The sequence below is a fragment of the Cherax quadricarinatus genome, chromosome 48 (genome assembly GCF_038502225.1).
Source record: "Cherax quadricarinatus isolate ZL_2023a chromosome 48, ASM3850222v1, whole genome shotgun sequence".
Classification (NCBI taxonomy): Eukaryota; Metazoa; Arthropoda; class Malacostraca; order Decapoda; family Parastacidae; genus Cherax; species Cherax quadricarinatus.
Genome location: NC_091339.1, coordinates 26,669,990 through 26,814,168, shown reverse-complemented (window position 1 = coordinate 26,814,168; position 144,179 = coordinate 26,669,990). Strand labels below are relative to the sequence as shown.

Sequence of the window (144,179 nt, the reverse complement as noted above, 5' to 3'; positions counted from 1 at the left end):
TTAACTTACAAGGACTCCAGATTTTTGAGTTCTCTTAACTTACAAGGACTCCAGATTTTTGAGTTCTCATAACTTACGAGGACTTCAGATTTTTGAGTTCTCTTAACTTACAAGGACTTCAGATTGTTGAGTTCTCTTAACTTACAATGACTCCAGATTTTTGAGTTCTCATAACTTACAAGGACTCCAGATTTTTGAGTTCTCATAACTTACAAGGACTTCAGATTTTTTAGTTCTCATAACTTACAAGGACTCCAGATTTTTGAGTTCTCATAACTTACAAGAACTCCAGATTTTTGAGTTCTCATAACTTATGAGGACTCCAGATTTTTGAGTTCTCATAACTTACGAGGACTCCAGATTTTTGAGTTCTCATAACTTACAAAAACTCACAATTTAGAGTTCCCATTACCCACAAAAACTCATAATTCCGAGTCCTCAGGACCTGCAAGAACTCAAAATTCTAAGTTCTAAGAACTTGGAAAAAGATGAAAGGGGGGGAGGGGTGAGAGAAGAAAAAAAACAGAATCGTGAAAAAAAAAATGTCTGGAGAGGCTTTGCCCGAGGAAGGAAGGCGAGAGTAAATAATTCCCTTCATTAATATCAAATTCGAGAAGGACCGTATGTTGACCTAACACTGATGCTCGTCACATCAACACAACGCTCGAATATTTCCAAAGAATCTCAAAGAATAGAATGGCTTATTAGGCCTTTTTTTTTCTTTCAGATTTTTTTTTTTTTTTTTGCCCGGTGGAGCTGGTAGATTATTGTGTCGCCCCTATATCCATCCTGTGGACGGCAGCACAAGGGTCTATGGATAAGCAAAAGGCCTAGGAATTAGCCCCCTAACCTCAAAATAAGGGGGTTGACAGAAATACATGTGGATTTATATCTATAATTTCTTATGATTTGCAAGCAAAGATAGGATAGTTGCTTGATATGTCTGGTATCTTAATATGTCTGGTATCTTAATATGTCTGGTATCTTAACATGTCTGGTATCTTAATATGTCTGGTATCTTAATATGTCTGGTATCTTAATATGTCTAGTATCTTAATATGTCTGGTATCTTAATATGTCTGGTATCTTAATGTCTGGTATCTTAATATGTCTGGTATCTTAATATGTCTGGTATCTTAATATGTCTGGTATCTTAATATGTCTGGTATCTTAACATGTCTGGTATCTTAACATGTCTGGTATCTTAATATGTCTGGTATCTTAATATGTCTGGTATCTTAACATGTCTGGTATCTTAATATGTCTGGTATCTTAATATGTCTGGTATCTTAACATGTCTGGTATCTTAACATGTCTGGTATCTTAACATGTCTGGTATCTTAATATGTCTGGTATCTTAATATGTCTGGTATCTTAATGTCTGGTATCTTAATATGTCTGGTATCTTAATATGTCTGGTATCTTAATATGTCTGGTATCTTAATATGTCTGGTATCTTAACATGTCTGGTATCTTAACATGTCTGGTATCTTAATATGTCTGGTATCTTAACATGTCTGGTATCTTAACATGTCTGGTATCTTAATATGTCTGATATCTTAATATGTCTGGTATCTTAATATGTCTGGTATCTTAATATGTCTGGTATCTTAACATGTCTGGTATCTTAATATGTCTGGTATCTTAATATGTCTGGTATCTTAATATGTCTGGTATCTTAATATGTCTGATATCTTAATATGTCTGGTATCTTAATATGTCTGGTATCTTAATATGTCTGGTATCTTAATATGTCTAGTATCTTAATATGTCTGGTATCTTAATATGTCTGGTATCTTAACATGTCTGGTATCTTAATATGTCTGATATCTTAATATGTCTGGTATCTTAATATGTCTGGTATCTTAATATGTCTGGTATCTTAATATGTCTGGTATCTTAATATGTCTGGTATCTTAATATGTCTGGTATCTTAATATGTCTGATATCTTAATATGTCTGGTATCTTAATATGTCTGGTATCTTAATATGTCTGATATCTTAATATGTCTGGTATCTTAACATGTCTGGTATCTTAATATGTCTGGTATCTTAATATGTCTGATATCTTAATATGTCTGGTATCTTAATATGTCTGGTATCTTAATATGTCTGGTATCTTAATATGTCTGGTATCTTAATATGTCTGGTATCTTAATATGTCTGATATCTTAATATGTCTGGTATCTTAATATGTCTGATATCTTAATATGTCTGGTATCTTAATATGTCTGGTATCTTAATATGTCTGGTATCTTAACATGTCTGGTATCTTAATATGTCTGGTATCTTAATATGTCTGATATCTTAATATGTCTGGTATCTTAATATGTCTGGTATCTTAATATGTCTGGTATCTTAATATGTCTGGTATCTTAATATGTCTGGTATCTTAATATGTCTGGTATCTTAATATGTCTGGTATCTTAATATGTCTGGTATCTTAATATGTCTGATATCTTAATATATCTGGTATCTTAACATGTCTGGTATCTTAATATGTCTGGTATCTTAATATGTCTGGTATCTTAATATGTCTGGTATCTTAACATGTCTGGTATCTTAATATGTCTGATATCTTAATATGTCTGATATCTTAATATGTCTGGTATCTTAATATGTCTGATATCTTAATATGTCTGATGTCTTAATATGTCTGGTATCTTAATATGTCTGGTATCTTAATATGTCTGGTATCTTAATATGTCTGGTATCTTAATATGTCTGGTATCTTAATATGTCTGATATCTTAATATGTCTGGTATCTTAACATGTCTGGTATCTTAATATGTCTGGTATCTTAATATGTCTGGTATCTTAATATGTCTGGTATCTTATTTTCGTTAACAGGATACCATGACATATCACATGTTAATATAATATATATCTCTATATTCCTCAAAAAGTTCTTCCAGTTGAAGAACAAAGTGAACAAATACACGAATGGTGAACCTAAGATGAGCTGATAAAGAACAGTGACTCAGGGACTCTCAGGGACTCTCAGGGACTCTTAGGGACTCTCAGGGACTCTCAGGGACTCTTAGGGACTCTCAGGGACTCTCAGGGACTCTCAGGGACTCTCAGGGACTCTCAGGGACTCTCAGGGACTCTTAGGGACTCTCAGGGACTCTCAGGGACTCTCAGGGACTCTCAGGGACTCTCAGGGACTCTCAGGGACTCACACGGCTGAGCACCGTGATGGAGACTGTGAAGGAGGAGAGCTCTGAGAAATTAATACACTCACACAGACCCCCACAAGAGCATACTTATATATATTTACACATACATGCAAGTGTAAAAAATACAATACGTGATGTATTTAAATATGCAGGTGGAGGCAGCAGACACATGCAGGCACACTTATCATAGGAGATACCTGATGTTTTCTTTTGTGAACCTCCACAACACTGTGGCTTTTGTTAGTTTTAATCTCTCTCTCTCTCTCTCTCTCTCTCTCTCTCTCTCTCTCTCTCTCTCTCTCTCTCTCTCTCTCTCTCTCTCTCTCTCTCTCTCTCTCTCTCTCTCTCTCTCTCTCTCTCTCTCTCTCTTGAACCAGCCCTCCCACTATCCATCCCTCCTTCAGTCTATCTCTCCACTATCTTTCACTTCCTCACTTTATTCCTCCCACCATCCCTCCCATTTAATCTACCCCTTCCTCCCTCTTTCATTCTATCCCTCTCGCCCTCCCTCCTTCCCTCTCAACCTCTCCCTCTCCACCCCTCCTAACCGTAAACCAGCAAGAAACCAATATTGCAAGAGTGGAATGAATATCATATGTACTCCCTTGATCTCCAAATGACAACCTGACACAGCAAACTCAATTATGAATGGAAAAAATCCGATTTGAAAGAATATCTTTCCAGTAAATTGCAGTCCAGATATTAAATGTGTTTCATCATTGACGTCTAAGCTGGAACCCGTGCAAAGCTTCATGCATAGGAGAACACCACTGGCTAGGAATATTGTTTTAGTTTTCTGGTTGGAGATGGATGGAGGTGGATATATACCGGCGTCCGCCTTGGAAGATGGAACTATGGCGAGTGTTGACGACTTCGTGGTGGGAAGAAGCAGTGATTCACCCCGTACTTAGGTAAACTGCGCACTGCCCGGAGAGGCAGATCAGAGGATTGGTGTGTGAGGGGACTGGACGCCGCCGGTTAAGTATCAGCAGGCAGCTGAGTGCCAAAGTAGCTCCGTCGGTAATCTCTTAAAACATCACTTGAAACAAGTGGCCCTCAACACGCTCTAACAAGTGGCACTCAACGCTCTAACAAGCTTCACCACCAAAATATAGAGATATACTGCTGGCTGCTCGCCACATGGAAATGTTTAATCTCAACTCAAAGTTATTCTGCCATTTCGACGTGATGTTTTGACAGGAAAAAAACACTATATTGCCATTTAAGCTTAAAAAATTGCAAATGACGTCTGGTTTATAGGAGCATTAAAACAATGACCCATAAAAAAGAGATATTAAAACAAATTAATAGTGATAATTGATGGTGGTTATGTAGTCAGATGGTAACCATTGTATTATATTATTGTTCCCCCTTAATACTTCGTTATAATGAACTCTGCTCGCATAATTTGCATTCATCTCTGATATATATGTATCTGCCGGTCATATCTGAGTGTCTGGCATCTGATTTCTCGTGTCTTGATTACTTTTTTGTTCTCTTTCTTCTTAGTTATCATGGTCTATACTTCTCTCTCTCTCTCTCTCTCTCTCTCTCTCTCTCTCTCTCTCTCTCTCTCTCTCTCTCTCTCTCTCTCTCTCTCTCTCTCTCTCTCTCTCTCTCTCTCTCTCTCTCTGTCTCTCTCTCTCTCTCTCTCTCTCTCTCTCTCTCTCTCTCTCTCTCTCTCTCTCTCTCTCTCTCTTCACTCTTTCTTCACTGCACCTGGAAGACTGGCACTTAATTAAGTTCATTTAGACACAGGTACACATACTTATAATTATCATACATAGTAACATATGTGTAAATTACCCAGGATAACCAGAAAAAAGTCAGACATAGTGACTTATTTCCGCTGGCATCCTACACACAGCAAACCCAGTTCGAACCTTCCACTAAGATACACCTCCTTTGCAAGTTTCAAACCGATCACAAGAGGTGTTCTCTGGTTATCACAGAAACCAATGTCTCAAAATACACCTGAATTTTAAGTTTGAAGCCGACCACAAGACGCATTCTCAAGTTATTCAGTTTGAAGGCGACCGGAATAGACGTTCACAAATCATTGTATGTAAACAGTATTCCATTTTTTCTCTGATTTCTTTTATGAAATTGGCAAATTGACCCCATCCAAACTTTTACCTAGGTAAGATATACATGTACCGACTTTTAAAGTTTCAAGCCTATAAGAAGAGGCATTATCCAGTTACTGCACGAAAATTAATCTGTTTACCATTGCGAATTAAAATTGAAACAACCCCAAAATCAAACACAAATTTAATATGAAAAACAAAATAAACGAACACCAAAAGTTTGAAGCCAACCCCAAGACACATTCTTCAGTTATCACCTGGAAAACAAGAACGGATCTTATAAAACTAAGGACACTGTTTATAAATCACCATCGTTCAAGGTTTGAAATCGATCGGATGAGCCGTTCTAGAGGTATTCCTCTGGGGATACCGAAATATAAGTGGCGACCCCTGTAACCATCGGTGTCCGGGGAGCGCTGCCCCCTTACAACCACTGCAATGAGTTCCAAACATACAATTCTGTTTGAATTTCCTCGTTTAAAAATGCAGAGAAAATTAGGTGTGTGTGAACTATGTTATTTGCCAATATTTCAGCGCTGTAGCGATGCTGTGTGTGTGTGTGTGTGTGTGTGTGTGTGTGTGTGTGTGTGTTGTGTGTGTTGTGTGTGTGTGTGTGTGTGTGAACACACACACACACACACACACACACACACACACACACACACACACACACACACACACACACACACACACACACACACACACAGGCTAAGGAAGGAAGGAGGAGAGACAACAGGAAATGACCGGGAAGTATGTGAAGAACTCAACAAGAGATTCAAAGAAGTGTTCACAGAGGAGACAGAAGGGACTCCAGAAAGACGGAGAGGTGGGGCACACCACCAAGTGCTGGACACAGTGCACACAACCGAGGAAGAAGTGAAGAGGCTTCTGAGTGAGCTAGATACCTCAAAGGCAATGGGGCCAGATAACATCTCCCCATGGGTATTGAGAGAGGGAGCAGAGGCGCTATGTGTACCCCTAACAACAATATTCAATACATCTATCGAAACAGGGAGATTGCCTGAGGCATGGAAGACAGCAAATGTAGTCCCAATCTTTAAAAAAGGAGACAGACATGAAGCATTAAACTACAGACCAGTGTCACTGACATGTATAGTATGCAAAATCATGGAGAAGATTATCAGGAGAAGAGTGGTGGAACACCTAGAAAGGAATGATCTCATCAACAGCAGCCAGCATGGTTTCAGGGACGGGAAATCCTGTGTCACAAACCTACTGGAGTTCTATGACATGGTGACAGCAGTAAGACAAGAGAGAGAGGGGTGGGTGGATTGCATTTTCTTGGACTGCAAGAAGGCGTTTGACACAGTTCCACACAAGAGATTGTTGCAAAAACTGGAGGACCAAGCAGGGATAACAGGGAAGGCACTACAATGGATCAGGAATACTTGTCAGGAAGACAGCAGCGAGTCATGGTACGTGGCGAGGTGTCAGAGTGGGCACCTGTGACCAGCGGGGTCCCGCAGGGGTCAGTCCTAGGACCAGTGCTGTTTCTGGTATTTGTGAACGGCATGACGGAAGGAATAGACTCTGAGGTGTCCCTGTTTGCAGATGACGTGAAGTTGATGAGAAGAATACACTCGATCGAAGACCAGGCAGAACTACAAAGGGATCTGGACAGGCTGCAGAACTGGTCCAGCAATTGGCTCCTGGAGTTCAATCCCACCAAGTGCAAAGTCATGAAGATTGGGGAAGGGCAAAGAAGGCCGCAGACGGAGTACAGTCTAGGGGGTCAGAGACTACAAACCTCACTCAAGGAAAAAGATCTTGGGGTGAGTATAACACCAGGCACATCTCCTGAAGCGCACATCAACCAAATAACTGCTGCAGCATATGGGCGCCTAGCAAACCTCAGAACAGCATTCCGACATCTTAATAAGGAATCGTTCAGGACCCTGTACACCGTATACGTTAGGCCCATATTGGAGTATGCGGCACCAGTTTGGAACCCACACCTAGCCAAGCACGTAAAGAAACTAGAGAAAGTGCAAAGGTTTGCAACAAGACTAGTCCCAGAGCTAAGAGGTATGTCCTACGAGGAGAGGTTAAGGGAAATCAACCTGACGACACTGGAGGACAGGAGAGATAGGGGGGACATGATAACGACATACAAAATACTGAGAGGAATTGACAAGGTGGACAAAACAGGATGTTCCAGAGATTGGACCCAGTAACAAGGGGACACAGTTGAAGCTAAAGACACAGATGAATCACAGGGATGTTAGGAAGTATTTCTTCCAGCCACACACACACACACACATACACACACACATACACACACACACACACACACACACACACACACACACACACACACACACACACACACACACACACACACACACACACACACACACATACACACACACACACACACACACACACATACACACACACACACACACACACACACACATACACACACACACACACACACACACACACACACACACACACACACACACACACACACACACACACACACACACACACACACACACACACACACACACACACACACACACACACACACACACACACACACACACACACACACACACACACACATACACACACACACACACACATACACACACACACACACACACACACACACACACACACACACACACACACACACACACACACACACACACACACACACACACACACACACACACACACACACCACACACGCACACACATACACACACACACACACACACACACACATACACACACACACACACACACACACACACACACACACACACACACACACACACACACACACACACACACACACACACACACACACACACACACACACACACACACACACACACACACACACATACACACACACACACACACACACACACATACACACACACACACACACACACACACATACACACACACACACACACACACACACATACACACACACACACACACACACACACATACACACACACACACACACACACACACACACACACACACACACACACACACACACACATACACACACACACACACACACACACACATACACACACACACACACACACACACACATACACACACACACACACACATACACACACACACACACACACACACACATACACACACACACACACACACACACACACATACACACACACACACACACACACACACATACACACACACACACACACACACACACACACACACACACACACACACACACACACACATACACACACACACACACACACACACACATACACACACACACACACACACACACACATACACACACACACACACACACACACACATACACACACACACACACACACATACACACACACCAGGAATATACATATACATCAGAAACGAATAGTTAAACACGAGAGAGATCCGAGATATACAACGGCAGAGAGAGTGTTAAGTGTGTGTTTAGGGAAGTACTCTGGTGCTTGTAGTAACAATGTTTGGTCACCTGTAACAATGTTTGGTAACCTGTAACAATGTTTGGTAACCTGTAACAATGTTTGGTCACCTGTAGCAATGTTTGGTAACCTGTAACAATATTTGGTCACCGGTAACAATGTTTGGTAACCTGTAACAATGTTTGGTCACCTGTAACAATGTTTGGTAACCTGTAACAATGTTTGGTCACCTGTAACAATGTTTGGTAACCTGTAACAATGTTTGATTACCTGTAACAATGTTTGGTAACCTGTAACAATGTTTGGTAACCTGTAACAATGTTTGGTAACCTGTAACAATGTTTGATTACCTGTAACAATGTTTGGTAACCTGTAACAATGTTTGGTAACCTGTAACAATGTTTGATTACCTGTAACAATGTTTGGTAACCTGTAACAATGTTTGGTCACCTGTAACAATGTTTTGTAACCTGTAACAATGTTTGGTCACCTGTAACAATGTGTGGTAACCTGTAACAATGTTTGGTTACCTGTAACAATGTTTGATTACCTGTAACAATGTTTGATTACCTGTAACAATGTTTGGTTACCTGTAACAATGTTTGGTCACCTGTAACAATGTTTGGTCACCTGTAACAATGTTTGATTACCTGTAACAATGTTTGGTAACCTGTAACAATGTTTGGTCACCTGTAACAATGTTTGGTCACCTGTAACAATGTTTGGTCACCTGTAACAATGTTTGGTCACCTGTAACAATGTTTGGTCACCTGTAACAATGTTTGGTCACCTGTAACAATGTTTGGTCACCTGTAACAATGTTTGGTTACCTGTAACAATGTTTGGTAACCTGTAACAATGTTTGGTCACCTGTAACAATGTTTGGTCACCTGTAACAATGTTTGGTTACCTGTAACAATGTTTGGTAACCTGTAACAATGTTTGGTCACCTGTAACAATGTTTGATTACCTGTAACAATGTTTGATTACCTGTAACAATGTTTGATTACCTGTAACAATGGTTGATTACCTGTAACAATGTTTGGTCACCTGTAACAATGTTTGGTTACCTGTAACAATGTTTGGTAACCTGTAACAATGTTTGGTCACCTGTAATAATGTTTGGTCACCTGTAACAATGTTTGGTTACCTGTAACAAAGTTTGGTAACCTGTAACAATGTTTGGTCACCTGTAACAATGTTTGATTACCTGTAACAATGTTTGATTACCTGTAACAATGTTTGATTACCTGTAACAATGTTTGATTACCTGTAACAATGTTTGGTAACCTGTAACAATGTTTGGTAACCTGTAACAATGTTTGGTCACCTGTAACAATGTTTGATTACCTGTAACAATGTTTGGTCACCTGTAACAATGTTTGGTAACCTGTAACAATGTTTGGTAACCTGTAACAATGTTTGGTCACCTGTAACAATGTTTGGTCACCTGTAACAATGTTTGGTAACCTGTAACAATGTTTGGTCACCTGTAACAATGTTTGATTACCTGTAACAATGTTTGGTAACCTGTAACAATGTTTGATTACCTGTAACAATGTTTGATTACCTGTAACAATGTTTGGTAACCTGTAACAATGTTTGATTACCTGTAACAATGTTTGATTACCTGTAACAATGTTTGGTAACCTGTAACAATGTTTGATTACCTGTAACAATGTTTGATTACCTTTAACAATGTTTGATTACCTGTAACAATGTTTGATTACCTGTAACAATGTTTGGTAACCTGTAACAATGTTTGATTACCTGTAACAATGTTTGATTACCTGTAACAATGTTTGGTAACCTGTAACAATGTTTGATTACCTGTAACAATGTTTGATTACCTGTAACAATGTTTGATTACCTGTAACAATGTTTGATTACATGTAACAATGTTTGATTACCTGTAACAATGTTTGGTAACCTGTAACAATGTTTGGTCACCTGTAACAATGTTTTATTACCTGTAACAATGTTTGATTACCTGTAACAATGTTTGGTAACCTGTAACAATGTTTGGTAACCTGTAACAATGTTTGATTACCTGTAACAATGTTTGATTACCTGTAACAATGTTTGATTACCTGTAACAATGTTTGATTACCTGTAACAATGTTTGATTACCTGTAATGTTTGGTAACCTGTAACAATGTTTGGTAACCTGTAACAATGTTTGATTACCTGTAACAATGTTTGATTACCTGTAACAATGTTTGATTACCTGTAACAATGTTTGATTACCTGTAACAATGTTTGATTACCTGTAACAATGTTTGATTACCTGTAACAATGTTTGGTTACCTGTAACAATGTTTGGTAACCTGTAACAATGTTTGATTACCTGTAACAATGTTTGATTACCTGTAACAATGTTTGATTACCTGTAACAATGTTTGGTCACCTGTAACAATGTTTGATTACCTGTAACAATGTTTGATTACCTGTAACAATGTTTGGTTACCTGTAACAATGTTTGGTAACCTGTAACAATGTTTGATTACCTGTAACAATGTTTGATTACCTGTAACAATGTTTGATTACCTGTAACAATGTTTGGTAATCTGTAACAATGTTTGATTACCTGTAACAATGTTTGATTACCTGTAACAATGTTTGATTACCTGTAACAATGTTTGATTACCTGTAACAATGTTTGATTACCTGTAACAATGTTTGATTACCTGTAACAATGTTTGATTACCTGTAATAATGTTTGATTACCTGTAACAATGTTTGATTACCTGTAAGAATGTTTGATCGCCTGTAAGAATGTTTGATCGCCTGTAAGAATGTTTGATCGCCTGTAAGAATGTTTGATCGCCTGTAAGAATGTTTGATCGCCTGTAAGAATGTTTGATCGCCTGTAAGAATGATCGCCTGTAAGAATGAGCGCCTGTAAGAATGATCGCCTGTAAGAATGATTGCCTGTAAGAATGATCGCCTGTAAGAATGATCGCCTGTAAGAATGATCGCCTGTAAGAATGTTTGATCGTCTGAAAGAATGTTTGATCGCCTGTAAGAATGATCGCCTGTAAGAATGATCGCCTGTAAGAATGATCGCCTGTAAGAATGATCGCCTGTAAGAATGATCGCCTGTAAGAATGATCGCCTGTAAGAATGATCGCCTGTAAGAATGATCGCCTGTAAGAATGATCGCCTGTAAAAATGATCGCCTGTAAGAATGATCGCCTGTAAGAATGATCGCCTGTAAGAATGATCGCCTGTAAGAATGATCGCCTGTAAGAATGATCGCCTGTAAGAATGATCGCCTGTAAAAATGATCGCCTGTAAGAATGATCGCCTGTAAGAATTATCGCCTGTAAGAATGATCGCCTGTAAGAATGATCGCCTGTAAGAATGATCGCCTGTAAGAATGATCGCCTGTAAGAATGATCGCCTGAGAATGTTTAACAACCAGTAAGAATGATCTGAACAAACAACGTGGTTGCAACAAGAGTGATGTGCGTGCAAAACTGAACGTTTTGCAGACGTTGTTCAGTCACATCAGTGTGTGTCAGTCACTTCAGTGTGTGTGTCAGTCACTTCAGTGTGTGTGTCAGTCACTTGACTGAGTCAGTCACTTCACTGAGTCAGTCACTTCACTGAGTCACTTCAGTGTGTGTGTCAGTCACTTCACTGAGTTAGCTACTTCAATATGATTCAGTCACTTAATGTGAGTCAGTCACTTCAGTGTGTGTGTGAGTCAGTCACCTCACTGAGTCAGTCACTTCAGTGTGTTAGTCAGTCACCTCAGTAGTCAATATATGGAGTGTACTAACTCAACCTCAGGACCAACATTCACACTACCTGCAACTCTCTCTACCCTTGTACCACCACTCATACACCAGTAACTACCTTGTACCACCACTCATACTCCAGTAACTACCTTGTACCACCACTCATACACCAGTAACTACCTTGTACCACCACTCATACACCAGTAACTACCTTGTACCACCACTCATACACCAGTAACTACCTTGTACCACCGCTCATACACCAGTAACTACCTTGTACCACCGCTCATACACCAGTAACTACCTTGTACCACCACTCATACTCCAGTAACTACCTTGTACCACCACTCATACACCAGTAACTACCTTGTACCACCACTCATACTCCAGTAACTACCTTGTACCACCACTCATACTCCAGTAACTACCTTGTACCACCACTCATACTCCAGTAACTACCTTGTACCAGCACTCATACACCAGTAACTACCTTGTACCACCACTCATACACCAGTAACTACTTTGTACCACCACTCATATACCAGTACTAGTAACTACCTTGTACCACCACTCATACTCCAGTAACTACCTTGTACCACCACTCATACTCCAGTAACTACCTTGTACCACCACTCATACACCAGTAACTACCTTGTACCACCACTCATACTCCAGTAACTACCTTGTACCACCACTCATACACCAGTAACTACCTTGTACCACCACTCATACACCAGTAACTACCTTGTACCACCACTCATACACCAGTAACTACCTTGTACCACCGCTCATACACCAGTAACTACCTTGTACCACCGCTCATACACCAGTAACTACCTTGTACCACCACTCATACTCCAGTAACTACCTTGTACCACCACTCATACACCAGTAACTACCTTGTACCACCACTCATACTCCAGTAACTACCTTGTACCACCACTCATACTCCAGTAACTACCTTGTACCACCACTCATACTCCAGTAACTACCTTGTACCAGCACTCATACACCAGTAACTACCTTGTACCACCACTCATACACCAGTAACTACTTTGTACCACCACTCATATACCAGTACTAGTAACTACCTTGTACCACCACTCATACTCCAGTAACTACCTTGTACCACCACACATACTCCAGTAACTACCTTGTACCACCACTCATACTCCAGTAACTACCTTGTACCACCACTCATACTCCAGTAACTACCTTGTACCAGCACTCATACACCAGTAACTACCTTGTACCACCACTCATACACCAGTAACTACCTTGTACCACCACTCATACTCCAGTAACTACCTTGTACCACTACTCATACTCCAGTAACTACCTTGTACCAGCACTCATACACCAGTAACTACCTTGTACCACCACTCATACACCAGTAACTACTTTGTACCACCACTCATATACCAGTACTAGTAACTACCTTGTACCACCACTCATACTCCAGTAACTACCTTGTACCACCACTCATACTCCAGTAACTACCTTGTACCACCACTCATACTCCAGTAACTACCTTGTACCACCACTCATACACCAGTAACTACTTTGTACCAGCACTCATACACCAGTAACTACTTTGTACCACCACTCATATACCAGTACTAGTAACTACCTTGTACCACCACTCATACTCCAGTAACTACCTTGTACCACCACTCATACACCAGTAACTACCTTGTACCACCACTCATACTCCAGTAACTACCTTGTACCACCACTCATACACCAGTAACTACATTGTGCCACCACTCATACACCAGTAACTACCTTGTACCACCACTCATACACCAGTAACTACCTTGCACCATCACTCATACACCAGTAACTACCTTGTACCACCACTCATACACCAGTAACTACCTTGTACCACCACTCATACACCAGTAACTACCTTGTACCACCACTCATACTCCAGTAACTACCTTGTACCACCACTCATACTCCAGTAACTACCTTGTACCACCACACATACTCCAGTAACTACCTTGTACCACCACTCATACTCCAGTAACTACCTTGTACCACCACTCATACTCCAGTAACTACCTTGTACCACCACTCATACTCCAGTAACTACCTTGTACCACCACTCATACTCCAGTAACTACCTTGTACCACCACTCATACTCCAGTAACTACCTTGTACCACCACTCATACTCCAGTAACTACCTTGTACCACCACTCATACTCCAGTAACTACCTTGTACCACCACTCATACTCCAGTAACTACCTTGTACCACCACTCATACTCCAGTAACTACCTTGTACCACCACACATACTCCAGTAACTACCTTGTACCATCACTCATACTCCAGTAACTACCTTGTACCACCACTCATACTCCAGTAACTACCTTGTACCACCACTCATACTCCAGTAACTACCTTGTACCACCACTCATACTCCAGTAACTACCTTGTACCACCACTCATACTCCAGTAACTACCTTGTACCACCACTCATACACCAGTAACTACTTTGTACCACCACTCATATACCAGTACTAGTAACTACCTTGTACCACCACTCATACACCAGTAACTACATTGTGCCACCACTCATACACCAGTAACTACCTTGTACCACCACTCATACACCAGTAACTACCTTGTACCACCACTCATACACCAGTAACTACCTTGTACCACCACTCATACACCAGTAACTACCTTGTACCACCACTCATACACCAGTAACTACCTTGTACCACCACTCATACTCCAGTAACTACCTTGTACCACCACTCATACACCAGTAACTACTTTGTACCACCACTCATACACCAGTAACTACATTGTGCCACCACTCATACACCAGTAACTACCTTGTACCACCACTCATACACCAGTAACTATCTTGTACCACCGCTCATACACCAGTAACTACCTTGTACCACCACTCATACACCAGTAACTACCTTGTACCACCACTCATACACCAGTAACTACCTTGTACCACCGCTCATACACCAGTAACTACCTTGTACCACCGCTCATACACCAGTAACTACCTTGTACCACCACTCATACACCAGTAACTACCTTGTACCACCACTCATACACCAGTAACTACCTTGTACCACCACTCATACTCCAGTAACTACCTTGTACCACCGGTCATACACCAGTAACTACCTTGTACCACCGCTCATACACCAGTAACTACCTTGTACCACCGCTCATACACCAGTAACTACCTTGTACCACCACTCATACTCCAGTAACTACCTTGTACCACCGCTCATACACCAGTAACTACCTTGTACCACCGCTCATACACCAGTAACTACCTTGTACCACCGGTCATACACCAGTAACTACCTTGTACCACCGCTCATACACCAGTTACTACCTTGTACCACCACTCATACTCCAGTAACTACCTTGTACCACCGGTCATACACCAGTAACTACCTTGTACCACCGCTCATACACCAGTTACTACCTTGTACCACCACTCATACTCCAGTAACTACCTTGTACCACCGCTCATACACCAGTAACTACCTTGTACCACCGCTCATACACCAGTTACTACCTTGTGCCACCACTCATACTCCAGTAACTACCTTGTACCACCGCTCATACACCAGTAACTACCTTGTACCACCGCTCATACACCAGTTACTACCTTGTACCACCACTCATACTCCAGTAACTACCTTGTACCACCGCTCATACACCAGTTACTACCTTGTACCACCACTCATACTCCAGTAACTACCTTGTACCACCGCTCATACACCAGTAACTACCTTGTACCACCGCTCATACACCAGTTACTACCTTGTACCACCACTCATACTCCAGTAACTACCTTGTACCACCGGTCATACACCAGTAACTACCTTGTACCACCGCTCATACACCAGTTACTACCTTGTACCACCACTCATACTCCAGTAACTACCTTGTACCACCGCTCATACACCAGTAACTACCTTGTACCACCACTCATACACCAGTAACTACCTTGTACCACCACTCATACACCAGTTACTACCTTGTACCACCGCTCATACACCAGTTACTACCTTGTACCACCACTCATACACCAGTTACTACCTTGTACCACCGCTCATACACCAGTTACTACCTTGTACCACTCCAAGCTAATTACTCCTTCAAGAGGGACTCACTTAAAACTATACATTAACTCACTTTCATGAATATGCGATCTCCAGGGATAATATTGGGCAGGGAAGGAAAAAAGTGGAGGTTAATACTGGCTTGCCTCACCCACGTCGATGACCGTGTTGACCCACGGATAATAATTCTCAACAGGGTCCCCATTACACCCGATGATCTTTTTTTTGGCTACCTGTTACGTTACTGTTGTTCCTGTTTGCCCTTGGTGATTTACCGGCTGTTATTACCTTGCTAGTGTCCGCATGCAGGCAATTTGCATATTTGGCGAATTTCATCGTTTTTTGTGTATGTACTCACCTATATGTGGTTGCAGGGGTCGATTCATAGCTCCTGGCGCCGCCTCTTCAATGGCCGCTACTTGGTCTCCTCTCTCCCTGCTCCAAGAGCTTGATCATACCTCTTTATCCGTGCTCTGAACGTTCTTCATCCGTTCCCTGAGCGTTCTTTATCCCTATCTTGAACGTTCTTTTTTCCTGTTCTGAACGTTCTTCATCCCTGTTCTAAACGTTCTTCTTCCCAGCCCTGAACATTCTTCTTCCCTGTTCTAAACGTTCTTCTTCCCTGCCCTGAACATTCTTCTTCCCTGTTCTAAACGTTCTTCTTCCCTGTTCTAAACGTTCTTCTTCCCTGTTCTAAACGTTCTTCTTCCCTGTTCTAAACTTTCTTCTTCCCTGTCCTGAACGTTCTTCTTCCGTGCCTTGAACGTAACAAGGCAGAACGCACATTACATGAATATTCAACTATTCATCCAAGGTTACAAAGTCACAGTACTCACACCCACACGCACCTCTCCATGACTAACACCTGGCCAACACCTAACCAACGCCTGACCAACATCTGTGTTGAGGGAGACAAAGCTCTCCATTCTCGTCACTATGTACAGAAGTTTAATCTCGGAAGGAATGAGGCTGGTAGGTATAACTTTCTATTATAATGACCCACAGACGGGTTTAGAACCTCAGACAATACAAAATAAGAGAGGGTCGGAGAGAGAACATTTACCTTAGTCTTGTGATGCAGGTGTCGAGTCACAGCACCCTCGGGGCGACTTCTGTTGGTCTTGTCATCTTCCTGTGATGATCTGGGGACTGTCTGCCGTGATGGTTGTGTGTGTGTGTGTGTGTGGTATATACCTTGGTAATAGATACAGGAAAGTTGGTTTAAAAAGACATGTAAACTCACGCGTCTTTTTAAATGAATGTATGTGCTCGTGTCTTGTTAGGCAGGTTCTGTTGATTCAAGCAGGTCCTGCTGACTTAAGCAGGTCCTGCTGACTCAACCAGGTCCTGCTGACTCAACCAGGTCCTGCTGACTCAACCAGGTCCTGCTGACTCAACCAGGTCCTGCTGACTCAACCAGGTCCTGCTGACTCAACCAGGTCCTGCTGGCTCAAGCAGGTCCTGCTGACTCAAACAGGTCCTGCTGACTTAAGCAGGTCCTGCTGACTCAACCAGGTCCTGCTGACTCAACCAGGTTCTGCTGACTCAACCAGGTCCTGCTGACTCAACCAGGTCCTGCTGACTCAACCAGGTCCTGCTGACTCAACCAGGTCCTGCTGACTCAACCAGGTGCTGCTGACTCAAACAGGTCCTGCTGACTCAAGCAGATCCTGCTGACTCAAGCAGGTCCTGCTGACTCGTGCTCTAGGCAGGTTCCTGCTGGCGTATACTTGACAGGTTCTCCTGGGTTTCTCAACTGTGTCATATACATCCTCTGTATTTCTAACACAGTCTAGTCACTTCAGTCTGTACTCTAACACACAACACCTTCACCACTTTCCTCTATTGATGCATAACAGAGTACGTACACGGTGTTACGTACACATGTGTGCACTGCTGTCTTGTGTACCAGTCTCATAAACACAGAACTGAACTGTATACTTTTAAAATATTGATCTCCCTCATGCGCTAAATTAGACTTGAATGAGTATTATTATACACATGTGTATATTGTCTAGTATAAATGCGGCTATCCTTAGGAAATTAAAATTGCCTGATGACTAAAAAATGTCATATAACCAAAGTAGTCATAAAGTAAGATTAATTTGACTGATATAAATAATAACATGACCAGACATCGTGACTGCAGTTGTGTACACAGGTGTCTGAAATATAAATGTACACCTTAAAATTTTTAACACTACCTCCTGTAAATGATAATTGCTTCTATGTACTCGAGCAGATTGTGTAATAAACGTACTATTGTATAAAATTTATATTAAGTAAAGTTATTTGTAATTTAATAAAGGTGAACTACCTTCTCCTCCTCCTTGATGAGTCCGGAAGTTGGTGGTGTGATTTTGTCTGCCAGGAGAAATTGTAACATTTTCTCCTGACGTGCGTGTTAGTATGTAGCATTACTCAGCTACCTTCCTCACCTCTGCACACTGACACCTCCTCTACTGCCTTCCTTAACTTGGAAGTTGTAGTTGATACAGCAAACTCTGCTGGAATGGATGTAGACGGATGGTTACACCTCTGCATCAAGGTCTCCCTGTACAACAGTCTTGTGTTATTTCAGGAGTATAGAAGTGTATACTTGGAGTATATACCTGGAGTGTATACCTGGAGTGTATGCCTGGAGTGTATGCCTGGAGTGTATACCTGGAGTGTATACCTGGAGTGTATGCCTGGAGTGTATGCCTGGAGTGTATACCTGGAGTGTATGCCTGGAGTGTATACCTGGAGTGTATACCTGGAGTGTATACCTTGAGTGTATGCCTGGAGTGTATACCTGGAGAGGATTTCGGGGGTCCACACCCCCGCAGCCCGGTCTGCGACCAGGCTTTGAATCAGACTTTGACCAGACTTTGAATCAGAAACTCCACAGAAAGGTGCCCTCACTCCAGTTCTTGTCAATATACTAATTAATGCTTTCCTAAATGATATACTGAGGCAGCCCGGTCATTATCTTATTACCTCTGCTGATGATAGATTCACACCACCGGATCCTCCAGTACCCAAGACAAGTTTGACAGTGTTACTGATCTAGATTTCGACCTGTGACTGATCATTTCTTGTAGTCGATAGGCTTTAACCCCCTAAAACCAACCAATATTGTTAAGTAATCACGTTTTGATCAGAGGAATGTGAGGATAGCTCAGATACCTCGAGTCAAGAGCCCTAAGTAATCACGTTTTGATCAGAGGAATGTAAGGATAGCTCAGATACCTCGAGTCAAGAGCCCTTATTCAACTTCAAGCCGTCCTACCCTTGATGGGATAATATTGTACGATATAATAAATAATATTAGAACTATAAACAATTTTAAACTAATTATAATTCTTAGAGATATAATAGTTACTCATAAAAATATGATTTTCTGAAATCGTAGAAAATAAAAATCAAATGGTCAACCTCTATAAACTCTCAAGTGTAGTTTTTTTCCTTTCAGTATACTGAGATGGTCTAGTGGTGTTGTGACCACAGGTCAGGTCAGGTCTGTGTCACATTTCCGTGATGTAGGACAGCAGACAGAGTTTATCCTTTAATAAAGTGGGATATCTGGGGTGATCAGTCCCAGTTTGTCTAGACACACACAGTAAGTACGTATATTTAGGCACAGGTACACAAAAGTACAACTGTCATACATAGTGTGTATTATAATTTACACTTTGTAGTATAACCAAAAAAGTCAAAGTGACTTATTTACATTGAGTGTCCATGTAATTATTATTTAGGCCTTGAAAGTGAAAACAGGTAAGTAGGATTCCCAGGTGGATGAAGGTAGAGTGGAAGGTGAGTAGAAGGATTTCCCAAGGTATTTCCTGGATGTGAAAGAGCACTGTGACTGTGACGTGTCCAGGAACCTTCACCCAGGAGACAAAGGTTGTACCTTGTTGTGTCACGTCTCCAGCTGTCTCACCAAGACAAGACTGACAGTTGAAGACGTGAGTGATGGGTCACCCGGACCAAGATCACTGATTAGTTGCCATGATGGAGATCTCGAAGCCTGGTGACAAAAGCTTTTGCTTCAAACGCTGAGGGTCCGGATTCGATTCCCGGCAAGGGTGCAAGCATTAGACATGTTTCCTGACACCGGTTGTTCATGTTCACTCATCAATAAAAACGGGTACCTGGGTGTTAGTCGACTGGTATGGGTCGTATCCTGGGACAAAATTGACCTGATTTGCCCGAAATACTCTGAATAACAAGCGGCTTTTTATATAGATGTCACTGATGTCAGGTAGCCTGTATACCTTGTACATATACTTGTAGAAATAAAAGTTTATTATTATTATTATTATTATTATTATTATTATTATCATCATCATCATTATTACCTCCCTGTCTAGAGGGTTGCTAGTAGATAAAAGTCTACGGCCATAGCCAACCTAGTTTAGTTTGACTGGCCTCTATTTTTTTCGGGCAGCCTTAAAACTAAGAATTCCTAGACTATAAGACATAGTATATGAGAATAAATTAATATTTTGTTAATAGTATATTAAAAGTATTGAGTATTTCCATATATAAAATTCTAATTAATGATACATTAAGGATAAAGCAAGGTACCTGAGTTGATACAAAAAATGCCTTTTTAATTGTAAACGAAAACTGAAGGAAGAATGAAACAAGACCAGGAATAATAATGGATGAGTGACAGGGTTGCTAGGACGACAGTCAGGTGATGGAGGTGTTTTGATACATGGACACTCTGGGATCATCAGACAGAGTTCCAGATTTTAGGTTCTTCAGGGCCTGGTCACAGACAGGGCCGCTGGGGCGTTGACCCCTGAAACCTTCTCCAGGTAGGCCCGGTGGCCTGGTGGCTGAAACTCTCGCTTCATACACGGAGGGTCCGGGTTCGATTCCCGGCAGGTGGAAACATTTCGACGTGTTTCCATACACCTGCTGTCCTGTTCACCTAGCAGCAAATAGGCATACCTGGGTGTTAGTCGACTGGTGTGGGTCGCATCCTGGGGGACAAGATTGAGGACCCCAGTGGGTTATCCTGGGTGACTAACCCTCCAGGGTTAAAAATCCGAAGAAAATCTTATCTTATCTCCAGGAATACAGTTTTTACACAGGTTGAATCGGGGAATATCATAAAAGATTTTTGTGTCTAGTATTATGCCAATGAGTTCTGTCGTAGATATCAAGAAAAAGTCACAGAGCAGAACGGATGTTAGAATTGATCGTCTTGTATTTGTAGTTTGCACAGTAATATGAGTGAATTTTATGTATTTTAAGTAAGTTTAGATTTATGAAGAACAGGGGAGTGTGTTGTCAGATAAAATAATATTATGGGTATACTCTACAGTAAGATCCTGGTTATACAGAGCACTTCGTGCAAACTATGTTGAGGTTGAGTTCCAGCTTCTGGCCCTCTTGAGGACCAGGGACTTTCGAAAGTTTTAAGCTACCATTTCTAGGCTTCTTGAGTATGTTGAGCTCAGGCTCCTGGGCATTTCGAAGGTGTTGATATCCAGCCTCTGGACCTGTTTGGATATTGAATTAATTAAGTTTATTGTAGCCCCTAGGTATGTTGAGAGGTTGAGCTGTAGCTCCTGTGCCTCTTAAGTATGTTGAGATACAGCTACTAGACCTTTTGCATGCGTTGCCGTACAGTTATTTTTTTCGCTTGAAAAAGGTATAGGATGCCCAAAATTTTGGCCAGAGAAGAAAAGTAGAGTATACCTGGAGAGAGTTCCAGGGGTCGACGCCCCCGCGGCCCGGTCTGTGACCAGTCCTCATAGTTTCTTAGTCATAAATGTATTTTCCCTGGTTCTCTCTCGTAGTGTTGTAAGGTTAAGTTCATTTTAATACTGATTTATAGATCATAATTCTTAGCTGTGTGACTAGTTTAGTTGGGAACATTAACACTTTCTCCAGTACCTTCTCTTGTGTTCTCAGGTGAGTGTTCCATATTTAAACACAGTTCCTGTTATAACCTTGTGAAGTGTAATATGTATCGGGAGAGAAGAAATATGCAGCGCTAAATCTTGAAAATCAGATGTACTGAGGTAAGATGAATTAAAACAAATTGAACATTGGACTAAGCATGTCATCCTGATTTGATTATTCTAATCAGTAGACACTCGTGAAGATTTTAATCTAATCACAGGACATAAAAAGCGACTATGTAGTAATCAATTAGACTTTCTCATATACTATAAAAATTTTGGTGTAGAGTATATATACATGTGCATCCGAGTTTCCATTACGTATTCGTTGGGGTAAAAGTATGAGGAAATGTTGAAGCCAGAGTCATGGCGAGGGTCGGGACGAGGCGGCCAGCAGCTGATATATGTCAACATTGCTGCTCCTCCTCAGAGACTTCTAGAACATCTTTCATCACTAACTCCTTCTCTTCCACCTAGTTTTCTAGTACTAGTACGCACAGTGGAGTCTCTCCCAGAGTGGTAAACCCCATAAAGTGGAAACTGGAGTAAGAGGAGTGTAATTTTGTGCGTGTGTACGTGTGCTTGACCATCATGACTTGAGCGGAGGAAAAAATTATGGGGGTTATTATTTACGAGGGAGCACTAAACCCGTGGGGTTCGTACAACTGAGGTGGGGAGGGGGTAATGAGAGACATTTAGGTTCGATCTAAGAAGGGAAGCACAGTTCCGGTTCCTTAGATCAAGAGCCCTCAAAGAAGGTTCCTTTGCGTTGGCAAGGGGCTCTTGATCTAGGGAATTGGATCTGTGTTCCAGTTGCCTGACTACCTTCCACATTCACCCCCCACAGGCGCTGTATAATCCTACGGTTTTAGCGCTCCCCCTTGATTATAAAAATAGAGCCCTTCACCAGCGTCATCCCGGAGTCAAAGTATTTTCAAAGATTACTATGGAAATAAATCACTTTGGCCTTTTTGGGGGGGTTATCCTGGGTAATTTACACTATGTATGATAATTGTACTTGTGTGTACTTGTGCCTAAATAAACTAATTGAAAAAAGGACAGGTCTGGCATGAATCAGTGGACCCACTGCAGTGCAAATTCTTTATAATTTGCACTGTTCTATATTACCCACACTCATTATAACCTTACAATAGTAATGATAATTTTATCCACAGATAACCCAATAGTTATTTCTATAAGATTAGTGGAGCAAAGCAGTGTGTCCACTGACCCATGCCTGACCTGTACTTTTTTCAGTAAGTTATTTAGGTATAGGTATACATAAGTATAATTATTATACATAGTGTATATTACTTGGGATAACCCCAAAAAAAGTCAGGCTTATTTCCATTGGGGTCTTTCCAAACATTTGTAGCCATGATTTGCAATTTAATCCATTCAAGGATAGGGAGCTGCCATGGTTCTCCTGAAGAGATCTTGATCCAGGGAATTGGCACTATCCTCCCCTTCCTTGGATCTGTCCCTGAGCAACCAGTGATAGCTCCCCAGCATGAGTGAAATGTTAGGCATGTTTGCTAACAATTGCTGCCCCTATTCACCTAGCAGTTAGTAGGTACATTGTGGGTCACATCCTGGGGGAGAAGGTTAAAGGACCTCAGTGGAAATTAAGCCAACATTCCCCAATGATGCATGGATTTTATTGGGTTATCCTGGGTGGCTAACCCTCTTTGAGTTAAAAATTAGAATAAAATCTTATCTTCCCCATGAATAATCTGTACAATCTGCTGGAAGTGTATGTGAATGTATTCTCTTAGCACACCTTTGTCATATATGTTTTGGTCCTTGGACCCTGATCACTTCAAATATACGTATTTGAAGTAATCAAGGTCTAAGAACTGAAACGTCTTCAGTAAAAGTATCCTAAATAATTACCTATTTATAATTACTGATTTATAACTACAGGAATAGACCTATACTCTTGGTGTCCCATCTTTAATAATTTCATATAATTTTTTAAACTTTTCAATGATTGTAGTACTTGCTACATCCTCTTGCAATTCATTCCATTGAATGCATTCATATCCATTTCTCCTCAAGTTGTCACCTGTCATTTGTCATCTTGCTACAGTATCTGTACAATAATTTTTGTAAGAAAATATTGCATTTTTTTATCAGGCACACAATTCTTCAGAAATATTGGTCATACAGGTCAGCCATCACTAATCCGGCATCATTGGGACCTGTAGTGTGCCAGATTAGTGAGTTTGCCGAATAACAGAGTGGTTAGGTTAGAATACACTTAACCTATCAGTAGAAACTCTTTCTGCTACAACTTCCTCATTTTCATCATTGTTTGCTCCTCCACTGGCTTGCTGCTGTGGATTTACAACCATCTGCACAATATCCGAGTCAGTATAATGATGAAATTTGAGTCAGTATAATGATGAAAATTGAGTCAGTATAATGATCTGAGTGAGTATAACGATGAAATTTGAAATTATGCTAGCCGAAATTAGTGCCGGATTACTGATGGAACCGGATAACTGATTGCCAGATTAGTGATGGCCGACCTGTACCTGGTGTACTAGATGCACTGTTTATGTAGAATATTTGTACTTGTGTGAAATTGAATTAATTTTAAAGGTATCTCGATCTGTCTTGACAATCTTTTTTTATACCTAAAATCATTGAATTTTAATTTTGTGAAAATAAAACAAAATTAGAAAATTGCATCAATTATATTGTTAACCTTTACTTAGTTAATCATGAACATTCATCATCGAAATAATAGAGGAACTTAGTTGTGCTTCTGCCATACCTTTCATAGTTTTTTATGAATTAAACCTACATATGAGCCATTAGAGATCACCCTCTCCAATGTCTAGACCTATACTACTTCACATCTCAACTCCTCACTTCCCTTGGGAAGTATTAGGGCTTTTTGATTAGTTACTTGAAGATGACGATGAGTTTACCTATGGGTTAAAGGCAGTGTCAACAATTTTGTGTGTCCCGATTGGTCTTTGGAACCTTCCAGATGTGGGACCTTAAATGGAGCCTTGGAACATTAAACCCATTCTTTAGATACAGCACAGTATAGTATTACCACCTTGTAAATTGAAAACTTGTATATTTATCCTGAGCAGCCACAAAGAAGATGCCTGAACTAGATCAGTCTAAAGAGGTGAAGGTTGAGAAGGTGGAAGAAGTGAATGTAAATATAGAAGACAAAACAGATGTACCAGACGATGAATGGCTAGATGTAATTGGTAGTGGAGACCTCAAGAAAAAGGTATGTAAAAAAGTTGACATGAGCATTACAGTAGTAAATGCATCATTTCCTCTCCTTAAGTTTATTATACTACAGTATATCATTTTTGAAGGATATATTGTAAGGTATGTCTGTGCTTTCAGTGTAGGAAATGGCCCAAGCAACCTTGTTTATGCATAAGTTTTTGTATCTCATACCACCAGCCTACACACAACATCCTCCATCCAGCAATGTATATAACATCCTCCATCCAGCAATGTATATAACATCCTACCCATCTCTCCATTTCACACACCTCATACTGTTACTCTAATTTAACTTCAGGATGCCCTTTCAGAAAGAATAAAAAGTCATAATATCATGGCTAAAACAATACACAAATCCACAATTTGTGTATGGCCTTTCAGATACAGCATCTTCATAGTCATTCTCTTTACTTACATTGCTTTTGTATGTCTTTAACCCTTTGAGGGTTTCGAACGTACTAGTACGTCTTATGACCCAGGGTTTTTGACGTACTAGTACGCCTAAATTCTAGCACCCTCAAATCTAGTGAGAGAAAGCTGGTAGGCCTACATATGTAAGAATGGGTCTATGTGGTCAGTGTGCGCAGTATAAAAAAAATCCTTCAGCACACAGTGCGTAATGAGAAAAAAAAAGCTTTGACTGTGTTTTTTGGATTAAAACAGTCACTTTGCACTGTATTTTCATATGGTATTTATTGATGTATTCTAGTTTTCTTGGTCTCATTTTATAGAATGGAAGGCATATTACAGAAATTGAGATGATTTTCACTGGTTTTACAATGAAAAGTACCTTGAAATTGAGCTCAAAGTAGCAGAAATGTTCGATTTTTACCAAAGTTCAAAAGTAAACAAATCATGCCAAGCGTCCAATACACATCAACTGGTGAGTCTAATATTCTTTCACAAGTGCGCTGATATTATTTATACCATTTCTACACTAATGCAGTAGTCTGCATAACAGTAAATCTTATTTTGTTTTTTTTTTTAAGAATAAAAATTCAAAGTGGAAAGCCAAAGAAATATAAGAGGGACCTGGGGATGTGACTAACGAACAGAGAACTTGTTATTTTAGTGCCAGTAATGTCTTTCTTGTTTATTCTCGACCCTGTTCGGAAATTGGCATCTTTTGAAATTTGTGTGAAATTGGCAAAATTGTTAAATTCTGACCACTTTATTGGATAGTTGAAATCGGTAAATGGGTGGTTTCTTGTACTCATTCGATAGAAAAAATGGAGTTTTAGTGAAATATTTATGATTTTTGTCGACTAGTACACTGGAATTGGCTGAAAATAGAGCTCAAATTGGGCAAAATCGCCAATGCGTAAACATCGTCGAGACCGCTAACTTCGCGAGAGCATAATTCCATAAGTTTTCCATCAAATTTTATACTTTTGGTGTCATTATGATCAGGAAAAGATTTTCTATCTTTTCATAAAAAATAATTTTTTTTTTTTTTTTAAATTTGGCCGACCCTGAGAACAAGTCTCTGAGAGGACCTGTCGACCCCAAAGGGTTAACATCTTTTGTCAGTGAATAATTTTTCTTTAATAACCTCATTGACACTATACTGTACCTCACTCTCAATGAGTTATATGTCAATTTAAAATAAAATTCACTTCTGTTGATTGTTGACTGAGACACATGCTGCAACTATTCCTGGTTTCTTCTAACATTTATTTTTTTCAGTTGACTTCATTCAAGATTGTATATAGTGCATTTTTTTAATATTTGATACTGAATATAGTATATACAGTACATGTATATAACCCCTTTCAATAAAAATAAGGTAATGTAAACTTGTAATCATTTAAAATTTAATGTACGATATATATTTTCTACATATTATAAGTAAAATTCCAAGAGGTTTCTTTATGTATACTGTTTCCTAATCTCTGAATGGTAACTAATAATAACCTGCTTGATCATAATTTATAATGTATACACAGTAAATTTTCGATGTGAGGGACCTCTATATTGTGGACTTTGGAAATATGGAACAGATTCCACTGGATGACTTGATTTAGAAATTATGGATAAAGCCTGTTGGTTGCAGAATTTTCCTGTTGCTATCATGGTAAAGCAATCTCTTCTCTATCCTCCACAGTTGTCTTTACTAGCCACCTGCTTTTCCCTCTTAGTCCTTTATATCAAGGGTTTTTGTTATGCTGCTAGGCAAGTGCTGGGGCCTGTGTGGTTTTGTTGGTGACAGGTGTTAACAAAGTTTTCATGATATTTGGGGAAGGCAAGCAGAACAAATAAGGCATAACTCCGGTGTGCTTAGTAACTGGAGGATATGACAGAGACGTAGAAGGGTTGAGGTAACATAAAGACCCTTAGAGAAAGAGTTTACTGTGCATATAAAGCTTAGGATATAAACTATGAAAAACTTTTCATTCACATGTCACATTTTTAAGTACAGTATTTGCTTCATGTTCATAAAATTCTTTAATGATCATGTTTTCTGAATATTTGATCATAAATATTTAATGATGCATAAAGCAATGTGTTGGTATTTGCAGGTGATCAGTGCTGGAATTGTAGACTCAAGACCATTCAAGGGAAGTACTGTCATAATGAATGTGTTTGGGAGACTAGAGAATGGCAAAGAGGTGGCTATACATAAGCAGCTGACATTTACAGTCGGAGATAGCGAGGTTAGTCAAAATATTATTATTATTACAATCAAAACTTAAGTGCTAAATCCACAAGGGTCATAAAGCAACTGTATTTTCTTAATGATTCATTCATTGAGATTAAACTTAAGATGCATTGGGTAGCATTGTGCTTTTAAAATTAATTTATGCTATTAGTATGTTTATTAATTTTTTCTTCAAATTATTAATTGACTTGACATTTTAATTTTATTATACCAGTATTTACTTTGTAGGTGATTATGGGTTTGGATATGATTGCACCACTGATGGATAAAGAAGAAATTGCTGAAGTATTTGTTGCATCCAGGTACAGTAATGTGAAATTGTCTGTTAATAACATAACATTATAGCAAAGATTGTGCCTCATATTACTTTCAGTATTCAGATGACAGGACGCCACTATTATCAATGGTGTGCTTCTTAACCCTTAAACTGTGACTTGTGGAGAACCTTGTCTCCTATCTGTGGACATGTGTAACCTCTGTGATAGTAAATATAAAGTACGTATAATATAGTCCTTTTTTAACAAATTATTAGTACAGTACAGCCTCTCCTCACTTAGGGATGTATTTGTTTACCAATGACTCAGACTTACAACGGACCCTGACCAGTATGCATACCTAAATAATGTATATTAGAGCTGATTTCCTCTATTCTGTTTATTACAATATACAGTACACTGCTGTATAAACATTTAAAACTATACCAGAAATGTTATAAATGGTACAAAGGTGACATTAAAACAGTATCAGAGATGGTTGACACAAACCCACTACCACTATAGTATGCTTCTCACTTAGCAACAAATTCATTTACCGATGTAGTCTTTAGAATGGAACTCCATCTTTAAGTGAGGAGAGGCTGTACTGTACTGTACTGTACATTGTCATTTATTGAGGCAAAGATTTTATTATCTTTAAGCCTATTTGCACTATACACATAAGTTGATAATCATTTTACATGTGTTTTATCATGTATTCTACCTATTGAAGTATTGCATACATCATCCCTCTATAGCATACATGGCCATTCATGTTACAGAGGGTGACTAAATGCCTAGTTTCACAATGTACAGTGGAACCTCCACCCACGAGTTTAATCCGCTCCGTGACCTCGCTCACATCTGGATTTGCTCATTTTCAGAGTCAATTTTCCTCATTTAAATTAATTAAATTAAATGCAATTAATCCATTCCCGGCTCTCAGGAGGCACAAGATACAGTGGACCCCCGCTTAACGATCACCTCCAAATGCGACCAATTATGTAAGTGTATTTATGTAAGTGCGTTTGTACGTGTATGTTTGGGGGTCTGAAATGGACTAATCTACTTCACAATATTCCTTATGGGAAAAAATTCGGTCAGTACTGGCACCTGAACATACTACTGGAATGAAAAAAGTTCGTTAACCAGGGGTCCACTGTACTTCAATATTTCACTAATATCATCTGTCACAATTCATCTATCATGACTTTTTTTTTTTTTTTTTCAACAAACTGGCCGTATCCCACCGAGGCAGGGTGGCCCAAAAAGAAAAACAAAAGTTTCTCTTTTCAAATTTAGTAATAATATGACATAATAAACAATATAAATAACATAGAAACCTGATATATACTCTAGAATAAATAATATACAGTGGACCCCCCGCATAACAATCAGCTCCCAACTCAACCAGTTATGTAAGTGTATTTTTGTAAGTGCTTTTGTAGGTGTATTTTTGGGGGTCTGAAACGGACTAATCTAATTCACAATATCTCTTTTGGGAACAAATTTGGTCTATAACGGCACCCAAACAGACTTCTGGATTGAAATAATATCGTTATGCGGGGGTCCACTGTAATCATTCATGTAATAGTATGGGCAGCATTGGCGGTTAACAAGTTTGTCTGGAAACAGGACACAATACTCCTTGAATAATTTCAAAACTTTATTATCAATTTTTTTACTGAAATAATTTGAAAGCAACTTGTTCATAAAAATATTCCAGAGCTTGAGGGAAGTGAGAATGGTTATCATTGTAAGACCATAAAGTACTAACCTAGAATTCAGAGGGAAATCTTTAGATATGCTTAATTTCATAGTGTACCTTTGTTATTTCACAAGGGAGAGAATGATTGAAGACCAGTAGATGGATCAAGTGAAAGGGTAGGAGAAAACCAAGATGAGGAAAAAGCTAAAGTCAGGTCAGGTTGTGTGTGTTTTAAATACAGCATTTGACATAAACAAAGAGAAAACAAAGGTTCTCGGTAGGAATGTTATGTATGAGGTCCGTTTTGACAAATACTAACCCATTCTCATGTATATTTCCATTTTAAGCTTGGCTCTAAAGTGTGGTTTACATTTTAATTTACAATATATATATGTATATACTCAAATTTTTTTTTAAACTTTCCATGTACAAAAAACCTCTAGGTTTGCATATGGAAGTAAGGGTCTTCCTCCAGATGTCCCACCAGACAGTAATATAACCTACAGGGTGGAACTCTTGGACTTTGCACCAGAAAAGGAACCTGGTTCATTACCCATCTCTGAACGCATGGTCATTGGGTAAGCTATACATAAATGATTAAAGTTTATGGAGCTCAGTGGTAAAGTATTCTCTTTAGCTTGTACATTATGAAAAGTTCCTGAGAAAGTAGCATATAAACTTGGAATCCTGGATGTATGAATGAAGGTTTATAGTGAATTTACAATAGGTTCCCAGTTATTCACTTGAATCCCGTAATTTGCAGGGTTAGGCTTCTGGAGGTAATGTGAATCAATAGCTGTTATTAATAGAAAATTTTGTATGTCTGAGTCATTTAAATGCTTTTGGCCATGTGTATTTAAATATTGCTGTAATTTGTTTTATACTGTCACAGAAATTAATATTGCTTTGTGTCCACTTTCTTTTTTTTATTATTATTATTTTTCTTCTGAAAGAGTAGACACATTAAATGGTAAAGACATTAAAGTACTGAAGTTGATGGAAAACTTACAGAATTACCCAGGCACAAATTTAGCAGTCTGAGTGCAATCTACACATTACAATTTCACCTACTTTGAGCCCTATTTTAAGCCAATTCCATTAACCCTTTGACTGTTTTCGACGTATAAATACGTCTTACGAGCCAATGTTTCTGACGTATATATACTCAATAATTCTAGCGGCTTCAAATCAAGTGGGAGAAAGCTGGTAGGCCCACATGTGAGAGAATGGGTCTGTGTGGTCAGTGTGCACCACATAAAAAAAATCCTGCAGCACACATTGCGTAATGAGAAAAAAAAAACTCGGATCGTTTTTTTGGAATAAAACGCCGACTTTGAGGTGTATTTTCGTATAGTATTTATCGTTGTATTCGCGTTTTCATGGTCTTAGGTGATAAAATGGAAAACATATTACAGAAATAGAGATGATTTTCATTACTTTTACGATGAAAACGACCTTGAAACTGAGCTCAAAGTAGCGGAAATGTTCGATTTTTACCAATGTTCAAGAGTAAATAAATCACACCACACGTCCAATACACGTCAACTGGGGAGTCTAATATTCTTTCACTAGTGCACTGATATTATTTATACCATTTTTACAATAATGCAGTCGTCTGCATAACAGTAAATTTTGTATTTTTTTGTATGAATAAAAAATCAAAATATAAAGCAATAATAATATAAGAGGGGCCTAGAGATGTGACTAATGAACAGAGCATATGTTATTTTAGTGCCACGAATGTCTACCTTGTTTATTCTGGACCCTATTTTGAAATTGGCATATTTTTTATTTTGTGTGAAATTGGCCAAATTGCCAATTTCTGACCACCATATTGGGTAGTCCAAATTAGTAAATGGGAGGTTTCTTGTACTCAGCTGATAGATAAAATGGAGTTCTAAAGAAATAGCTATGAGTTTGGTCAACTGGAACAAGGGAATTGGCTGAAAATAGGGCTCAAAGTCGGCGAAATCGCCGATACGCATATGTCGCCGAGACCGCTAACTTCGCGGGAGCATAATTCCACGAGTTTTCGACCAAATTTCGAACTTTTGGTGTCATTACCATCGGGAAAAGATTCTCTATCATTTCATAAGAAAAAATAATTTTTTTTTTTTTCAAAAATTGAGCGACATAGAATGACAGTTTCAGAGAGGGGCCTGAAACAGTCAAAGGGTTAATCCATTCAATCAGATTCTTAGCTATTTTGCTTTTATGCATTCTGTTCTATCGATTGAGCACAAGAAACTGCCCATTCAGCTACTACAACTACCCAGTAAGGTGCACATAAGTCAGTATTTTGGCCAATTTTACATAAAATTAAAAAAATCCAATTTGAACATAGTACAAAATATACCATGTAGACATTCCAGGAACTACAACAATATTTCCTCTGTTCATTAATCACATCCCCAGGCTTCTCCTATATTGCACTTGCGTTCCATTTTGAATTCATAATTGTACAAAAAATCAAAGCTTTATCCTATATCTTGGATACTAAAATATAACCAGGAATGATTGGTCATGGTTTACATCATCCCAGTAATTGAATTCGACATATTAAAAATCCATAGAACAGACCAGGGGGGTGTAGAGGGGGGCCTTACCTGTTCTAAGGAAAATCAGCAAAAAATAAAATATTTTCACTACTTTCAACCCAATTTCAAACTACTGCCAGTCCTGAAAGCAACCAAAATCATCTCTATTGCATTAGTATGTTTTCCATTACATCAGATGATAAGAAACACCAATAAAACCATAAAAGCCATCCAAGAAAATGCTTCAAATTTGCTATTTGCTTTTCCCATCATGCACCGCATGGGGCAGGATATTTTATGTACCATGCACACTCGCCACACAAACCCATTCTCCCGTATCTAGGCCAAAATTTACCACTCACAGCTTACTTGAGGGAGCTGAGCTTGTTATGGTTAAAGTAGGCTAGTTCTTTTTTTTTTTTTTTTTTTTTTTTTTTTTTTCAACAAGTCGGCCGTCTCCCACCGAGGCAGGGTGACCCAAAAAAGAAATAAAATCCCCAAAAAGAAAATACTTTCATCATCATTCAACACTTTCACCACACTCGCACATTATCACTGTTTTTGCAGAGGTGCTCAGAATACAACAGTTTAGAAGCATACACATATAAAGATACACAACATGGTAGTAGGTTGGTAGACAGCAACCACCCAGGGAGGTACTACCGTCCTGCCAAGTGAGTGTAAAACGAAAGCCTGTGATTGTTTTACATGATGGTAGGATTGCTGATGTCTTTTGTCTGTCTCATAAATATGCAAGATTACAGGTATGTCTTGCTACTTCTACTTACACTTAGGTCACACTACACATACATGTACACATTTATTTATACACACTCATCTGAGTTTTCTTTGATTTTATCTTAATAGTTCTTGGTCTTATTACTTTTCCTTTTATACCCATGGGGAAGTGGAATAAGAATCTTTCCTCCGTAAGCCATGTGTGTTGTAAAAGTCAACTAAAATGCCGGGAACAATGGGCTAGTAACCCCTTTTCCTGTAAAGATTACTAAAAAGAATAAGAAGTTCTTTTTATTTTACGTTATTTATTTCAGGAATCGTAAACGTGAACGAGGAAATTGGTGGTTCAACAGAGATGAGTATTCCATGGCTATCCAGTGTTACAGTGCAGCAGTAGACTTCCTTGATGATGCAGAAGAGGAATATGGGGTGAGAATATCATCTTTACTCAATTTATAGACTACAAAAGAAAAAATATTTCCTCTTTTATACATTTAAGCTTGACATTTGAATGACTCATGTTTCCCAAACTGAATGGTCATCTGGATGAAATTCATACAGTGAATAATAATGAGCTACAGCAGTGTTGAGAGTTATATGAGTAGACTGGAAAAAATTATTCCTGAGAGGAATCCAGTAGGCCCAGGAGAAATACACCAAACCTGTATTGTATGACTTAATACAAGTTTGGTGTTCTTTTGTGAATTATTATTTTTTTATTATCACACTGGCCGATTCCCACCAAGGCAGGGTGGCCCGAAAAAGAAAAACTTTCACCATCATTCACTCCATCACTGTCTTGCCAGAAGGGTGCTTTACACTACAGTTTTTAAACTGCAACATTAACACCCCTCCTTCAGAGTGCAGGCACTGTACTTCCCATCTCCAGGACTCAATTCCGGCCTGCCGGTTTCCCTGAATCCCTTCATAAATGTTACTTTGCTCACACTCCAACAGCACGTCAAGTATTAAAAACCATTTGTCTCCATTCACTCCTATCAAACACGCTCATGCATGCCTGCTGGAAGTCCAAGCCCCTCGCACACAAAACCTCCTTTACCCCCTCCCTCCAACCTTTTGTGAATATAATAATAATTTGTTAGATAATGGGCATTCAAAATTGTGATTACAGGAATCAGACTGTTGTTTAAAAATTCTTTAAAAAAAAAAAAAAGACTTTAACCCACCCTCTATATCTATACCTAAAGTCAAAAGTAGATCAGTAATACAAGATAGTAGACAACATAAAATAGATAGCATGTTATATTATTTTGATCAGAATTGGCTTAATCTCAGAGACAAAGTACAGTACTTCACAATTTAGCACCCCATCAAAAGAACTTCCTTGATGTTGGTGAAGGGCTTTTGACTCAAGGAATTGAACCTGACCTTCCCTTCCTTAAATCAAACCTCATTGCCTTCCATTTCTCAGACAGTGTATGACCCCAAGCTTTCTGTGTGAATGTAATACACTACTATCAGCTTAGTATCACCAGGCCATATTCCATAACACTAGCGCATTAAATTGCAGCCACTTCTTTTCCCTTGGACTCTCATCTTGCTCAGATTTTTTCAGTGCTGGTTTCCATCTCAACAGATGTTGCAAGAAAAATGGGAAAGATTTTTCAGTTTGTGATGCAGATACCCATTCATGATAAAGTTGAAGGGCACATTATGTTGCTATCACTGTCCACTGTAGTTGGTATTGAATTAATATTTTCATTTTTTTTTTTTCAGAGTTAGCCGTCTCCCACCGAGGCAGGGTGACCCAAAAAGAAAATACTTTCATCATCATTCACCTCACTCACACATAATCACTGTTTTTGCAGAGGTGCCCAGAATACAACAGTTTAGAAGCAGTATATATGTACATGTACATATAAAAATACACAATATATCCCTCCAAACTGCCAGTATCTCAAACCCCTCCTTTAGAGTGCTTTAGAGTGTACTTCCCATTTCCAGGACTCAAGTCCGGTTATATAAAATAACCATTTTTCCTGAACCCCTTCACTAAATATTACCCTGTCACTTCCCATTTTGTATTTAATTCCCCATAATTTAATCCCACCCCTCTCCCAAACACCCTAGCATTTACTTCTTTTACAACCCCATCTATAAATATATTAAACAACCATGGTGACATTACACATCCCTGTCTAAGACCTACTTTTACCGGGAAGTAGTCTCCCTCTCTTCTACACACCCTAACCTGAGCCTCACTATCCTCATAAAAACTCTTTACAGCATTTAGTAACTTACCACCTATTCCATATACTTGCAACATCTGCCACATTGCTTCCCTGTCCACTCTATCATATGCCTTTTCTAAATCCATAAATACAATAAAAACTTCCCTACCTTTATCTAAATACTGCTCACATATATGCTTCAACGTAAACACTTGATCTACACATCCCCTACCCACTCTAAAACCTCCTTGCTCATCCGCAATTCTACATTCTGTCTTACCTGTAATTCTTTCAATAATAACCCTACTGTACACTTTTCCTGGTATACTTGGTAAACTTTTTTTTTTTTTTTTAACAAGTCGGCCGTCTCCCACTGAGGCAGGGTGACCCAAAAAAAGAAAGAAAATCCCCAAAAAGAAAATACTTTCATCATTCAACTCTTTCACCTCACTCACACATAATCACTGTTTTTACAGAGGTGCTCAGAACACAACAGTTTAGAAGCATATACCTATAAAGATACACAACATATCCCTCCAAACTGCTAATATCTCGAACCCCTCCTTTAGAGTGCAGGCATTGTACTTCCCATTTCCAGGACTCAAGTCCGGCTATATAAAAATAACCAGTTTCCCTGAATCCCTTCACTGAATATTACCCTGCTCACACTCCAAACAGATCGTCAGGTCCCAAATACCATTTGTCTCCATCCACTTCTATCTAACATGCTCACACAGGCTTGCCGGAAGTCCAAGCCCCTCGCCCACAAAACCTCCTTTACCCCCTCCCTCCAACCTTTTCTAGGACGACCCCTACCCCGCCTTCCTTCCCCTACAGATTTATGCGCTCTCCATGTCATTCTACTTTGATCCCTTCTCTCTAAATGACCAAACCACCTCAACAACCCCCTCTTCAGCCCTCTGACTAATACTTTTATTAACTCCACACCTTCTCCTAATTTCCACACTCCAAATTTTCTGCATAATATTTACACCACACATTGCCTTAGACAGGACATCTCCACTGCCTCCAACCGTCTCCTCGCTGCTGCATTTACCACCCAAGCTTCACACCCATATAAGAGTGTTGGTACTACTATACTTTCATACATTCCCTTCTTTGCCTGCATAGATAACATTTTTTGTCTCCACATATACCTCAACGCACCACTCACCTTTTTTCCCTCATCAGTTCTATGATTAACCTCATCCTTCATAAATCCATCTGCCGACACATCAACTCCCAAGTATCTGAAAACATTCACTTCTTCCCTACTACTCCTCCCCAATTTGATATCCAATTTTTCTTTATCTAAATCATTTGATACCCTCATCCCCTTACTCTTTTCTATGTTCACTTTCAACTTTCTACCTTTACACACGCTCCCAAACTCATCCACTAACACGTCGTCGTAAGCTTCTCTCTTTTATGTGCGGGTTATTTGTGTATCGTTCCAGTCACGGTATTGTGCCTTTTTGTTATTTATTCATCCACTAACCTTTGCAATTTTTCTTTAGAATCTCCCATGAGCTCAGTATCATCAGCAAAAAGCAACTGTGTCAATTCCCATTTTGTATTTGATTCCCCATAATTTAATCCCACCCCTCTCTCGAACACCCTAGCATTTACTTCTTTTACAACCCCATCTATAAATATATTAAACAACCATGGTGACATTACACATCCCTGTCTAAGACCTACTTTTACTGGGAAGTAATCTCCCTCTCTTCTACACACCCTAACCTGAGCCTCACTATCCTCATAAAAACTCTTTACATCATTTAGTAACTTACCACCTATTCCATATACTTGCAACATCTGCCACATTGCTCCCCTATCCACTCTATCATATGCCTTTTCTAAATCCATAAATGCAATAAAAACTTCCCTACCTTTATCTAAATACTGTTCACACATATGCCTCAATGTAAACACTTGATCTACACATCCCCTACCCACCCTGAAACCTCCTTGCTCATCCGCAATCCTACATTCTGTCTTGCCTCTAATTCTTTCAGTTATAACCCTACCGTACACTTTTCCTGGTATACTCAGTAAACTTATTCCTCTATAATTTTTATAATCTCTTTTGTCCCCCTTCCCTTTATATAAAGGGACCATACACGCTCTCCGCCAATCCCTAGGTACCTTCCCCTCTTTCACACATTTATTAAACAAAAATACCAACCATTCCAACACTATGTCCCCCCCTGCTTTTAACATTTCTGTCATGATCCCGTCAGTTCCAGCTGCTTTACCCCCTTTCATTCTACGTAATGCCTCATGCACCTCCCCCACACTCATATCCTGCTCTTCTTCACTCCTAAAAGATGGTATACCTCCCTGGCCAGTGCATGAAATTACCACCTCCCTTTCTTTGTCAACATTTAAAAGTTCCTCAAAATATTCTCACCATCTACCCAAAACCTCCATCTCCCCATCTACTAACTCCTCTACTCTGTTTTTAACTGACAAATCCATACTTTCCCTAGGCTTTCTTAACTTGCTTAACTCACTCCAAATTTTTTTCTTATTTTCATTAAAATTTCTTGACAGTGCCTCTCCCACTCTATCATCCGCTCTCCTTTTGCACTCTGTCACCACTCTCTTCACCTTTCTTTTACTCTTCATATACTCTGCTCTTCTTATAACACTTCTGCTTTGTAAATACCTCTCGTAAGCTACCTTTTTCTCTTTTTTCACACCCTTTACTTCATCATTCCACCAGTCACACCTCTTTCCTCCTGCCCCCACCCTCCTATAACCACAAACTTCTGCCCCACATTCTAATGCAGTGGACCCTCGACCAGCGATATTAATCCGTTCCTGAGAGCTCATCGTTAGTCAGAATTATCGTTAGTCAAGTTAATTTTCCCCATAAGAAATAATGGAAATCAAATTAATCCGTGCAAGACACCCAAAAGTATAAAAAAAAAAAAATTTTTACCACATGAAATATTGATTTTAATACACACAAACTGAAGATTACATGCACAGTTACATGACACTTACCTTTATTGAAGATCTGGTGATGATTGATGGGATGGGAGGAGGGGAGAGGTGTTAGTGTTTAGAAGGGGAAGATGATCTAGCAGCTCATCAGTGGTTAGTTCTTCACTGTCCTCCACCACCAACTCTTCCACATCCTCCCCACTAACCTCCAACCCCAAGGACTTCCCCAATGCCACAGTGGATTCCTCAACTGGCATAGGATTCTCAGGGTTAGCCTCAAACCCTTCAAAATCCCTTTTGTCTACACATTCTGGCCACAATTTTTTCCAAGCAGAGTTCAATGTCCTCTTAGTCACTTCCTCCCAAGCCTTACCTATAATGTTTACACAATTGAGGATGGTAAAATGATCTTTCCAAAACCCTCTTAGAGTCAGTTGAGTTTCTGAGGTCACTACAAAGCACCTTTCAAACATAGCTTTTGTGTACAGTTTCTTGAAGTTGGAAATAACATGCTAGTCCATGGGCTGCAGGAGAGGAGTGGTATTAGGAGGCAAAAACTTCACCTTAATGAAGCTCATGTCCCTAGAAAGTCGCTCTGCCAAGTCTGAAGGATGACCAGGAGCATTGTCTAATACCAGGAGGCACTTAAGGTCTAATTTCTTTTCAATTAGGTAATTTTTCACATTGGGGGCAAATGCATGATGTAACCAGTCATAGAAAAAGTCCCTAGTGACCCATGCCTTACTGTTTGCCCTCCACAGCACATACAAATTATCCTTGAGGACATTGTTTTTCCTGAACACTCTGGGAGTTTCAGAGTGATACACCAATAAAGGCTTCACTTTGCAATCACCACTAGCATTGGCACACATCAACAGAGTAAGCCTGTCTTTCATAGGCTTATGTCCTGGGAGTGCCTTTTCCTCCTGAGTAATGTACGTCCTGCTTGGCATTTTCTTCCAAAACAGGCCTGTTTCGTCACAATTAAACACTTGTTCAGGTTTCAGTCCTTCACTGTCTATGTACTCCTTGAAGTCCTGCACATATTTTTCAGCCGATTTGTGGTCCGAACTGGCAGCCTCACCATGCCTTATCACACTATGAATGCCACTACGCTTCTTAAATCTCTCAAACCAACCTTTGCTGGCCTTAAATTCACTCACATCACTAGTTGCTGGCATTTTTCTAATTAAATCGTCATGCAACTTCCTAGCCTTTTCACATATGATCGCTTGAGAGATGCTGTCTCCTGCTATCTGTTTCTCGTTTATCCACACCAATAAAAGTCTCTCAACATCTTCTATCACTTGCGATCTCAGTTTCGAAAACATAGTTGCACCTTTGGCAAGAACAGCTTCCTTGATTGCCGTTTTCTTGCCCACAATAGTAGCGATGGTTGATTGGGGTTTATTATACAACCTGACCAGCTCAGAGATACGCACTCCACTTTCATATTTATCAATGATATCTTTCTTCATCTCCATAGTAATTCTCACCCTTTTTGCTGTAGGGTTGGCACTAGAAGCTTTTTTGGGGCCCATGGTGACTTATTTGCAGGTGCAATCACTAAAAAGGCTGTGATAATATGAAATGTTCCAGTTGTATGTTTGGAAGCAACCGCGGTGGCTGGCTGGCTTGTAAACGCTGGCACCAAAGGGACAAGTGAGGCGCGCTCAGGCCAAAGTGGACGCGTATGGTATGGAACGAATAGCGCTGGTCGGGTTTTTAAGCGCTAGTCGAGGCAAAATTTTTGCATTAAAATGTATCGCTAGTCAGATTTATCGTTAATCGATGCCATCGTTGGTTGAGGGTCCACTGTACTGCATTTTTAAAACTATTCCAACCCTCTTCAACCCCCCCCCCACTACTCATACCTGCACCAGCCCACCTTTCTGCCAATAGTTGCTTATAATTCACCCAAACTTCCTCCTCCCTTAGTTTATACACTTTCACCTCCCTCTTACTTGTTGTTGCCATTTTCCTCTTACCCCATCTACCTCTTACTGTAACTGTAGCTGCAACTAGATAATGATCCGATATATCAGTTGCCCCTCTATAAACGTGTACATCCTGGAGCCTACCCATCAACCTCTTATCCACCAATACATAATCTAACAAACTACTTTCATTACGTGCTACATCATACCTTGTATATTTATTTATCCTCTTTTTCATAAAATATATATTTTCAAATATAACTTTTAATTACTCACACAGGAGAATGTGAGACCCGAGGTGCAAGAAATATTGACCGAACGTTTGAAGGCTTTAAATAATATGGGAGCAGCACAAATAAAAGTTGAAGCATATGATATGGCTGTGAAATCTTTGGATACAGTGTTAAAGTGCCAACCTAATAATGTAAAGGCACTCTTCAGGAAAGGCAAGGTGAGCTTGAGTTATGTCAGGTTAAGTGTAACTATTTACTGATAATGAGTGTTATTGTTGCTGGGAGCAGAACTATTTCTTTAATACTTAGAGATATTCAATATTCTTGTTACAGGTATGTAAAGTAAAAGGACACAAGTGCAACTAATGTGACATTTTATTGTGGCAACGTTTCGCTCTCCAGGAGCTTTGTCAAGCCGATACAAACAGTATATGGACACAGACCGTATATAAAGGCTCAGAGTGAGGTGCAATACTAGTGAGGTACCATTTCGATGTTCACTAGTGGTAGTAGTAGTAGTAGTGACAATATGGTAGAGCAATTAATTCGTACATGAGGGAGAGAGTATGGAGGAGGTGAACGTATTCAGATATTTGGGAGTGGACGTGTCAGCGGATGGGTCTATGAAAGATGAGGTGAGTCATAGAATTGATGAGGGAAAAAGAGTGAGTGGTGCACTTAGGAGTCTGTGGAGACAAAGAACTTTGTCCTTGGAGGCAAAGAGGGGAATGTATGAGAGTATAGTTTTACCAACGCTCTTATATGGGTGTGAAGCGTGGGTGATGAATGTTGCAGCGAGGAGAAGGCTGGAGGCAGTGGAGATGTCATGTCTGAGGGCAATGTGTGGTGTGAATATAATGCAGAGAATTCGTAGTTTGGAAGTTAGGAGGAGGTGCGGGATTACCAAAACTGTTGTCCAGAGGGCTGAGGAAGGGTTGTTGAGGTGGTTCGGACATGTAGAGAGAATGGAGCGAAACAGAATGACTTCAAGAGTGTATCAGTCTGTAGTGGAAGGAAGGCGGGGTAGGGGTCGGCCTAGGAAGGGTTGGAGGGAGGAGGTAAAGGAGGTTTTGTGTGCGAGGGGCTTGGACTTCCAGCAGGCATGCGTGAGCGTGTTTGATAGGAGTGAATGGAGACAAATGGTTTTTAATACTTGACGTGCTGTTGGAGTGTGAGCAAAGTAACATTTATGAAGGGATTCAGGGAAACCGGCAGGCCGGACTTGAGTCCTGGAGATGGGAAGTACAGTGCCTGCACTCTGAAGGAGGGGTGTTAATGTTGCAGTTTAAAAACTGTAGTGTAAAGCACCCTTCTGGCAAGACAGTGATGGAGTGAATGATGGTGAAAGTTTTTCTTTTTCGGGCTACCCTACCTTGGTGGGAATCGGCCAGTGTGATAATAATAAAAAAATAATGAGTAAAAGGATATAAAAGCTATAGGTTGGACAAATATAGACTGGATAGAGAAGGCCTTTTCCAGTGTTCACTCTCTGTAATGTGCTTTGTGTAGTATAACAGGAGAGACTATATGATGGCAGGGTTTACTGAAACAGCAAGAAACCTCGACACCCGCCTCACTGAACACATTTACACATGTAGGAACAATAACTTGAACAAAGCCTGTGTACAACACCGAAATTCCACCAGTCATCTCATGAAATTCAGGGACGCCCAATTCGTGATCAAAGAAACTAATTTTCGCAGACGCAAGTGCCTCGAATCAGCACTGATCGCTGTTTCGAATACAATTAAACAAAACAACGGCAGCTTCACCATCTCTGAAGTCTTAGCGAGAATCCTCCTGAAAACAGTAAACCCTGCCATCACATAGTCTCTCCTGTTATACTACACAAAGCACATCACAGAGAGTGAACACTGGAAAAGGCTGCCTCTATCCAGTCTATATTTGTCCAACCTATTTTTATGTTACCCAAGTAATAGCTTTTATATCCTTTTACTCATGTACGAATTAATTGCTCTACCATATTGTCAGTACTACTACTACTACCACTATTGAACATCGAAATGGTACCTCACTAGTATTGCACCTCACTCTGAGTCTTTATATACCCTCTGTGTCCATATACTGTTTGTATCGGCTTGACAAAGCTCCTGGAGAGCAAAACGTTGCCACAATAAAATGTCACATTAGTTGCACTTGTGTCCTTTTACTTTACATATTGTCGGTAATTCTACCAACATTATTACAATTGTTACAGGTACTTGGGATACAGGGAAAAATGAAAGAATCTGTTGCCTTACTAAAGCTGGCACTTGAGCTTGAACCTGAATCACGCCTCATTCACCAAGAATTGGCAAAGATGCGAGAGAAGGCACGAATTGAGGCTGAATCTGAGAAATCTCTCTACAGACGTATGTTAGGCTTGAAGAAGAACACGACTCAGTCTGATACGCGATATCCAGTTATCAAAAGTGTAAGTATAATATTACTGTATGCAATAGATATCCAGTATTATACTGATATTTTGTAGAAACTTTATTCCAATTTCATTAGTCACAAAAATATACTTTATCTGTATAATTATAATTGGTTCACCATTATTATATTTTTTCCAGTTTCCCTGGAAAACCTGGATGGTAACCTTTGTGACGGTGCTGATAGCCTTGGTAGTGTACCAGAATCGAACACTTCTATATGAACTCTTCCAGTAATGTGACATAGAAGTATAAATCATTAATTTCTCTCTATTTATACTTTAAGGTATTAATTTCATCATTTTCAAAGTTCATAAAGAAATACTACACTAACAAATAATAAATATGTATTATTTTATCTAAAAATAATTTTTTCCTTAGTCTTGCATAACAATTTATTGAAGTGATTTGGTGTTTATAACTTTGAAAATGTTGACCACCGAAGTTATGGTATGAACTTTTGAAATGATGGATATTATAACTTCAGCAGCTGTAAATCATAAATAATTCATAAGTCTTGCTGATTATTGTATTTTCTCTCTTTTTTTGCATAAAATTATTTCCTAACTTATCAATTTTTGGAATCGTAGCACGACATGTTTATTGCAAGAGATGTGTGATTAAATTCACTTCAAGAAACCATCTTTTATCAGCTGTATTTTGTAAGTAGATACCGCAGTTTTGATATCTCTTAGGAATTTCTTCCTCTCAAGAAAGGTGCCTTGATGCTGGTGAGGGGCTCTTAATCCAAGGAGCTGACCTTACCCTTTCCTTCCTTGGATCAAACCTGATGGCCTCCCATTCCCCAATTATTGTATAACTCCTAAGGGTTGAGTGCTTTAGTGATTATAGTAATAAATTAAGATTTTTTTTAAAGTTGTGTTTTTGCAAACACCATAAAAGTAAGAAAAATATTATACAAGATTCTGTTTCTTTGAAAATCATTTAGGTTTAGCAAAGGTTTTATCCATACTTAAAATTTTACCCATTTTCTGATACGATGAGCATAAGTAAATTGTTGGTTTTGTCACTCCAAAATTATTTTTGACAAATATCTAATGCACATTCCATTTGTATATATTATTTTTAATTATGATGGATTTCACATGACATATTTAAGCACAAAATATGCACCTGTATAGCAGTGTCCCTTTCAAGTTAAGAACAAGCAGTGTTAGCATTCTGCATATAAGTTTGGTATTATGTAAGTTTCATTGTAGGAGACAGAAAATCATTCAACATGAGCCAGTACATTCACAAGTCAAAATTTTGTGGCACCAGTAGCCTTGATGTACAACATTGCTACTGTTCCATATTGAAGCCATTAGTTAACATTGCCAAGTGAGAACTGACACACAGTGTAATAAATTGGCTTAGTATTAGGAGAGATCATTGCTAAGACATCTGCTGCTAAATGAAAAATTATCATTATTTAGACAGCCATGTTGTTATCACAATATATGTATCCTACAAAGTTCCATAAATACTCATTTAGGTGCAATTCATACTTTGCAATAGTTACATTCCTTGCATAAAGTAAATTCACATAAGCAAACCCAGTATAAACGTGTAAGAGATTCGTTCAGACTACAAATTTCACATTCCTTGACAATTTTTTTACCAAAATATGAGCTTGCCACACATGCACAAAATGATCCTCTACCAAAATAAATTTATAATAAAATCTTTAAACTCAAAGCTAATCTCCATTCAGTATAAAATTGGGAAAAAAATCTGTATTCCTCTACTTTTACCAAAAAAACTGGAGCATACCAGATTGGCTCCAAATGCAGCCACATACTGGACCCCCCCCCCCCCTCAAAAAAAAAAAAATTGTTAAAAAATAAATGAGAAAAAATTATCATCCTACAATTTACACTCCCTCCACCAACCTGTCTTTGTCTGGATTCAAGTACACACATTATGAACTTGTGGCTATGTATCTCCCTACTACTATTTCCTCCCTCCACCTAAACTTCATGTCAGAGTAACCAACTTCATTTGGCTTAGTGTCCATCTTTTGACTTGGTGCAAGACATAGAGTTTTGTTTGTAACTCTCTCTTTGGATTTCCCAAGCCCAAATTTGTTTTCTGTCTACTCAGTCTTTCTTCTGAATGTCATGATAAACCAGTTCAATAATATTTATAGAGATATTGTTTAAAAAAATTGTTGATAGAAATATGGTGGCCGCATGAATTCGTACAAAGCGAATTACAGAAAATGAAAGTAAGCTGTATTATATAGGATTCATAAGCACAAGTGTATTTTCCACTTCCTGTTTAAGCAGTGATACCTATTTTATATTTTATTTTGACAACCCATTTTATCAAAGTTATTAATTTTTCATCATTTAATTTGTAACAGAGTTTTGCACATATAAAATGTTAACTCTTAAATTGGGTGTTACCAATGTATAGTATATGTATCATCCATGTATAACCATATGGGCCACTGGGCATGATTTACTGTATATACAGTACTGTATGAGCATAAACCATAGGAAGCTCAGATTAAGTGCCATATAATGCAATTTGTAGACAAGATTTTTTTTATGCAAAAAAAATCTTGTCTGTCAAAAAATAATCTTAGTGTGACTGTAAATGGTCAGTCAGACCAAAACGTTGTAAGCTCCTCTCTCCTATGTGAGGGTTATTTGTGTGGTGTGTGTTTAATATTCTGGCAGTCACAAGGTCAGAACACATTTAAAGAAGGAACAAAAGATTGATGGTATTTTATAATAGTAATCCAGATCGCAGTGACATAAGTGCTGCAATATGGATGCAGTATATATGCAATATATACATGCAATATAATGTTCTTGTTTTTTTTTTTTTTTTTTTTTTCAACAAGTCGGCCGTCTCCCACCGAGGCAGGGTGACCCAAAAAAGAAAGAAAATCCCCAAAAAGAAAATACTTTCATCATCATTCAACACTTTCACCACACTCGCACATTATCACTGTTTTTGCAGAGGTGCTCAGAATACAACAGTCTAGAAGCATAAACATATAAAGATACACAACATATCCCTCCAAACTGCCAATATCCCAAACCCCTCCTTTAAAGTGCAGGCATTGTACTTCCCATTTCCAGGACTCAAGTCCGACTATATGAAAATAATGTTCTTGTAAGGGTAGTAAATAAAACAAATGAAATGTGTAAACCTATCTTCATGTTAGTGAACTGTCACTGGCTAGTCTTTATTATTTTTTTCAAGTTGCCCATTTACTGTGCACTTTAGGAGCCATGATGAATCAGTAACAAAAGATGGCATAATTATATAACAAATGCATATCATGTCTCAATTTTTTATCGCAACTTGAAACTAAATTTTTTTACGAGAGCAAGTCATAACTCAAAATTAGCATTAACTCCATTGTAACTCAAGGGACCACTGTCCCTATAAAAAAAATATTAACAGATATTATGATTTCCATATTACAATATTGTACTGTTTGGTGTACTGCATATTTGATTGCTATATTGGATTGTATAACACTGCATAACTAGGCATAAAACATACCACATGTAATATAATTACTTCTAATATAATGGTAATGTGTCAGTTCTTACACTTTTTCTGTAATTATACAGTATTTAATTTCACAAAAGCTATATTATCAAAAGCGCTAAACCTAAAATGGTCATACAGCGCAGAACAAAAGCTATAATACTAGGGAAATTTTATTAACCAAACCATTACCTCAGCAGGAATGTCTTCGCCACCTTTATGCCCAGTTTAAGAGTTAATGTGTAAGAGGGAAATATACAGTTACTGTACTGTACTTAAAATTTTAGTTCAAGGCTTGAAGCTTATGTATACACCATCTGTTGCTGAAAATTATTCCTATCAGAGTAAATGTTTTTTTTATAATTATGTATTTTATTTATATTATGATGATGCTGTACACAGCAGATGTTGGTACAATAATTTAAGTGTTCTGTTTGACAGTTTGTAACAAAGCATGATGTAATATGATAACTGAGCAGCAATAAGAGCATTAACTCCAGCAGGAGTACTTGTAAACTATTTTCAAATCCTTTGGTATAGTATTTATACATTCCTAAGAAAAATAGCATTCATCCGTTTTTTTGTTTTCTTAACCATTTCCCCACTTCAGGTACAACTGTCAAAACAATGTAATTAATGTCTTCAAATAATGATCACACTATTGAAAAATAATGTGATCATTATTAATATATTTTCATTTGCAGAATAAACTTTTAGGTCTGATTACCCAAACTTTGGTGCATCTATGAGTAACTTTAAAATTCTAATTTTATTCTAATTTTATTTCTAAAACTGAGATTATTCTAGGAATACTAAAAACCTCTTTTTTTTTTTCTTATGCAATGTAATTATTGGTATTTCCAGGTTTAGTGCTTAGTCTGATTATATTATTATTATTGGTATTTAAACCCATTAATGATACAGTACCTTCATTCACAGAATTTTACCTATCCTCCTCTTCCCCAGGCATTGTGACCCATATAGGTCTAGCACCTTTTAATATAATCAAACTAAGCACTAAACCCGAGCTGCTGTTTAAAAATGAGAAATTGGAACCATTCTTGTTTCCCTGGCACTACATGACCCCTACAGATTTTGTGCTTCCTCATTAATAAATAAAAATAAAGATGTTTAGCATTTTCACATATGCATAAAGATTCTCAAATGAAAAAAGTATTAAAAGGAAAAAAAGATATTTTAAAATTAATTACAATTTATTGAATGAAATAACAATATTATTATTATAATCAAAAAGAAGCGCTAAGCCACAAGGGCTATACAGCGGTGAAATAACAATAGATTATGTGTATCTACTACATTTTAAATAACTGTAAATTATTTATTTTTGCACCTTTAATTAACTCATCCACATAAAACCTTAATTTGTAATTGGATAACAACTAATGGAGAAGTATCAAAGAGTTTTAAGATGATGATGATGAACCAAACCAAGAGGAACTCATAGCAGAGAAGAGTGAGGCAGCACTGCGGGACGCTGACAAGGTTGCTGATGACCTCTCTCTGTGGGCTGTTGATGGACTACTCTCAGCCTGAGTGGTTAAACAAAACACAAGAATACAGTATAACAAGTCATACAGAACATAACATCACTTCTTTGACTTCTCATAGAACTCAAATAACTATAGACCAGTTTTCAATAAATTTGTAGTTCCAGAAATCTAACATTACTTCAAACTGCTGATAAATAAATGTTCGGTTACCATAAATAAAAACTAATTATCAACATACCATCATCACATGCTGATAAGCTTTAAAATTATGACAGACCATAAAACATGTAGATACACACAGGTCATCACCATGCTAATTTGTTAATTAAAAATGTAAAAAACAGAGAAAAAATAACCATTTTTTTAAATATCCCAGTAATAATTACTCTTTTCACCCCAATAACAAATATAGGGTGTTTAAAAACGTGTACACAATACAGAAACATATACGTACAATTACAAATGAAAATACATAGTAATTTTGTAAAACAAGTGTCATACAATTCACTATTACAATGTTTGATATATTCTACATTAGCATCTAGGAACTGTTAACAGTAGCAATCGTACTCTTACAAAGGTTTCTGCTAAGATAGCTGCACATTTGCGCAAGAAAATGAGCAAGACTACTTAATTTTATACATAAATTCTTACCATGTAGGTTCACTATTATTTCAGGGTTAAATGTGCGTCACAATAATTTGTATAATGTCTTTTTCGGAGTATACATATCTTTAAGTGCAACGTACAGTACTTTAAAATGTAAAAATACACCAAATAAATAAAACTTCTAAATGTGTTAATAAAAACAATAAATATACACTACAGTATACCAGTTTTGGGTTCTCAAGTCCCTTGTACTAGTGCTGGGTTATAACATACATTAACCAAAAAGGTTATTCTCTTTCCACAAACTTCACAGGCAAAATATCCACACTGCATACATTCTAAATTTATAATCCTCTCAGAGAAGGTTCCTTGACACTGGTAAGGTGCTCTTGATCTGGGGAATTGGGTTTGTGCTCCAGTTCCCTGAATTAAGCCTGAATACCTTCTACATTCCCCCCCACAGGCGCTGTATAATCCTACGGGTTTAGCGCTTCCCCCTTGATTGTAATAATAAAAATAAATTTATATTAAGTAGTTGACAACAAATCCTAAACCATTATTGTTATCACAACTCCACTTCTCCTCCATACTACATAAATTTGTTTGTTTTCTCCCAAGACTGTTAACCCTTTCACTGTCAAGACCTCTTATCCTAAACTCATTCTGTGTCGAAAACTTTTTGAAAAAAAAAAAATTTTTCTTACCAAAATCTTAAGAATATTTTTCTGAGCATTTAAAAAAAAAAAAATTGTGATCAGTACTTACGGAGATATAGAAGCGTGAAGTTCACAGAAAGTGAACCGTTTACGGCAACATCAGCGACTGCCGCTCACTCAGTAATATTATTTTTACTTTTATTCTATTTTATTCTTTTATTTTTTAATATTTTGTAATTTTTGTGGCCTGTGAGACCAATATAATGTGTAATGTATATATATCCATTCGTATGCAACACAACCGCACATATATCATTACATTGTTTACAAAAACCTGTTTGCACAAACCAACAATAAAAAAAAAAGTTGTTTATTAATATTGTTCTATATATATACATCTTTCTTCTTCTTTCAACACACCGGCCGTATCCCACCGAGGCGGGGTGGCCCAAAAGGAAAAACGAAAGTTTCTCCTTTTACATTTAGTAATATATACAGGAGAAGAGGTTACTAGCCCCTTGCTCCCGGCATTTTAGTTGCCTCTTACAACACGCATGGCTTACGGAGGAAGAACTCTGTTCCACTTCCCCATGGAGATCTTGTACATGTATGTGTAGTGTGACCTAAGTGTAAGTAGAAGTAGCAAGACGTACCTGAAATCTTGCATGTTCATGAGACAGAAAAAAGGACACCAGTCACAATGACGCATTACAACCACCACCACCTATTACCCACACCATCTTCCCCAATAAGTATGCTGTCTTCCCCAATAAGTATGCTGTCTTCCCCACCACCCACATGGAAATAAGTCACTCTGTCTGGCTTTTTTAGGTTATCCTAGTTTGATGGTCATCTGTTTTTTCAGCACTATTTCTGATATCCTGGGCATTGCTTTTATTCACAAACTCCTCAAAAACCATGAAATTCATCTTCACTAACACCTCTATCTGTGTTAGAACTATCACCTGGGAAGAGAAGAGTCCCAATTTGCTGGGGAGTGAGATATTTTTTACTGCGAGGCATGGTAAACAAGGACTACTGTAATAGCATTCCCACAATGCAATGCGAGTGCCCTAATTTTTTTATACTGCACACACTGACAACGCAGATCCATTCTCTCACATGCAGGCCTGCCAGCTTTCTCCTGCTAGATCTGAAGCCTCTAGAATTTTGGCATAGTACTATGGCACCAACACTGGCTTGTAAACCGTAATACTACGGCACCAACAATGCAAGGGTTAAAAACCACTATAATATATTCATAATATATTCATGGAATGGGAGGCAATCAGAACTGATACAAGGCATAGTGGGGCAGCTCTAATTCCTTGTATCAAGAGCCCTTCACCTGCATCAAGGTGCCTTCCCTCATTTCATGAGTAAAAACTATTTACAGTATACCTAGCTTTGTACTATGGTATTTATGTACTTTTCCAATTCTTTCTTTCAACACACCGGCCGTATCCCACCGAGGCGGGGTGGCCCAAAAGGAAAAACGAAAGTTTCTCCTTTTACATTTAGTAATATATACAGGAGAAGAGGTTACTAGCCCCTTGCTCCCGGCATTTTAGTCGCCTCTTACAACACGCATGGCTTACGGAGGAAGAATTCTGTTCCACTTCCCCATGGAGATAAGAGGAAATAAACAAGAATAAGAACTAGAAAGAAAATAGAAGAAAACCCAGAGGGGTGTGTATATATGTGCTTGTACATGTATGTGTAGTGGGACCTAAGTGTAAGTAGAAGTAGCAAGACGTACCTGAAAACTTGCATGTTCATGAGACAGAAAAAAGGACACCAGCAATCCTACCATCATGTAAAACAATTACAGGCTTTCGTTTTACACTCACTTGGCAGGACGGTAGTACCTCCCTGGGCGGTTGCTGTCTACCAACCTACTACCTAGGACTTTTCCAATTCTATGTTTCAATCTATCTGTCCATAGTATTTACTATTCTTATTATTATTAATCACAAAAAATGCTAAATCTATATGGGTCACAAAGCACAACTACCATAGGCAAGTACACTACAATATTTGTTTACAATATTCTACAGAAAATTTGTCTTGCCATTTATCTAATCTTTGTCCATTCTACTGAGATACCATCCGGCAAGTCTTATATTAGTACCTTCTGGATCTCAACTCAGAATTCTACCATTATTAGCAAACACTTTGTAGCATTCTTTTGGCACCAGTTTTTGCTTAGTTTATAACTGTTACCTTTCGTTTTTCTTGTTGATGGTGCTAAAAAATCATTATTTTCCACTTACCATTTTTGGGTCTTATATGTGGGTATCATATCTCTGTAAGTCTTATCAACCAACAAGCAAATTTTAAGCATATTCAGATTTTCTTTGTAACTCATATTTCTTGGAATTGTGAGCTATCTTGTAACATATCTTTGGACTTTTCTAGAGTATCCAGTTTCTTTTTTTTTAGGCATGAACACCACACCACTGCTGAATAATTTTGTTAAACCTAAGCTGGGAATTACTTTATTATCCTTTGCCATCCATGTATAAAAATAATAAAGAATAAAGATTATATTTCTTTGCAAAGGTTACAACTAGTTATTTGGAAGTCTGTTAGAGGTAGTACATGGTTTTCACTATGTACTGCATTCACAGGAACTTCTGTTGACAGTCTTTTGTCTATAATTATTCCAAGAAATCTCTGTCTTTTACTTTCAATATTTAAACACACAATACATATTTTTCATGTAGTCTGTCATAACTTTCTTCCATTTCTATTACATTAAAATTCATCATCAAACTATGATTCCATTTTCTCATTTTATCCAAGCATTCTTGTAGGATTGACAGCTACTAATATTACTGGTATTTATTTTGAATAACAATTCCTCTTTTGCTTTGAATGAAACCACTTACATGAAGACACTGAACCACAGCTACATACTCAAATTTGGGTGAACTTAAGTTCTTAGACCTACTGCTCCATCTTTCAACTGAGTCTTCAATACCACTGCATAGATAATTCCACTTAAAGTGCTCTTACATGTAGGAAGTATGGTGTAATATTTATTCCTCTCGTAGTTTATCCTTTATTTGTGTCTATGTAATGTTTTCCTCCCAGCTAGTGCTCTTTTTCTGTGGTCTTTTATCCCAGTGTCCAATTTCATTACTTTGCACCTACTGGGACTGAATGCCTGGTACCAATTGCACCACTCCTATAGCCTGTTCATCTTTCTCTTTTGTCTTATTTTCATAAGTCAACTGTAGGCTTATTCTTGGAATTATAGAAAACTTCCCATTTTTCAAGTGTGTTGATACTCTCTTCTGTAGATGACTGGTTTGCAAAGTTATTTTGTTCCTCTCTCTCTATGTTATTATTCTATTAGGTGTTGTTACCTTTTATGTACCTACTCTTCAAGAGACACTAAGAGCCTCATAACTTAATAATTTTGTGAGGTTTGCCCATTTCCTTTCTACCTCTTTTAGTTGCCTTTTCCTAGGTGTAAAGAAGCTAAGGAATCCTATAATGAGTTCCTTTGACACACCTCTGTCATTGTTTCATTATTATCACCTGATCTTTTACTGTAATTTTTCTCTTGCCTTGGTTACGTTGTAGCTGTGTGTGTTTTGTCTGTGGGTCTGCAAATGTGTTCATGCATACACCATTACAGCTTACTGTAATTTGTTATTCAAAACAAACAAAAATATCACTTCTCATTGCAAGTCTATACACAGTATTATTAATTTCATGCCACACGTGAAATAGTAACATACTTAAGAGTACTCCTCTGTGGAGATAACATATATGTGCTGAAACAATGATAATGTATGAGTGCCCTTATACGTATACATAAAATGACAAACATAATTCAGTAACACAGTTTTACTTAAGAAACATTATCATATATCTCACAAGGAAATCAAATTAAAATTATGAAACATGGTATATTTCTAACAAGGAATATAATCCAATAATAAACAAACACATACATACACGCAAAAACAGACAAACACAAAGAGACACACATACACAGAGTATATAAATGTACTGCTTGCTATTCAGGTCAAATAGACTAAACTTCCCTAAAAACAGATCATTCCTGAAAATTTCTTAAACACATTCATAGGTATATTTTTATAAATATTATATACAAATCTATATGATATTCAAATTTTAATTTTTAAAGCAAAACTTAGTAATTTGACCTAACTTTGCTAAAATTTATGCAAGATAATTTAACTGACTCCTATAAAATGTATCTCAGGGCTGTCTAAATTTAGTTACTATTATTATCAGTGAAATATATTAATCTCAAAATGTTCAGACTGACATATGCAGAGTTACTGAAACAAGGATTTTACACTCTTGCTTGTTTAGAAAAATGATCACTGCTTTATGGGCCAAGATCACAAGCTCTTCCTAACAGGTAACATATATACATTCATACATACCAGTAGATACATATACACACACACTAAACATTTGTCTTACCTTCAAAGTATCTTGTTTTGAAGTCTTGTCACCAATGGTGTCAGCAAGTGAGAGAGAAGGGCTAGAGATGGAGCTTGGAATAGAGGGTCGTGAAGAAGGAATAGGAAGAGGTACATTGGAAAATCGAGGAATTTCCACAGGCATGACGAGTGGAAGGGCATTATTGCGTGATGCACCAGATGATGATGATGCTGAAAGTCGACCCATTGTAATCTGGCGATCTCTTGATAACACAGCTCCCAGAACCACCTGGACACCACAATCTCAGATTTAGAAATCTGCATTTTAGGCCTTGTGCTGGTTATTAAATTACAGTACTACATTATTACAATGTCCAAACTCAAATTTCAATCTGCTCTTATTTTAAATGTCATTTTGAAGTAATGCCCCAGTAAGTTTTGTTTCCAGACATTTACTTCATTTGTTATTATCAAAATGCTATCTGGCTATTGGCTACTCCTCTTCATTGATATAGAAAATATCTGTAGGCCAATGATAGCTGTACTAAGCTCAATCAGGGCACGAACAATTAAATTCCACATAAAATGAATTTTCAAAACATTGTGTGAATTCCAGTGATCACACAGTGAATGTATTTTACATATATTGAATTACTAATAGAAAAGGAACATTGCATAACAACTAATTGGCATAGCACAAACTCACATAGAGCACATATTACGGAGTGTACCAGTAAGCAAGTATGTTTTTTAACATATTAAATGAAGATATTGCTTTTACCACTTAGGCTGGATTATTTACCTTATGATTTTCACAGTACCATGAGAATTAGATATATAAAAAATTAATGTAAGCGCTGCAGCAAAGAAAAGGCTAAAGGCAGTGGAGTCATGTTTCAGAACTTTGTGTGGTGTGAATATTATGTAGAGAATTCAGAGCATTCTAGAAATTAGAAGTTGGTGTGGAGTTTCCAGAGGGCTGAGGAGGGGTTGGTGAGGGACGTTTGTGGATTAAGAGCAGTTCAGGATGACCAAGAGGGTGCATAAATTTGGGGTTAGAGGAAGGAGAGGTAGGGGTCATGCCCGGAAGAGCTGAAAGCAAGGAGCAGGGAGATGTAAAGACGGTTTTGAGTGATAGGGGCTTTAGCACACAGCAGGCTCATAAGAGCATTTCAGTTCGAAGTGAATGAAGACAGGTGGTTTTTATGGCCTGACATGCTGTTGGAGTGTGAGCAGGTTAACATTTATAAAGGGATTCGGAGAAACTAATTTCCAGAATTTGAGTCCTAGAGGTGGGAAGAACAGTGCCTGCACTCTAAAGGAGGGGTGGGGAGGTTGCAGTTCAAAGAGTCTCTGGAATTGTATTTTCTTTTTCTGAGTCACCTTACCTAGACAGGAGATGGCCAATGTGTTTAAAAAATTAACAATGTTAATCTAAATGATGAACACTGCCATGTTCATGTTGAAAAAAATTAGGTACAAAATCAAATGCTTGTATTTTATAGAAGGCACAACAACACTTATGTGTAACAACTTTATTGGATACTAATACTGTACAAATACACCTACCATCTGACTTACGACCTGCTCGACTTACGACCACTCGACTTACGACCGTGTTTTTTATGCCAAATTTCTGGGAAACAAACAACTATTTGTGTTGTACACAGTGTTTATCCTAAACCTTACAGTATAAAATACAGTACTAACAACATAAAAAGTAAAGTAAAACATGAAATACCAAAATAAAACAATAAAATAAAGTCATTACAAAAATGTTTTGTTGATATTCAGTAGTAAAGTTCGACTTACGACCATTTCGACTTATGACCGGTTTCTCGGAACCGAACTCGGCCGTAAGTCGGATGGTAGGTGTATATAATAAAAAAAGTGATCTGTGCTAACATTAAATATTTTTGTTCTAAAGTTTTTATCAGTAATGACATCCTATGTATAGTATATCAACATTTTACCAATACTGTGCCTCATTCTCATTAGTCAAGTATATATTCTGTATGTTCCAGTAGTATATGATTATGACTGATTTACTTCTCAACTTATTAGTGTTTTTTTAAATATTTCATCACTAAACTTATTGCAGTGTTTAGTTTTATATAATCTACACAATGAGATCTTGCATCATTTGCCCTAACATATAGTATGTAATAACCTGAGCTGTATCTTGACTAAAACTTAACAAATGCCACAGTTTATAGTTTTAAAGACAAACTGAAACGTGCCAACATTATGGCCAAACTGAAATGTGCCTACATTATTTTTATGAGACCCAGGCTCTACAATGACTGGCCTCAGCTTAATAACCTGAGAAGAACATTTTAATATAAACAAAATGAATGGCACAACTTACCAATCTATTGCAAACTGAAATAACTTTTTTGTCTACTGATTAAAGTCCAGTATAACACAAAATGAGCATTACACAACTAACCTGTGATCTGTGTGCAGATAGTTTTACCCTGGTTGATACATGAGGTGCAAATACATCAAGATCAAATGGATCAACTCTCTGCTCTAGTTCCAAAACCATGGCTGTTAGACGAGCGCCCATCTCCTGGTGGTGAATACAAACTTTTGTTTATACTGTATATGTTACTACAGAACTCAGAAACTTATACTACTATACCAGTAAGGGTTGCCCATTAAATGTGGGAAATGGCCAATGTGTTAAAAAAATAATTTAAACACTTGAAAAATGTCTTGCCTTATTATCACGAGGTAAAAGAATTGTCTGTACGAATTTCAAGTCAAAAATGAACTGGAGTGCCAAGGTTTGAGTCATCTGTCCTGGATCAAGCAGTGAGCTTTCATATGCAGAAGTTACAGCTTCACAAGCACTTGAGGCCAATTCACTCTGGGCATTTCTGAAATAATAAGATTAAACCTCAAAGTTAACATATAATGCATATCACTGAATATTTTGATAAAATATGCATGATTAAAACAATAAACAAACAAAAATTACACTAATAAAATATAATTATCTCATTAGACTGTTTCACATCTTTAAATAACTATTTGGAGTGAAAGACTCATGTGGGTTATTCAGTGCAAGTAGTGCTGGATGCTCCAGCCTCAGACTGCCTATCATGTGCCAGTCATGTTACCTTCAGCCAAGCTGTAGTAGGGAACAATCATAAACTAGCATGAAGATTAAAAAAAAAGAGGAAGGGTGAGATAAGTTAGGAACCAACTAATCTGATCTCTATTCTCCTCACTCAGATCAGGGATATCCCAAAACCATCTAATCATTCAGTCAAGAAAACAGGCCAAAAATTATCTTAAACTTGGATACTTAACATGTGGTCAAAACATTTTGTTTATGAAAGCATTTGGGAAAAGTTGTTAACCAACTTTAAGTACTTGGGGTGGGAAGTATTACCTGCACTATGGAGGAGAGGTGGGGATATTGCAGTTTGGCGGTCATCTGAAGTATGATGTCTGAATCCTTCTGGCAAGACAGCTACTGAATGAGTGATGGTAAATGTTTTTTTTTTATTTTTTTTTTTTGGGGGGGGGAATCACCCTACCTCAGTGAGAGACTATCAGTACATTAAATGAATGTAAAACAAAGGCCTGTAATTGTTTTACATGATGATGGGATTGTTGGTGTCTTTTTTCTGTCTCTTCTATTTTCTTTCTCCTTCTTGTTCTTGTTTATTTCCTCTTATCTCCATGGGGAAGTAGAACAGAATTCCTCCTCTGTAAGCCATGTGTGTCATAAGAGGCGACTAAAATGCCGGGAGCAAAGGGCTAGTAACCCTTTTTCCTGTACATATTACTAAATTTAAAAGGAGAAACTTTTTGCTTTTCCTTTTGGGCCACCCTGTCTCGGTGGGATGTGGCCTGTTTGTTGAAAGAAGAAGAATACCATTATCCTCCAGTTAATGTTAGTTGTAGGTGCCTATATATATTACCTGGTAATGGTGTGAGCTGCCACAGAGTTGACTGAAGAACAAAGTCTACCCAGTGCCTGTGTGAGAGCTGGGGTTGGATGTGCTGGCACATGGATTGAAGACTTCACAACAATGCCCCCTTCACCTTCCTCTTCAATGTCTACCATCTCCCATGACTTTAATTAAAACAATTTCTGTATACAACAGCTTGCTATAATCAAATTATTTCATACAATTTAATCATATTAAACTTATTTGAACATCAGTACGCACAATATTAAACAGAGGAAGGTGCAGCTCACGAAAAAAAAACATACTGGAAAAGCTTTGATTGAAGCAGCCACTCCTCCTGATGAAAGCTCTGATGTGAGGTACATCTTTAACTCTGTGTGAAGGGCGGAAGTTAACGATTTCAGAAAACGGCCAAACAGACGGCTGCCAGTTTCTTGGAGTTCCAAACGAACCTTTGTCCAAGATTCGGATTCTATTTTCGATCCCAATGAGACACGCTGCAAATGTAAAAAAATCAATACCATGTAAGGTCTTTCTTGATTGTAAGGAAATATGAATCTGCCATACCTTGCATTCAAATAGAGTATCACATTACTTGAATGAAGGAAGGAAGGAAGGAAGATGAGACATTTACAAAGCCCTTTAACTATAAGGTCGTTAAGCACTTTTGGCAAAAAAAGTTATATACAACTACACACACACTAAGACTCAAGCTAAAACTATTGTATCATACAAAACTACATTCACACTAAGAAGCACACGTCAAAAAATAATACCATTAAACTAGTATGAGCAATGAAATTTTATTTTGATAATGATAAACACAGAACTTAAGGAAAGGAGCAATAAACTTCTGTGACAATCCAATATGCCCCAAGCTTAGTGAAGGAGCACAGGAAAGAGGAGAACCTAGATTAAAAATTTAGCAAAATTTTCAAATAAGTGTGACTAGTAGAGATAACTACGGAGGCTTCACTCAAGTAATGTGCCTTAATGCTGGAACTGGACCTTCTCTACCCTCCTTGGATTGAACCTGACTTCCTCCCTTTTCCCATAGCGCTATATAATTTGTACGGCTTTAGTGCTTCTCCACCTAGTATCAAAACAATAATAATAGCAATACAGAGAGGCTATCTTGTATGGCAGCTAGCAAAAAAATAACAGACAAAAAAAAAAAAGATAAAAAACATCAGGTAAATTAGCAGTATATTATCTCTTCTTGGCTAACCATGACACCTCATTAGCATAAATCTTATAAAAAAAAATAGATCTGTAATGAGAGCTTATATTTCCAACCTTACCCTTGCTACATCTGGATTTACCAGATTTGATGCTGATGCACAAATTTGCATCTGGGAGCAAATGTTAGGAAGAGCTTGACATGTGCGACCCACCACTGCAGTAATGGTTAAGGGTATCGATGGAGCAATACCAGACGCATCATCATCCCAGCCTTCCATGATCTGAGAAGTTGGAGATGAGATGTGATGTGGAGCTAGTTCCTCTAGCTCCTTCACTAGCCTGCAAAAAACACAAAGACCCATGGAATATAAAGATGTTATGCATTTTCTTTTGGATTATAACTCAATTTTAATTTTATTCACAAAACAAATTCCCATTTTGTACCTAGTTCTAGGTTTAACCCTTTCAGGGCCCGTCCTGTAGATCTACGGCTTTACGTTCAGGGTCCAAACCGTAGATCTACGTCATGAGCTCAGCTCACTCTGATAAACTGTGAGTGGTACATTTGGGCCTAGATATGAGAGAATACATCTATGTGGTATGTGTGCACCACATAAAACAGATCCTGCAGCACACTGTGTATAATGAGAGAAAAAAAACTGAAATCATGATTTTTCGATTAAAACAGTGACTTTGCAGTGTTTTTTCGTATGTTTTTTATAGTTGCATTTGCGATTTCTTGGTCTCATTTGATAGAATGGAAGACATATTACAGAAATAGAGATGATTTTGATTGGTTTTAGCACTGGAAATGGCTTGAAACTGAGCTCAAAGTAGCGGAAATGTTAAATTTTTGCCGATATTCAAGAGTAAACAAACGACCTCACACATCTAATACACACCAGCTGGTGGGTCTAATACACATTCACAAATATGGTGATGATATTTATACACTTATTACAGTATTGCATAACAGTAAATCTTCTATTTTTTGATGTGAATAAAAATTCATTATGTGAATAAAAAATCAAAATGGAATTTATTTGTAAAGCCTCAAAACGTAACTAATGAACAGAGAAAATGTTAGTTTAGTTCCAGGAATACCTATATTGTTTATTCTGGACCCCATTTTGAAATTGGAATATTTTGAACTTTGTGTTAAATTGGCCAAATTAACAATTTCTGATCACTTTATTTTGTAGTTGAAACAGTTGACTTGGCAATTTCTTGTGCTCAATCGATAGAATAGAAGTAATACTAGTGAAATAGCTAAGAATTTGGTTGACTGGAATAATGTAATTGGCCTAAACTGGGAGTCAAAGTCGGCAAAATCGCAGATTCGTAAATATCGCTGACACATCAAAATTCGCGAGAGCATAATTTTGTCAATTTTCCATCAAATTTCGTACTTTTTGTTTTATTACCTTCACAAAAAGATTCTCTACCATTTCATAAGAAAAAGTAACAAATTTTTTTTTTTAAATTCTTGGACACTGGGGCACCACTTCAGATTTGGGCCTTGGACCCTGAAGGGGTTAATGCAGTTCTATCTTCCATTCCACTATTTCTTTTCCCAATCACATTTCATTTACAAATATCACAGTACAGTGGACCCCCAGTTAACGATATTTTTTCACTCAAGAAGTATGTTCAGGTGCCAGTACTGACAGAATTTGTTCCCATAAGGAATATTGTGAAGTAGATTAGTCCATTTCAGACCCCTAAACATACACGTACAAACGCACTTACATAAATACACTTACATAATTGGTCGCATTCGGAGGTGATCGTTATGCAGGGGTCCACTGTATTAGCACAGTATTCCAAGAGAATATTTTGTATAAACCAAAACCAAAGCTATAATTAAGTGTTTGACTTATTGCTTTGATACCAAATACAATTGCAGTTAAAAATAACATCAGACAAACACTTTTTTACAATATGTACACTAAACATTATTTAGAAAAGAAGTAGCTAGGTAAGTGCTTAAGTGAACACTATTAATTAATTAAAACTTACTGTATAAAAGTTGAGCAACTGGCATCTTGAAGAAAGCTAAGCAGGGTCCTGTAATCTTCCAAGGCACTATTTTTTTCATGCTCTGATGGGCTATTTTTGTCATTAACACTAAGATAGTCTCCTTTCTCAGATTCTGTGGGATAAATTTATTCAAATACATAAAAACCCTGAAAGAGGAAAAAAAAAATTACAAAATAGCAAGCCTATGTGACTGTTATATCTAATAAAGAATTCTTTCTTCTTTCAACACACCGGCCATATCCCACCAAGGAGGGGTGGCCCAAAAGGAAAAACGAAAGGTTCTTCTTTTACATTTAGTAATATATACAGGAGAAGAGGTTACTAGCCCCTTGCCCCTGACATTTTAGTCGCCTCTTACAACACACATGGCTTACGAAGGAAGAATTCTGTTCCACTTCCCCATGGAAATAAGAGGAAATAAACAAGAATAAGAACTAGAAAGAAACTAGAAGAAAACCCAGAGGGGTGTGTATATATGTGCTTGTACATGTATATGTAGTGTGACCTAAGTGTAAGTAGAAGTAGCAAGACATACCTGAAATCTTGCATGTTTATGAGACAGAAAAAAGAACACCAGCAATCCTACCATCATGTAAAACAATTACAGGCTTTCGTTTTACACTCACTTGGCAGGACGGTAGTACCTCCCTGGGCGGTTGCAGTTAATAAAGAATTATTGTAATAAAATCCGACAAACAATCTTTTTCATACATAAACATTAAGAAGCTTACCATAACTGAAGTGTGCAACATCCTGAAGTAAAGCTGTCAACCTAGAGTTAAGTGCTCGACATACAGTCTGTAATCGACTCGTGTAGCCTCTTGTTTTGTAGTATAGGCCTAGTGGAAAAAGATTAATACATCAAACACTTCTTGTATCTTCCTTAAAATGTTCTTCATGCCCTGAATTCCAGAGTAAGCAGGCTTCAATGAATGCTTTCTTGTTTATTTCTACATATGGTGAGTTCAAATTTCTATAGCATCACTGCATTTTTTTAAAGGAAAATTTATTTACTCCATTTACCCAAGTTTGTTCTTAAATCTACTGCTATGGTTCTCTCAAAGACTTGAGGCTGAATACCTGCTTAGTACATTTAACAACGCCTACTTGGTAACCCATGTCTAGTTCTTAGGATTAGTCTGCCCAAAATGCACCACATACTAGTGGCTTTCTCTTGTGCCTATCAATATTTTATCATATGTAAATTACATTACCTGCATACTGCAGAAAAGATATAAATAATTTGAGATGATTTGATTAAATTGCTCCTACTGTATTACAACTCTTTTCTTGGCTCCAGTTACTCTTGAAGGGAGTGTGGATGACCCTGGAGTCTTACCTCCTGACTGAGCAACAGAGCGAGCAGCAGATGAGGTCCATCCAATTCGCTCAGGTAAATCCCCAGCTGATTCACTCCAAACAAAGTTGCTGATGTCTCCTTCTTCTATGCATATTCTGAAATTTTACAATTTGAACTTCAATCCTGTATTTATTACTCAAAACTTTACACTATTCAAAAAAAAAAAAGAGATGAGTAAATTTGTGGATTCTCCAATTTGAACAAATGAAGAGAGATTTATAATGTACAATCTGAGTACTGAAAATTTTCTGGAAATCGTCACGAATCAGTCACCAGAAATGTTTCAGGGATACGGATAATTACTAATGATTTTTACATTGCATGGTGTAAAAAAATTTACTTCCAAGAAACATTATCTATTAAACTAATGTTTTTGGCATATATATTTATCCTAGTTACTGGAAGTGTGAATGGTGAGAGCTAGCAACACTTACAAAGAAATTTCAAAATTCACTATGAGAAACAGAGTTACAATACTTAAAGAAAATCTAAAATATACTGAATGCCCTACTTGGGATCTGCAGCGATATCTTTTGTCAGTCTGGCCACCATTTGAACAATGGCCTCTTTTGATACTGTCAGTTGAGATGTAACAACCTGCCGTGCCCTTTCTGTCACCTGGCCTCGAACAACAGAGTCCCATGGGTCGAAGCTGGCCCCATACAGAGCACTAGTGATCTGAAATTATTATTTTTTTTTTATTATCACACCGGCCGATTCCCACCAAGGCAGGGTGGCCCGAAAAAGAAAAACTTTCACCATCATTCACTCCATCACTGTCTTGCCAGAAGGGTGCTTTACACTACAGTTTTTAAACTGCAACATTAACACCCCTCCTTCAGAGTGCAGGCACTGTACTTCCCATCTCCAGGACTCAAGTCCGGCCTGCCGGTTTCCCTGAATCCCTTCATAAATGTTACTTTGCTCACACTCCAACAGCACGTCAAGTATTAAAAACCATTTGTCTCCATTCACTCCTATCAAACACGCTCACGCATGCCTGCTGGAAGTCCAAGCCCCTCGCACACAAAACCTCCTTTACCCCCTCCCTCCAACCCTTCCTAGGCCGACCCCTACCCTGCCTTCCTTCCACTACAGACTGATACACTCTTGAAGTCATTCTGTTTCGCTCCATTCTCTCTACATGTCCGAACCACCTCAACAACCCTTCCTCAGCCCTCTGGACAACAGTTTTGGTAATCCCGCACCTCCTCCTAACTTCCAAACTACGAATTCTCTGCATTATATTCACACCACACATTGCCCTCAGACATGACATCTCCACTGCCTCCAGCCTTCTCCTCGCTGCAACATTCATCACCCACGCTTCACACCCATATAAGAGCGTTGGTAAAACTATACTCTCATACATTCCCCTCTTTGCCTCCAAGGACAAAGTTCTTTGTCTCCACAGACTCCTAAGTGCACCACTCACTCTTTTTCCCTCATCAATTCTATGATTCACCTCATCTTTCATAGACCCATCCGCTGACACGTCCACTCCCAAATATCTGAATACGTTCACCTCCTCCATACTCTCTCCCTCCAATCTGATATTCAATCTTTCATCACCTAATCTTTTTGTTATCCTCATAACCTTACTCTTTCCTGTATTCACCTTTAATTTTCTTCTTTTGCACACCCTACCAAATTCATCCACCAATCTCTGCAACTTCTCTTCTGAAATTATTGACTACTTATAATACAGTATTTTATAGCAACAAAAATTATATATTCTTTATACTGCATACACTTCGATGAACAATATGCACAACAAGACAACTTGTATCTTGTAACACATGAAATAACTAATTAAAACAGTTGATGTTTTGAAGGACAAAAAAAAAATGTACCCCAATATATTCTGAAGAAAATTTAATCAGGCTGTACTACTGCTCCTCCATAGGCAAGGTGAGCAAAATATGGTTTCAAGTCAAGCATTCTGAGAAGCTTGGTTTAGGTCTTCTCCAAATGAAAGATAAGCATGAATGAAACCCTTAAAATGCCAAGAAAATTACAGATTACCACAGCATGTCTTCCTCACCTTGTTCCAATGTTCTCTATCTAGTCTGGTTCGGCAGATTTCCCACACACTGGACCTGATCATTGCCAGTGCCTTGATACTAGTGGTAAATGCTGGAAACAGTCACAATAGTGAAAAAATATACCATGAAATCAATTAAAGTACTGTAACAACTGTGGCAATAAATTGATGTTCATCCATAATTCAAATTAGGATAAGAAAAACAATTGAACAAGTGCAAATTGAAAAAACATTAATAGAACTGCATATGCGGAATGTAGCAATTCTATTTTTTGTCAGTATCCGTTAAATATATATACTATTCCCTACTCAACCTTTGTGTAGGGTAGCACATGGATTATTCTAGATACACTTCTTTTAATGGGTCTATGAAAGATGAGGTGAATCATAGAATTGATGAGGGGAAAAGGGTGAGTGGTGCACTTAGGAGTCTCTGGAGACAAAGAACTTTGTCCTTGGAGGCAAAGAGGGGAATGTATGAGAGTATAGTTTTACCAACGCTCTTATATGGGTGTGAAGCATGGGTGATGAATGTTGCAGCGAGGAGAAGGCTGGAGGCAGTGGAGATGTCATGTCTGAGAGCAATGTGTGGTGTGAATATAATGCAGAGAATTCGTAGTTTGGAAGTTAGGAGGAGGTGCGGGATTACCAAAACTGTTGTCCAGAGGGCTGAGGAAGGGTTGTTGAGGTGGTTCGGACATGTGGAGAGAATGGAGCGAAACAGAATAACTTCAAGAGTGTATCAGTCTGTAGTGGAAGGAAGGCGGGGTAGGGGTCGGCCTAGGAAAAGTTGGAGGGAGGGGGTAAAGGAGGTTTTGTGTGCGAGGGGCTTGGACTTCCAGCAGGCATGCGTGAGCGTGTTTGATAGGAGTGAATGGAGACAAATGGTTTTTAATACTTGACGTGCTGTTGGAGTGTGAGCAAAGTAACATTTATGAAGGGGTTCAGGGAAACCGGCAGGCCGGACTTGAGTCCTGGAGATGGGAAGTACAGTGCCTGCACTCTGAAGGAGGGGTGTTAATGTTGCAGTTTAAAAACTGTAGTGTAAAGCACCCTTCTGGCAAGACAGTGATGGAGTGAATGATGGTGAAAGTTTTTCTTTTTCGGGCCACCCTGCCTTGGTGGGAATCGGCCAGTGTGATAATAAAAATAATAATAATAACTTCTTTTAACTCTCCAGTTATTTCCCACTACAATAGAGTAACTCAACAAAGAAGAAAGCACCCTGACTATCACTCATTCAATCACCATCTTGCCAAAAAGGAACCAATATTAGAGTTAAAATAATCCTCCAAACTGCAATGGCCTCGCCCCTATTTCAGGCACTGTACTTACCACCTCCAGGACTCAAGTCCAGTTAACTGGTTTTCCTGAATCTCTTCATAAATGTTACTTTGCTCATGCTCCAACAGCATGTCAAATCATAAAAACCACTTGTCTCCACTCAATCCTATCTAAAACACTCACAGAAGTCTGTTGGATGTCCAAGCCCCCTTGTCATGACCTGTACTCAATCTAGCCCACCTTTCTCCTTTAATTCATAAACTTTCACTTCTCTCTCTTTCCTACTGATGACATTCTCCCTGTATCCCAACCACCTCTTACTTTCACTGTAGCTACCACTAAATAATGATCTATCTCTTGCCCCTCTAAAAACCTTAACATCCAGAAGCCTACCCATCAACCTTTTATATACTAATACATAGTCCAAGAAACTGCTATCATGCCCTTTATTGTATATCACATACTTATTTATCCTCTTAAATTATGTGTTATCCATTACCAAATGTTTGTATACTTAGTTCAATTAGAGGTCCCTATTATTTATCCCTGGAACTCCAAACTTACCTACTATGCCTTCTACAACAGTTTCTCCCACTTTATCATTTAGGTTCCATACAACAATTATTTTCTTACTTGGTTCAAAACTCCCAAAATCCCTCTCTCTCCCTCTTTCCTGTACCCTCCTCTTTTCCCTAGGTGTGTAAACACTTATTATTACCCACTTTTCACATCATAAAACTTACAAAGCAGTGTTGCCAAATTTTTTGAAGCCTCATCTAGCACCTTATTCAACCAGATGACGACCTGCTGTTTAACCAACTCATTTCCAAGAGGCTTTGCGCTGCCTTGAACACTGGGCCTGGGGAGAGAATTCATGTGTTGTTTATCATTACACACTCAAGAACGACCAAATTTTAGGGCTTCCAATTATTTTATTCAGTTTCTTAATATTATAAGAGGGATATAAACAGTAACATTTTCAATAATCTAAGAGGGATATTAATATAATAAAATTACTTCATACATGCAAGAAAAATATTAATTAGAGATGATTGAATGTTTTAAAATAATCATAAATATATAAACAGGAGAATGGTGAAATAATAAATTACAGGTGAGTGGACATATAAAATGTATGAGACATATACACCTACCATCCGACTTACGACCTGCTCGACTTACGACCGTGTTTTTTATGCCAAATTTCTGGGAAATAAACAACTATTTGTGTTGTACACAGTGTTTATCCTAAACCTTACAGTATAAAACACAGTACTAACAACATAAAAAGTAAAGTAAAACATGAAATACCAAAATAAAACCATAAAATAAAGTCATTACAAAAATGTTTTGTTGATATTCAGTAGTAAAGTTCGACTTACGGCTATTTCGACTTACGACCAGTTTCTCGGAACCGAACTCGGTCGTAAGTCGGATGGTAGGTGTACATATAAATATTTATTATGAGGATAACAGATCAATAAACATTACCTAAAATTTCTGGTAGATTGTGGAAGAAAAGATAAAGTGAGTGAGGATTCCTGCAAGAGAGAGATTGGGGAGCTTCCTTCACCCTCACCTTGCACTATCTCTTGCAACCGTTTCTCAAGCAGACTTTTTCCTTCGACTCCTGTTACACCAAGAAAGCTCATTGTCAATGTATCTACAATCTTTGAACACAATGAACAGTGTCCACATTTAAATAATGAAAAAAAAAATGATCTCAACAGCTGTCTTCTACCAAGACAGAGTGACCAAAAAAACAGGAAATTGCATTCACCATCATTCTTTCAATTACTGTCAAGCAGGAAATGTGTTAACATCACAATTCAGATTGCCATCCAACTGCAAAATCTCTACCTCTTCTTCAGAGTGCAGGCCCTACCTTTCCCACCTCCAGGGTTTAGGCTCAGTTACCTGGTTTCCCCTGAATCCTTTCATCAATGTTACCTCACTCACACTCAACAGCACATCAATAAAAAATCACTTGTCTCCATTCACTTTTTCCTAACATGCCTACATAAACCTGCTGGATGTTCAATTCTTTAATACTGTACTTAAAGAATGTATAGCACAAATGTTTAGATGCCTCTCTTATCTACTGTATTTATCCTTTACTGTGAATGATATAATTGCTAAACTATGTACAGCAAATAAAACCTATATCAGGATATAGAGTAGCCATTATCTAATTTACAGAAATAAAGTCAAGAGATTTAAAGAACTTAGTCATCCAAGGAAATACCACCAGAGGCAACCTCCTCCTCCTCCAGGTGGTGAGTCTTTTGGCCTCACACAATGCATTCCTGAAATGTCCTGTCATGCAAATTCATGCCATAACTCTTGAAGACACTCCTTAAGTCCCTTTAATTCATCCTTAGAACTTAAATTTGATATTTTAAATATTTTTGTATTGTCTTGATTTTCTCATTGAAATCTGATTCCGATTAAAGCATACAACAACTGGAAGGCAAATTTTTTGTCAAATATACAAGTATGTTGTGAACAAAGCCATGATACTAATATTGTGAATGCTTAGTTAAGACAGATGCTAACATAAATAAGCACCTGGCATTCAAATCTCTCCAGGCAGAAACAGTTCCCTATCATTAGTTTTACAAGTCTTTGGCAACTATCACAAGGCAGATCACAACAGTGACTATTTCAAGACCTCTACACAGGTCAACAACTCGCCAATCTGCAGCAAATTCACCAACATCCACATTACTGTTACATTATTTACACCACTCCACCCTAAGATCTATCATAATTACAAAAAGATGGGTAAATGAAACACATCTAAAACATTTAGGAGTCTTTATTGCCAAGATGTTTTACCTATGTAGCAGGCTTCTTCAATCAAATACAGAGGTGATTAATATACCAAAACAATTGAGAAAGTGTATATTTTGGGATGTTCAGTCCCCTAGCCTTGATAGAAGTAGAAAAGTCATCTTGGGGGTATTCAGCCCCCCATCCCAGCTGCAAATTGTTCAGATCCATAGCTTCAATCAATCTGATTAACCACAATGACCAAAGCTATGGAAATGATCACCTTCTGTCTAGGCTGAGATGACTACTTCAAGACAACTCGAGATAACTTGTCCACTTCTACCAAGGGTGAGGGATTAAACATCTCAAAATCATACATCTTCAACAGTCTTCAATACATTCATTACCTCTATTTTTGACTGAAATCTACACGTCTTATTTATCTACTTGTCAGTATAGTACACCATTAACCCTTTGACTGTTTCAGGCCCCTTTCTGAAACTGTCATTCTATGTCGCTAAATTTTTGAAAAAAAAAAAATTATTTTTTCTTATGAAATGATAGAGAATCTTTTCCCGATGGTAATGACACCAAAAGTTCGAAATTTGGTAGAAAACTCATGGAATTATGCTCCCGCGAAGTTAGCGGTCTCGACAACATATGCGTATCGGCGATTTCGCCGACTCTGAGCCCTATTTTCAGCCAATTCTGTTGTTCCAGTTGACCAAACTCATAGCTATTTCTTTAGAACTCCATTTTATCTATCAGCTGAGTACAAGAAACCTCCCATTTACCAATTTGGACTACCCAATATTGTGGTCAGAAATTGGCAATTTGGCCAATTTCACGCAAACTAAAAAAGATGCCAATTTCAAAATAGGGTCCAGAATAAACAAGGTAGACATTCTTGGCACTAAAATAACATATCCTCTGTTCATTAGTCACATCTCTAGGCCCCTCTTATATTATTACTGCTTTCTATTTTGATTTTTTATTCATACAAAAAAATACAAAATTTACTGTTAAGCAGACTACTGCATTATTGTAAAAATGATATAAATAATATCAGTGCACTAGTGAAAGAATATCAGACTCCCCAGTTGACGTGTATGGGACGTGTGGTGTGATTTGTTTACTCCTGAACATTGGTAAAAATCGAACATTTCCGCTACTTTGAGCTCAGTTTCAAGGTCGTTTTCCTCGTCAAAGTAATGAAAATCATCTCTATTTCTGTAATATGTTTTCCATTTTATCACCTAAGACCATGAAAACGCAAATACATCGATAAATACTATACGAAAATACACCTCAAAGTCGGCGTTTTAATCCAAAAAAACAATCAGTTTTTTTTCTCATTACACACTGTGTGCTGCAGGATTTTTTTTATGTGGTGCACACTGACCACACAGACCCATTCTCTCACATGTGGGCCTACCAGCTTTCTTCCGCTTGATTTGAAGCCGCTAGAATTATTGAGTATACATGTTTACCTGAAGTTTACCTGGAGAGAGTTTCGGGGGTCAACGCCCCCGCGGCCCGGTCTGTGACCAGGCCTCCTGGTGGATCAGCGCCTGATCAACCAGGCTGTTGCTGCTGGCTGCACGCAAACCAACGTACGAGCCACAGCCCGGCTGATCAGGAACTGACTTTAGGTGCTTGTCCAGTGCCAGCTTGAAGACTGCCAGGGGTCTGTTGGTAATCCCCCTTATGTGTGCTGGGAGGCAGTTGAACAGTCTCGGGCCCCTGACACTTATTGTATGGTCTCTTAACGTGCTAGTGACACCCCTGCTTTTCATTGGGGGGATGGTGCATCGTCTGCCAAGTCTTTTGCTTTCGTAGTGAGTGATTTTCGTGTGCAAGTTCGGTACTAGTCCCTCTAGGATTTTCCAGGTGTATATAATCATGTATCTCTCCCTCCTGCGTTCCAGGGAATACAGGTTTAGAAACCTCAAGCGCTCCCAGTAATTGAGGTGTTTTATCTCCGTTATGCGCGCCGTGAAAGTTCTCTGTACATTTTCTAGGTCGGCAATTTCACCTGCCTTGAAAGGTGCTGTTAGAGTGCAGCAATATTCCAGCCTAGATAGAACAAGTGACCTGAAGAGTGTCATCATGGGCTTGGCCTCCCTAGTTTTGAAGGTTCTCATTATCCATCCTGTCATTTTTCTAGCAGATGCGATTGATACAATGTTATGGTCCTTGAAGGTGAGATCCTCCGACATAATCACTCCCAGGTCTTTGACGTTGGTGTTTCGCTCTATTTTGTGGCCAGAATTTGTTTTGTACTCTGATGAAGATTTAATTTCCTCATGTTTACCATATCTGAGTAATTGAAATTTCTCATCGTTGAACTTCATATTGTTTTCTGCAGCCCACTGAAAGATTTGGTTGATGTCCGCCTGGAGCCTTGCAGTGTCTGCAATGGAAGACACTGTCATGCAGATTCGGGTGTCATCTGCAAAGGAAGACACGGTGCTGTGGCTGACATCCTTGTCTATGTCGGATATGAGGATGAGGAACAAGATGGGAGCTAGTACTGTGCCTTGTGGAACAGAGCTTTTCACCGTAGCTGCCTCGGACTTTACTCTGTTGACGACTACTCTCTGTGTTCTGTTAGTGAGGAAATTATAGATCCATCGACCGACTTTTCCTGTTATTCCTTTAGCGCGCATTTTGTGCGCTATTACGCCATGGTCACACTTGTCGAAGGCTTTTGCAAAGTCTGTATATATTACATCTGCATTCTTTTTGTCTTCTAGTGCATTTAGGACCTTGTCGTAGTGATCCAGTAGTTGAGACAGACAGGAGCGACCTGTTCTAAACCCATGTTGCCCTGGGTTGTGTAACTGATGGGTTTCTAGATGGGTGGTGATCTTGCTTCTTAGGACCCTTTCAAAGATTTTTATGATATGGGATGTTAGTGCTATTGGTCTGTAGTTCTTTGCTGTTGCTTTACTGCCCCCTTTGTGGAGTGGGGCTATGTCTGTTGTTTTTAGTAACTGAGGGACGACCCCCGTGTCCATGCTCCCTCTCCATAGGATGGAAAAGGCTCGTGATAGGGGCTTCTTGCAGTTCTTGATGAACACAGAGTTCCATGAGTCTGGCCCTGGGGCAGAGTGCATGGGCATGTCATTTATCGCCTGTTCGAAGTCATTTGGCGTCAGGATAACATCGGATAGGCTTGTGTTAATCAAATTTTGTGGCTCTCTCATAAAAAATTCATTTTGATCTTCGACTCTCAGTCTGGTTAGCGGCTTGCTAAAAACTGAGTCATATTGGGACTTGAGTAGCTCACTCATTTCCTTGCTGTCATCTGTGTAGGACCCATCTTGTTTAAGTAGGGGCCCAATACTGGACGTTGTTCTCGATTTTGATTTGGCATAGGAGAAGAAATACTTTGGGTTTCTTTCGATTTCATTTATGGCTTTTAGTTCTTCCCGCGATTCCTGACTCCTAAAGGATTCTTTTAGCTTAAGTTCGATGCTTGCTATTTCTCTGACCAGTGTCTCCCTGCGCATTTCAGATATATTGACCTCTTTTAGCCGCTCTGTTATTCTTTTCCGTCGCCTGTAAAGGGAGCGCCTGTCTCTTTCTATTTTACATCTACTCCTCCTTTTTCTTAGAGGAATAAGCCTTGTGCATACATCGAGTGCCACCGAGTTAATCTGTTCTAGGCATAAGTTTGGGTCTGTGTTGCTTAGTATATCTTCCCAGCTTATATCGGTTAGGACTTGGTTTACTTGGTCCCACTTTATGTTTTTGTTATTGAAGTTGAATTTGGTGAATGCTCCCTCGTGACTAGTCTCATTTTGTCGGTCTGGGGCTCCACGCATACATGTCTGAACCTCAATTATGTTGTGATCTGAGTATATTGTTTTTGATATGGTGACATTTCTTATCAGATCATCATTGTTAGTGAAGATGAGGTCTAGTGTATTCTCCAGTCTAGTAGGCTCTATTATTTGCTGGTTTAAATTGAATTTTGTGCAGAGATTTAAAAGCTCGTGTGAGTGTGACTTTTCATCAGAGCTGCCTCCTGGTGTTATTACTGCAACAATATTATTTGCTATATTCCTCCATTTTAGGTGCCTTAAGTTGAAATCCCCCAGGAGCAAGATGTTGGGTGCAGGAGCTGGAAGATTTTCCAGACAGTGGTCAATTTTTAACAGCTGTTCCTGGAATTGCTGGGATGTTGCATCCGGAGGCTTGTAGACTACCACAATGACTAGGTTTTGGTTCTCGACCTTTACTGCTAAAACTTCCACTACGTCATTTGAGGCATTAAGCAGTTCTGTGCAAACAAGTGACTCTGCAATGTACAGGCCAACCCCCCCCTTCTGCCTGTTCACTCTGTCACATCTGTATAGGTTGTAACCTGGGATCCATATTTCGTTGTCCAAGTGATCCTTTATGTGGGTCTCAGTGAAAGCCGCGAACATTGCCTTTGCCTCTGCAAGCAGTCCACGGATGAAAGGTATTTTGTTGTTTGTTGCTGGCTTTAGACCCTGTATATTTGCAAAGAAGAATGTTATCGGACTGGTGGTATTGTTGGTACTGGGGGGGGATTTTTTTTCCGGCATTAGTATCTGTATCTGTTGGTTTGGAGTGGAGGCCATCGACTGTGGTTCCACTCCAGGAATGACTGGATTTGGTGTACGATTTCTGCCATTTCCTGCCAGTTTTTTTTCCTTCCTGGCACTAAAAAACCTCTCCCTCTTGAGTGGCTGTGGCTACCCAGGTTTTCCCATGGCCTGGATGTTTTGTATCTTTTTGTCCCCTTTAGATGGTATGCCTGGCAATTTAAGTTATAGCACAGTCTTTCCTGTACTGAAGAGGTACACATTTCAGGGTGAAAAAGCTTACAGGAAGGGAGTTTGCATTTTCCTGTTGTCATATGGGCATGACATTTTCTAGGGTGGTCATAGTTGCATGTCCCATCTGTTTTTCCAGATTTCCCATGCCAGCAGATACCAAGTGCATAGTATGTGCACAGGCTTGGTTTCCGTTTGCCTTGGGTTTCTGTGACTGTATTCCCTGTTGGTGCATGTTTCCCTGTCTTACTCCTATCCTCCCTAGCACCAACAATGGAGCTCCCACCAGTTGTTTTTGGTAATTTATCCTCACTATTGCTATTGGAGTCCTCTTGTTTGCTATTTCCTGCGGTATTTCTAGTTTGCAATATTGGTTTTATCTTATCTTTGACTACACTTGTTTCCCTACTATGGCTCCTGTCCTCTATGAGGTCATTTATATGTATTCCTTCCTGCGTATAATTCCCGACTACCTGGACAAAATCTCCAGCTTCACCATTACTGTCTCCCAGGACAGTATCTCCAGCTTCACCATTTCTGTCTCCCAGGACAGCACCTCCAGCTTCACCATTACTGTCTCCCAGGACAGCACTATCAGCCCCACATTTACTGACTACCAGGACATCACCTCCAGCCTTACAGTTTGTGACTACATGGCCAGTACATCTGAAACACTGTCTCGTAAGATGTATATGTATGACCAAAACAGTCAAAGGGTTAACATAATGATATGTATTAAAAATTTAAAATTTATTTACCCACATATCTATTAAGTTTTAAAGACTATTTAGCATTTTTCCCATATCTAGGATCCTAGCTGCTATCTTCCCATTGCTGTATCAGTTGAACTATTTAATTTTTTTTTTTTTTTTTTAATACTGTCACAGACCTGTCCATGGGGGGTGTTGACCCCTGAAACCCTCTCCAGGTATACATAGTACTTCACTTTCCAGAAACACAATCATTATGCCACCTAAATGTCTATTGTGAAGTAAAGTGAAATAAAATACTGTATTGTAAATTATTTTTTATTATTAACACACTGGCCGATTCCCACCAAGGCAGGGTGGCCTGAAAAAGAAAAACTTTCACCATCATTCACTCCATCACTGTCTTGCCAGAAGGGTGCTTTACACTACAGTTTTTAAACTGCAACATTTACACATTCAAACGATTTCAGGAAGAAGTGAAGTCAGTACATCTACACTTACCCACAAATACTGCATGAATAATATGAAGTGAAGATAAAAACAGAGTAGTAAATTGAGAAATTTGTGCTTTTGCTGTGGCTGATGGTCTAAGAGTAATTGATGCCATGAGAGCAGCATGTCGCAGGTGGAGGACACGAGAGAGAGCCTCAGCACAGCTACAGCACTCAACAAGCATCACTGACACCACAGCATCCAACACAGCCTGCAAAATAAAATGTACAGTTCATCATCACATTTTTGAGCTTATCTTAGCCAGGGAGCTTCCTCTTACAACTGAAATTCCAGAATAAAGAAATTCCAGAATAAACACAGATCAAAAGTACGTACATATATTTATGAAAAAAATAGGAAAAATTAATGGTAATGGAAACACTTATAATGCACAGTGTTTACATAGCTATGTTGAATATTTAAAACATCATTTGTAGCAGAAAAAATACTGGAAGAGCTGCTTCTCTTTCTTTCAACAAACCTGCCATATCCCACCAAGGCAGGGTGGTCCAAAGGGAAAAACGAAAGCTTCTCCTTTTAGATTTAGTAATATACTGTATATATAGAAGAGGTTACTAGCCCCTTGCTCCCAGCATTTTAGTCTCCTCTTATGACACGCATGAACTGGAAAAACTGTGGTAGGATAAATGCACTTCAGCTTTAAAATTTACATATTGTCAATGTCTTTTCCTGTATATCAGCCTCAAACGACTAATAGTTTTAATTTATTTCACATGTATCAATGATAGATCAGATGTGTAATTTTCCAAAAAGAAAACAGATATGTTATATACTGTATGCAAAACCTAGTAAGGTCAACACTTAAAACACTCAAAATACATATCAATCAATAAAGTACAATACACAGTATTGTGTGTTATATACAGTATGTTACATTGATTGTGTTATATTCTATCGTATAACATTTTAACCCAAAGTTTTTTAAACATACCTGAACATTATCAGCTTCATAGCTAATAAGATTTGAGCATCCACGAACAATTGTGCTACGGAAGTGTGTTATGCTGGCCCACTGACGCTCAATAATTGGAAACCAAGAAAACACCTAAAAATATATGAAAACAGTAGGTATTCTTAAACTTTTCTTACTGTGATTGTCACCATAATACTGACTGATGTTGCAGTAGTCAAGCATAGGCTTTGTTACAAGTACTTCTGGCAGTTCAGTATATGCATGGATGATTATCAAACTAAATGTAAATTATGTGCTCGGCCTCATGAGTAAAACAGGATAGAAACCAGACCAAATACACACTCACTGCATTATATTACTGCAATTAAACTCAGATTAGAAATACTCAACAGAGTATCAGTTGATTTTAAAAAAAATTCACTCATATAAGAAAGAACATTAATTACAGTATAAAAAAGGGTAATGATTCTATGCCTAAAAAATTGGAAGTGTTCTGAGTGTTTAATTGAATGAATCTTGATAAGTGATATGTTCAGTCAGATAAAGATGCATCACATACACACTTTTTGCTTCTTTATGTGACACTAATTACCAAAACTATAATTATATTGAAATTACATAAAAAGCTAGAAATGTAGATATAAAAAAGATGCAAAATTAGTATTTATTTTCTAATTACAAAGATAAATCTAATTATTACTAGAAAAAATCTAAATATACTAAAATTATTACAGCAAGTGTTAACATCAAAAGAGATGCTGCAACTTTTGTTAATTTACTGAAGAATAAAAAAAAAAATGACAGTACAGGGCTAAGTCATTAATCCTATGCTTCTATACATTCTTTCAAGCATCTCTGCTGTCCTTATAAATCATATAAATCAGGAAGAAATGATTAGGTTACAGACAGTATATATAGTTAGGAATGCATGGAGGTACAGTGATTAAACCAAGTTTATTATTTATGCATTTTAAAGCTGACAAGACATTTATAACTAACAAGTATTATTCACTAGGGAAGTCTGACCACTGATTGAGATGCAGGAGTAGAAGGACCCCCAAAACTAACACAAGGCTCCCATATCGTTCCTCAAATACCTTAGCAGCTTTGGGAGACAACTGGAGTGCAGTGTGAGTGTGATGAGCAAGCAGTAGTAGCTGTGTAGCAGGCAAATATTGACTGTGTTCAGTGAGGCCCCACAATGCTTCAGGTACTCTAACCAGCAGGTAAACCTGTACTGCTACAGAGTAATGAGAGTCTGGTGCTGGTGACCTGAAAGATTATCTTATGTAAATTTGATTCATGGCTAACACTCACCCTTTATCATACAATATAGCAAAATTCAAAATGCTCCATAACTGTTTCCTTCTTTGTACTGCTCTAATTTAATTTAGTGTTGTACTCTTAACATGGTATAAATTATTTATTTCTAATTATATTTACAATACTGTACTGTACAAAATTTAAATAGGGTAAACATATATAAAAACAACTGTGAAGTCTTGAAAACATATAATCAAGCAATTATTAATTTAAAAGAAACAGTGGAGATGGTTTGCTGAACTCTGATGCATATCTTGAGTGAGTAATAACACACCTATCTTTCCCATCACTTTGTTGGCTCTGTGTCTTGAAACCAATAAGACCCCGTTGCTGAAGGCTTTCACAGAGGCCTTCCATGGTCTTAATATTATTGCAGATAGCTTCAGCACTCTCCCGCATTTCAGCAATGGTGTCAGCAGCCTCAATTAAATCCCTATATCTCTCTCTAAAATAAAATATTAAATTTTTTTTGGCAAAGTAATATGTATTGTAAAAATATGTAATATACTTCAAAGCAAATTCAGTCAAAATATTAAATAAATACGGTATGTACTGAAAGTTGTAAAAATACTAAATGAAAGCTTTACTATAGCAATGAATACAAGAGCAACAGCACCAACCATTCCCACTCGCAAGCACCCTCACTTCCCTAATTAATGCATTAACCCTTAAACTACTGATGATGGGAAAAAGCATAACTCTGACCTTGTGTCTGGTTTAACCCTTTGACTGTTTCGGCTGGATATATACGTCTTATGACCCAGTGTTTCGGACATATATACACTCAATAATTCTAGCGGCTTCAAATCAAACAGGAGAAAGCTGGTAGGCCCACATGTGAGAGAATGGGTGTGTGTGGTCAGTGTGCACTGTATAAAAAAAATCCTGCAGCACACGGTGCATAATGAGAAAAAAAACTCCGACCATTTTTGGATTAAAACACCGACTATGAGGTGTAGTATTTTCGTATGGTATTTATGGTTGTATTCTCATTTTCTTGGTCTCATTTGATAGAATGGAAAACATATTACAGAAATAGAGACGATTTGATTAGTTTCACGATGAAAACGACTTTGAAATTGAGCTCAAAGTAGTGGAAATGTTCGATTTTTACCAATGTTCAAGAGTAAGCAAATCACACCGCATATCCAATACACGTCAACTGGAGAGAGTAATATTCTTTCACTAGTGCACTGATATTATTTATACCATTTTTACAATAATGCAGTAGTCTGCATAACAGTAAATCTTCTATTTTTTGTGAGAATAAAAAATCAAAATAGAAAGCAAGAGTAATATAAGAGGGGCCTGGAGACGTGACTAATGAACAGAGAATATGTTATTTTAGTGCCAAGAATGTCTGCATTGTTTATTGTGGACCCTATTTTGAAACTGGCATTTTTTTGAATTTGCGTGAAATTGGCCAAATTGCCAATTTATGACCACTTTATTGGGTAGTTGAAATCAGTAAATGGGCAGTTTCTTATACTCAATTGATAGAAAAAATGGAGTTCTAAAGAAGTAGCTATAAATTTGGTCGACTGGAACAATGGAATTGGCCAAAAATAGGGCTCAAATTCGGCGAAATCGCCGATGCGTATATATCACCAAGATCGCTTACTTCACGGGAGCGTAATTCCGTAAGTTTTCTATCAAATTTCATACTTTTGGTGCAATTACCATCGGAAAAAGATTCTTTATCATTTCATGAGATTTTTTTTTTTTTTTTTTTCAAAAAATTTTGCGACACTAGGAGACACTTCAGGATTTCGGGGTGTGACAGTCAAAGGGTTAAAATAACAACTTTGAGTTATTTTCTAGGATAGTTCTTTTGTTATTGGCTCCTTCTTGGTATCATTTGATAGAATGGAAGACCTACTACTGAAATAGAGATGATTTTGGTTAGATTTAGGAATGAAAGGAGCTTGAAATAAGGCTCAAAATAGCAGAAATATTTTATTTTTTCCTGATGATGGATAAGACCCCCTACACCCCAGTCTGTTATATGGGTTTTTAATAGGCCTGATTCAAATATTGGGACACCGTAAACCATGACAAATCATTCCTGGTTATATTTTATTTTCTGAGAAATAAAGTAAATCTATTTTTGTGTGATTATGAATTCAAAATGGAAGGCAAGTGTAATACAGGAGAGACCTGGGGATGTGATTAATCAACAGAGCAAATGTTGTTTTAGTGCCTGGAATGTATAGTACATTGTTTACTTTGCACTATTTTTAAATTAGTATTTTTTTTAATTTTGTATAAAATTGGCCAATTTACCGACGTACGTGCACTTTATAAGGTAACTGTAATAACAGTTGGTGCAAAACACACATACTTACCCTACCATAACACGCAAATCCTCCTTTTTGCATTCAATATTACTCCGAGTTTTCCTTAAAATCTCTTGCACCTGTGCCACCGAGTGACGCTCAAACAACAAGGTTACTTCATCCTCATTAGCCATGATGGATAACACTCTGAAACAAGTCATTTGATAAATAAGGAGCTATAAAAGAAAGAGCATCAAGGGTATACTACTGCAGTATTCAACAGGGACAACATGCCCAACATTTCCAAATGTCCTGGGATCAATCCTGGATCCTTCAATTATGAGTCAAAGGCACTACGACTTGAGCCTGAATAATATACACCTTTTGAAATAACACAAAAATTGTAACAAATAAAAAATACAAGTCAAAATAATGTAATAAAACAATTCACAAAAAGCCTACTTAAGAAAGTTAAGAAATCACCTTAACTTTCTCTTGATAAGAGTGTTTTCTGAGAATTATACCAAATGTTGGAGTATTTATGAGACTCATCCACTGTGACAATAGTCACACTAAGGAACCCCTCAAGGAAGGTTCCTTGATGCTGGTGAGGGGCTCTTGATCTAGGGAACTGGATCTGTGCTCCAGTTCCCTGAGTTAAACCTGAATACCTTCCATCCCTCCCCCAAGCACTGTATAATCGTATGGGTTTAGTGCTTCCCCCTTGATTATAATAATAATCACACTAAGGAACACACTGCTGCATGTACGTGATAACTTAAGAATATAAAAAAATATAGATACAGTGGTACCTCAGGATATGAACAACTCAAAATTCAAACAATTATGTAAGTGTATTTATGTAAGCACTATTGTAAATGTATTTTTGGGGGCCTGAAAAGGATTAATCTAATTTACATTATTCCTTATGGGAATAAATTCGTTCAGTATCGGCACTCGAACAGCCTTCTGGAACAAATTAGGTTCGTATCCCTAGGTACCTCTGTATATACAAAATTTTACATAGATAAGAGTAAGGTGATGAGGGTATCAAATGATTTAGATAAAGAACTGATGAAGGAAAAAAGTGAGTGGTGTGCTGAGGTATCTGTCGAGACAAAAAAACGTTATCCATGGAGGCAAAGAAGAGAATGTACGGAAGTACACCTACCATCTGACTTACGACCTGCTCGACTTACGACCACTCGACTTGCGACCGTTTTTCTTATGCCAAATTTCTGGGAAATAAACAACTACAGTGGACCCCCGCATAACGATGGTATCACATAGCGATTTTTCCGCATACCGCTTACTTTTATCGCAAAATTTTTGCCGCGCATACCGATTAAAAACCCGCTCACCGATTTTCGTCCGAGACGCGTCCAATGTGCCCTCAGCCAGCCTCACATGTGCCGCCCGTCCCATTGTTTACCAGCCAGCCTCCGCGGTAACATCCAAGCATACACTCAGAATATTTCGTATTATTACAGTGTTTTCGGTGCTGTTTCTGGAAAATAAGTGACCATGGGCCCCAAGAAAGCTTCTAGTGCCAACCCTGTGGTAAAAAGGGTGAGAATTAGTATGGAAATTAAGAAAGATTTTGAAGGGTTTGGGGCTAACCCTGAGAAGCCTATGCCAGTTGTGGAATCCATTGTGCCTACTTCAAAGATTAAGGAAATGTGTGCACAGTGGGTTGAACTGCAAACCTTTATGGATGAAAATCACCCTGACACAGCTGTTGCAAGCCGTGCTGGTGACTATTTCAATGACAATGTTGTGGCCCATTTTAGACAAATCGTAAAGGAACGGGAGGTACAGAGCTCTATGGACAGATTTGTTGTGCGACAGAGGTCCAGTGACTCTCAAGCTGGTCCTAGTGGCATTAAAAGAAGAAGGGAAGTAACCCCGGAAAAGGACTTGCTACCTCAAGTCGTAATGGAAGGGGATTCCCCTTCTAAACAGTAAGAAGATAATGCTCTCCCCTCCTCCCATCCCATCAATCATCACCAGATCTTCAATAAAAGTAAGTGTCATGTAAGTGTGCATGCCTTTTTCAGTTTGTGTGTATTAAAATTAATATTTCATGTGGTAAAAAAATTTTTTTTTCATACTTTTGGGTGTCTTGCACGGATTAATTTTATTTCCATTATTTCTTATGGGGAAAATTCATTCACATAACGATTATTTCGCATAACAATTACCCCTCTTGCACGGATTAAAATCGTTAACCGGGGGTCCACTGTATTTGTATTGTACACAGTGTTTATCCTAAGCCTTACAGTATAAAATACAGTACTAACAACATAAAAAGTAAAGTAAAACAAGAAATACCAAAATAAAACAATAAAATAAAGTCATTACAAAAATGTTTTGTTGATATTCAGTAGTAAAGTTTGACTTACGACCATTTCGACTTACGACCGGTTTCTCGGAACCGAACTCGGTCATAAGTCGGATGGTAGGTGTATAGTGAAACCAACACTCTTATATGGGTGTGAAGCTTGGGTTGCAAATGCTGCAGTGAGGAGGTGGCTGGAGGCAGTGGAGATGTCCTGTCTAAGGACACTGTGGTGTAAATATTATCCAGAGAATTTGGAGTGTGGAAATTAGGAGGAGGTGTGGAATTACTAAAAGTATTAGTCAGAGGGCTAAAGAGGGGTTGTTGAGGTGGTTTGGTTATTTAGAGAGAGTGGATCAAAGTAGAATGACTTGGAGAGCATATAAATCTGTAGGGGAAGGAAGGCGGGGTAGGGGTCATCCTCAAAAAGGTTGGAAGGAGAGGGTAAGGGAGGTTTTGTGGGTGAGGGGCTTGGACTTCCAACAAGCATGTGTGAGCGTGTTAGATAGGAGTGAATGGAGACAAATAGTTTTTGGGACCTGACGAGCTGCAGAAGTGTGAACAGGGTAATATTCAGTGAATGGATTCAGGGAAACTGGTTATTTTTATATAGCCAGACTTGAGTACTGGAAATGGGAAGCACAATGCCTGCACTTTTAAGGAGGGGGTTTGGGATATTGGCAGTTTGGAGGGGTACGTTAAATATCTTTATATATGCTTCTAAACTGTTGTATCTGGGTGCCTCTGCAAAAACAGTGATTATGTGTGAGTGAGGTGAAAGTGTTGAATGATGATGAAAGTATTTTCTTTTTGGGGATTTTCTTTCTTTTTGGGTCCCCCTGCCTCAGTGGGAGATGGCCAACTTGTTGAAAAAAAAAATGATAATATTCCTGGGGAATGGAAATAAGTCACTTTGACTTTATTTGGAGTTATCCTAGGTAATTTACATTAAGTATAATAAATGTACTTATGTGTACCTGTTCCTAAATAAATTTACTTATTTACTTACTAAACCTTAAGAGATAATACACCCCCTGGCAATGGGACATAATCAAGTTTGATCCAGGGAAGGGGAGGGCAGTTTCAATTCTGGGGTTAAATGCCCTTCACTAACATCAAGGAGCACCCCTTAAAGAGATAAATCAAAATGTCAATAGTTATATATATGTACATGTATAACAATAAAAGGCCAATGCGTATGCTACTCCTGAGTGTGTCTGCATGTAAATTCTCTAGTATTAAGTGCACTGTACCATCAGGATATATATATACAGTGGACCCCTGGCTTACGATATTATTTCATTTCAGAAGTATGTTCAGGTGCCATTACTGAACAAATTTGTTCCCATAAGGAATATTGTGAGTTAGATTAGTCCATTTCAGACCCCCAAACATACACGTACAAACGCACTTACATAAATACGCTTACATAATTGGTCGCATTGGGAGCTGATCGTAAACCGGGGGTCCACTGTATACATAACCTCATGTCACCCAACCTAACCTGACTGACAATTTTATGGCTGGTCTTGGTCTCTCCTCACACACAGTGTGTCTGTGGTTCAATCTCTGGCAAGGGTGGAAACACTGGTCATGTTTCCTTACACCTACTGTCCCTGTTCACCTAGTAGGCAAGTAGGTACCTGGGTGTTAGTTGACTAGTATGGGTTGCATCCTGGGCGGCAAGATTAAGGGGCCCCAATGGAAATATAAGTCCCTCGACGATGCACTGACTTTCTTCAGTTATCCTGAGTGGCTTACCCTCCAGGGTTAAAATTCCGAACAAAATCTTATCTTATTGGGGTGTCCCATAGCTCGACTACTAGCACACTCATCTCACACACCGAGGTCCAGGGGTCGATCCCCGGTACGGGTGGAAACATTAGGACATGTTTCCTTAAGACACCTGCTGCCCATGTTCACCTATCAGTAAAAATAGGTACCTGGGTGTTAGTGGACTGGTGTGGGTCGCATCCTGGGACAAAACTGACCTAATTTGCCCGAAATACTCAGCATAACAAGCGGCTTTATATACAGTAGTATGTCATTGATGTCAGTTATGACTGTATACCTTATACATGTACTAGTAGAAATAAATATTATTACTACCTGCAGTGTAGGCGCACCTAGTGACTTTCTTTATACTCTCCTCCTAGACATACACAGCTTCACATATGAACCTCGTGATGTGTCCCAGCACAGTATCCTAACTTTAACTCAACATCGTATCATTCCTTCAGAATACGATCAGTTATCTATGATGTTCTTCCTTCCTTCTTAATCTCTCTCCTGCAGGTGACGTGGTTCTTCTTGTTGGGGTTTATAGGGCCACTGACGGCTTGACCAGTATGACTGTAAGTTTATTAATAATGTATTATTATTGTTATTATTATAATCAAGGGTGAGGCGCTTAACCCGTAGGGTTATACAGCGCCTGTGGGGGATGTGGAAGGTATTTAGGCTTAATTCAGGGAACTGGAGCACAGGTTCAGTTCCCTAGATCGAGAGCCCTTCAGCAGCGTCAAGGAACCTCCCTTGAGGGGTATTAATAATATAATGATCTTTATTTCTACAAATACATGTACAAGGTATACAGGCCTAGCTGACATCAATGACATACTATTGTATAGAAAGCCGCTTGTTATGCAGAGCATTTTAGACAAATTAGGTCAGTTTTGTCCCAATATGCGACCCACACCAGTCCACTAACACCCATATACCCATTTTAAACTGATGGATGAACAGGGACAGGGACAGCAGGTGTGTTATGGAAACACGTCCCTAATGTTTTCCAGCCGTACCGGAGAAGATTCGAACTCCGGACCTCAGAGTGTGAGCTGAATACGCTAGCGACCGAGTTGGGTGAACATACACAACCCGTGTAAGGAAACACGCCCAATGTTTCCACCCCTACGCCGGGAATAGAACCCGGACACTCACCGTGAGAAGCGAAAGCTTTACCACCGGGCTACGGGCCACCAGGTACATGTATACATAATAACAGTTACATAAATTATCACATATAGCAGCATATGTGTAGAATACCTAGGAAAACCCAGAAAAGTCAGACAAACTGACTTATTTCCTCTGGGATCCTTATTGAGTCTTGCTTCCCCGGGAGTTTACCTGGAGAGTTTACCTGCTATTTCTTTGACCAGTGTCTCCCTACGCATTTCAGATATATCGACCTCTTTTAGTCGCTCTGTTATTCTTTTCAGTCGCCTGTAAAGGGAGCGCCTGTCTCTTTCTATTTTACATCTACTCCTCCTTTTTCTTAGAGGAATAAGCCTTGTGCATACATCGAGTGCCACCAAGTTAATCTGTTCTAGGCATAAGTTGGGGTTTGTGTTGCTTAGTATATCTTCCCAGTCAGAGAAAAAATATTTTGTCAAATTCTGGGAGGGATTATAACCCCTACAGTTTTAGCGCTTCCCTGTGAATAAAATGAGCAAAAAATGGCCTGTTTCCCCCCTACCTTGGATCATACTTGACTGCCTCCCATCCCATAGGTGCTCAGGAAATACATTCTCCCCGGACACCGGATAAAGTAAGTTAATTTATGTACAGGCACATATAAGTACAGTTACACAAATTATCATACCTATGAAAACCAAAAAAAATCAAAGTAACTTATTTCCATTGGGACTCTTGGGATGTGCAGCTTGCAGTATACAATTACAAATATACAAATACAAATTTTATTTTTTTTGCATAGTATACAAAGTAAGACTTACGTGCGATGAATGGTTTTTGAAAACCGACAAGTTGTCGGTTTTCAAAAAACCATTCATCACATCTATCAGACACTGCAACATCATGGGATCTTGGTACAACCTTTAGACGACGACTTACACTAGTGGCAGGTTCCACTATGACCCCACCTCCTCCTGGTTCGACTCACCTAACTGCAGTATATAAGCCACCTCTCTGGCCCTATGCTGTACTTCCTACAAGAGTGATGGACTGAACACATCGAATCCAGGTTGAGGGACTGATTACCTCAAACTCTTCCTCTCCTTACCCATTTCTACTTTGTATTGGGCTGATGAAGCCACTGTGTGGCGAATCGTTTCTTCAATAAAGATCCCCATATGTTGAATAAGTGTCTCAGTTCTAAGACTTACGTGTTATAAAATACTGATAAGCACAGAGAAAGCCACTATTAGGCCTAAGTTAGTTTAGTTTAATATGTTTATTATGCACCCCATACCCATCTTGTGGGCGGTAGTCAAAAGATTACAGAGGTACATAATTGGTCCAGGGACTGGACTCCAAAGTTTTGATAGCTGAGCAAGTTACAGAGGTAATGAACTCACAATTTACAAAGGTAATGAACTCACAATTTACAAAGGTAATGAACTCACAATTTACAAAGGTAATGAACTCCAGGTAAGTCTGGTCACAATCATGACAAGTTACAAAGGTATTTACAGATTACAGAGGTACGTAATGGGTCCAGGGACTGGGTCCCCAAAGTTTTGATAGCTGAACTAGGTACAAAGGTAATGAGTTCACAAATTACAAAGGTAATGAATTCTGTAGAATGGTTACTTACGTTTATACTTTGGCTACAATCATGAACAAATTATAGAGTAATGAGCAATTCACACTTCCACACCCGGTCACAACTGTAATGAGTTATTGGTGCAAATATTGATTGTTGAGTCACACACACCACACACACACACACACACACACACACACACACACACACACACACACACACACACACACACACACACACACACACACACACACACACACACACACACACACACTTTAGTTTAATATCTTTATGCACCCCATACCCATCCTGTGGGCGGTAGTCAAAAGATTACAATGCCTAAGCATTTGGTAAAACACACGTGCAACAGCTGGGTATCTTTATCGGCGGAACGTTTCACCTACGCAGTACACCTCTTCAGTCGAATACAGAGATAGCAGAAGCAACGAAGTAAAGATAATGTAGTCAGTCTCTCACTCTGGAGAAGAGTTCAGCTCCATAGTCCGAAACACAATGTTCCAGACTATGGAACACTCTTCTCTAGACTGAGGGACTGACCACCTCACCCTCGTGGGCGAAGGATCGATTACATTATCCTTACATCTCTTCTTCTTCTGCTGCCTCTGCATTCGACAGAAAAAGCCTACTGTTTAGGTGAAACATTTCGGAATAAAGTTGCCTAATTGTTGCACATATCTTACTCATCAACTTGTCGGTATTAACTAAGTAAGTTTATTCAGGTAAAGGTACACATAAATACCAGTGAATACCATTATCATTGTGGAAAATACTGTACACATTTTCCGGAAATACGGTAATTTATAGGTAAATAGATGCCCTATATTGTATTTTTAAAAGAAATATGTTATCGAAAATGGGAAACCTGCGGCTGGGGGGTAAGTAAGTAAGTAAGTAAATTTATTCAGGTATACACAAATACAGTTACATAGAATTATCATACATAGCAGCATATGTGTAGAGAACCTAGGATAACCCAAAAAAGTCAGACAGAGTGACTTATTTCCATTGGGATCCTTTTACCTTATTATTATACTATAAAGGTTATAATATTTTCTTATTATTCTACAATGAAGATAACATCTTATTATCATACTAAAAAGACTATCTACTACACGAGGGTCATTAAGACTATCTACAATACGAGGGTCATTACTAGGGATAAGGTAAAATTTACACGTATTTTAGCTAAAAAAATATAAAATCATTCCCCTCCCTTTCTGTAGCTTCATTCATCAGACACTTTTTGGCAGTCTTCTTGAACTGGTTCATGCTATCACTGGCTTTGGCATGTGCGGGTAGTCTGTTCCATTCCTTTATTGCTGTACAATAAAAGGTGTTTGACGCCTGGCCAATGACTGTGGGTACTACAAAGTTGTGCTCTCTCCCCCTAGTACTATGATTGCTTTGGTTCCCAACCTTGACAAAATTGACAGCAAGATATACTGGACACTGTTCGTGAGCAATTTTATAAACATGATTTAGCTTCAGTTGTTTTACTCTGTCTTCAACATTCAGCATATCCAACTGCTGTAATTCATCCTGGCCTACATGTTCTCTTGGTCCCAGCCCCAGGATGAATCTTACGATTTTGTTCTGGGTGATTTGCAGTCTATCTTTCAGTTTTTTTGTCAAGGCAGAGTACCATGAAGAGCAAGCATAATCCATATGGCATTGTATAAGGGCTAGACATAGGGTCCTGCGAGCCTCAGTAGGTAGACACTGTGCTTGTCTATACAGGAACTCAGGGGCTCAGTCGCCATTTTGGTTTGAATGAGCCAAGTAAACGTTAGTGTAATGGGAAGAGTTTTTCGTGCTCTAGAGGTTAAAATTGGGTTGACACCTCTCAAATAGGAGGCGAAATTGTTGGATGTGCATTCCTGCATAACTTGAGATATCAGGCGACTGAACAAGACAGCTCCAGGAACCTCAGATAAGTCTGTTATGTTATAACTCTGGCCAGTTATTTTCATGTATAGACAGTGAGGTTTTCTGAGTATGATACACATTAATCTCCAGTCAAATTGGTGAGTGTTATGATTAAGATATATTCTCCTTCTGTTATATAAATGTGTGTATATACTATAATCCTTTTTTAATTTTAATATACAGTCCACAAATTTATATATTTACCAGCATTCCTGGTGATGTATATTTCATTTAATTAATAGGTCCAGAGCAACTTGTGGATATGACAGTGGTAGGTATCGAAGGGGGACATTTTTTGCGACCTAGGTGTCCCAAATTCCTACTTGTCTAACTGATAAATAATAATTATCTATGTTCATTTACTGTTATGTATATAATGTGTGGAAAATACTGTATATATTTTCAGAAAATACGGTAATTTATAGGTAAATAGATGGCCTATACTATTATTTTTTTTATTTATTATCACACTGGCCGATTCCCACCAAGGCAGGGTGGCCCGAAAAAGAAAAACTTTCACCATCATTCACTCCATCACTGTCTTGCCAGAAGGGTGCTTTACACTACAGTTTTTAAACTGCAACATTAACACCCCTCCTTCAGAGTGCAGGCACTGTACTTCCCATCTCCAGGACTCAAGTCCGGCCTGCCGGTTTCCCTGAACCCCTTCATAAATGTTACTTTGCTCACACTCCAACAGCACGTCAAGTATTAAAAACCATTTGTCTCCATTCACTCCTATCAAACACGCTCACGCATGCCTGCTGGAAGTCCAAGCCCCTCGCACACAAAACCTCCTTTACCCCCTCTCTCCAACCTTTCCTAGGCCGACCCCTACCCCGCCTTCCTTCCACTACAGACTGATACACTCTTGAAGTTATTCTGTTTCGCTCCATTCTCTCCACATGTCCGAACCACCTCAACAACCCTTCCTCAGCCCTCTGGACAACAGTTTTGGTAATCCCGCACCTCCTCCTAACTTCCAAACTACGAATTCTCTGCATTATATTCACACCACACATTGCTCTCAGACATGACATCTCCACTGCCTCCAGCCTTCTCCTCGCTGCAACATTCATCACCCATGCTTCACACCCATATAAGAGCGTTGGTAAAACTATACTCTCATACATTCCCCTCTTTGCCTCCAAGGACAAAGTTCTTTGTCTCCAGAGACTCCTAAGTGCACCACTCACCCTTTTCCCCTCATCAATTCTATGATTCACCTCATCTTTCATAGACCCATCCGCTGACACGTCCACTCCCAAATATCTGAATACATTCACCTCCTCCATACTCTCTCCCTCCAATCTGATATCCAATCTTTCATCACCTAATCTTTTTGTTATCCTCATAACCTTACTCTTTCCTGTATTCACTTTCAATTTTCTTCTTTTGCACACCCTACCAAATTCATCCACCAATCTCTGCAACTTCTCTTCAGAATCTCCCAAGAGCACAGAGTCATCAGCAAAGAGCAACTGTGACAACTCCCACTTTATGTGTGATTCTTTATCTTTTAACTCCACGCCTCTTGCCAAGACCCTCGCATTTACTTCTCTTACAACCCCATCTATAAATATATTAAACAACCACGGTGACATCACACATCCTTGTCTAAGGCCTACTTTTACTGGGAAATAATTTCCCTCTTTTCTACATACTCTAACTTGAGCCTCACTATCCTCGTAAAAACTCTTCAATGCTTTCAGTAACCTATCTCCTACACCATACACCTGCAACATCTGCCACATTGCCCCCCTATCCACCTTGTCATACGCCTTTACTATATTTACTATATTTAATAATATACTATATTTAATAATATTTGTAATAGAAAACGGAAAGCCTGCGTCTGGGCAGGAGACTCGCCATCTTGGTTTTGAATTTTGTACAAACGTTGGTGAATGGGGAAGAATTTTTCGTGCTCTAGAGGTTAAAATTGTGCTGACACCTCTCAAATAGGAGGCGAAATTGATGGATACGCATTCCTGCATAACTTGAGATATCAGGCGACTGGACAAGACAGCTCCAGGAACCTCAGATAAGCTCTCTAGATTTGTGTGTAATTCTGGCCAGCATTATTTTAATAGATTTAGTTAGAGTGAGGTTTTCTGAGTATGATACACATTAATTTCCAGTCAAATTGGTGAGTGATAATAAGATATATTTTCCTTCTGTTATGTAATTGTGTATATATATATAACCATTTATTATTTTTAATATACAGTCCACAAATTTATATATTTACCAGTATTCCTGGTGTATATTTCATTTAATTAATAGGTCCAGAGTAACTTGTGGATATGACAGTGGTAGGTATCGAAGGGGGGACATTTTTTGCTACCTAAGTGTTCCAAATTCCTACTTGTCTAACTGATAAATAATAGTTATCATTGTTCATTTACTGTTATGTAAATAATTATACATTCAGCTAAATGTAATTTTCCACATAATGATACATTCAGATAAATGCAATTTTCCACAATCATATTCGACTGAAGAAACCTATTATATAGGGGAAACGTTTCGACAGTAAAGTTACCCAACTGTTGCATATGTGTCTTTCTCATCTACATGTCGGCATTAAATACCATTGACGTAATTATTTAAGCTAGTGGTATGGTGGTCTTTAAGAGCCGAGTGGAAAAAGACACTTATGTGCACTTCAGGACATTTATTAAAGGAAACGTTTCGCTACGTGTGGCTTCTTCAGTCTGAAGAAGCCACTCGTGGCGAAATGTTTCCTTTCTGAAGTGTACAGAAGTGTCTTCTTTCACACCTTGTCGGTATCACCATACCATGTCTCGGTTCTTAAGAGCCGTAGTTGCACCGTATCCAGCCCTATGTTTTCCTCAGAGAGGAATAAACAGGGCTGGATACGGCGTTAGTTTTCAGTGGCCCTGTAAACCACCAACAACAAGAAGTCCAAGTCAAAGTTTGCATTAATGGGTGTGTTTTTTATATTACATATATAGTAAAATTAAAATATTATTGGGAGAAAATCCTTCAAGGGGATGCCTTGTTCCTGGTGAAGAGCTCCTGATCTGAGGAATTAGAACTGTCTTGCTCTCGGTGAAGAGCTCTTTACTGAGGAATTAGAAATCTTTGCCTATGGATCAAACAATTGCCTCCCATTGCCCAGATGTATAACCCTTAAGGGTTTAACGCTTCCCCATGATTATGATAATACTCAAGAAGAGTAACAGCTCAGAAATCCATAGGTGTCACGTGATTCAGTTGATAGGACAGGTACCTACTTCATATTAATAATTAGCTTTATTCGAATTGAAATTTGCGATTATAGATTTCATTTTTTTTTTTTTTTTTTTTTTTTTGTATTTTTGTGAAATAAAGTTTGATTTTGAGCTATGATTCAGCAATGGAAATAAGTCTCATTACTCTATCCTTGAGTGTTCCTAGGTACCATTCTACACAGTTTCCAATAAAAAAAATTGTCTAAAGGGAAGGGAGTGGGTTTATATAGGGGCTCTTGATCCAAGGAATTGGACTCGTTCTACCCTTCGTTCGATAGAACTTGAATGTCTTCCATTCTTCAGGCACTTTATGATCCCGATGGGATTAGCACATCCCCAGTAATTAAAACAAAACAAAAAAATAAACAAAATCATTGTCAAAGTTTAACATTATGTATGAAGCTTAAATAAGAATTCTCACTAACTCTCATTAATGTAGCTCAAGTACAGTGGCTCATGACTTAATATCTTTAAGCATGAATCTAAAGAATATTGGTTCAATTCCGTTGCGAGTGGGAAGTTTGAGAATGTTTCATTATACATTACCTCTTCTCACTTATCCCCCTCAAGGAAGGTTCCTTGATGTTGGTGAGGGGCTCTTGATCTAGGGAATTGGAGCTGTGCTCCAGTTCCCTGAATTAAGCCTGAATACCTTCCCCATTCCCCCCACAGGTGCTGCATAATCCTATGGGTTTAGCGCTCCCCCTTGATTATAATAATAATAATGCTCACTTAGCAGTAAATAAGCACCTCGGTGTTAGCCAACTGCTATGGGTCGCATCCTGGAAATCAGGATAAAATGACCCGAAGGAAATAAGCCAGACATAGTGACTTTATTAGGGTTGTGTTTCTAACTCTCTGAGTTAATGTGTATAAAATCTACTCTTTTATTGTATACTGTATGTTTAAAAGTTTTATTTTGTTTCCAGGATGTCTTCAGAGGCAGATGTTCCATTTACAAAGCAGATGCGTAATGCCACCCGGGAAATCCACAGTGTCAGTGATGCCTTAATAAATGCAAAACTTGGTATAGGTATGAATATTGATTAATTACACTAGTACTAGAGCATGCATAGTTCCTTTGTATAAAGGCAAAGGGGACAAAAGAGAGTGCAAAAATTATAGGGGGATAAGTCTGTTGAGTATACCTGGTAAAGTGTATGGTAGAGTTATTATTGAAAGAATCAAGAGTAAGACGGAGAATAGGATAGCAGATGAACAAGGAGGCTTTAGGAAAGGTAGGGGGTGTGTGGACCAGGTGTTTACAGTGAAACATATAAGTGAACAGTATTTAGATAAGGCTAAAGAGGTCTTTGTGGCATTTGTGGATTTGGAAAAGGCGTATGACAGGGTGAAGCATGGGTGATGAATGTTGCAGCGAGGAGAAGGCTGGAGGCAGTGGAGATGTCATGTCTGAGGGCAATGTGTGGTGTGAATATAATGCAGAGAATTCGTAGTTTGGAAGTTAGGAGGAGGTGCGGGATTACCAAAACTGTTGTCCAGAGGGCTGAGGAAGGGTTGTTGAGGTGGTTCGGACATGTAGAGAGAATGGAGCGAAACAGAGTGACTTCAAGAGTGTATCAGTCTGTAGTGGAAGGAAGGCGGGGTAGGGGTCGGCCTAGGAAAGGTTGGAGGGAGGGGGTAAAGGAGGTTTTGTGTGCGAGGGGCTTGGACTTCCAGCAGGCATGCGTGAGCGTGTTTGATAGGAGTGAATGGAGACAAATGGTTTTTAATACTTGACATGCTGTTGGAGTGTGAGCAAAGTAACATTTATGAAGGGGTTCAGGGAAACCGGCAGGCCGGACTTGAGTCCTGGAGATGGGAAGTACAGTGCCTGCACTCTGAAGGAGGGGTGTTAATGTTGCAGTTTAAAAACTGTAGTGTAAAGCACCCTTCTGGCAAGACAGTGATGGAGTGAATGATGGTGAAAGTTTTTCTTTTTCGGGCCACCCTGCCTTGGTGGGAATCGGCCAGTGTGATAATAAAATAAATAACATAATTTGCACCCATAGAAAGGTTTCATCACAAATGTTTCACTATTATATTTGTCCTAGAATGACATTAAATTTAATAAACATTTTCTTCTCTCTTTTCCTTAGCGATGTCAGAGGACCGTGTGTGGGCTGAGGGCCTGTTAATATTTTATGAGGTTTTTAAATATCTTGAGGGGGCACTAGACCGTCATTCACACAGTCTGATTGGAGAGTTGGATATTCCTGGTATAAGGCGCACAGAAGCATTTGAGAAGGTTGGTTATGTTTATTTTTTTAGGTATTAAAATTAGTCAATGATTTCTGCAGTTCAGTTAAGGAGATATTTTGTATCTTAGATCTTTCCTTTCTTTCTCGTATATGTTTCTCCATTGTGATCACGGGAGTTTTTCTTGTGCCTAGAAATGCATTTCAATCTCACACTACTGTTATGTATTGTATTAACACAGGTTAGTTATTAACAGATGCTTCACACTGATTATATTTCACATCTGACTCACATTTAACTATTATTCTTAGAAGTGCTGAAGTAATATATATAAAATAAACATGTTTTCCTCCATAGATAAAATGAAACAAGCCATATTTGTGTACATGCGTACAAAAGTAAAATATGGTGTGTGACAGTTTTGTGGTGTTTTGTATCTTTTCTAATGATAAAAACAACTTTTTTCCAGGATTTAGCATATTATATTGGTGCTGACTGGAAGAAAGATTACACTCCACGAGAGTGCGTTTGTCAGTATCTGAAACATTTGAAGAAGTTAGAAAATGAGAATCCTTATCTGTTGATGGCTTACATTTATCATTTGTACATGGGTCTCCTCTCAGGTGGACAGATATTACGTCGGAAGAAAGTTCTTCTTCAGAAACTGAGGTTCTTTCGCAAGGTACAACACAGTTTTTTTATAAAGAATTTATTTTGAGGGGACATTTATCTCTACATTGATTTTAAATGTCCATCTTATTAAGTTTACCTTTCATTATACATTACTAGGCAAATGAGCTAAATATTAAAAGTGATGTGGTAATGTGATGTTAAAATGCAATTACAAATACGTATTAATGTTTTAGAGGGATTCCTACTACACAAGTGTCATCAGTAACTTTATCCTATCTGATATTAGTCTTAAGTCATGAATTCTTCACAGAAAAAGAAAATTCAGGTAAAGATGTGTTAGAATTATTGTACTCGTAGCTAGTCCAGAGAACTTGGTCTTAGTGAGAGGTTATTTTTGTTAAATATTATTGCTTTATTGTGTCCATTTCTACATCTCTTCATGTCAGTAACCTCACCTCAGTCACATTTTAATTGTCTGGCCCACTCCTGTTGGTGATTTAACTGTTATAATTTTCTTTTTTAATGAAAGGTAGGAGATATTATATTAGGAAGCGAAGATATTGGAAAGATGGAGGGAGTATTTTGAGGAATTGTAAAATGTCAAAAATGAAATGGAGGCAGCAAAATCCTGTGTTGGGCAGGGATGAATGAAATATTGCCGATAAAGAGCCAAAGGTGAGTGAGAGGGAAAGTGCATAATGCAGTATATAGAATAAAAGGGGGTAAAGCAGCTGCTTCAGGCAGGTTTAAGAGAGGTGCTAAAGTAAGTTTTAGAATCGTTAGTGTGTTTGTTCAGTATTTGCATGCAAGAAGGAAAGGTATCTAAGGATTAGCAGGAAGCATGCAGAGTTCCGTTGTATAAGGGAAAAGGGGACAATAAAGGATAAGAATCCAAGGAGAATAAGCCTGTTGAGTATATGTACTAGGTAAAGTGTATGGTAGAATCATTACTGAAAGAGATAGGGGTAGTACACAAAGTAGGCTTGTAGAGCAACAAGGAGGGTTAAGGAAGGATAAGGGATGTGTAGACCAAGTGTTAACATTGAAGCATGTAAGTGAACGGTACTTAGATAGCAAACTCTTTGTTTCATTTATGAATTTAGATAAGGCTTATGATAGGATGGATAGCGGAGTAATGCTGCAGATGTTGAGAACTTATGTAATATGTATTAGGGTTCCATAAGCAGTAGTGCTTTTATGAATGATGGTGAATGTTTCATTTTTAAAGTCACCTTACCTTGGTGGGAGATGACTAATATGGTTAAAAAAAATATCTTTCAGGTAATTTTTTGTTATGAATCCTCCATTGATCTACTGAGTCATTTTTCTCACCCATTTACCACTTCTTCCAAAATTCCAATATTGTGATTAGTGTTCACCTGCTGACTAATATGCCCTGTCAAAGACTTAAAACATATATACATACTTGACATCTTAACTTACCATGATATTACTTAAAATTTGCAGGATACAGTGGAGGGCATGGCTGTAACAGAAATCGCTGATGGATCTGTGTTCAAGATTAAACGACAAATGACAGAAGCCATGAACCACATTGCAGGAGAGATGGATGAAGATACACGACAGAAACTTTTAGAAGAGAGCAAGATGGTGTTTATTCTCAATAATAAAATTGTTCATTCAATAGAGGGAGCTGGAGCTATCGTTACTGTTAAACTTATCAAATTAGGAATCTTTGGAGTCTTGGCTGCATTACTTTTCACCTATCTCAAAAAACTGTTGAAAGGGTAGAGGTCAACTAACAATTTAACTCCAAAAACATGTTATAATGCATAGCCCCATAATTATATTCCAACAATATTGCTGAATGTAATTATCATAGAACTTGTATATATTCCCAGTGGTTTTGGATGTATTGCCTAGTCTAGGTGTAAATTTTATACACTACAGCAAAAACTGAGCTTTATAAAAATATATATAGAATAGAATTTTAAATTTTTTTTGATAAACTTTGTTTTTTATAAAGGGAACTTCTTAAAATGAGTCATATTTTCTGAATAAACATATTACAGCCTCTCCTCACTTAACGACAGGGTTCCGTTCCTAAGACCACGTTGGTAAACGAATTTGCCACTAAGTATGGAGCATCCTATAATGGTAGTGGGTTTATGTCAACCATCTTTGATACTGTTTTAATGTCACCTATGCACCATTTATAACATTTTTAATATACATATTTTTAAATGTTTATACAGTAGTGTACTGTATATTGTAATAAACAGAATAGAGCAAATCAGCTCTAATATACATTATTTAGGTATTCATACTGGTCAGAGAGCCTGTCGTAAGTCTGAGTCATTGGTAAATGAATATGTTGCTAAGTGAGGAGAGGCTATTGTTTGGTGAGTCAGAGCAAGTGAGCCAAAGTCAGTTTTTGTTTGCCTTATACTTGAAACAATAAAAAAAACTTGTTTCCTCAAAATGCTGTATTATTTGATAATATTCTCTGTTCAAAATATTCGTAAGGTGAATCAAAATCAAACCTGATTGCCTCCAATTCGTCCAGGCACTGTTTGAGCCCTATGGGCTTAGTGTAACCCCCCCCCCCCATAAATATAATAATGGTGATTATATATTAAGAACTGACTGATGAGGAGTTATTTATCTAACCTAGAACCTTCAAGAGTGAGACTGCTGAAAGGTTCATGATTTAGGGTATAGGAGATACCCTTCCATTCCTTAGATGAAGCCTGATAACCTCCCAGTCCTTAGGCACTGTATAACTCTTATGGGTTGAGTACTTCCCAATGTATGTATATGATTATGTATCTCTACCCCAGTATTTCTTGCTATGATCCCATTAAAGGGAGCCTTGATGTTGGTAAAGACCTTCTTCTGGGTCTTTGGAAAACCTGTTGTTGATTCAGGTGAGGGAAGCAGGGTGTGTTTACTCATATATTGTTGTAGAGATTGAATTCAAACGCCTGATGCCGCCTCTTAAATTGCCATTTATCAGATTCACTCCTAGCCTCATGGGCCCCATCTTATTGGCTTTTAAAACTGGAGCCTGCCTTTCCCATGGCATATCTGTGTCTTTATCTTCCACCTGTGTCTCCAGTATTTTGTATGTTATCATGTCTTTCCCTGATTCTTATGCTCTCCACTTCCATTAGATTCAATTCCATTAGCCTCTCCCCATGGGTCATGCACCTCAATTCCATGCTGGTGCTTTGTAGTCAACAATGGGCCTCACATAATATGTGTGTGTCTGTGTATGTGTCTTTGTTTGTGGAAATGGAGTCTGGGTTTAGGTAAGGTGGGGTTCCTCCTGACCATAATCAGAACGTTTTATACCCTTCTCTCTTTCCGGAGGAAACTTTGTTTCCTATCTAATTCCCACCCAGGTGTCCCATAGCTCAACTGCTAGTGTACTCGGCTCATACATTGAGGTCCATGGTTTGATCCCTGGTGTGGGTGGAAACATTAGGACGTGTTTCCTTAAGGTACCTACTGTCTATGTTCACCGATCAGTAAAACAGGTGCCTGGGTGTTAGTCGACTGGTGTGAGTTGCATCCTGGGGACAAAAATTACCTAATTTAACAGCGCCGTATGACCCTAGTGGTTTAGCAAGGGACTAGTAACCCCTTCTCCCGTATAAATTACTAAATTTAAAAAAGAGAAACTTTCGTTTTTCTTTTTGGGCCACCCTGCCTTGGTGGGATACGGCCGGTTTGTTGAAATATTTATATATATATATACATATATATATATATATATATATATATATATATATATATATATATATATATTTTTTTTTTTTTTCAACTAGTCAGCCATCTCCCACCGAGGCAGGGTGACCCAAAAAAGAAAGAAAATCCCCCAAAAGAAAATACTTTCATCATCATTCAACACTTTCACCACACTCGCACATTATCACTGTTTTTGCAGAGGTGCTTAGAATACAACAGTTTAGAAGCATACACATATAAAGATACACAACATATCCCTCCAAATTGCCAATATCCCAAACTCCTCCTTTAAAGTGCAGGCATTGTACTTCCCATTTCCAGGACTCAAGTCCGACTATATGAAAATAACTGGTTTCCCTGAATCCCTTCACTAAATATTACCCTGCTCACACTCCAACAGATCGTCAGGTCCCAAGTACCATTCGTCTCCATTCACTCCTATCTAACACACTCACGCACGCTTGCTGGAAGTCCAAGCCCCTTGCCCACAAAACCTCCTTTACCCCCTCTCTCCAACCCTTTCGAGGACGACTCCTACCTCGCCTTCCTTCCCCTATAGATTTATATGCTTTCCATGTCATTCTACTTTGATCCATTCTCTCTAAATGACCAAACCACCTCAACAACCCCTCTTCTGCCCTCTGACTAATACTTTTATTAACTCCACACCTTTTCCTAATTTCCACACTCCGAATTTTCTGCATAATATTTACACCACACATTGCCCTTAGACAGGACATCTCCACTGCCTCCAACCGTCTCCTCGCTGCTGCATTTACCACCCAAGCTTCACACCCATATAAGAGTGTTGGTACTACTATACTTTCATACATTCCCTTCTTTGCCTCCATAGATAACGTTTTTTGACTCCACATATACTTCAATGCACCACTCACCTTTTTTCCCTCATCAATTCTATGATTAACCTCATCCTTCATAAATCCATCTGCCGACACATCAACTCCCAAGTATCTGAAAACATTCACTTCTTCCATACTCCTCCTCCCCAATTTGATATCCAATTTTTCTTTATCTAAATCATTTGATACCCTCATCACCTTATTAAATAACAAAAAGGCACAATACCGTGACTGGAACGATACACAAATAACCCGCACATAAAAGACAGAAGCTTACGACGACGTTTCGGTCCGACTTGGACCATTGTCTTTTATGTGCGGGTTATTTGTGCATCACCTTATTCTTTTCTATGTTCACTTTCAACTTTCTACCTTTACACACATTCCCAAACTCATCCACTAACCTTTGCAATTTTTCTTTAGAATCTCCCATAAGCACAGTATCATCAGCAAAAAGTAACTGTGTTAATTCCCATTTTGAATTTGATTCCCCATAATTTAATCCCACCCCTCTCCCAAACACCCTAGCATTTACTTCTTTTACAACCCCATCTATAAATATATTAAACAACCATGGTGACATTACACATCCCTGTCTAAGACCTACTTTTACGGGGAAGTAGTCTCCCTCTCTTCTACACACCCTAACCTGAGCCTCACTATCCTCATAAAAACTCTTTACAGCATTTAGTAACTTACCACCTATTCCATATACTTGCAACATCTGCCACATTGCTCCCCTATCCACTCTATCATATGCCTTTTCTAAATCCATAAATGCAATAAAAACTTCCCTACCTTTATCTAAATACTGTTCACATATATGCTTCAATGTAAACACTTGATCTACACATCCCCTACCCACTCTGAAACCTCCTTGCTCATCCACAATCCTACATTCTGTCTTACCTCTAATTCTTTCAATTATAACCCTACTGTACACTTTTCCTGGTATACTCAGTAAACTTATTCCTCTATAATTTTTACAATCTCTTTTGTCCCCTTTCCCTTTATATAAAGGGACTATACATGCTCTCTGCCAATCCCTAGGTACAGTCCCCTCTTTCATACATTTATTAAACAAAAGTACCAACCACTCCAACACTATATCCCCCCCTGCTTTTAACATTTCTGTCATGATCCCATCAGTTCCAGCTGCTTTACCCCCTTTCATTCTACGTAATGCCTCGCGTACCTCCCCCACACTTACATTCTGCTCTTCTTCACTCCTAAAAGATGGTATACCTCCCTGACCAGTGCATGAAATTACCGCCTCCCTTTCTTCCTCAACATTTAAAAGTTCCTCAAAATATTCTCGCCATCTACCTAATACCTCCCTCTCCCCATTTGCTAACTCCCCTACTCTGTTTTTAACTGACAAATCCATACTTTCCCTAGGCTTTCTTAACTTGTTTAACTCACTCCAAAATTTTTTCTTATTTTCATTAAAATTTCTTGACAGTACCTCTCCCACTCTATCATCTGCTCTCCTTTTGCACTCTGTCACCACTCTCTTCACCTTTCTTTTACTCTCCATATACTCTGCTTTTCTTATAACACTTCTGCTTTGTAAAAACCTCTCATAAGCTAATTTTTTCTCTTTTATCACACCCTTTACTTCATCATTCCACCAATCACTCCTCTTTCCACCTGCCCCCACCCTCCTATAACCAAAAGCTTCTGCCCCACATTCTAATACTGCATTTTTAAAACTATTCCAACTCTCTTCAACCCCCCCACTACTCATCTTTGCACTAGCCCACCTTTCTGCCAACAGTCGCTTATATCTCCCCCGCACTTCCTCCTCCTTTAGTTTATACACTTTCACCTCCTCTTATATTTTTTTTTTTTTCACTTCAACAAGTCGGCCATCTCCCACTGAGGCAGGGTGACCCAAAAAAGAAAGAAAATCCCCAAAAAGAAAATACTTTCATCATCATTCAACACTTTCACCACACTCACATATTATCACTGTTTTTGCAGAGGTGCTCAGAATACAACAGTATAGAAGCATACACATATAAAGATACACAACATATCCCTCCAAACTGCCAATATCCCAAACCCCTCCTTTAAAGTGCAGGCATTGTACTTCCCATTTCCAGGACTCAAGTCCGACTATATGAAAATAACCGGTTTCCCTGAATCCCTTCACTAAATATTACCCTGCTCACACTCCAACAGATCGTCAGGTCCCAAGTACCATTCGTCTCCATTCACTCCTATCTAACACGCTCACGCACGCTTGCTGGAAGTCCAAGCCCCTTGCCCACAAAACCTCCTTTACCCCCTCTCTCCAACCCTTTCGAGGACGACTCCTACCTCGCCTTCCTTCCCCTATAGATTTATATGCTTTCCATGTCATTCTACTTTGATCCATTCTCTCTAAATGACCAAACCACCTCAACAACCCCTCTTCTGCCCTCTGACTAATACTTTTATTAACTCCACACCTTTTCCTAATTTCCACACTCCGAATTTTCTGCATAATATTTACACCACACATTGCCCTTAGACAGGACATCTCCACTGCCTCCAACCGTCTCCTCGCTGCTGCATTTACCACCCAAGCTTCACACCCATATAAGAGTGTTGGTACTACTATACTTTCATACATTCCCTTCTTTGCCTCCATAGATAACGTTTTTTGACTCCACATATACTTCAATGCACCACTCACCTTTTTTCCCTCATCAATTCTATGATTAACCTCATCCTTCATAAATCCATCTGCCGACACATCAACTCCCAAGTATCTGAAAACATTCACTTCTTCCATACTCCTCCTCCCCAATTTGATATCCAATTTTTCTTTATCTAAATCATTTGATACCCTCATCACCTTATTAAATAACAAAAAGGCACAATACCGTGACTGGAACGATACACAAATAACCCGCACATAAAAGACAGAAGCTTACGACGACGTTTCGGTCCGACTTGGACCATTGTCTTTTATGTGCGGGTTATTTGTGCATCACCTTATTCTTTTCTATGTTCACTTTCAACTTTCTACCTTTACACACATTCCCAAACTCATCCACTAACCTTTGCAATTTTTCTTTAGAATCTCCCATAAGCACAGTATCATCAGCAAAAAGTAACTGTGTTAATTCCCATTTTGAATTTGATTCCCCATAATTTAATCCCACCCCTCTCCCAAACACCCTAGCATTTACTTCTTTTACAACCCCATCTATAAATATATTAAACAACCATGGTGACATTACACATCCCTGTCTAAGACCTACTTTTACGGGGAAGTAGTCTCCCTCTCTTCTACACACCCTAACCTGAGCCTCACTATCCTCATAAAAACTCTTTACAGCATTTAGTAACTTACCACCTATTCCATATACTTGCAACATCTGCCACATTGCTCCCCTATCCACTCTATCATATGCCTTTTCTAAATCCATAAATGCAATAAAAACTTCCCTACCTTTATCTAAATACTGTTCACATATATGCTTCAATGTAAACACTTGATCTACACATCCCCTACCCACTCTGAAACCTCCTTGCTCATCCACAATCCTACATTCTGTCTTACCTCTAATTCTTTCAATTATAACCCTACTGTACACTTTTCCTGGTATACTCAGTAAACTTATTCCTCTATAATTTTTACAATCTCTTTTGTCCCCTTTCCCTTTATATAAAGGGACTATACATGCTCTCTGCCAATCCCTAGGTACAGTCCCCTCTTTCATACATTTATTAAACAAAAGTACCAACCACTCCAACACTATATCCCCCCTTGCTTTTAACATTTCTGTCATGATCCCATCAGTTCCAGCTGCTTTACCCCCTTTCATTCTACGTAATGCCTCGCGTACCTCCCCCACACTTACATTCTGCTCTTCTTCACTCCTAAAAGATGGTATACCTCCCTGACCAGTGCATGAAATTACCGCCTCCCTTTCTTCCTCAACATTTAAAAGTTCCTCAAAATATTCTCGCCATCTACCTAATACCTCCCTCTCCCCATTTGCTAACTCCCCTACTCTGTTTTTAACTGACAAATCCATACTTTCCCTAGGCTTTCTTAACTTGTTTAACTCACTCCAAAATTTTTTCTTATTTTCATTAAAATTTCTTGACAGTACCTCTCCCACTCTATCATCTGCTCTCCTTTTGCACTCTGTCACCACTCTCTTCACCTTTCTTTTACTCTCCATATACTCTGCTTTTCTTATAACACTTCTGCTTTGTAAAAACCTCTCATAAGCTAATTTTTTCTCTTTTATCACACCCTTTACTTCATCATTCCACCAATCACTCCTCTTTCCACCTGCCCCCACCCTCCTATAACCAAAAGCTTCCGCCCCACATTCTAATACTGCATTTTTAAAACTATTCCAACTCTCTTCAACCCCCCCACTACTCATCTTTGCACTAGCCCACCTTTCTGCCAACAGTCGCTTATATCTCCCCCGCACTTCCTCCTCCTTTAGTTTATACACTTTCACCTCCTCTTATATTTTTTTTTTTTTGTCAACAAGTCGGCCATCTCCCACTGAGGCAGGGTGACCCAAAAAAGAAAGAAAATCCCCAAAAAGAAAATACTTTCATCATCATTCAACACTTTCACCACACTCACATATTATCACTGTTTTTGCAGAGGTGCTCAGAATACAACAGTATAGAAGCATACACATATAAAGATACACAACATATCCCTCCAAACTGCCAATATCCCAAACCCCTCCTTTAAAGTGCAGGCATTGTACTTCCCATTTCCAGGACTCAAGTCCGACTATATGAAAATAACCGGTTTCCCTGAATCCCTTCACTAAATATTACCCTGCTCACACTCCAACAGATCGTCAGGTCCCAAGTACCATTCGTCTCCATTCACTCCTATCTAACACGCTCACGCATGCTTACCTGGAGTTTACCTGGAGAGTGTTCCGGGGGTCAACGCCCCCGCGGCCCGGTCTGTGACCAGGCCTCCTGGTGGATCAGAGCCTGATCAACCAGGCTGTTACTGCTGGCTGCACGCCATCTACCTAATACCTCCCTCTCCCCATCTACTAATTCCCCTACTCTGTTTTTAACTGACAAATCCATATTTTCCCTAGGCTTTCTTAACTTGTTTAACTCACTCCAAAATTTTTTCTTACTTTCATTAAAATTTCTTGACAGTGCCTCTCCCACTCTATCATCTGCTCTCCTTTTGCACTCTGTCACCACTCTCTTCACCTTTCTTTTACTCTCCATATACTCTACTTTTCTTATAACATTTCTGCTTTATAAAAACCTCTCATAAGCTAATTTTTTCTCTTTTATCACACCCTTTACTTCATCATTCCACCAATCACTCCTCTTTCCACCTGCCCCCACCCTCCTATAACCACAAACTTCTGCCCCACATTCTAATACTGCATTTTTAAAACTATTCCAACCCTCTTCAACCCCCCCCCCCACTACTCATCTTTGCATTAGCCCACCTTTCTGCCAACAGTCGCTTATATCTCCCCCGAACTTCCTCCTTCCTTAGTTTATACAATTTCACCTCCCTCTTACTTGTTGTTGCCACCTTCCTCTTTTCCCATCTACCTCTTACTCTAACTGTAGCTACAACTAAATAATGATCTGATATATCAGTTGCCCCTCTATAAACATGTACATCCTGGAGCCTACCCATCAACCTTTTATCCACCAATACATAATCTAATAAACTACTTTCATTACGTGCTACATCATACCTTGTATATTTATTTATCCTCTTTTTCATAAAATATGTATTACTTATTACCAAATCTCTTTCTACACATAGCTCAATTAAATGCTCCCCATTTACATTTACCCCTGGCACCCCAAATTTACCTACTACTCCCTCCATAACATTTTTACCCACTTTAGCATTGAAATCCCCAACCACCATTACTCTCACACTTGATTCAAAACTCCCCACACATTCACTCAACATTTCCCAAAATCTCTCTCTCTCCTCTACACTTCTTTCTTCTCCAGGTGCATACACGCTTACTATAACCCACTTTTCACATCCAATCTTTATTTTACTCCACATAATCCTTGAATTAATACATTTATAGTCCCTCTTTTCCTGCCATAGCTTATCCTTCAACATTATTGCTACTCCTTCTTTAGCTCTAACTCTATTTGAAACCCCTGACCTAATCCCATTTATTCCTCTCCATTGAAACTCTCCCACCCCCTTCAATTTCGTTTCACTTAAAGCCAGGACATCCAGCTTCTTCTCATTCATAACATCCACAATCATCTCTTTCTTATCATTTGCACAACATCCATGCACATTCAGACTTCCCACTTTGACAATTTTCTTCTTATTCTTTTTAGTAATCTTTACAGGAAAAGGGGTTACTAGCCCATTGTTCCCGGCATTTTAGTTGACTTTTACAACACGCATGGCTTACGGAGGAAAGATTCTTATTCCACTTCCCATGGATATAAAAGGAAAAGTAATGAGACCAAGAACTATTAATTTAAAATCAAAGAAAACTCAGATGAGTGTGTATAAATAAACGTGTACATGTATGTGTAGTGTGACCTAAATGTAAGTAGAAGTAGCAAGACATACCTGTAATCTTGCATATTTATGAGACAGACAAAAGACACCAGCAATCCTACCATCATGTAAAACAATTACAGGCTTTTGTTTCACATTCACTTGGCAGGACGGTAGTACCTCCCTGGGTGGTTGCTGTCTACCAACCTACTACCTATATATATATATATATATATATATATATATATATATATATATATATATATATATATATATATATATATATATATATATATATATATATATATATATATATATATATATACATATATATATATATAATATATATATATATATAATATATATATATATATTATATATATATATATATATATGTATATATATATATATATATACAGTTTTTATATATATAGGCACTGTATATATAAGTAATATATATTTGCTCATCCAACAGCACGTAAGTATATTTGTCTCCATATATATACGCATGCCTGCTGGAAGTCCAAGCCCCTCGCACACAAAACCTCCTTTATCCCTCCAACCCTTCCTAGGCCGACCCTATTCCTTCCACTACAGACTGATACACTCTAAGTGTTTCGCTCCATTCTCTCTACATGTCCGAACCACCTCAACAACCCTTCCTCAGCCCTCTGGACAACAGTTTTGGTAGCACCTCCTCCTAACTTCCAAACTACGAATTCAATATTCACACCCAGCCCTCAGACATGACATCTCCACTGCCTCCAGCCTTCTCCTCGCTGCACATTCATCACCCACGCTTCCTATAAGAGCCTATACTCTCATACATTCCCCTCTTTGCCTCCAAGGACAAAGTTCTTTGTCTCCACAGACTCCTAAGTGAACTCAGATTCACCTCATCTTTCATAGACCCAACCTGAATACGTTCACCTCCTCCATACTCTGATATTCATCTTTCATCACCTAATCTTTTTGTTATGTATTCACCTTTAATTTTCTTCTTTTGCACACCCTAGCAACTTCTCTTCAGAATCTCCCAAGAGCACAGTGTCATCAGCAAAGAGCAGCTGTGACAACTCCACTTTGTGTGTGATTCTTTATCTTTTAACTCCACGCCTCTTGCCAAGACCCTCGCAACTTCTCTTACAACCCCATCTATAAATATATTAAACAACCACGGTGACTCACACATCCTTGTCTAAGGCCTACTTTTACTGGGAAAAAATTTCCCTCTTTCCTACATACTCTAACTTGAGCCTCACTATCCTCGTAAAAACTCTTCACTGCTTTCAGTAACCTACCTCCTACTTTGCAACATCTGCCACATTGGTCACGCCTTTTCCACTTGCACAGACCTCTTTAGCCTTATCTAAATACTGTTCACATATGTTTCAATGGTCCACACACCCCCTACCTTTCCTAAAGCCTCCTTGTTCATCTGCTATATACTCTTATAATTATAACTCTATACACTTTACCAGGTAGACTTATCCCCCTATAATTTTTGCACTCTTTTCCCCTTTGCCTTTATTATGCATGCTCTCTGCCAATCCCTAGGTACCTTACCCTCTTCCATACATTTATTAAATAATTGCACCAACCACTCCAAAACTTGCTTTTAACATTTCTATCTTTATCCCATCAATCCCGGCTGCCTTACCCCCTTTCATTTTACCTACTGCCTCACGAACTTCCCCCACACTCACAACTGGCTCTTCCTCACTCCTACAAGATGTTATTCCTCCTTGCCCTATACACGAAATCACAGCTTCCCTATCTTCATCAACATTTAACAATTCCTCAAAATATTCCTTCCATCTTCCCAATACCTCTAACTCTCCATTTCTATGTAGTAGGTTGGTAGACAGCAACCACCCAGGGAAGTACTACCGTCCTGCCAGATGACTGTGAAAGAGAAACCTGTAACTTTTTGCATGATGGTAGGATTGCTGGTTTCTTTTTCTGTCTTATAAACACGCTAGATAACAGGGATATCTTGCTACTCCTACTTACACTTTGGTCACACTTCACAGACATGCACATGCATATATATATATATATATATATATATATATATATATATACATACATCTAGGTTTTTCTCCTTTTTCTAAATAGCTCTTGTTCTTCTTTATTTCTTCTACTGTCCATGGGGAAGTGGAAAAGAATCTTTCCTCCGTAAGCCATGCGTGTCGTATGAGGCGACTAAAATGCCGGGAGCAATGGGCTAGTAACCCCTTCTCCTGTAGACATTTACTAAAAAAGAGAAGAAGAAAAACTTTATAAAACTGGGATGCTTGAATGTGCGTGGATGTAGTGCGGATGACAAGAATCGGATGATTGCAGATGTTATGAATGAAAAGAAGTTGGATGTCCTGGCCCCAAGTGAAACAAAGCTGAAGGGGGTAGGGGAGTTTTGGTGGGGGGAAATAAATGGGATTAAATCTGGAGTATCTGAGAGAGTTAGAGCAAAGGAAGGGGTAGCAGTAATGTTGAAGGATCAGTTATGAAAGGAGAAAAGAGAATATGAATGTGTAAATTCAAGAATTATGTGGATTAAAGCAAAGGTTGGATGCAAAAAGTGGGTCATAATAAGCATGTATGCACCTGGAGAAGAGAGGAATGTAGAGGAGAGAGAGAGATTTTGGGAGATGTTAAGTGAATGTATAGGAGCCTTTGAACCAAGTGAGAGAGTAATTGTGGTAGGGGACCTGAATGCTAAAGTAGGAGAAACTTTTAGAGAGGGTGTGGTAGGTAAGATTGGGGTGCCAAGTGTAAATGATAATGGGAGCCCTTTGATTGAACTTTGTATAGAAAGGGGTTTAGTTATAGGTAATACATATTTTAAGAAAAAGAGGATAAATAAGTATACAAGATATGATGTAGGGCAAAATGACAGTAGTTTGTTGGATTATGTATTGGTAGATAAAAGACTGTTGAGTAGACTCCTCTTCAAGGGGGGCTCCTTGGCGTGGTGAAGGGGCTCTTGGTCTGAGGAATTAGACCTGCCGGTCTCCTTCCTCAGACCGAACCTAATTACCCCCCAATCCCTCCTTCCCTATCCCATCCTCCCCTTTTCCCTTTCCTCCTCCCCCTCCCCCTCCCCACCCCTCCCTTTTGCCCCTCCTCTTTATGGCCTTTGGGGTTTTTCCCACAGGCGCGCTAGTTCCTGGGTAGGGGAAAGGGTACCGGGGTCCATCCCATTCCGTTGAGGTTCTCGGCGGTGGCGTAGTTTGCCGTGGAATCTGGATCACCTGGGGATGTCCCAATCCCTCTCCGGTATCCCGGAGAGTGGCTTTGGGTGTCTTTCGGGCAACGGGTGTATCTCTGGAAGCCACCTTTTGGATTCCGGGGGTGGTGGCCGAAGGAGGTATGCTTTGTGGCGGATATCTGGCCGCCCTCTCTTTTTGTCCACCGAGGTAGCTCGGCAGATGTGAGGTTGCTATCCCGGATTGCTGGTTTACTGGCATGATGGGTAGGGTATGGCACGGGTTCCATGCTGCATCTATGCTATTTGCGGTGCTGAGGTCCTCTTGGGCACGGAGGGAGATTTCCGGCCCTTTCATTCCTCCTAGGAACTATCCCTCCCTGTTCCCCCCTTTTTTATTCTTTTTTTTTATTTTTATTTTCTTTTCTTCTTTCTTTTTTTTCTTAAAAACAAAAAGAAAGAAGTAACCTAACCATGGAGAACTCAATCCATGAACCTGGTACCCCCGGGCCCCTTCTTGATACCGCACCCTGTTCTGACCCCGCCTCGTCTTTGGACCACTCTTCGGACACTCCTCATGCCTCTGTACCTCTTGCCGGTGCTGTTTCCTCACCTGCTTCAGGTACTGAGGTCTCGACTGACTCCTTTGATTTATCTGACCTCCACTCTCCTTTGGCTATGCTTCCGGCCCCTCCCTCTACGGTGCGGCAATTTTCGAATCGCCGGCCCATTCCACGTCGGACCAACTCTGGTCCCACACCTAAACGCCAATGACAATTACCTGCTGATGATACTTCTCCACCTTCTCGTTCTTCTCAGAAAAGATCGACATGTCCTGCACTCCCTTTCCACGCTCAGTTTCAGACTGCACAATGGACTAAATTCTTCACTTTACGACCGACTTCCTCTACCGCCTATCTTTCCGACCACAGTATTGGCAAGGCACTCCTACGCCATGTTGGTAAAGATATTTCTTTTCATGCTCTTAAGAGCGGTACGCGCATCATCACCGTACAGAATGCTACCCAGGCTCATGATCTTTCTCTTCTTTCCCATATAGATACTGTTCCTGTCACTATTGAAAAACATCATTCCCTCAATTCTTGTAGTGGTACCGTCATTCTGCCCCATACCATAGTTCAACAAAATTTCCAGACATGTGGCAATGACATTCTTGAATAGCTGGAACTCCAAGGTCTCCCAATCCTCAAGGTAGACACTTATGTTCTTCCTGCCTGCGGGCGGAGACGATACCCTAGCAATGTGGCTCGTTTAACTTTTGACAGCCGTGAACTCCCATCCTCAGTTTATGTAGCAGGACATCGGTTACAAGTTTGAAAGGTGATCCCTACACTGCAACAGTGTAGAAATTGCTGGCGATTTGGCCATCCAGCGAAATATTGCAGATCCATAGCCGAATACCCAGTCTGTGGTGCCGATGACCATTCTAATACATCTTGCAATCGACCTCCCTCTTGCCTTAATTGTCATGAGGCTCACCCTTCGTACTCTTGCCGTTGCCAAGTCTACTTAAATGAGCGGGAAATCCGTTACCTCAAAGAGGCAGAAGGTCTCCCTTATGCCATGGCAGTTTTTCATCTCCGCCTCCAAGGGAGACTACCTCATGTTTCTTATTCCCGTGTTTCAAAACATCCCTCCACTTCTGGGGTCCCATCTTCTGCAACCTCCTTTGTGGTTACCTCTCCCATAGTCACTCCTGTATCTAATTCTTTTGCTGTCCTAGGCTCAGATGTCCCTACTACAACGCCTCAGTCTGTTCTCGCTTCTTCGTGTTCTCCCTCACTAGCCTCAGTATCGACGAGACCTCGTACGACACCTCCTCCCAATCGTCCCTCTACTTCTCAGAAGTCGAAAAAAGGTCCTTTAACCCCTCCTTCCCTTCTTCCACCTCCTCATTTTACCTTCCCTGTCTCTGTACCAGTTTCTTCCCCTCTCACTGGCTCTGTTACAAGTGTAGAGGTTCATCCTCCTCCTTGTACTATACCTACCTCCCCTGTTCCCTCCCAAGTTTCTTCCTCTTCTGCCACCTCCCAGGTTTCTGCCTCTTCTGTCCCTTTCCACGCTTCTTCTCCAGTTCCCTCCACCCTTTTGCCCCCCCACCTACCTTGGTACAGTCCATTACAGTTCCAATCTTTACTCATCCTTCCCCTACCATCTCCAATATTGTCTCCCATACGACGTCTCTGAATTCAGAAACACTTGAAGCAATCTCTGAATATATTGCAGAGACCAAACCATCAATGGACACTGATCCACCCTCTGTTCCTTCTCTCTCCTCTCCTCCGTCTGCGCAACTCCTTTCTTCACAGCGCACCGTTCCTTCCCTGCTTGAACATTTTCCGCTGCCTCCACATGTGGACTTTTCTAACCCCTCTAGTCTGTAGGAACCCTTACCTGCAGATATCAAGTATCTTTATCACTGCCAATCATGGCCTATTTACAGTGGAATATACGCGGCCTCAGGGGTAATTGGGGTGAGCTTCAGATGTTACTCTCCCAGTTTTCCCCTGTTGGTGTTTGCTTACAGGAACCAAAATTATGCTCTGCTGTTATCTCTCCCATCTCAGGCTATAATTTATTGTATTCTTCAGATCCTTTTCCTGATGGGACCTTTAATGAAAGTGCCCTTCTTCTACGCACTGATATTCCGTACCATCAGCTATTTGTTCATACTTCGCTGCATTACACAGCAGCCCATATCCACTTGCATAGGTGGTATGCACTCTGTTCTTTATATCTTTCTCCTTCTCGGGCATTATCTATTCCGGATATTGCCTTTCTTGTTTCGTCATTACTGCCACCGATTCTGTTACTTGGCGATTTTAATGCCCATCATTTCCTTTGGGGGGGGTCTCACTGCGATTCCCGTGGCATTCAGTTAGAGGCTTTTCCTGCCACCCACCCCCTCCATGTTTTAAATACAGGTACTCACACCCATTTTGATCCTCGGACTTACACACTCTCTTGCATCGATCTCTCAGTCTGCTCTTCCTCCGCCGCATTAGACTTCACCTGGTCTGTTCTCCCGGATTTACATGACAGCAATCATTTCCCAATCATTCTTACTTCCCCTTCATATTCACCACCTCTTCGTATCCCATGCTGGCAATTTGATCAGGCAAATTGAAACCTTTACTCACAACTAACTGTTTTTAGTGAGGTTCCTTCTTCGCCCTCCATTGATGAGCTTTTACACCTCTTCTCGTCCTCTGTTTTAACCGCAGCTTCTCATTCTATACCCCAAACTTCGGGCAGGCATTCTCAGAAAACTGAGTGGTAAATATTCTCCTGACCCGGCTCCTGTTCTGCGGGTTGCCGGTGTTGATATAACAAACCCACTAGATGTTGCCAATGAAATTGGCAATCATCTGGTCCATATTTCTCAGGGGCTCCATCTGTGCCCCTCGTTTCTTTCCTCAAAGTCTGCCAGAGAGTTAGCACCTTTGGACTTTTCTTCTCTCAGAGAAGAACAGTATAATGTGCCTTTTACACTTCAAGAACTGGAGGCAACACTCTCAGCTTGCCGATCATCGGCAGCTGGACCCGACGACATTCATATTCGTATGCTGCAACATTTACATCAGTCATCCCTTGCAGTCCTATTACGCCTTTTCAATCTTATTTGGTCACAAGGAGTTCTTCCACAGCTGTGGAAATCTGCTATTGTTCTCCCTTTCCGCAAACCAGGCACTACGGGACATGAAGCCTCCCACTATCGTCCCATTGCTCATACCAGTGCAGTTTGCAAAGTGATGGAACGCCTGGTAAATAGACGTTTAGTGTGGTATTTAGAGACACACAACAGTCTCTCCACTCGTCAATATGGCTTTCGTAAGGGACGTTCTACCATAGACCCCTTACTACGCTTGGATACATATGTTCGTAATGCCTTTGCGAATAACCACTCAGTTATTGCCATATTTTTTGACCTTGAGAAGGCATATGACACAACTTGGAGGTATAATATTTTGGCCCAAGCCCACTCCTTGGGCCTCCGAGGCAATCTACCATCCTTCCTTAAGAACTTTTTAACTGATAGACATTTCCGTGTTCGGGTTAATAATGTGCTCTCCCCGGACTTTATCCAAGCTGAAGGTGTCCCCCAGGGATGTGTTCTGAGCACAACACTTTTTCTCCTTGCTATTAATGATTTGGCCTCTAGTCTTCCATCACATATTTGGTCATCATTCTATGTTGATGACTTCGCTATTGCCTGTGCAGGCGCTGACTGTCACCTCATTACAGTTTCTCTCCAGCATGTGGTCGACCGTGTTTCCAATTGGGCCACCACACATGGGTTTAAATTTTCCAGCACTAAAACCCACCAAATTACTTTCACTAGACGCTCTGTCCTCTCCGATCATCCTTTGTACCTCTATGGCTCCAATATCCCTGAACGTGATACAGTCAAGTTTCTGGGCCTCCTCTTTGACCGTAGGCTATCCTGGAAACCTCACATTACCTCTCTGAAGGCAACTTGTCACAGCCGGCTGAACCTTCTTAAAACCCTTGCTCATCTTTCATGGGGAGCTGATCGTCGAACCCTCCTTCGCCTACATTCCACCCTCATTTTATCGAAACTTGATCATGGTGACCAGATCTATTCAGCGGCATCTCCTGCTACTCTCTCTAGCCTTAACCCCATTCATCACCAAGGATTACGTTTATGCCTTGGTGCTTTTCGCTCTTCCCCTGTTGAGAGCCTCTATGCAGAAGCGAACATTCCATCCTTATCCGATTGCCGTGATGCCCATTGCCTTCGCTACTATGTACGCTCTCATGATCTCCGCAATCCTTCCATTTATAGAATGGTCACTGATATTAGTAGACATTCTTTATTTGTTCGCCGCCCCTGTTTACTCTGTCCCTTCTCTCTTCGCCTCCATTCGCTCTTGTCTTCTCTTCAATTACCACCTTTCTATGTTCATGTAGCATCTCACTTTTCCCTACCCCCCTGGGAAGCTCCAGCTGTTCGAGTCTGTTCTTTCTCTCTCCCTTGCTCGAAAGCCCAACTGTCTAGGGTCGCTTCCCGCTCTCTTTTTCTTGACCACTCCCACTCTCATTCTCATGCCATTTCTGTGTACAAAGATGGCTCTAAGTCTTCTGACGGCGTAGGACTCGCAGCAGTGTTTCCAGACAGCATCGTACGAGGGCATTTACTATCTTCGGCTAGTATTTTTACTGCTGAATTGTATGCCATCCTTGCAGCACTTATCCGTATTGCATCTATGCCTGTGTCATCATTTGTGGTTGTCTCAGACTCCCTTAGCGCTTTACAGGCTATACAGAAATTTGATACACCTCACCCCTTGGTCCTCCGTATCCAACTTTGGCTACACCACATCTTTACCAAGCATAAAGATATTGTTTTTTGTTGGGTCCCTGGTCATGTTGACGTACAGGGCAATGAACAGGCAGACACTGTTGCGCGGTCAGCAGTACATGACCTACTAGTTTCATATAGAGGTATTCCATTTATGGACTATTTTGATGCAATATCTTATCACCTTCACACCCGTTGGCAACAACGTTTGTCTACTATGCTCGGTAACAAACTTCAGTCTATTAAACCGAGTATAGGTTACTGGCCGTCTTCTTATCACCAGTGTCGAGGTTGGGAGACTACTCTCTCCCATCTTCGCATTGGCCATACTCGTCTTACTCATGGATATCTCATGGAGAGGCGCCCTGCTCCTCTCTGTGAGAATTGCCAGGCTCCATTATCAGTCAACCACATTCTGTTGGACTGCCCACTTTATCAACGAGCACGCAGAATTTACCTCCGTCGTCGTCTTCGCTCTGCTGCTCTCTCTTTACCTTCCCTTCTCGCTGATGGACCCACCTTTCATCCGGACTCTCTCATTGACTTTTTGACAACGATTGACTTACTTCACAAATTCTGATACCTTCAGCCCTTTCTACCTCAATCTCTTGCTACCCTCTACCCCCATACTATCCCCTGCCCCGCTGTTTTCTGTAACCTACTGATTATCCCTCCTCCCTGCTGCCGCCCAATACCCTCGCTTCCTTCCCTACCCTTCAGCGCTGTATAGCCCTTGTGGCTTAGCGCTTCTTTTTGATTATTTTGATTTTTGTTGAGTAGACTTCAGGTTGTACATGTTTATAGAGGGGCCACAGATATATCAGATCACTTTCTAGTTGTAGCTACACTGAGAGTAAAAGGTAGATGGGATACAAGGAGAATAGAAGCAACAGGGAAGAGAGAGGTGAAGGTTTATAAACTAAAAGAGGAGGCAGTTAGGGTAAGATATAAATAGCTAATGGAGGACAGATGGGCCAATGAGCATAGGCAATGGGGTCGAAGAGGTATGGGGTAGGTTTAAAAATGTAGTGTTAGAATGTTCAGCAGAAGTTTGTGGTTACAGGAAAGTGGGTGCAGGAGGGAAGAGGAGCGATTGGTGGAATGATTCAAATTCAAATTCAAAGTTTATTCTCTATAAGAATTACAATGCTGAGTTTACAGAATTTGGTTATTGTGTGGTTTACATGTAGTTAAACAATGATTACAGAGTGTTTACCTGGAGTTCACCTGGAGAGAGTTCCGGGGGTCAACGCCCCCGCGGCCCGGTCTGTGACCAGGCCTCCTGGTGGATCAGAGCCTGATCAACCAGGCTGTTACTGCTGGCTGCACGCAATCCAATGTACGAGCCACAGCCCGGCTGGTCAGGTACCGACTTTAGGTGCTTGTCCAGTGCCAGCTTGAAGACTGCCAGGGGTCTATTGGTAATCCCCCTTATGTATGCTGGGAGGCAGTTGAACAGTCTTGTGCCCCTGACACTTATTGTATTGTCTCTTAACGTGCTAGTGACACCCCTGTTTTTCATTCAAATTCAAATTCAAATTCAAAGTTTATTCTCTATAAGGATTACAATGCTGAGTTTACAGAATTTGGTTATTGTGTGGTTTACATGTAGTAAAATAATGATTACAGAGTGTACCACTAGAACACCTAGCATGGCTAGGCATTTCGGGCATACTTAGTTTTATTCTTGATTGTAAAATATTACAAATTATGAGGTAAGTTGGTATTATGGCTAAGTGACTAAATACTAGTTTATGAGTTTAGCAATGTGAATGCTTTTGTTTTGGCACAGTATATAGTTTCAGTATTGGAGTATCACAGGATTCATTATTTTAAGACTGAGATTAATATTTCTGTTTATGGTCAAATGAGTGAGCGAGTGTAAGTGTGAACCACCAGGTGGTATTCGTGTAGTTAGTTGACGGGGTGTATCAGGGAGATAAGATGTTTTCTAATGGTAGTTTTGAAGGTGATGAATGTGTCTGCAGTTCTAGAGTTCTCAGGTAGGGTATTCCAGATTTTAGGGCCTTTGACATACATTGATTTTTTGTAAAGGTTTAGTCGGACACGGGGAATGTCGTAGAGATGTTTGTGTCTGGTGTTATGCCTGTGGGTTCTGTCACAACTATCAAGAAAGCATTTTAGGTTAAGGTTGATATTAGAGTTTAAGGCCCTGTAGATATAGATTGCACAGTAGTAAGTGTGGATGTACTGAACTGGGAGTAAGTTTAGATCTTTGAAGAGTGGGGGGGTGTGCTGCCAGGGATGGGATTTAGTGATTATTCTTACTGCAGCTTTTTGTTGGGTTATTATTGGCTTTAGGTGTGTTGCTGCAGTTGATCCCCAAGCACAAATAGCATACGTGAGGTATGGATAAATAAGTGAGTGGTATAGTGTGAGGAGGGCATTTTGCGGCACGTAGTATCGTATCTTGGAGAGGATCCCAACAGTTTTGGATACTTTTTTGGTTATGTGTTGGATATGGGTGCTGAAATTCAGGTTGTTGTCAAGGTATAGGCCTAGGAATTTGCCCCCATTATGTCTGGTAATTAGAGTGTTGTCGATCTTAATGTTAATTTGAGCATCTCCTGCTCTGCTACCAAACATAATATAGTAGGTTTTGTCAGTGTTAAGCGTAAGTTTACTGGCTGTCATCCAAGTCGATATTTTTATTGAGGGTGGCAAGATTAGGATGAGAGATGACATAAGTCGTGTCGTCAGCAAAGAGAATGGGTTTCAGGTATTGGGATACGTTTGGAAGATCATTGATGTATATGAGAAAGAGCAGGGGACCAAGGACACTTCCCTGCAGAACTCCAGTATCAAGTGGCCGTGTTGTTGATGCTGTGTCTTTAATGGTGACATACTGATACCTATTAGTAAGGTAAGATTTGAAATAAGCAAGCGCATGGCCTCTTATACCGTAATGGTCAAGTTTGTGGAATAGGATGTCGTGGTCTACTGTGTCAAAAGCTTTTCTTAGGTCAATAAAAATTCCTAGTGGATATTCCTTATTTTCCAATGCTGTGTAAAGCAGATCTAGCATTTTTATGATTGCATCATTAGTGCTTTTATTTTTCCTGAATCCAAATTGGCAGGGGTTGAGTATGTTTTGTGCCGTTATAAATGAATATAGTCTCCTGTGCACGAGTTTCTCAAAGATTTTGGATAGCAATGGTAAGTTTGATATTGGCCTATAGTTGTTTAAGTCTGTAGGGTCACCACCTTTGTGTATTGGTGTAACCCTTGCCATCTTGAGTAGTTTCGGGAAGGTGCTAGTTTCTAGTGACATGTTAAAAGGTAATGAAATAGCATGCGAAAGGACATGGGCCGCTCGCTTGTACGATAATGGTGGGACATGAGACAGATTCCCTGAGTTATTTTTAAGTGACTTTATAATCTCGGTGACTTCCGTGGGCTCAGTTGGTGCAAGACAGAAGGAATTTGGGAAATTCCCATCTAGGTAGTCCCCGGCATGGGCATTGGTCAAACCATACCCCCGGCCGGGATTGAACCCGCGGTTATAGAGTCTCAAAACTCCAGCCCGTCGCGTTAGCCACTAGACCAGCTAGCCACAATAAGATTCATCCAACTAGGTATATGGTATATGGGTATGGTTTGTTTGCAATCGTGTCATTACGATTTCTTGAGTCATGGGCATTGGTATGTGGGATTTTATTGGCGAGATTAGATCCTATGGTTGAGAAGAAGTCGTTTATCTTGTTAGCTGTGTCAGTGGGATGTAGTGGTGTTTCATTAGGTTTAGTTAGGACAATATTCTTGGTTTTTTTCAGTTTGTGGGTCCCTAGAATCTGAGAGAGTGTTTTCCAGGTCTGTTTTTACATCTCCTCTAGTGTCTGTGAATCTACTGGAGTAGTATAGTTGTTTGGCTTTCTTTATTACTTTGGTGAGAACTGATGAATAGTGTTTAAGAATACCTTTGTGTATTAAGCTCTGTCTATATTGCTTTTCATAATGGTGTTTCTTGTCAATGGATTTCAGAATGGTGCTGGTTAGCCATGGGCAACCAAGCCGTTTGTTTGTGATCTGTTTCGTTTTTATAGGACAATGTTTGTTGTATAGTCTAAGTAATTTGTTAAGAAAAATGTCTGTCCAGTCATCAATACCATTGGCCTTGGAGAATTCTGTAGGCCAGTCAACAGTCTCTAGGTCAGCTGTGAACTTCCTTATTGAGGCCTCATCATGGACTCTAAATGAGACTTTGTTGTATTCAAGTGGTGGTTTACTAATGTTTGTCAGGAGGAAGGTAGGGTAGTGGTCTGTAGTGCTATCTGTGATTATCCCTGATTTAAGGGGGGTAGTATATTGGTCCATATGTGGTCTATTATGGTTGCACTTGTCTCAGTGAGCCTGGTTGGTTTAGTTATTGTTGGTATGAGAAGTGTGTTGTTCATATTGTTGATGAAATCAGTTACAAATCTAGTATGCCAAGGTTGATGTTGAAGTCTCCAGCTAAGAGAAGGTGGTGCTTATTCATTTGTCTGTTTGTTATTAGTGACTTTAATTTCTCACTGAAATTTGGGATGTTTATGTGAGGTATCCGGTAAATGGCACCGATTGTTATAGGTGTCTTAAGGTTTTTTACAGTAAAATTAGCAAAAATGTATTCCCCATATTCATCACTAAAGCAAGTGGTGCTAATACAAGATAACTGGTTAGAGTAATAGATTGCAATACCACCCCCAACTTGGTTTGGTCTGCAGTTATGAATTGCTGTGTATCCAGGTAGAGGGTAGATATCTATTGTGTCCTGCTTAAGCCAGGTCTCAGTAAGAATAATGCAGGAGAAGGGTGTCTTTAGTGATTCAAGGAGTGCCAGGAGGTCATCATAGTGTTTGCTTAAGGACCTGATGTTGTAGTTAAGTACTGATAGACTTTTAGCATTGTTTAGGATAGTGCTGGCTTGTGATGCTGTGTAATAAAGGCAGTTACTTTCTAATAGGTTTTGATTGGGTGTCAGATTATGGAAGTTTAGATCAGGGTCAACGTGATCAATCATCTTCTAGGTTTAAATTATGGTTATTTATATCCTGAGTTGTGTGTTGAGTTCTAGTACTAGTAGGCCTGGTAGGTGGCCCGGTGGCCTGGTGGCCTGGTGGCTAAAGCTCCCGCTTCACACACGGAGGGGCCGGGTTCGATTCCCGGCGGGTGGAAACATTTCGACACGTTTCCTTACACCTGTTGTCCTGTTCACCTAGCAGCAAATAGGTACCTGGGTGTTAGTCGACTGGTGTGGGTCGCATCCTGGGGGACAAGATTTAGGACCCCAATGGAAATAAGTTAGACAGTCCTCGATGACGCACTGACTTTCTTGGGTTATCCTGGGTGGCTAACCCTCCGGGGTTAAAAATCCGAACGAAATCTTATCTTATCTTATCTGTAGTGGTGGGAAGTTTGGACAAGTATATAGCTAGAGCATTTTGGTCATATAGAGTATAGTCACTACTACACATAATGAAGTTGATGTTGTCTATGTGTTATTCTGGAATGAACTAAAGTACAACTAGGTATAAACTAGTAATATAAAAATACAAATTAAAAATAGAACAAGACTCTCACTTGTAATTGCACTAAGGTCTAATATAATGACTTTTGTGGAGTCTATGTTTTGAGCTAGAATGAGCTATAGTACAACTAGGTTTAATCTAATAATATAAAAATACAAATTAAAAATAGCACCAATCTCTCACTAGTAATTGCACTATGGTCTAATATAATGAATTTGGTACTGACTATGTATTGAGCTACAATGAGCTATAGTACAACTGAGTTTAATCACAAGTTAACCTGGAGTTTACCTGGAGAGAGTTTCGGGGGTCAACGCCCCCGCGGCCCGGTCTGTGACCAGGCCTCCTGGTGGATCAGCGCCTGATCAACCAGGCTGTTGCTGCTGGCTGCACGCAAACCAACGTACGAGCCACAGCCCGGCTGATCAGGAACTGACTTTAGGTGCTTGTCCAGTGCCAGCTTGAAGACTGCCAGGGGTCTGTTGGTAATCCCCCTTATGTGTGCTGGGAGGCAGTTGAACAGTCTCGGGCCCCTGACACTTATTGTATGGTCTCTTAACGTGCTAGTGACACCCCTGCTTTTCATTGGGGGGATGGTGCATCGTCTGCCAAGTCTTTTGCTTTCGTAGTTTACCTGGAGTGATTTTCGTGTGCAAGTTCGGTACTAGTCCCTCTAGGATTTTCCAGGTGTATATAATCATGTATCTCTCCCTCCTGCGTTCCAGGGAATACAGGTTTAGAAACCTCAAGCGCTCCCAGTAATTGAGGTGTTTTATCTCCGTTATGCGCGCCGTGAAAGTTCTCTGTACATTTTCTAGGTCGGCAATTTCACCTGCCTTGAAAGGTGCTGTTAGAGTGTAGCAAAAGAATAATTAAAAAAATGATGAAAATAAAAATGGCAATTACTTGGTTATAATATGCTAGTAAGATGGTAGATAGGATAATATAAAAGTTGTAGTTGAAAATACTAGTTTAAAAAAGTATAGAATAAAAATGGTCAATAAAAGAAGTTTACAATAAGTTTGATCAATATAGTTTAAAGCAAAATTGGGCAATAATAGGGATTTTAGAATAAAATTGGGCAATTGAGTATTTCTTAAAGTGAGGTAGAATTATTGAGGACAAGTTATGGCTAGTTTATAATAAGATAGAACAGTGATGTGGTAAAAAAGGAAAATAGATCCTGTATATATTAAACACAATTAAGACTATGAGGTAGAATGGTCGTTGAATACAACAATGACAATCAAAAGTAGTTGGGGTATTAGAATTTTAGGGGGGGGCACAAATTTATGACAATATAACACTAACTGTGGACTGTGGGTATTATCTGCACTTTACTCTGATTCTGTTAGTCCAGCCTCACTTAGGAATGTTTTAAGGTCATGTTCTGTAGAGATGAAGTATCTCTTCCCAGTGGGCTGTTTCCTAACTGCGATTTTTCCATCCCTCACAAAGCACTGGTGGATTTTTGGGGCAAAGCGTAATTTTCTTAGCCGATAAGAGAGTAGTAAGGGGAAAAAAGTTAGAATATGAGAAGTTTTTACAAAGTAGAAGTGATGCAAGGAGGGAAGAGTATATGGAGAAAAAGAGAGAGGTTAAGAGTGTGGTGAAGCAATGTAAAAAGAGAGCAAATGAGAGAGTGGGTGAGATGTTATCAACAAATTTTGTTGGAAATAAGAAAAAGTTTTGGAGTGAGATTAACAAGTTAAGGAAGCCTAGAGAACAAATGGATCTGTCAGTTAAAAATAGGAGAGAAGAGTTAGAGGTATTGGGAAGATGGAGGGAATATTTTGAGGAATTGTTAAATGTTGATGAAGATAGGGAAGCTGTGATTTCGTGTATAGGGCAAGGAGGAATAACATCTTGTAGGAGTGAGGAAGAGCCAGTTGTGAGTATGGGGGAAGTTCGTGAGGCAGTAGGTAAAATGAAAGGGGGTAAGGCAGCCGGGATTGATGGGATAAAGATAGAAATGTTAAAAGCAGGTGGGGATATAGTTTTGGAGTGGTTGGTGCAATTATTTAATAAATGTATGGAAGAAGGTAAGGTACCTAGGGATTGGCAGAGAGCATGCATAGTTCCTTTGTATAAAGGGAAAGGGGACAAAAGAGAGTGCAAAAATTATAGGGGGATAAGTTTGTTGAGTATACCTGGTAAAGTGTATGGTAGAGTCATTATTGAAAGAATTAAGAGTAAGACGGAGAATAGGATAGCAGATGAACAAGGAGGCTTTAGGAAAGGTAGGGGGTGTGTGGACCAGGTGTTTACAGTAAAACATATAAGTGAACAGTATTTAGATAAGGCTAAAGAGGTCTTTGTGGCATTTATGGATTTGGAAAAGGCGTATGACAGGGTGGATAGGGGGGCAATGTGGCAGATGTTGCAGGTGTATGGTGTAGGAGGTAGGTTACTGAAAGCAGTGAAGAGTTTTTACGAGGATAGTGAGGCTCAAGTTAGAGTATGTAGGAAAGAGGGAAATTATTTCCTAGTAAAAGTAGGCCTTAGACAAGGATGTGTGATGTCACCATGGTTGTTTAATGTCCAGGTCCAGGTTGTAAGAGAAGTAAATGCGAGGGTCTTGGCAAGAGGCATGGAGTTAAAAGATAAAGAATCACACATAAAGTGGGAGTTATCACAGTTGCTCTTTGCTGATGACACTGTGCTCTTGGGAGATTCTGAAGAGAAGTTGCAGAGATTGGTGGATGAATTTGGTAGGGTGTGCAAAAGAAGAAAATTAAAAGTGAATACAGGAAAGAGTAAGGTTATGAGGATAACAAAAAGATTAGGTGATGAAAGATTGGATATCAGATTGGAGGGAGAGAGTATGGAGGAGGTGAATGTATTCAGATATTTGGGAGTGGACGTGTCAGCGGATGGGTCTATGAAAGATGAGGTGAATCATAGAATTGATGAGGGGAAAAGGGTGAGTGGTGCACTTAGGAGTCTGTGGAGACAAAGAACTTTGTTCTTGGAGGCAAAGAGAGGAATGTATAAGAGTATAGTTTTACCAACGCTCTTATATGGGTGTGAAGCATGGGTGATGAATGTTGCAGCGAGGAGAAGGCTGGAGACAGTGGAGATGTCATGTCTGAGGGCAATGTGTGGTGTGAATATAATGCAGAGAATTCGTAGTTTGGAAGTTAGGAGGAGGTGCGGGATTACCAAAACTGTTGTCCTAGGGCTGAGGAAGGGTTGTTGAGGTGGTTCGGACATGTAGAGAGAATGGAGCGAAACAGAGTGACTTCAAGAGTGTATCAGTCTGTAGTGGAAGGAAGGCGGGGTAGGGGTCGGCCTAGGAAAGGTTGGAGGGAGGGGTTAAAGGAGGTTTTGTGTGCGAGGGGCTTGGACTTCCAGCAGGCATGTGTGAGCGTGTATGTTAGGAGTGAATGGAGACAAATGGTTTTTAATACTTGACGTGTTGTTGGAGTGTGAGCAAAGTAACATTTATGAAGGGATTCAGGGAAACCGGCAGGCCGGACTTGAGTCCTGGAGATGGGAAGTACAGTGCCTGCACTCTGAAGGAGGGGTGTTAATGCTGCAGTTTAAAAACTGTAGTGTAAAGCACCCTTCTGGCAAGACAGTGATGGAGTGAATGATGGTGAAAGTTTTTCTTTTTCGGGCCACCTTGCCTTGGTGGGAATCGGCCAGTGTGATAATATATATATATATATATATATATATATATATATATATTATATATATATATATATATATATATATATATATTATATATATATACACATATATATATACACATATATATACACACATATTACCTGGAGTTTACCTGGAGAGAGTTCCGGGGGTCAACGCCCCCGCGGCCCGGTCTGTGACTAGGCCTCCTGGTAGATCAGAGCCTGATCAACCAGGCTGTTACTGCTGGCTGCACGCAAACCAACGTACGAGCCACAGCCCGGCTGGTCAGGTACCGACTTTAGGTGCTTGTCCAGTGCCAGCTTGAAGACTTCCAGGGGTCTGTTGGTAATCCCCCTTATGTATGCTGGGAGGCAGTTGAACAGTCTCGGGCCCCTGACACTTATTGTATGGTCTCTTAACGTGTTAGTGACACCTGATTTTCATTGGGGGGATGTTGCATCGTCTGCCAAGTCTTTTGCTTTCGTAGTGAGTGATTTTCGTGTGCAAGTTCGGTACTAGTCCCTCTAGGATATTCCAGGTGTATATGATCATGTATCTCTCCCGCCTGCGTTCCAGGGAATACAGGTTCAGGATCCTCAAGCGCTCCCAGTAATTGAGGTGTTTTATCTCCGTTATGCGCGCCGTGAAGGTTCTCTGTACATTTTCTAGGTCAGCAATTTCACCTGCCTTGAAAGATGCTGTTAGTGAGCAGCAATATTCTAGCCTAGATAGAACAAGTGACCTGAAGAGTGTCATCATGGGCTTGGCATCCCTAGTTTTGAAGGTTCTCATTATCCATCCTGTCATTTTTCTAGCAGATGCGATTGATACAATGTTATGGTCCTTGATGGTGAGATCCTCCGACATGATCACTCCCAGGTCTTTGACGTTGGTGTTTCGCTCTATTTTGTGGCCAGAATTTGTTTTGTACTCTGATGAAGATTTACTTTCCTAGTGTTTATCATATCTGAGTAATTGAAATACACACACACACATGTATGTATATATATATATATATATATATATATATATATATATATATATATATATATATATATATATATATATATATATATATATATATATATATATATATATATATACGTATATGTCCTTTCCTGGCCTGTCTAAGGGCAATGTGTGATGTAAATATTATGCAGAAAATTCGGAGTGTGGAAATTAGAAGGTGTGGAGCTAATAAAAGTATTAGTCAGAGGGCTGAAGAGGGGTTGTTGAAGTGGTTTGGTCATTTAGAGAGAATGGATCAAAGTAGAATGACATGGAGAGCGTATAAATCTGTAGGGGAAGGAAGGCGGGCTAGGGGTCGTCCTTGAAAAGGTTGGAGGGAGGGGGTAAAGGAGGTTTTGTGGGCGAGGGGCTTGGACTTCCAGCAAGCGTACATGAGCGTGTTAGATAGGAGTGAATGGAGACGAATGGTATTTGGGACCTGACGATCTGTTGGAGTGTGAGCAGGGTAATATTTAGTGAAGGGATTCAGGGAAACCGGTTATTTTTATATAGCCGGACTTGAGTCCTGGAAATGAGAAGTACAATGCCTGCACTCTAAAGGAGGGGTTCGGGATATTAGCACTTTGGAGGGATATGTTGTGTATTTTAAATGTATATGCTTCTAAGCTGTTGTATTCTGAGCACCTCTGCAAAAACAGTGATAATGTGTGAGTGTGGTGAAAGTGTTAAATGATGATGAAAGTATTTTCTTTTTGGGGATTTTCTTTCTTTTTTGGGTCACCCTGCCTCGGTGGGAGACGGCCGACTTGTAAAAAAAAATATATATATATTCTAGGTAGTAGGTTGGTAGACAGCAGCCACCCAGGGAGGTACTACCGTCCTGCCAAGTGAGTGTAAAACGAAAGCCTGTAATTGTTTTACATGATGGTAGGATTGCTGGTGTCTTTTTTCTGTCTCATAAATATGCAAGATTTCAGGTATGTCTTGCTACTTCTACTTACACTTAGGTCACACTACACATACATGTACAAGCATATATATACACACCCCTCTGGGTTTTCTGCTATTTTCTTTCTAGTTCTTGTTCTTGTTTATTTCCTCTTATCTCCATGGGGAAGTGGAACAGAATTCTTCCTCCGTAAGCCATGCGTGTTGTAAGAGGCGACTAAAATGTCGGGGGCAAGGGGCTAGTAACCCCTTCTCCCGTATAAATTACTAAATTTAAAAGGAGAAACTTTCGTTTTTCTTTTTGGGCCACCCCGCCTTGGTGGGATACGGCCGGTTTGTTGAAAAAAAAATATATATGTAAATGCAAACAATCACAGACAGGCAATCTTAACTATGCAAGACAAGCCACGGGAAGTGGAAATCTTTAGCTCAAGTATTTTCACACTTCTCAGTGTGCCATTAGGAGCTATGCAGTACTGCAAGGCTGCAACTGAAGGAGGGGAATTTTTCTCAGAGTAGTGGAGTGCAGGTCTGTTACCTGCTACTGGCTCTCTCAGAATGTGGGCCAATGGTCAGTGTCACACCCAGCACTACCACCATTCCCATCCTCCCCATATGGGGTAAGAGGGTTTTGAGAAGTCAACTATTATGATATTAGAATATATAATAGTCTGCCCCAAGCTTTTTCTAAACGTTTAGAACAGGTCATGTGACTTGAGAAAATACATAACATTGTGTATTGAGAAAATACGTTTCTCAGTGGATATTATATATATGGATTGCTATTATTCTGTGTAAGCTTTTTAATAAAAGAAAGGAAATGAATGTGCTCTTTGTCCGTTTAAATGTCTGCAGCCTTGCAACTTTGCATAGCTCCTGATGATGCACTGATAAGTGTGAAAGTACTTGAGCTAAAGATTTCCCCCCCCGTGGCTTGTCCTGCACACACACACACACACACACACATATATATATATATATATATATATATATATATATATATATATATATATATATATATATATATATATATATATTCTTTTCTCTGAGGATGAGGGTCCCCAGGACAGTTCTAGAGGTGGTACCTCCCTATATTTATATATATATATATATATATATATATATATATATATATATATATATATATATATATATATATATATATTTACACACACATTTAACACGTCGGCCATTTCCCACCGAGGGATTAGGGATTAAAGTAATCTTTACGTTTATAAGTAATATCATTACTGGTACAGGTGAATTTCAGGCAGAATGACCCACTTGCTCCTGATACATGATTCAGGCTTAGCAAACTAACCATAGCCTAAAGTGTTATGCATCCTATAGGCCGTCAGATTATTGTATGGTCTGTATGTGCAGTATTCCCGAATCACAGACTTGTATCTGTACATGCATAATGTAGTGATACTGCTCCTGTGGGGAGCAGCAGCAGGATAATACTGCACCACCTCTCGGGGCCCTTAACAACAACAACAGTTTGGAAGGCCTGTGTTTCTATCACAACACATAACTAACTACACCAAAGTAGAAAACATTCTCCATGTCATGAAGAGCCAATATTGTTGCCATGTTTGGCTGGGTGTGGCTTACGTCTCTAAGACCCTGCTTGGGGATGCCTCATATATATAAAGCAACATTCATAGCCCGTCCAGACGCCCTACCACCCACTCCTTGTATATATTTAGCTGACCTCTTAGCCCACGCACCCCATGCACCTTCAGCATCATACACCGAAGTGCTGTGCATAGCTGTGGGACTTACCCTTGTAAGGAATACCCTCGAAACCAATTTTTGAAACACTAATGAAAATTATTATTATTGATACTGCTAATTTATATTATGGAGGGAAACAATCTAGCATCTGTATCTTCTGTGCGTATAGGTAATTTTTGTTACCGTACTGCCTCTATTTCACAGAAAATTAATCATATATGATCCAGGATTATTCTTTCCCTGCCACTATGGGTCATACTTTTATGTATACCTCGGGAGATAATTAAGTTGTGGTATATACCAAGGAGGGACTATGTCTGATCACACTCAAATGATATATCTTCTCTGGTCTTCTTGCTCTGCCTCTGTTCTTCACTGTTTTCCTTATCTCTGATCTTCCCTGTTTTGCAATGATGGTGTTGAACACTCAGTAGATAATTGCTGAACCACTTTCGAAATTCGTTGCTTACTCGTTTTCTTACAGCTATTGTTTGAATCACTATTAGTTTTGCATCCTCAGTAAACATCTAGATATAAGATTCTATATTTCCTCTCTAAGATAATTTGCATATATATCATAAGAAGTATTCCGCTATATATACCGTAATGAATGGCTGTCAGTGAATAAACAGAAGCACAAATAGAGATTCGAACCGTGGCCCTGACACACAACAGTCGTAATGAACACCTATGTCTCAGGACCACCTGGAGAAGATTTCGGGGGGTCAACGCCCCCGGGGCCCAGTCTCATTAGTTAATTACAATCGTTCTGTGGATTTTTTTACATAATTTCCTAAATGTAGAACATATAAATATATAATATAATAATTGTGCAATAAAATATGATGCTGATTTGCCCCTTTCGAGAAATTCTAAGTGTGGGGGGGTGGGGCGATAAACTGCTGAGAGCAGCCGGTGGGGGACGCCGGTGAGACGCCATGTTGAATTTAATGTGAACGGTTGTTGTAATTTTTGCACCAGGAATTCTGCGTTTTCCGTGGCCTAAATGAGATGTATCGGCCTCAGTTCGTAATTAAGAAATTGCTGACACGTTCCTGCTGAAGAATTGGGATAGGAAATTTACGGGACCTCAAGAATCACGTATGGAGAACCAAAATAAAGGACTTCAATGAATCATTCCCAACAACACACCTTAGCCAAGTCATGCTTGCCCATAACTACAGTATTTTTTGTGTTGGCCATCGTAAATTCTAGCTGCCAGGGGATAGGTTAGGGTGTGTTCCATCAGCACTGTCTTCCGACTATTGAATGGTAAGTGGTGATGTTCCCAGCAGTCTTAATCATATACAGTCCACAACAATGAACCAGAGTAGCTGGTTTTAGTATTGTAATTATTAATTTAATATCAGCTTTAGCTTTTTGTGAAGATGTAGAAGTGGGTAATCGAATAAGTTGCAGTTCTGTGACCTACTGTGACTTAAGTCCCACTTACCTCACCCAAATTACTTGCAGGTAATAATTCAGGTAATGTCCTGTAAACCTCGTGTAGGTGATTTGGTAATAATAATTTTTCACACGTTCATTATGACTTGTCTTGAGTTTATGGGCCACATGACTTTGTAGGAAGAAACAGTATTGTCTCAGCTGGTGCTGTCTGTGAAAACTTCATGTTGAAAGCTCATTGGTACAACTCTGGACCTGCTACTTGTTAGTGTCATGGTTCCACTCCTCGTCCATTCTTCTACAGTGAGATAATTCGTTTTCATCTAAAACTTCTTTGTTCTCGACATTTTTATTTAGTGATCGTAATTACACTTAGAGGCTTCCAATTCATCTCTTTGAATCACGAGTTCCACGACGAATTAAAAACTATATAACAGGCAATAAAACTATTAATAGTAAATAATAACTTACTTTTACTAAAAATATTTATATATACATATATATATATATATATATATATATATATATATATATATATATATATATATATTATATATATATATATATATATATATATATATTAATATACATAAGCTGGATGAGCCATATAGATGAAACATTTTTTTATGTTTTAATTATATAAACAAGTGCATACACAAATAATAATATATAATTTAGGGATAGAACAGTAAACTAAGAGATAAACATAAATTAGTTCTGAAGTGCCCAAATACGTTTAGTGTTTTTGTAAGTACATTTACATTAATAAAAATTTCGCCTTATTATAAATAAATGCCCATATTATTGCCCGAAATGATATGCATCCTATGAGCCTTCATATTATTGTATGTTTTGTACAATAATTTAAAAAAAACTAATAATAAATATTAGTGCGTTTTGTTCACTCGTTCTTGTACTCGTTGGTTACGCGAGTACTGAAAAAATGTTGTACACAGAGTTTTTTTTTAATGCGTATTATGTTTATTATACGTAATATTTGTCTTGTGTACTGATTTAGTCTACCTCCTCTACGGTGGGTCCAGAGCCAGAGGAAGTTCCACCTGTACCACCGCTGCCTCCCTGACCGTGTATCTTGCTGGCCAGGGGCCGCCACACTCGCTCCAGCTCCTTCATTTGGTGCTCATATTCATCCTTTTCTGCCAGTTGGTTAGCGTCCAGCCAGTTCAGAGTTTCTTGAGCTTTTTCCTCAATGGATCGCTTCTCTTCGGCTGACAGTTTATCACCAACCGAAGGTTCAGAAACGGCAGACTTGACACTGAAGCACAGAGCTTCCAGCCGGTTCTTGGCTTCCACTCTTTCACGTTGTTTACTGTCGTCATCTCGGTACTTTTCGGCCTCATTAACCATTCTTTCTATTTCCTCTTTACTGAGGCGACCCTTATCGTTGGTGATGGTGATCTTGTTTTCCTTGCCAGTCGACTTGTCAGTCGCAGATACGTTGAGAATGCCGTTGGCATCGATGTCGAAGGTCACTTCGATCTGTGGCACTCCACGAGGTGCTGGAGGGATACCACTCAACTCAAACTTTCCCAAAAGGTTGTTGTCCTTGGTCATGGCACGCTCTCCTTCGTATACCTGAATAAGCACACCTGGCTGGTTGTCAGAGTATGTGGTGAAGACTTGCTGCTGCTTGGTGGGTATTGTTGTGTTACGCTTGATGAGAGCAGTCATCACACCTCCTGCGGTCTCTATACCCAGTGACAGAGGGGCCACGTCCAGCAGCAGAACATCCTTCACGCCTTCAGACTGGTCACCATGCAAGATTGCAGCCTGCACGGCAGCACCGTAAGCCACCGCCTCGTCTGGGTTGATCGATTTGTTGAGTTCTTTCCCATTGAAGAAGTCTTGCAAGAGTTTCTGGATCTTGGGGATGCGGGTAGAGCCTCCCACCAAGACCAGTTCATGGATGCCGCCTTTATCTATCTTGGCATCTCTCAGCGCCTTCTCTACAGGCTCCAGCGTCCCTCGGAAAAGATCAGAACAAAGCTCCTCAAATCGGGCGCGTGTGATAGAAGTGTAGAAATCGATACCCTCATATAATGAGTCGATCTCCACACTGGCCTGAGTGGAAGATGACAAAGTTCGCTTGGCTCTCTCACAGGCAGTTCGCAGTCGACGAACCGCTCTTTTATTAGCACTCAAATCTTTCTTGTATTTTCTCTGGAACTCCTGTTTGAAATGGTTCACCATTCTATTGTCGAAATCTTCGCCTCCCAAGTGGGTGTCTCCGGCAGTAGATTTCACTTCAAAGACACCTTCATCAATGCTAAGAATAGACACATCGAAGGTACCGCCTCCGAGGTCGAAGATCAAAATATTACGTTCCCCTCTACCACCCACTTTTTTGTCGAGTCCGTAAGCAATGGCAGCAGCAGTTGGCTCATTGATGATTCTGAGAACATTAATGCCGGCGATAGCTCCTGCATCTTTGGTAGCTTGACGCTGGGAGTCATTGAAATAGGCAGGAACTGTAATGACAGCATCTTTCACACTTTTACCAAGGAAGGCCTCGGCAGTTTCTTTCATTTTAGTTAACACCATAGAGGAGATTTCCTCAGGGTTGAAAGTCTTATTCTCGCCCTTGTACTCCACCTTCACTTTAGGTTTTCCGGCTTCGTTGACCACGGTGAAGGGCCAATGCTTCATATCGCTCTGCACTGCTGGGTCCTCAAACTTGCGACCGATGAGACGTTTGGCGTCGAACACAGTGTTGTTGGGGTTCATGGCCACCTGCAAAATTATCAGTATTATTAGTTTCATTATGTATTTGATATTATTTATTTATTATGTAATAAAGTTGCAAAAACAACGGATATATTCTCAGCAAGAGGTAGAGAAGGTGTGGCAATTAACCTGGTTCTTGGCAGCGTCACCGATGAGTCTCTCTGTATCTGTGAAGGCGACATAGGAAGGTGTCGTCCTGTTACCCTGGTCGTTGGCGATGATCTCCACTTTGCCGTGTTGGAACACTCCCACACACGAGTAGGTAGTGCCTAGGTCAATGCCAATAGCCGGAGCTGCCATCCTGCTGAATAAGTGGTGTTAGTGGCAAGCATACAATCACATTCCATAATGTATTTTAGAATTACGAAGTTGCTAGAGTTCTATTTATATATTAGTCGGTGATTTTCTTAAAGCCTGCAATTTACTCTATGTAATTCGGTAGTATATTGTGCATGTGAGCAGTCGAACTCGGAATATTTTTAAAGCAATGAAAAACTGGTAGTTAGAAGCAACCTTTCGTAATACTTTTTACCTCCAAAGAGGTGTGTTGATGCTTATGAGAGATTATTGACCCAAATAATTAGAGCTACCCCATCCCCCCCCCCTCTTTGTATTTGAATGAAACCTCATTACCCCCAATGTGTTAATTCCTTCCCAGTGACTACAAAAGCAGTATGTACGAACCTCTCGGTTAATTTCTCTGGCTTTGAACGTTGCATTAAAGATTTTAATAGCTACTAAATATTAATTTTTGAGGCTTCTCAGACACTATTTCTTTCATATTTGCACAGTATATCTTCGAACCTCTGCTAGAAGCCAACAGGGGGGAGCGGATGGCATTATCAATTGAGACAGCTATAATGTATCTCTAACAATCTTGCTTGTGTTACGGGGCGAGGCGAAGGGGTAGGAATGTTTTATATAAAGGAAAACGTAAATTAAGTGGCAGCAGGGAGTGACATCAACAAACAACTTTATTCACAAGTGAATGAAGAACAAAAAATGCACTATACCGCGACTGGTACAATACACAAATAACCGGCTCATAGAATGACACTTATGACGACGTTTCGGTCCGACTAGGAACATTAACTAGTTATACAAGCTATTTATATGCCAGTGGGGGCAGGTTGTGGCGTCTGGCTGCGAGTTTCTGCCTATTAGCAAACGGTAGACCGAGCCCCTAACCACTCCTTGTGCTGAGTGACTCAGATGTTTACCGCTTCATATAAATAAATTAATAATTGTAGTGTCCTTTAGTGACCTCCATGAGCTATCCTTTTATATCTAGCACCCTAATTAGGCACAGCTGCCACCACGAGAGTGCCACCATGAATAAAGTAGGATTTTTTAAAATTATTATTATCTCAAATCATGTAATACATACATGTACTTCTATATGAATTTCGTAAGTTACTTCTACATGGTGTGAGGTTATCTTGCATATTGATGTTACCCTCAAGGTGGTGATTTTATCCTCATTATGTTGATGTTACCACCAGGATGTTGATGTTATCCCCAGGATGTTGATGTTACCCCCAGGATGTGAACCACAACCTAGGTACCTATTTGTCCTGCTAGGTGGGCCGGGGTTGCAGATGTAAGCAGACTAATACTCAGGTACCTATTTTTACTTATAGGTGAACTGAGGCAACAGGTTTAAGGAGATTTACCCATTTACACATTGTCCTATAAAAACAAAACAGATCACAAACAAACGGCTTGGTTGCCCATGGCTAACCAGCACCATTCTGAAATCCATTGACAAGAAACACCAATATGAAAAGCAATATAGACAAGGCTTAATACACAAAGATATTCTTAAACACTATTCATCAGCTCTCACCAAAGTAATAAAGAAAGCCAAACAACTATACTACTCCAGTAGATTCACAGACACTAGAGGAGATATAAAAAAGACCTGGAAAACACTCTCTCAGATTCTAGGGACCCACAAACTGAGAAAAACCAAGAATATTGTCCTAACTAAACCTAATGAAACACCACTACATCCCACTGACACAGCTAACAAGATAAACGACTTCTTCTCAACCATAGGATCTAATCTCGCCAGTAAAATCCCACATACCAATGCCCATGCCGGGGACTACCTAGATGGGAATTTCCCTAATTCCTTCTATCTTGCACCAACTGAGCCCACGGAAGTCACCGAGATTATAAAGTCACTTAAAAATAACTCGGGGAATCTGTCTCATGTCCCACCATTACTGTACAAGCGAGCGGCCCATGTCCTTTCGCATGCTATTTCATTACTCTTTAACAAGTCACTAGAGACTAGCACCTTCCCGAAACTACTCAAGATGGCAAGGGTTACACCAATACATAAAGGTGGTGATCCTACAGACTTAAACAACTAAAGGCCAATATCTAACTTACCATTGCTATCCAAAATCTTTGAGAAACTCGTGCACAGGAGACTGTATTCATTTATAACGGCTCAAAACATACTCAACCCCTGCCAATTTGGATTCAGGAAAAATAAAAGTACTAATGATGCAATCATAAAAATGCTAGATCTGCTTTACACAGCATTGGAAAATAAGGAATATCCACTAGGAATTTTTATTGACCTAAGAAAAGCTTTTGACACAGTAGACCACGACATCCTACTCCACAAACTTGATCATTACGGTATAAGAGGCCATGCGCTTGCTTATTTCAAATCTTACATTACTAATAGGTATCAGTATGTCACCATTAAAGACACAGCATCAGCAACACGGCCACTTGATACTGGAGTTCTGCAGGGAAGTGTCCTTGGTCCCCTGCTCTTCCTCATATACATCAATGACCTTCCAAACGTATCCCAACACCTGAAACCCATTCTCTTTGCTGACGACACGACTTATGTCATCTCTCACCCTAATCTTGCCACCCTCAACACCACTGTGAATGAGGAGCTGATCAAAATATCGACTTGGATGACAGCCAATAAACTTACGCTTAACACTGACAAAACCTGCTATATTATGTTTGGTAGCAGTGCAGGAGATGCACAAATTAACATTAAGATTGACAACACTCGAATTACCAGAAATAATGGGGGCAAATTCCTAGGCTTATACCTTGACAACAACCTGAATTTCAGCACCCATATCCAGCATATAACCAAAAAAGTATCCAAAACGGTTGGGATCCTCTCCAAGATACGATACTACGTGCCGCAAAATGCCCTTCTCACACTATACCACTCACTTATTTATCCATACCTCACCTATGCTATTTGTGCTTGGGGATCAACTGCAGCAACACACCTAAAGCCAATAATAACCCAACAAAAAGCTGCAGTAAGAATAATCACTAAATCCCATCCCTGGCAACACACCCCCCCCACTCTTCATAGACCTAAACTTACTCCCTGTTCAGTACATCCACACTTACTACTGTGCAATCTACATCTACAGGGCCTTAAACTCTAATATCAACCTTGACCTAAAACGCTTTCTTGATAGTTGTGACAGAACCCACAGGCATAACACCAGACACAAACATCTCTACGACATTCCCCGTGTCCGACTAAACCTTTACAAAAATTCAATGTATGCCAAAGGCCCTAAAATCTGGAATACCCTACCTGAGAACTCTAGAACTGCAGACACATTCATCACCTTCAAAACTACCATTAGAAAACATCTTATCTCCCTGATACACCCTGTCTACTAACTACACGAATACCACCTGGTGGTTCACACTTACACTCACTGACTCATTTGACCATAAACAGAAATATTAATCTCAATCTTAAAATAATGAATCCTGTGATACTCCAATACTGAAACTATGGACTGTGCCAAAACAAAAGGATTTACATTGCTAAACTCACAAACTAGTATTTAGTCACTTAGCCATAATACCAACTTACCTCATAATTTGTAATATTTTACAATTAAGAATAAAACTAAGTCTGCCCGAAATGCCTAGCCATGCTAAGCGTTCTAGTGGTACACTCTGTAATCACTATTTTACTACATGTAAACCACACAATAACCAAATTTCTGTAAACTGCATTGTAATCCTTATAGAGAATAAACTTTGAATTTGAATTTGAATAGTTCTCGCTCGGCTCACCAGTGAGCCAAGGGTCACCCCTGACCCCTGTGACAGATGAGGGAACTACCTGGATAACACCATCACCGCCACCACCATCATCGCCACCGCTATTACCACAAGCATTACCACCACCCTACCTGGAGGGTATTCCGGGGATCGACGCCCCCGCGGCCCGGTCCATGGCCAGGCCTCCTGGTGGATCAGGGCCTGATCAAGGAGGCTGTTACTGCTGGCCACACGTAGTCCAGCGTACGAACCACAGCCCGGCTGATCCGGCACTGACTTTAGGTATCTGTCCAGCTCCCTCTTGAAGACAACCAGGTGTCTATTAGTAATTCCCCTTATGGCTGGTGGGGGGCTGTTGAGCAGTCTTGGGCCCCGGACACTTGTTGTGTTTTCTCTAATGGCGCTCCTACTTTTCACTGGGGGTATGTTACATCGCCTGCCAAGTCTTTTGCTTTCGTAGGGAGTGATTTCTGTGTGCAGATTAGGGACCAGTGCCTCCAGGATCTTCCAGGTGTAAATTATGATACATCTCTCTCGCCTGCGCTCCAGTGCGCACAAGTACCCTGATTACTAGTTATTAACAACTGATAGCAGGTAACCCCACCATGGTTATTATGTGGGCACCTAGGGACTGGGAGGTATTCCGATTTGATCCGAGGAGAGGAACGGAAGCTCCAGTTCCTGAAATCAAGAACCCTTCAACATTATGGCATTGCCTCTCTCCCTAAAGAGAAAGAACGTTTGACGCGACACAAGAGATCAACACACGAGTCTCTGCTCAAAATAATCTCTAAATTGATCCAAGGAATTGGAGTTACCCTCAACTTCCTCGGATCAAACGTGATTGCCTCCCATTACCAAGGAACTTAATGACTCTCTAATAAGTCAGTTTACCAGAGACAATATTAAAGTGACCTGATATTATTATTATTATTAATACACGAGGGACCTTTAATACCTGTTCACCACCGGTCGAGAATACATTAATCCCTAAAACAGATTAAACACGTAGTATATATGCATTCATACACCACTCGTATGTATATACAGTGAGAGTTATACGCCTTTGGGTATATATGAGATATATACATGTCTCGATGTATATAACCACATATCTCGATGAGGTGATAAAAAAAATTTATTATTTTGATTTCCTGGCTTATTTCAGTAGACCCTTAAAATTAATAACATGACCGACTGGTAACTTGTAATACACTAAACATTCTGATATTAAGTTCTGTATTGTATTTCACGAAGAACTGAACCCCTGAGTGGTTATTTAGCGAGTTACTTGCTTCTAGCAAACAAATTCGCTTAATTAGTGTATAGTGCACTTACTTTCGGTATTCAGTGGTGTACTGCAGTAATGAGTATCCTGCACCTCACTCCTCCTGACTGCTTCTGGCTGCCTCTTACACCTATATATGTGTGCTCTTTTTTACTGAATTTGCTAGAACATGCGCCAAGAGCTGCCAGCTCTAGATGACGTCACGGCAGTCTGGTGATTGGTCGAGCTGTTCATTGGGGGGGAGCACACTATGACGTCACGGCAGTCTGGTGATTGGTTAATAATAATAATAATAATATCTTTATTTACTACAAGTACATGTACAAGGTATACAAGCCTAACTGACATCAGTGACATACTACTATATAGAAAGCCCCTTGTTATGCTGAGCATTTCGGGCAAATTAGGTCAGTTTTGTCCCAGGATGCGACCCACACCAGTCGACTAACACCCAGGTACCCATTTTACTGATGTGTGAACATAGACAACCGGTGTAAGGAAACACGTCCGATGTTTCCACCCCTTCGCCGGGAATCGACCCCGGACCCTCACCGTGCAAAGCGAGGACTTTTGCCACCAGGCCACGGGGCACCGTAAATAATAAATAAGTTTATTGAGACACAGGTACACATAAGTACATTTATCATACATAGTATAAATTACCTAGGATAATCCAAAAAAAAATCAAAGTGACTTATTTCCATTGGTGTCCTTGATTTCCGGTGAGGGATTCAACTCATCATGAGGTCACATCAGATTCAGGAACTGACTGATCCTTACTTGTTGGGGGAGGGGGGAGCGAGTTCTCCATGACGTCACAGCATATTCGGAATATAATTGGCTGAGCTGCTCAGAGGGAGTAAGTTCACTAAGACGTCACAGAAGACTCAGGCGGTGATTGGCTGTGTCGCCCAGAGTGGGCGGAGAATGATTGGGTCCCAGACTTGCCATGAACCACCAGGTGATAATAATAAGAGAGCGGTAACTCGTTTAAAACAAACCTTATTTCCTGGAGCCAAAAATACAATATCCGGACTCTAGAAATTGCTGGACGCCCGAGAGAATTTTTATATTTATTTAGGGCAGCTGCTTGCAAATTTAGAAGTGTCTACCTACCTGGAGTCTATCTGGAGGGCATTCCGGGGATCAACGCCCCCGCAGCCCGGTCCACGACCAGGCCTCCCGGTGGATCAGGGCCTGATCAACGAGGCTGTTACTGCTGTCCGCACGTAGTCCAACGTACGAACCACAGCCCGGCTGTTCAGGCACCGACTTAAGGTATCTGTCCAGCGCCCTCTTGAAGACAGTCAGGGGTAGTGTAGAGTTGTGTAATTATTTGAGTTTACAAGGGAGCTGAGCTGCAGCTTTTACGTCCTTTTTTTTTTCAAGGACCAAAAGGTACAATACTGTGTCTGGTCCAAGTCGGACCGAAACGTCGTCGTAAGCTCCTCTCTCCTATGTGGGGGTTATTTGTGTAATTTGTTTTTTAACTTTTGAAGAAGACTTGACATACAGAACAATATAAAGACATCTCCCTCTGTTAGAACTTAATAGTGAAGCATATAAAGTTCCAGTACCTTGGCTGGAACAATTCATCACAAACCCTCACTCTAGACAGGAACTTTATGACGACTTTATGATCTGATTCTTGAGACTTTAACAACAACAAAAATACACTAAAATAAAGCAAATAAAAATGGGACATAATTTCAACATTTTATTAATTAAGGTTTTTCTTACCTTCTCAGTCAAGGCCCTGAATTTGCTTTGTAAATCTCTGGTTTAGGAAGGTGGTCGTCAACCTGATGGTCACGTACAGTAAACACTGACGATGAAGACCTCAATATTTTGTTTGGCTGTGGATGAAAGTTGTGAAATTAGAAATAACGTGAGGAAGCCTTTGAGCTTGAGGCCCTGGTTAAATGGCCCTCCTGGCCTCCCTCTGAGTGGCCCTGTCTATGGGCGCTCCCAGGCACCCAGCCTGTCTCTCCAGTGTATGTAGGAGTGTTCTCTGTGGCACTTTGTCGACGACCCTCTTGTGGTTCAACAGTGTGCGGTTCACCCACCTTTCTCTCCCTTGCCTAAGCCCTAACTTATATAAACTCAAGGTAATTCGTAGGGAATGATTGTCAATGAATAAACAGAAAACTGAACTGGGACTCGAACCGAGGTCCTGGCTCAAGTTCCTTGGATCAAGAGTTCATCCGCATCAAGGCACCCTCTTGGGCGTGAGTCACTTGGAGTTGTGTGAGCCACTCAGTGTTGCTACTGAGTGTCACATTACCTGGTATCACAAACTGGTCTCTAACTGAGAGCCTCCCGCTTTTCACCCGTCTTGAATATTTCTATTACAATACACTTCCAGGTATGTGACAGTTTTCCCAATAGCTGAGCACCAGCTATTGCACCCCAGCTTCTAGTGTTTTGAAGATCTGTGCCGACTCTGTTGTGCCTTTGGGGACTGAGCACCGGCTCTTGGGCCTTGTATTTCAACTGAATCTTACCGTGTACGCGATACGTTTCATCAGTAATGATACCATACTGTTGTACGTGTCTCTTACTCATCTACGTGTCAGTATTGTGAATTATTATTATAATACTTGGGCCCCTGCCTTGCACATGCAATGTGGCGTGTTCCTAGCACTGTTGGTCTGCCGTTCCTAGCACTGTTGGTCTGCCGTTCCTAGCACTGTTGGTCTGCCGTATTCAATTATGAAAACCGTATATTTATTCACCTAAGTCTGGCTATTTGTGTCAAGCTCCAGCTCCTCGCCCCTGAATTATATCACCGCTATAAATCATCTTACTTTTTATTGGACTTCACGAATGAAGTTCGTCTCTGCTACTGCTACATCTGATTTACACTCATAACCCCTCGCACTTCAGAAATTATTTATCTTCGTATTTGTTATCCATGAAGATCAAGGAAGCTGAAGAAACTCGCTAAGGTCGTGGGCATGGCGGCGATCGTGCGAAGGGAAGGTTTGCTTCTTCACACAGGCTCTCGAACAGTGAAAACCGAAGGGGTCTTAAACATGGAGGTGATCCATAATGAACGAGCGTCCTCTGTGTAGCTGGGAGGCTGAGAATCACGGTCCCTGTAGTCAAGATTGATATCCAGTATATCAGCATTGCGTATCTTTCTAAATGAACGACTGTGAAACTTAATATAAACACCAGTTATAAAATAATGCAAATCCTTTAGAAGTTAATTTTTTCTTTTAAAATTCACAGAGAAGCGCTCAATTTGTCAAGGTCATTCGGCGCATATGTGCATGTGAAACGCTAAACCCGGGTGGTTTATTTAGTGCTCATCAGGTCACTAAATTTACCACAATATATGCAGTCTGTATCTACATATTCTCACACTTATAGTCCCACCATTATTTTATTCATGTTATCTCTTATTTATTCTAATGTCCAAGCAATTATTATTATTATTATTATTAAAGATTCGCCGGTTTTCTCCCGGCCCGGGCCTTTTCCAAGTGGTGGTCCGGCCTTGGCTCCCTCTTTAGGGAGTGTCTGAGACCTAAGTCTCCCATGGGAGGAGGAGGCACAAGTACCTCCTCATCTTTGGGACCACCTGTCCCCAGGCCTAGCCACAAGCTAGGCCTCTCTGGTCTGCCATCCCCGCCCCAAGGGGGCGGGGAATACAGTCTTATGAGCTAAAGGCTCGGACTCAGGCACCTACCCTACCCTAGAAGGGTTAGGCATGGTGTCGATGGTCCAAGCAATACATGCCACACGTTTTCTTACACTATATTTTCATAAATTCAAAGATATAATATATATATATATATATATATATATATATATATATATATATATATATATATATTCTTTCTTTCAACACACCGGCCATATCCCACCAAGGCAGGGTGGCCCAAAAAGAAAAACGAAAGTTTCTATTTTAAATTTAGTAATTTATACGGGAGAAGGGGTTACTAGCCCCTTGCTCCCGACATTTTAGTTGCCTCTTACAACACGCATGGCTTACGGAGGAAGAATTCTGTTCCACTTCCCCATGGAGATAAGAGGAAATAAAGAAGAACAAGAACTAGAAAGAAAATAGAAGAATACCCAGAGGGGTGTGTATATATATGCTTGTACATGCATGTGTAGTGTGACCCAAGTGCAAGTAGAAGTAACAAGACATACCTGAAATCTTGCATGTTTGTGAGACAGACAAAAGACACCAGCAATCCTACCATCATGTTAAACAATTACAGGCTTCAGTTGTATATATAGGATATATATATATATATATATTTATATATATATTTATATATATATATATATATATATATATATATATATATATATATATATATTATATGCACACATAGTGTATATTATACTGAAAGCAGGAAAGAAAATAACTAATTGGTTTACATTTTATTAAAAAAATAGTAGTCCATACATTTTTTGTAAAATAGTGAGGTAAAAGCTATAGCTCAGAGTTGTTAAGGAAGATAGATACATGTCTTAAAATTAATTACATGAGAAATGTATTGCACTTTCAAAGGCATTTTAAGCAGGTCAGAGACCTTCAAAACTGTAAACGTTATTAGTTTAGTCGACCTCCTCTACGGTGGGTCCAGAGCCAGAGGAAGTTCCACCTGTACCACCGCTGCCACCCTGACCGTGTATCTTGCTGGCCAGGGGCCGCCACACTCGCTCCAGCTCCTTCATTTGGTGCTCATATTCATCCTTTTCTGCCAGTTGGTTAGCGTCCAGCCAGTTCAGAGTTTCTTGAGCTTTTTCCTCAATGGATCGCTTCTCTTCGGCTGACAGTTTATCACCAACCGAAGGTTCAGAAACGGCAGACTTAACACTAAAGCACAGAGCTTCCAGCCGGTTCTTGGCTTCCACTCTTTCACGTTGTTTACTGTCGTCATCTCGGTACTTTTCGGCCTCGTTAACCATTCTTTCTATTTCCTCTTTACTGAGGCGACCTTTATCGTTGGTGATGGTGATCTTGTTTTCCTTGCCAGTCGACTTGTCAGTCGCAGATACGTTGAGAATGCCGTTGGCATCGATGTCGAAGGTCACTTCGATCTGTGGCACTCCACGAGGTGCTGGAGGGATGCCACTCAACTCAAACTTTCCCAAAAGGTTGTTGTCCTTGGTCATGGCACGCTCTCCTTCGTATACCTGAATAAGCACACCTGGCTGGTTGTCAGAGTATGTGGTGAAGACTTGCTGCTGCTTGGTGGGTATTGTTGTGTTACGCTTGATGAGAGCAGTCATCACACCTCCTGCGGTCTCTATACCCAGTGACAGAGGGGCCACGTCCAGCAGCAGAACATCCTTCACTCCTTCAGACTGGTCACCATGCAAGATTGCAGCCTGCACGGCAGCACCGTAAGCCACCGCCTCGTCTGGGTTGATCGATTTGTTGAGTTCTTTCCCATTGAAGAAGTCTTGCAAGAGTTTCTGGATCTTGGGGATGCGGGTAGAGCCTCCCACCAAGACCAGTTCATGGATGCCGCCTTTATCTATCTTGGCATCTCTCAGCGCCTTCTCTACAGGCTCCAGCGTCCCTCGGAAAAGATCAGAACAAAGCTCCTCAAATCGGGCGCGTGTGATAGAAGTGTAGAAATCGATACCCTCATATAATGAATCGATCTCCACACTGGCCTGAGTGGAAGATGACAAAGTTCGCTTGGCTCTCTCACAGGCAGTTCGCAGTCGACGAACCGCTCTTTTATTAGCACTCAAATCTTTCTTGTATTTTCTCTGGAACTCCTGTTTGAAATGGTTCACCATTCTATTGTCGAAATCTTCGCCTCCCAAGTGGGTGTCTCCGGCAGTAGATTTCACTTCGAAAACACCTTCATCGATGCTAAGAATAGACACATCGAAGGTACCGCCTCCGAGGTCGAAGATCAAAATATTACGTTCCCCTCTACCACCCACTTTTTTGTCGAGTCCGTAAGCAATGGCAGCAGCAGTTGGCTCATTGATGATTCTGAGAACATTAATGCCGGCGATAGCTCCTGCATCTTTGGTAGCTTGACGCTGGGAGTCATTGAAATAGGCAGGAACTGTAATGACAGCATCTTTCACACTTTTACCAAGGAAGGCCTCGGCAGTTTCTTTCATTTTAGTTAACACCATAGAGGAGATTTCCTCAGGGTTGAAAGTCTTATTCTCGCCCTTGTACTCCACCTTCACTTTAGGTTTTCCGGCTTCGTTGACCACGGTGAAGGGCCAGTGCTTCATATCGCTCTGCACTGCTGGGTCCTCAAACTTGCGACCGATGAGACGTTTGGCGTCGAACACAGTGTTGTTGGGGTTCATGGCCACCTGCAAAATTATCAGTATTATTAGTTTCATTATGTATTTGATATTATTTATTTATTATGTAATAAAGTTGCAAAAACAACTGATATATTCTCAGCAAGAGGTAGAGAAGGTGTGGCAATTAACCTGGTTCTTGGCAGCGTCACCGATGAGTCTCTCTGTATCTGTGAAGGCGACATAGGAAGGTGTCGTCCTGTTACCCTGGTCGTTGGCGATGATCTCCACTTTGCCGTGTTGGAACACTCCCACACACGAGTAGGTAGTGCCTAGGTCAATGCCGATAGCCGGAGCTGCCATCTTTCCCTATAATAGATTAAGTTTGATAAGAGAAAAAATTTTTCATTTATTAATCTCTTCACTATTTAAAATGACCGAGCTTACAATATATAAACGAATGTATATTAACTGCGTAAAGATTTATAGTCGGATTATTTGGGTTCTCTTATGTCGTTCCTGCTACGATGCGAACCCTTACTCCTAGTGTTTGTTTCCTCTGCAAGGTGAACATAATCAGTAGGGAAGGACACTTGCCTGGTCGTCTGACCAGTGAGTTTAATCTATTTCATTTTAGTTGTGAGCCGAATGATGTACCCCCATCAACAATAATGGTAAACCGCACAACATTCTTTGTAGAATGTTCTAAATATAAAAAGTATATTCATACCTAAGCACTATCATCGCACTGTAATTGTATCTCTTCCAGATCTGTGTCAGACACTACATCAACCTTATAGTCGTGTTTACATCTCGGGGAAGCGCTTAACCTGTTGGGGGTTGCTTTAATTCACTGGATGACGACCCCCCCTCCCCCTCCCAGGGTGTGGCAGTCTCGACTTACAAGATGTACTCTTAGTTTTAATATGCAAAATTTTGACGACAGAGAAGTCCTTAAAATCTTTTTCTGATGTGCGAGTGGAAGTTGTAAGAATGAGAGTTTAAGGGCCACGTACCGAGTGGATCGGTCACCACTGCTCTCTTACACCAACCTCAGGTAGGTTATATTGTTAAAAAAATCACACAGTTGCAGAGAACACCTGAGACGTTTCACATGTGTCTAATTCATCCCACTACTTCAGTCGATTGACTGAAAAAGTTTGTCTCACTGGCGAAACGTTTCAAGTTGCAAGTGTTTTTCTTTCACCCCTTGTCAGCTTTGTTCCTTTTATCTACAATTATAGTATATCCGTAAAATAAGGTAAAGTTATGGTATAAATGCCTCTCAACATATATATCCCCTCGTCTGGTTTACCTAAATAATACTTTTCAGATCACAAAGCGTAAGATCAATCAGTGTTTTTCCGCTAAGCACAAATAAAAGCTCACCTTTAAATTTACGTATATCTACGAAGAAGAACGTTCACAAATTTTCAGTAGAGTTTAGCACATCTGACTACAGTAACCTCCCCCTGCGAGCCTCTCTCTGCGTCTGATGCTCATCCCTTACCTCATCACATATATACATAAGCACGTTTTCTCTCGAATGTACCACCAGCACTTCTCGCTACCGGGTTTCCACCAATCAGCGGTCGAGCTGGCGGTGCCGTCATCTTAACACGAGTTTTCATTGGGCTGGGAAGTACGAATCGTGTGCCAAGCTGATGCTTCAGTGTGTGGTATCTGGAAACTTCTTTGACGTTCACTTGACAACAATCTCATAATGCTCGTGTTATTTAATTCAGGTTCTAATGACCTAAGGGGCTTTCTGTATGCACAATTAAATGTCACCCATCTCAGTACAGACATTGTATCATGATGAAATAAATAAATAAATAAATTAAATTTTTGTCGAG

General features: G+C 39.6%; 5 protein-coding genes across 12 annotated transcripts; 2 read left to right on the top strand and 3 right to left on the bottom strand.

The window, feature by feature from the left end:
• The first annotated feature begins 22,758 nt into the window (after positions 1-22,758).
• On the top strand, positions 22,759-45,191 carry zda (peptidyl-prolyl cis-trans isomerase zonda). Of its 5 annotated transcripts, none has more exons than XM_053787192.2 (9): positions 22,759-22,817; positions 25,592-25,737; positions 28,262-28,396; positions 28,630-28,703; positions 30,807-30,941; positions 33,953-34,067; positions 41,000-41,170; positions 43,171-43,386; positions 43,529-43,771. In XM_053787192.2, the coding sequence occupies exons 2-9, from the start codon at positions 25,603-25,605 to the stop codon at positions 43,622-43,624; spliced, it is 1,077 nt and encodes a 358-aa protein (XP_053643167.1). In that variant the 5' UTR covers positions 22,759-22,817; positions 25,592-25,602; the 3' UTR covers positions 43,625-43,771. The 5 variants fall into 5 exon arrangements, with proteins under 5 accessions (XP_053643167.1, XP_053643164.1, XP_053643165.1 ...); XM_053787189.2 differs by lacking the exon at positions 22,759-22,817 and adding an exon at positions 22,834-22,974 and having other exon boundaries at positions 43,529-45,191; XM_053787190.2 differs by lacking the exon at positions 22,759-22,817 and adding an exon at positions 22,864-23,003.
• Positions 45,192-48,174: 2,983 nt separating this feature from the next.
• On the bottom strand, positions 48,175-83,878 carry Cog1 (conserved oligomeric Golgi complex subunit 1). 3 transcript variants are annotated; one of them, XM_070095032.1, is made up of 21 exons: positions 83,699-83,878; positions 79,321-79,458; positions 77,250-77,420; positions 76,750-76,924; positions 75,671-75,784; positions 74,728-74,929; positions 67,428-67,566; positions 66,680-66,795; positions 64,653-64,744; positions 63,120-63,286; positions 62,588-62,703; positions 61,980-62,087; positions 61,228-61,360; positions 59,328-59,547; positions 58,332-58,523; positions 58,036-58,190; positions 56,823-56,982; positions 56,550-56,672; positions 54,141-54,389; positions 53,423-53,458; positions 48,211-48,447 (listed from the first exon to the last, which is right to left on the bottom strand). In XM_070095032.1, exons 2-20 carry the CDS (start codon positions 79,443-79,445, stop codon positions 53,423-53,425), a joined length of 2,793 nt encoding a protein of 930 aa, XP_069951133.1. In that variant the 5' UTR covers positions 79,446-79,458; positions 83,699-83,878; the 3' UTR covers positions 48,211-48,447. The 3 variants fall into 3 exon arrangements, with proteins under 3 accessions (XP_069951132.1, XP_069951131.1, XP_069951133.1); XM_070095031.1 differs by lacking the exon at positions 53,423-53,458 and having other exon boundaries at positions 48,175-48,447; positions 83,716-83,853; XM_070095030.1 differs by lacking the exon at positions 53,423-53,458 and having other exon boundaries at positions 48,175-48,447; positions 83,699-83,838.
• Positions 83,879-90,850: 6,972 nt separating this feature from the next.
• Positions 90,851-96,591, top strand: Ho (Heme oxygenase). The gene is made up of 5 exons (XM_053787184.2): positions 90,851-90,992; positions 92,227-92,330; positions 93,397-93,545; positions 93,966-94,178; positions 95,597-96,591. The coding sequence occupies exons 2-5, from the start codon at positions 92,228-92,230 to the stop codon at positions 95,879-95,881; spliced, it is 750 nt and encodes a 249-aa protein (XP_053643159.1). The 5' UTR covers positions 90,851-90,992; position 92,227; the 3' UTR covers positions 95,882-96,591.
• Positions 96,592-128,587: 31,996 nt separating this feature from the next.
• LOC128696170 (heat shock 70 kDa protein cognate 4) lies at positions 128,588-136,214 on the bottom strand. 2 transcript variants are annotated; one of them, XM_053787313.2, is made up of 3 exons: positions 136,131-136,214; positions 130,845-131,016; positions 128,588-130,721 (listed from the first exon to the last, which is right to left on the bottom strand). In XM_053787313.2, the coding sequence occupies exons 2-3, from the start codon at positions 131,013-131,015 to the stop codon at positions 128,985-128,987; spliced, it is 1,908 nt and encodes a 635-aa protein (XP_053643288.1). In that variant the 5' UTR covers position 131,016; positions 136,131-136,214; the 3' UTR covers positions 128,588-128,984. The 2 variants fall into 2 exon arrangements, with proteins under 2 accessions (XP_053643288.1, XP_053643289.1); XM_053787314.2 differs by having other exon boundaries at positions 130,845-131,019; positions 136,131-136,196.
• Positions 136,215-140,466: 4,252 nt separating this feature from the next.
• On the bottom strand, positions 140,467-143,817 carry LOC128696169 (heat shock 70 kDa protein cognate 4-like). Its single transcript, XM_070095029.1, has 3 exons — positions 143,713-143,817; positions 142,516-142,692; positions 140,467-142,392 (listed from the first exon to the last, which is right to left on the bottom strand). The coding sequence occupies exons 2-3, from the start codon at positions 142,684-142,686 to the stop codon at positions 140,656-140,658; spliced, it is 1,908 nt and encodes a 635-aa protein (XP_069951130.1). The 5' UTR covers positions 142,687-142,692; positions 143,713-143,817; the 3' UTR covers positions 140,467-140,655.
• Positions 143,818-144,179: the final 362 nt, after the last annotated feature.

Coding starts and splice junctions, on each gene's coding strand:
- zda (XM_053787189.2), top strand. CDS start 25,603: ATGCCTGAACTAGATCAGTCTAAAGAGGTGAAGGTTGAGAAGGTGGAA. Junction 25,738..28,261: donor GTGGAGACCTCAAGAAAAAG/GTATGTAAAAAA, acceptor TGGTATTTGCAG/GTGATCAGTGCTGGAATTGT. Junction 34,068..40,999: donor ATGCAGAAGAGGAATATGGG/GTGAGAATATCA, acceptor TTACTCACACAG/GAGAATGTGAGACCCGAGGT.
- Cog1 (XM_070095031.1), bottom strand. CDS start 79,445: ATGGCTAATGAGGATGAAGTAACCTTGTTGTTTGAGCGTCACTCGGTG. Junction 76,925..77,249: donor CAAAGTGATGGGAAAGATAG/GTGTGTTATTAC, acceptor ATAATCTTTCAG/GTCACCAGCACCAGACTCTC. Junction 64,745..66,679: donor AAATTTGGCAACACTGCTTT/GTAAGTTTTATG, acceptor GACTGTTTCCAG/CATTTACCACTAGTATCAAG.
- Ho (XM_053787184.2), top strand. CDS start 92,228: ATGTCTTCAGAGGCAGATGTTCCATTTACAAAGCAGATGCGTAATGCC. Junction 93,546..93,965: donor GCACAGAAGCATTTGAGAAG/GTTGGTTATGTT, acceptor ACTTTTTTCCAG/GATTTAGCATATTATATTGG. Junction 94,179..95,596: donor AACTGAGGTTCTTTCGCAAG/GTACAACACAGT, acceptor TAAAATTTGCAG/GATACAGTGGAGGGCATGGC.
- LOC128696170 (XM_053787313.2), bottom strand. CDS start 131,015: ATGGCAGCTCCGGCTATTGGCATTGACCTAGGCACTACCTACTCGTGT. Junction 130,722..130,844: donor GTGACGCTGCCAAGAACCAG/GTTAATTGCCAC, acceptor ATAATTTTGCAG/GTGGCCATGAACCCCAACAA.
- LOC128696169 (XM_070095029.1), bottom strand. CDS start 142,686: ATGGCAGCTCCGGCTATCGGCATTGACCTAGGCACTACCTACTCGTGT. Junction 142,393..142,515: donor GTGACGCTGCCAAGAACCAG/GTTAATTGCCAC, acceptor ATAATTTTGCAG/GTGGCCATGAACCCCAACAA.